Below are 107,045 nucleotides of genomic sequence, written 5' to 3'. Positions count from 1 at the left end.
AAAATTACATGGGAACTTACTTATGTGTCGACCAGCATTGGGTTGTGCTGTAAGTTTTATTTAATTGGACAACAGCCCTTATAAATGATTGCCAACTGCGGACAATTATTCTTGGACTGATGGAGTCAGCTGTAGTTCATGAAAGTTTATGCCACAATCGATCTGTAAGCCTTTAACATTTCATGAGATCTTCTCCCCATCCTTTGGTCTAATAGATTAACATGGCTGCCCCCCTCTCGAATATGTTGCTCTTGGCAATTGTGCTGTATCAGCATTGGCAGGGAGATTTAGTTGCAGTGCAGTTCGGCAAGCTGACAGGCCGAACTGGTTCATCCAAGCAGCTGAAGTTGTGCAACGGTGTTTTGCGTACTATTTCTGCATGCTTGCTTCACCCCAATGAATTCAGTCGGACTTTCATCCAAGTAAACACATACCGGATTGGACCGCCAGTCCAATACTGAGGCTGAGAAACGAGGGTTCTAAGTAACATTTATTTCTCAGCCTCAGTATTCCGCATCTGTGAAATGATGCAATCAGTTGACTGACAGTGGCCACGCCCTTCTTACTTGCCTTTCTTGCTGACACTCAAGGGGGATCACAGAATATGCAAAACATATTCAAACATCGCAGGTCTCTCCTCAACAGGACAACACGGTGGACTTATGTAACATTTTCGTCTGCGGCCCTTTCCGCACGGGTGCAAACTGGAATATATGCTCACGGTGTAGCCCTGGGGCTGTTCGCATGCTTCTGTGCGGGTGGCCCTGGAGCTACTGCAGCTCATGGATGCACCTCTGCATGGAGGCTCTTCCTTTAAAAAAAACACCTTCTCTCCCCTGCACAGCTCCGCAGGGACGAGGGCAGAGGTGGGATCCAACCAGTTCTCACCGCTTCTCTAGAAGTGGTTACTAATTTTTTCTGAGTGCCGAGAAGGGGTTACTAAAGCAAGCTCCCTGCCCAATAGGGACTGGAGGCGCGTGTGTGTGGCGGCGCCATTGTTTGAATCCCACTGTTACCCCATATAGAGGGAACAGGGTAAGTTACCCAATACAGATTTAGAGAATCAAAGAGACAGACAAAGAAAATGATTTTAAGAAGTTAGTAAGTGTATTAGAGAGGAACAGGTTGCAAAAGCACCCTGGGAGGAAAGACTCAACTTTGGCTTTGGGGACCGTCCCTTTTATAGAAAAGCATGCTAAGTCATTAAATTCCTATATATCACAGAGTTCTTGACGGGATAACATACATCCTTAAACAATTTTCCACTTTATTAAAACAACTTTCTCCCGAAGCTTCTCGACCCTCAGCACCATCCCAGTGCCCCTGCCTTCACCCGCTTAGATGGATGGTAAAACACAGAATCTGACAGGAGGAATGCACTGAGAGAGGCAAGTGTATTCCTAACTAATAATATGTGTCCCCTTTAACTTAGTTCCCTTTCTCCGACCTTGGTTCAGTCAGGAGGATTTACTGCTGAACGCTTTGGCTGGTGTACCCTTAAAGGCCTCCTTTTGTTATGTGTTAGGGGCTTCTTTTAGGCTATGTTTTACCTATGCCTTTAGAGTCTGCTGAATCAGCAGAAAGTGTAGACATCCATGTTGTCTAGCTCTCCGCCATCCAGCTCAAGTTGAGAGCTGGAGGCCTTCCCACAATGAGCAACTCAAAATAGCTAGTATAACATGGGAATAAGCATATCATAATTATTGAATACAAGTGAGTAATAAATGCCACTAAATATGACTAAATGTGATTAAATGCGATTATACTTTCAGTGCTAACACCACCACCATCGGAACCTGTTATTAAATTTTTTGGATCCTACCACTGGACAAGGGGACAGCCCCCCCCCCCCCCCATGGCCATGACGACATCTCAGGGGTCAGAGGGCCAGTCATCCTATCCTGTGGAGCTGCGCAGAAGAGAAAGTAAGTTTTTTAAAAGCATACCCAAAAGCGGCGCCTCCCACCCAGGGTCCTTTGTACAGGCGCTGCTGCAACCCGGAATATTGTAAAAATATCCCAATATGCTTCAACCAAGGATATTGTCAAATATCCCAGATTTAGCCATTTAACCCAGGGCAGGGCCAAATTAGGGGTGGGAGCCATGTGAAGTCCCTGCCCAAAATGCTGTAAATCCCAGGCCTGCCCCAGGTTAAATGGCCCCGTGCAGAAAGGGCCTATGACTCGCAACAAACTGGATATGAATTGTGCAGGCAGGTAGGATGACCCATCTGATGCTACAGGTTATTGCAACTAGCAGTGTACCCAGTGGTGGGATCCAAAAATTTTAATAACAGGTTCCGATGGTGGTGGGATTCAAACAGTGGCGCCGCCGCACACACGCACCTCCAATCCCTATTGGGCAGGGAGGTTGCTTTAGTAACCCCTTTTTGGCACTCAGAAAAAAATTAGTAACCACTTCTAGAGAAGTGGTGAGAACTGGTTGGATCCCACCTCTGAGTGCACCCCAAGGGGAGCTGTTTTGCTATTTGCCTCATCTGGTCAAGTCAGCAGCTCTGGGTTGTTTGTTGTTTTTAATCTGTCACATCTGATTGTGGCTCTGTGGTAGAGTATCTGCCTGTCATGCAGAAGGTACCAAGTTCAATCCCCAGCATCTACATTTAGACATGTCGAGAAGGTGATGAGAAAGACCTCTTTCTGAGATCCATAGAGGAAGAGGAAGAGGAAGAGGAAGAAGAAGCATTTATTGTCATTGTGCACGAGTCTGACCAGTGGTGGTGAACCTATGGCACTCCAGATGTTCATGGCCTACAATTCCCATCAGCCCCTGCCAGCATGGCCAATTGGCCATGTCTTCAGTCTTCAGTCCCGTCTTCAGTCTGCCTAACTGAATTTTTCTCTAGGACAGGGGTAGGGAACTCTGTGTAATGCTCCAAGAGTCACATGTGTGGCTCTTCTTGCTCCTTGCACTGTGGGCCATTCCATGAGCCGTAGCCAGCCAACCCCCATCCTTGCCCAATTCCCTGGTAGGCAGCGAGATGGCGGGTGCACCAGGAATCTTTGCCCACGGTCGGCTGGGCCAAGGCCAAGGGCTTCCCTCTCAGCCTCGCCTGTTGGAGCGGGGCAGAGTGCTTTTCCCCTAAGCGGCCGGCGCAGGAATCGGGAAACTACGCCAGTTTCATCCTTGCCTCAGCCTCCTGCGAATTTGGCAGCAGGGCGGGCGCATCCATGCGCTTCTCAGAATGAGCGGAGTAAAAGGTAAAAAAACCCCTATATATATAGTGTTATCTTTATTTTAAATGTCAAAAATTATTTGCGGCTCCACGTGTTTTCTTTTCCCGTGGAAAACGGGTCCAAATGGCTCTTTGAGTGTTAAAGGTTCCCTACCCCTGCTCTAGGATTTGCTGGGTACCTAAGGGGTAAAACGGGCACAGCTCCTGCCAACATCAGTTCTGAACAATCAAGAGGAGAAAGTTTAAGTTCATTTGGGAGTTCCTGGCATTATACTACAATCTCAAAATGGGATATCAAATGAATCCCGCACAACACAATTAATCTTGACAGGAGATACTATAATTGCACTTAATGTATTACATTAGCCTGATAAATGTAATCACTTCCGCATACAAAGGGTAAAAGCTTAAGCCATCTGTTTTTAATCATGCCAATTGGCCATGCTGGCAGGGGCTGATGGGAATTGTAGGCCATGAACATCTGGAGTGCCATAGGTTCACCACCACGGGAGTAGACAATATCGACCCTAATGGATCAAGAATCTGATTCAGTATAAGGCAACATTGTGTGTTCATGTGACATCAGACCGTCTCTGGCTTAGATATCTTGACAGAGATAGAAGAAAAAGTTCCTGCAGCTCTATAGATTCCACCAGTGGTGCCCAAACTCCCCTGGACCTTAGCTTGTGCACTTGAATTCCTATCCTTCTTTGTAATTCTACGTATTCAAGGTGGCCCCGCAATATTACGTGAGAAGGACAGGATGAACAAGAGAACATCCAAGACGAAAGCTAAGCAAAACGCAGTTAAGCATTGTGAAAACCAGCAAACAGACCACAGAAGATCATCAGCATCAAGAGACAGGCCCGAAAAGTGAAATGGTCTCTAACGGACAAAGACCGAAGTGCTAGAAAAACACTTCTGGAGAAGGCAGGATTTTTTAAATTTGAGATAGCAAGCCTTTATTGGCATAGACAACAGTACAACAATAATAAAAATGGATTAAAAAGCATATACAATACAGGAAATAAACGTTAGGTCGAAGGAAATCTACTGGCGTTTAGTAATTTCCAGGAGAAAGTCTGCCACTATCATACAGAAAGAAGGATCAGGATTGTCCAACAAGTAGTATAATCTAATTAAATTGGGGAGATGGGGTAAATGTAAAGGAGTGAGATTCACATACTTGGATCTGATTTCCTTGAATCTGAGACAGTGTAGTAATTGGTGGGCCAGAGATTCAACTGAGCCATCATTACACGGGCACAATCTTTTAGCCCTTTTTCTTCGCTTGTTAAATCTCCCATGTGTAAACAAGGCAGAAGGCATTAACATTTGGGAAATCATGGCTGCAGCATTATGGCTCTCCTTTGAGCAGGGCTTATTAAGCAATACAGGTAGTGTGCTAAGTGGCTCCTGTCTCAAATGGGGAGAGAGAAAAATACAGGGGGAGCAGCACGCTTTCTTGGCTGCGGTGATTAGAGCGTGAGAGAACTCTATCCAATAGTTGACCTTTAATTTACTATAAACTTGTGAATAGGACAAAGGGCAAAGTGAATCCACTGACATGTCCAATAGAGGCCACTTTTTTTCTTCCTATTCAATTAATGGAAACCAGGGCTGTTGGAGATAGGGTGTCAGGAGGAGCAGCACGGTGTGACCCAGGGAATGACAGTCCTGGAGAGAAAATGGATTCAAGCAGCCAGAAATTCAAGTTCCCTCAGCCAAGCTGGCTGATCTCCAAGGAAGTTCTTGACCCTAATTCCAGACAAAAAAAAAAAGGGCTGCATAGGAGCAATGTGAATTTGGGAGTCCAGTTATCTTATGAAAAAATTTGGATTGAAGAGAATTCAAGGAGTGGTTAATAGCTTGAATCCAAATTGGGAGAAGGCAGGATGCCATCATAAAAAATAGTCCCGTCTTCAGTCTGCCTAGCTGAATTTTTTCTCTAGGATTTGCTGGGTACCTAAGGGGTAAAACAGGCACAGCTCCTGCCAACATCAGTTCTGAACAATCAAGAGGAGAAAGTTTAAGTTCATTTGGGAGTTCCTGGCATTATACTACAATCTCAAAATGGAATATCAAATGAATCCCGCACAACACAATTAATCTTGACAGGAGATACAATAATTGCACTTAATGTATTACATTAGCCTGATAAATGTAATCACTTCCGCATACAAAGGGACAAAGCTTAAGCCATCTGTCCTCAATCATTCATTTTGATTAGTTTATAACTTTCCTGATGCCGGGAGATTAAAGTCAAACACATTACTTGAGCAAGCAGAAGTAGACCGGTATATAAACAACAGAAAATCAGTTTGCCAGACCACTTTCCCCATCCAAGAGCACTGTCTGGCAGACATCATGGGACTTCCCCACCCCGCAAATACTCTGTATGAACCTAATCACTGCTGATAGACATTATCACAAGACTACCGTATTGTGTTGAGTGTGTCACTAATGGAGATTGTGTACATGCATGACGGCAAGTAACAGCCTGAACTACGGGTGGACCCTGTATAGAGTTTTTCAAGGCAAAGAGATGTTCTGAAGCTGGTTTTGTCCTTGCCCTGCCTCCTCGTGGTGGACTCAGAGAGCTCAGAGAGAACTGTGACTGGCCCAAGATCACCCAGCAAGCTTCATGTGGAGGAGCGGGGAATCGAACCCAGTTCTCCAAATTTGAGTCCGGCACTCTTAACGCTTTAGTATTGGATGTATTGCACAAACTTGTTAGGATGTAACTTCAAGACTTTCCATATACCTATTAAGAGAGTATTTTTAACTCTATTGTTTTATTCTCTTTCCATTAGCCAATGAAAACATTTGTGTGGTAAAGATGAAAAAGGTAGGCGAACTGTATAGTCATATGCAGCAGGCCTGTTGATTTCTATGGACTTCAAACAGGGCAAGAATTCTGCTTTTAGAGTGCAGTTTTAAAGAATAATCTCCTGGGAGTAAGGGCCACTGAATAGACCTGTGTGGATGCCGAGTAGATCTGTTTAGGATTGCTTTCTTGATGATAAAAGGAGTAGTTGTGTCCATTTCTTGCAGCAAAAGACTTACTTACTTACTTCTACTCTTAAACTTACTCTACTTCTGATTCTAACTTCACTTACTTATTAAGAGCATTTGTATCCCGCCCGCTTCCCAAATAGAGAGTCTCAGATGCGGTGAAATCATCAGTATACAAACAATTAAAACAGCACTATATAAAACTGGTGTGTACAACAACTGCACCATTAAAACTTTAAACAAGACAATTAAAAAATGACTTAGTATGGAACACTCAATTGGTACAAGTTCAAGGCAATTTAACATGGATCATTACATAGCTCCTGAAAGTGCTTTAACTCCCCAACCCTTACAACTGTTTTTAAGCATGTGCTGTTCAGCATGCAGTGATTCGTACTTCCAGGTACTGGTAAGAACTTACCTTTGCAAATTCTTGCATTATCATACAGTGCGTTATCACAGCACATGGTGAAGGGAAAATGTTGATTCTAGTCCACATTAATGACTGTGGACACAGAAGAAAAGGGCTTGGTGCCCATCCACCTTTAGCCATTTTTTTCAGAACCCCATCTTATCACCAATATAGGTTATTCATTAATCCAAAGCAGAAAGGTACGAATATCGATATGATCCTATCTTCACCGGCATTGATTTAATTGGCCTTGGCTGCGAGTGCTTAACTCTGTGCAGACTGATTTCCCATGGTTTGATTCTTTGCTCTGTTATAGACTGGGGAGGGCCCGTGGCTCAGTGGAAAAGTCTCTGCTTTGTATGCAGAAAGTCCCAGGTCCAGTCTCTAGCATGTCCAGTAGAAAGATCAGACGGGAGGTGATAGGAAAGACTTTTGCCTGAGTCCCTGGAGAGTCCCTGCCTGTCAGATGACAATCCTGACCTCAATAAACTAATAGTCTGACTGTGTATGAGGGAGCTTCATGTATGTATGGCCGTGATGACTAAGTGGCAGAGCTTGATGGACCAGCAGGTGACTCAAAGAGCAGAAACTCTGAAGCTAAGCAAAAAAAGTGCCCATCTACTGTTGGCTTGAACTACTCGTGTATTTAATTCATAGCCCCAAAACATACCTCTTAGGAAGTAACCCCATTTGAATTTCTCCCCCCTCCCCTCCCCTCCCCTCCCCTCCCCACCCCACCCCACAAGAGAAAACACGTTTTGGAAGTGCCTGTAAAAGTTACAAGTGTTCAACCCAACCCAAAACTGGACAGTCCTGCAAACAGATCTGTTTGGGCTGTGTGTGGTAAATTTTGATTTTGAAACATAAAAATGCCAGCACTTAAGCCTGCCTTAAACACTGAATCACCTGACCTGGCAAGTCTTTCTGCTGTTAAGTCTAAACACATGGGGTTCAGATGTCTTCACTAGCTGGGAAAGAAAGCCTACTTGAACTGGTTGTGTTTTTTTTTTAAATAATAATTCACATGCCTCTTGCCTGATCTCTGCATTATAATTATTTTGTTGACCAAACCTGGGGCTATTCAAACTGCTGGGTTTTTTTACAGACTGTTCTAGGCAGTTGTACGCATTGAAGTCAATGGCCATAGAAGGGTCTGATCTAGCTTTGGATCAAGCTATTCGAGCAAGAAGAAAACCAGACCTGTATAGCAATTGTTGCAGGTCATCCTGAGAGGTTTTAGGATCAGCAGAAGTGAGCTGAATAAAGTTTGTAATGTGATGGAGGTTCCGTGATAACCTGGGTGGCTTTACCCAGCAGGTGTTTTTGCTTTTGGGTATCAAAACTTTTGAGAATCAGCTGCAAGGCATGTATGAAGCTTCTAAAACAGGGGTAGGGAACCTGCGGCTCTCCAGATGTTCAGGAACTACAATTCCCATCAGCCTCTGTCAGCATGGCCAATTGGCCATGCTGGTAGGGGCTGATGGGAATTGTAGTTCCTGAACATCTGGAGAGCCGCAGGTTCCCTACCCCTGTTCTAAAACATTAGATAGAAACATAATTTGGTATTAACATTTGGTGGCATCCTGAATCAATAGCATAAGTTGTAGGTTAATGGGAAGGGGGCGAATTGTTGCAGAGGGAAAAGCCCCAGAATTTAACACAGAAATTTTAAAAAATGAGAGAGATTTCATGTTCTCAAGCGGTAGAAAGTCTTGAACTGGTGATGACAGGCCACAAAGAAGACTTTGGGGTTGTAGTGGACAGTGTGCTGAAAACATTCAATGCAGTTTGCAGCAGCCATGAAAGCAGTAAATCCTGTTATCAGGGATGATCAATCAATATAGTAATATTTCTTTAATACATTATATTCCTGCCCTGCCTCAACTCAGAACAGCATACATTGGTCTCCGTTCTTCCATTTTATCCTCAAAACACCCCTGTGAGGTAGGTTATCCTGAGAGATGGAGAGTAGCCCAAGGTCATCCAGAGAACTTTGTGGAAACCTGAGTCCCCTCGATCCCAGTCCGATGCTTTAACCACTACACTGCAAAGCTAGCTGTTGAACCCTTATACAAGTCGCCAGGGTAGCCATATTTGATATACTGTGCATAATTCTGATTCTCTCCATCCCAAAAAGAATATTGAAAAGATGGAGTGGGCAACCAAAATTATCATGAGTTTAGGACACCTATATTTTGAGGCAACGCCTTGTGGTGGTGGGCGGTTAATTTAGAAGTAGGCAACTTGGGCTGAAAACCTGTGACAGGGGTGGCCAACCTGTGGCACTCCAGATGTTCATGGACTACAATTCCCATCAGCCCCTGCCTGCCATGCTGGCAGGGGTTGATGGGAATTGTAGTCCATGAACATCTGGGGTGCCATAGGTTGACCACCCCTGACCTATGAGAATTCCACTGGGGGTAAGCTGGACTGAACAGACTTAGCTGGGATTCTGAGTGGACCTGCTTAGGACGGCACTACGAGGGAGTCACACAAGGAAGGTGTACAATATTCTCTATGGCATAGAGAAGGTTGGTAAAAAAAATCTCCTCCCCCTCCTTAGTACTGGAACAAGGTTCCCCAACATGATGCCCACCAATACTTTCCTTAGTGTCCACCAAGGTTTTCTGACAATGGTGGAGACATTGCAAAGCAGAGGTTATTACTGGCTGTCCTCATTCAGACAAAAGGGTTTTCTGGAGCATGAGGAAGACTGGTAAGCAGCTGGGCTTTCCTTTGTTGGTGTGTGGCTCCATCCCCCCCCGCCCCCCCTTCGGGTTTTCCTTTGTCCCGGAAAGTGTAAGGAGGGAAATAGTCTGAAGCATCCATTTGGGATTTTGGCTTCACCTCCCGTGGGAATCATTTTGGGGTGGTAGTGTCCTCCTCACCATCTTTCTCAAAATTACAAAGGTTCTTTAAAAGGTTTGAGACCATTATACTATACCTTTTTCAACTTAAAGGAGATCTGAGAATTCATCCCCCGTTTCCTGGACCATTTTTGTTCTAGAATGCTCTGTTTGGCCTTTGGGATAGAGCCAGGTAGGCACTTAGCACCGCCTGGGCCAGCTGCAGGGTGGGACCCCCTATCTCTTATTGAGCAAAGGGTCTGTCTGCAGCTAGTTAAAGTATCAGTGGACCCAGGTATTGTAGACAAAACTAATTGAAACAGTGAACAACTCTCATCGAAACAATAAATATCTGCTTGAAAATGCACTGTCTACGACTGTAGCACACCCAGGAACTGTCATTATTTAATGTTTTCCTGCGATAAATGCACCATTAATGGGGGTGGGGGTGGAATTGGCTTGTCCTATTTAATGTAAAATGAAACCATTGTCCAGTAGATCTCTCTTTCCTTATTTTTATGGTGCAGCGTGGATTGCGGCACAAACTCCTGGATATTTGGTCTGATTCTTTGACTCCCCTTTTCTGGCATCCTTGATCTCAGGGAGGATATGAGGGGCCCCCTGGCAGAGAAACCCATTCCAGGCCCACCGTTTGCAAACACAGATGAAGAGAGGGCAGGAAATTAAAAGTTCCGACCCCAGAGGAAGGATGAATAACAGGGAACAGCTTTTGGAGTTGGAGAGGCCTGCCTATACACCAGGCACTATGGATTCAACATGGCCAGGCAAATTCTGGGCTGCAGAGAGTGCTCTCTCTAAAACCTACACACATGCCTTGCAAAACGCATACACCCCCCGACCTCTAGCAGAAGCCTGGTGGTTTATACGGGGGCATCCGGACAAGATAGTTATCACTGGAAGCCAAGCTCCTGTAACAGCCGCAAGAGAAGGCTCCCGCTATGCTCACCCTCCTGCCCTGTGGAGCTCCCAAAGGCACTCCAAGTGGGCCACTGCTTTCAGTAGCAGAGAGCTGTGGACTAGACGGACTCTGGCCCGATCCAGCTTGAGGCTAGTTCTCACGGCGCTGTTCTAGAGGCCCCCTATGCGTTCACCACCTCCTGCCTGTGAGAGCTCCACACGAAAGGCACCTCTAGGGCTACTGCGAAAGTAGCAGAGAGCTGGGCTAGATGGACTTTGAAGTCTGATCCCAGCTGGTTTGTTCCTGCTGTTCTTAAGGTCCCTTTCAGGAACGTTTATGTCGCCTCACCCTGCCTGTGGAAGCTCTACAAAGGCACCTGGCAATTCGGGCCATACTGCTGAGTAGTGCAGAGAGCTGGACTAGACGTGACTCTGGTCTGCGATCCTGAGCAGGCTAGATCTCATGTTTCTTAAGGCCCCTTTGATTTCACCCTCCCTTGCCTGTGGGAGCTCCCAAAGGTACCTTGGCAGGCCTACCTGCTGGAAGTAGTAGTGAGAGCTGGACTAGGACGGACTCCTGAAAGTTAACTGATCCCATGCGAAGGCTGGGGATCTCATGTTCTTGCCAGGCCCCTTTATGGCTTGCACTCTCCTGCCTGTGAGCTCCCAAAGGTACACCTGGTAGCCACTCAAGCGAGTGGAAAGCAGAGTCAATTGGACTACAGACGGACTCTGGTCTGGATCCCAGCAGGCTAGTCTCATCATGTTCTATAAGGCCCGCGGTATGCGTCACCTCCTGCCCAGAGTTCCTCCCCGAGAGCGCACCTGGCGAAAGGCCACCTCAAGTAGCCAACGTAGAGCTGGGACTAGACGGACTCTGGTCTGATCCAGCAGGTGGGCTTAGATCTCTCATGTTCTCAAGGCTCCCTTGGCGCGCTTCACCCTCCCGCCTTAATATGTGAGCCCCCAAAGGCACCTGGCAGGCCATTTCTAGTAAAGTGGGTGAGAGCTGTGAAACATGTGGACTAGACTTGGACTCTTGGTCTGATCCAGCAGGCTAGTTCTCTCTCATCGTTCTTAGCCAAAGGCCCAGCGTTCTACCTCTCCTGCCTGCCTGTGAGTCTCCCCAAAGCACCCAATTTGGGGCCACTCGCGAGTAGCAGAGAGCTTGGACTACACGGACTCTCATTTGGTCTGGTCCAGCAGACTGGGGCTAGTTCTCATGTTCTTGTTGGCCCCTAATTTGCGCTCACCTCCTGCCCTTGTGGGAGCTCCTAAAGGCACCTCAGGGTGTGGCGCACAGTGCGATTGTTGTTAACGCAGAGAGCTGGGCTTAGATGGACTTTAGTCTGGCCCCATCCCAGCTGGTTTGTTCTCATGTTCTTAAGGTCTCTTGGTGCTCACCTCTCCTGCCTGTGAGCTCCTAAAGGCAATTCCTGGCAGGCCACACTGGGTGAAAGTAGCAGAGAGCTGGAATTTAGACGGACTCTGAAGGTCTTGATCCCAGCAGGCTAGTTCTCATGTGCTTGGGAAAGTCTCCAGCGTTCACCTCCTGCCTTGTGAGCTCCCAAAGGTGCACCTGGTGGGCCACCTAGTATGCAGAGAGCTGGAGACTAATCTACCTGGACCTTGGTCTGATCCAGCAGGCTAGTTCCCTGTTCTTAAGGCTCTCATGCTCACCTCCTGCCTGTGAGCTCCCAAAGGCACCTGGTGGGGCCATGGCTACCTGCTCAAGCAGTAGCAGAGGCTGGGCTTAGATGGACTTTCTGGTCTTGAATCCCAGCTGGCTTGTTCTCCTGGGATGTTCTTGAGCCCTTTGCTAGCCCACCCTCCTGCCTGTGAGCCCTGGGCACCTCCAGGGCCACCATGCGAGTGCAGCAGAGAGCTGGACTAGATGGACTCCTTTGGTCTGATCCAGCTGGTTTGTTCTTATGTTTCTTAAGGCCCCTTATGCTGCACCTCCTGCCTGCCCAGAGCTCCCAAAGGCACCCAGGGCTACTCTGCAGTGAGGGCAGAGAGCTGGACTCAGACGGACTCTGGTCTGATCCAGCAGGCTAGTTCTCTCCATGTTCTTAAGGCCCCTATGCCTCCACCCTCCTGCCTGTGAGCTCCTCCCAAGGCACCTGGTGGGCTACTGCGAGTAGTAGAGAGCTGGACTAGGGACGGGATCTCTGCAGTCTGATCCAGCAGGCTAGTTCTCATGTTCTTACACACCCTATGCGTTCACTCCCTCCTGCCTGTAGCAGGCTCCCAAAGGCTGCACCTGGTGGGTCACTGCGAGTAGCAGAGAGCTGGACTAGATGGACTTTGGTCTGATCCAGCTGGCTTGTTCTCATGTTCTTAAGGCCCTTGCGTTCACCTCCTGCCTGTGAGCTCCCAAAGGCACCTGGTGGGTCACTGCGAGTAGCAGAGAGCTGGACTAGATGGACTTTGGTCTGATCCAGCTGGCTTGTTCTTATGTTCTTAAGGCCCTTGCTTTCACCTCCTGCCTGTGAGCTCCCAAAGGCACCTGGCGGGCCACTGCGAGTAGCAGAGAGCTGGACTAGGTGGACTCTGGTCTGATCCAGCTGGCTCGTCCTTACGTTCTTAACTCTTGTTCTTCCCTGCCTTCCCAAGACACTCCTGTGATTATAGGGAGAAGTTGCCTCCTCCTGGCAAACCTCCTTTGCCCACTCTGTCAGGACGTAGGCATGTGAATATGTCTTGTGTGGAATTATAGAGCATCCACTTGGCTTAGTATGCTCTACTGGGGGGGGCAGCAGGTTCCAACACCTGACAGCAAACATCTTTTAACTGGAGATGCTAAAGATCGGAGTTGGAACCTATATGCTCTGTCACTGAGGCATAGTCCTTCCTAGCTAACACCATCTGCCTGCTTTCCTTCTGACATTTCTGTTGAGGATTGCAGGGGATGTGTGCTGCAATCCGAACTGGAGCAAGAACAGCATGTTAGATAGAGCAAGGGAACACAAATGTGACTGTGATGTTCCTTCATGTGTCAGGTCCAGGAACGCCCACAGTCCTGCGGAATGCATCTAATGGAAACCCACCTGTCCTCTAGGCTCTCCCTTCTTCCATTTTACCCTCAAAACAGCCCTGTAAGGTAGGGAGACAGAGAGCAATCCTAGTAGGCAGGATTTTTCGGAAGCCTACTCAAGTCTATTCAGTGGAGCAAACTCCTAAGTTTGGCACCTGATATCCAACCAATGAGCAGCCTGTTTGCCTGGAAATTTCAAGCCAGGTCTTCTTGCCAACTGCAGACATTTTGGCGATTTGAACCAGGCAGTAGTTAAACGAACTAATTCTGCACTAGACCTGTAAAGAAAGTAGGTTTTAACTTATTGTATTATTGAGTTGACATGGAGGTAACCATTTTGTATGCCTTTTGAATCTAAAATGTCTTGTCTGTTTCACTTTTTAGCAAACGCAGCTGTCAAAGAAATTGGCTTTTCCCCCATCAAGGTCACAAAAAAATGGTCGAACAAGTTAATTGGAGTAGCATTCTTTTCTGTTTCTGTAACTGCTCCTACCCAGGAACCTTTGAGAGAACAGCTTTGGCCATGGTTTAATTAGTGCAGTAATCCCATTGGTTCAGCAAGTACCACATGGGGTAGAGTCCTTTTCTCTTTTAGTATGGTGTATTAGAGATATCTTTTTCTGCCTATCTGGTCATATTGTTACATGAGTCATCGCTTTGATTTTTTTGCTTTGGCACTTTTGAACTTGGTTCCAGATTTGAAAGAATTGAAACGGCTTGCTTCAGGAAAACAAAGATACGCAAAGAATGGACTTTTCTGATTGGATTATACTGGGACTCTTGTTTGTTATGCTAGCTACAGCAGCTTTTTCCATTCCTGTTTTGTACTATCTGCACCTGCCAATACTTTGAACTGTTTCTTCTTTTAATAAACTTAAACAATAATTTTTATACGTTGTTTGTCTGGAGTGTTCAGTTCAGAAAGAGAGCCTAGCCTAGAAGATCTTTGGTGAGCTCCCAGGAACCTTGACAAGACCTCTTTCCTCTGTACTCCCTGCTGCACATTTTTATTTTGCTTGCTTAACTCTGAAGGAGAATCCCAACCAACTCAAAAGCTTTCAGGCTATTTGGTGCTGTGTTAAGTTAGTTCTAAATGATGTATTCATAGGGCAGTTCTATGTGGTGGGGTGGATGGGAATTAGACTTTAGTAATTTCAGACAAGGTCATATTATGAATGCTTCGATTAGAACTAACTGCAACATGACCGAGTCGTTTTTATGTATTTACTGTACCTATATATTCTGCCTTTCTCCCAATGGAGACCCAAAAGGGTTTACGTTGTTCTCTTTTTTATTCTCACATCAACCCTGAGCCAGTTAAGACTTCAACGTGTGTGACTGATCCAAGCAAACTTCTGTGTCAGAGTGGAGATTCGAACCTGTTTTTTCTTTAACCAGATCATAGTCTGACACTCTAACCACTACACCACATCAGTGTTTTCCTTCAGGGAGTTTCATTAGGGTGCTTCAGGCAGTCCAATTCTGTGCAGAGTTCCTCCTCCAGACTATTCTATATTTATCATATAACTTGTGCTTTCCATATGCCAATATTTAAAAAGCATTTACACAATTGCTAGAAGAAGTAATCAATTCCTTTAAAAAAACCCATCACACAATATTAGTCTTATTCAATAAAACAATTACAAAAAACATGACAAAACATCCCAAAATCAACAGTGCCACCTATAAAGCAGGAGAAAGAAAAGTTTTACAATCTCCCATCTAGATTCATCAATTTTGTTGGTACATTTAATCATTCCCAGACTTTGCCCTTATAAAAACGAAAAGGGAATTCTTTTATGAGTGTATTGACTGGAAGCACTTTGCATAGCCGCTTCCTGCAAATGACCCAGCAACGGACTCCACGCCCCAGGCCAACTCGGGTCGTCGCTCCAGCTGTGACGCAGACCAGCCCGCGCCGCCAACAGCTTGCTGGGAGCTGTAGTTTTCCTCCTTCGCCAGGCCTTTGGCGGGCATGCCGGCGCCGGTGCTGTGCCAGAGCTGCGGGGCTAGCCGGGCCGCTCTCCGGCGCCCCAAGACGGGGCAGGCGCTGTGCCGCGGGTGCTTCGTGGCGGCTTTCGAGGCGGAGGTGCACAGCACCATCGTGGCGGCGCGACTCTTCCAGCCGGGCGAGACGGTGGCCGTCGGGGCGTCGGGCGGCAAGGACTCGGCGGTGCTGGCGCACCTGCTGCACCTGTTGAACGAGCGGCACGGCTACGGCCTGCGCTTGCTGCTGCTCTCTGTCGACGAGGGCATCGCCGGCTACCGCGACGACTCGCTGGCCGCCGTGCGCCGCTACCGGGGCCGCCTGGGGCTGCCGCTGCACGTGGTCTCCTACCAAGAGCTCTATGGCTGGAGCATGGACCGCATCGCCCGCCACGTCGGCCCCAGGAACAACTGCACCTTCTGCGGCGTCTTCCGACGGCAGGCCCTCGACCGGGGCGCGGCCTTGGTGGGGGCCGATAAGATCGCCACCGGTAACTGCCCCTGTTTCCCTGAAAATAAGACATCCCCTGAGAATAAGACGTAGTAGAGGTTTTTCTGAAGGGCTAACTATAAAGCATCCCCCGAAAGTAAGACGTAGCAAAGTTTTTGTTTAGAAGCAAGGCCGTCGAACAGAACACCAGAGCATGCAGCTGTGGAGTGGAAAAATAAGACGTCCCCTGAAAAGAAGACATAGCGCATCTTTGGGAGCAGAAATTAATATAAGACACTGTCTTATTTTCGGGGAAACAGGGTAGCAAGCGGCCTTTCTCATCGGCGCTTTCTCCGGGGGACCCGTGATGTTTGCCAAGAATAGGGGGATCCGAACTCGTGTTCAGACGTTGGTGTTGGTTAGGGTGGGAAGGTTTTGCCACATGATTTTTTTTTTAAATTGCTGCAAAGTCACAATCATGGCAAACCTGTACTGCAGGGGGTTGGCAACCTTTACTATCAAAAAAGTCATTTTTGACCCTTATAATTAAGGTAATTGAGCCAATGAAGGGTTGTTGAGAGGATAAAATGGAAGCAAGCAAAATAAACTTCTTGGGGTCCCCATTGGGGAGAAATGGAGGGTATACATGAATGTTGTAAATAAATGAATGCGTGTAGAAGGCATGGGTTGCTGCTGCTCTCTTTACTATCTTTATATTCCCCCTCAAGTATTATCTTTATACTATCTTTATATTCCCCCTCAAGTATTATAGAGGAGGAAGAAAATAATTTCTCCATCCCAGGCATATTTTTATAACTCTCCACCCCCAACCCATCATCTCTGCTTGGCCCCCACAGTAGCCTCCTGTGTTGTGCTTTACATCAGTTCTAGGAAGAATTCCTCTGCTCTAAACCCACCCACTGAAACACGATCACCCTGTCTAGGGACCATTGAGGACAGCCTGGCCAAGTCTGACCAGAGAGGACAATGACCGTTGGTCAATGACAACAATGAACTCAAGACAAACAAAACGATGCCATGCTGCCCAGTGGAACTCTCCAAATCAGCCCAAGCGAAGGTTCCTCCCCACCATCTCTCTGCCTCTCCAGTGGAGTGGGTGGGCAGGCTCCAGCGTTTCCTAGAGACCACCATCCAGGAATCCATCCGATGCCACTGTCGCCTTGTTGGGCCCAAACACTGGCAAGTCCAGCTGCTGACGGGGCACTGGGGCAGGCGCCTGAAGGGTCCTATCTCATAAGAACACAAGAACTAGCCTGCTGGATCAGACCAGAGTCCATCTAGTCCAGCACTCTGCTACTCGCAGTGGCCCACCAGGTGCCTTCGGGAGCTCACATGCAGGATGTGAAAGCGATGGCCTTCTGCTGCTGCTGCTCCCAAGCACCTGGTCTGCTAAGGCATTTGCAATCTCAGATCAAGGAGGATCAAGATTGGTAGCCATAGATAGCCATCTATGGTAGCCATAGGTAGCCATCTCCCTTCAGGATGCCCTGGAGCCTTCTTCACCACCACCTGAAGAAAAGTAAACCCACCCCTCCAATCCCAGCTCCGCCCCCTAATGCTGGCTGTACTGTTGGAATTCCCTTCCACTTGCCCCATGGACTCCACGGGTGATCGGCCACCGGCCTCCAGGCCAGGCAGCACTTCCTGCACTGCTCTGCTTGGGTGGCCACCTACTTAGGTAGGAAGCCACTGAAGAGTGGCAACATAGCTGCATGCGGCTTTGGAGCCACAGGTTGCATACCCCTGCCATGGAGTTTTTAAGGCAGGAGGCGAAAGAGTGGTTTGCCATTGTCCGCCTCTGTGTATTGACCCTGGTATATCCCCCATCCAAGTTCTAACCAGGGCCAACCCTGTTTAGCTTCTGAGATCTGACAAGATTGGGCTAGCCTGAGTTATTTGGGTCAGGGAATACAATTGATACAGCTGTCTAATTTATTTCTTAGGTCACAACGCAGACGATATAGCTGAGACAGTGCTGATGAACGTCCTGCGAGGAGACGTGGGTCGGCTTCGGCGCTGTGCAGGGATCTTGACAGGTGGCGAGGGGGCATTGCCACGGTGTAAGCCCCTGAAGCATGCCTACGAGAAGGAGATCGTCCTGTATGCCTACTTCCAAGGCCTGGACTACTTCAGCACTGAGTGTGTCTACGCGCCCAACGCTTACCGCGGCCATGCCCGCGCCCTGCTCAAAGACCTCGAGGCCGTGCGGTCCAGCACCGTGGCCGACCTGGTGCACTCAGGCGAGCGGCTGGCGGTGCGTGAGGATGTACGCATGCCCACCCAAGGCATCTGCCAGCGATGCGGCTACCTCTCCAGCCAGCCCCTTTGCAAAGCTTGTGTGCTGCTGGAAGGGCTCAACCGTGGCTTGCCTCAGCTGGCGATCGGAAAGCCCAGCCGGCTGCAGAAAGCTCTGACGGATGCAGAGAAGCCGGAAGTGGGCTTCCAGGAGGACTCTCAGCAGACCAACAAAGCCACTAGAACTATAGACTTCTGAGCAGTGACGTAGGTATAGATTTTTAAAGGGGTGGGTTTGGGGGGCGGGGCCATGCCTCCCCAAGCCCCGCCCCTGGCCTCAGTGCTTATAAAAGCAGCTCTCCCCCCCACCAGCTGGGCTCGCAGCTGGCAGTCCCTACTGCCCTCCCCTCTGGGCAGAGGCGTAGCTAGGGAAAATGGAGCCCGGTGCTAAATCTGAGGTGTGTGCACGCCCCCCCAATGGGTGACTGCTGTGATGCTGGAATCCACCCCCAAACATCATCATTTTCAATGGTGTTTAAACTAGGGAGCCCAGATTCTCCTTTTAAATCCACCTTAAAGGGAGAATCTGGTGTCCCCAGTTAAAACAAAATTAACATGTTTGGGGGTGGATTGTCCCCCACCCTGAAACAGCATCACTTTCAATGTTTAAACTGGGGACCTCAGATTCTCCCTTTAAATCCATGCCGAAGGGGAGAATCTGGGGAAATTTGGGGGGTGCCTGCTGTCAGGGGTGCAATTGTTAAGATAGCAGCACCAAAATGTCAGGGTATCTTTAGGAGACTCCCCTGATGATACCACCCAGGTTTGGTGAAGTTTGGTTCAGGGAGTCCAAAGTTATGGACCCTCAAATGTGTAGCCCCCATCTCCTATTAGCTCCCATCGGAAACAATGGGGGATGGGGCACCCCCTTTGGGAGTCCATAACTTTGGACCCCCTGAACCAAACCTCACCAAACCTGGGTGTTATCATCAGGAGAGTCTCCCAAAAAATCCCTGACATTTTGATGCTGCTAGCCTAAAAACTGCGCCACCTGCAGACCAAAAAATGAAAAAAAAAACCCCACTTAAAAATACAAAAAACACAAACGGCGGGTAGAACTTCAGATATGTAATTTGGGGGGGGGGGGTTTAAACCTGGAGAAAAAAATCCTTACCTACGTCCTTGCTTCTGAGTCTGTATTTTTCCTTTCTCTGAGATTAAGAGATTTCTCTTTGTCTGGAAAAGTAAAAGCTATTTTATTAGGATCTATGTGGCAATGCATCCTCAACGCGGTGCTTGCTGCTTGGCACTACCCTGACTCCCATCAAGTGCTTTTGGAAAGTGAGAGGGAATTGTTACTATTAGTTATATATAACCTCACTGGCTGATGTTTTGTGGTCCTTCATCTGCCGTTTTTATTTTACTTATTTCACTAGATTTCTATCCCGCCCTTCCTCAACCAAGGGTGGCTTGGGGCAGATGACAGTACAGAAATCTCAACAATTAAAGCAATATTCATTAAAACACGCGGTGTTTAAATTTCCCATTGGTGCCACAAATGTTGCATTCGTTTTGTGATTGTGCCCCTCACCATATGGCAGAATTCTAAAGGTGCTTAGAGGCTCAATACATTTGGGCACTCTTTGTGGTCTTTGTTTCTGCCTACAGTAAGGTGGTAAGTACACTGCACTGTACACAACCTCAGTGGATCTCCAACCAGTAGGTAGGGGCACAGAAGCTACCAGGCTATATGAAAGTTTGAGAGGAGCTGGGAGATATAATAGCCAAATTAAACCCTGTTAAACCTGAGATTGATCATCCTCTGGCATCTTCCTAATGCTAAAGCTCAGAATGGCGTTTTCCTGGTTAACGGAATCTCTTATTACTGAATAAAGGATGTTTTGGGTGTCTTCAAGTACTTTTTCTATTGTGTAACAATGTTAGCTTCCTGACTTAGGTGGCTCAGGATAGCCTGAGCTCATCAGGTTTGGGAAGCTAAGCAGGCTTCTCCCTGGTTTGTATTTGGATGGGGGACCACTGAGGAAGTCAGGATTGCTACCCAGAGGCAGGCAGTGGCAAGCCACCTCTGTTTGTCTCTTGCCTTAAAAACCCTACAGGGTGGTCATAAGTCTTGGTTTTGGACCAGCACGGCTGCAAACAATCTCTGTCTGCTTCAAAACCTTTTTCCCCCTGGGGTCTTGCCACTGGGCAAGCAAGCCTGAACCACTGGGGACAGGGGTTACCATTCACTGTGATTCCTGGGGCTGTTCCCTGAATGCCCTGTATGAGAAAACTATGGAGAACACAGGATGTGCTACAAACAGAAGCCAAACTACAATTGCTGCGGATATTTATTGGAGAGTTTTGGGGACTAGCACAGTTAATCAGTCATGTTCTTTATGATCCATTCCCTGAATTTGCAGATTTCAGTGTAGACGCCCGGTGAATACTTAGCTGCACACTGCATGTTTCCCCATGATACCAAGCCATGAAGGACCCCGTTGCAGACCATGGCACCTCCAGAATCGCCCTGAAACCAGCACAAAATGGTCAGAAAGTGGCTTGAAAAAACTGTCCTCGATCACCATGAACCATGATTCAAAAAGGTAGATTCTTAGTAGAAGAGAAGAGAGAGTTTGGATTCATACCCCCCTTCTCTCCTGTAAGGAGACTCAAAGGGGCTTACAGTCTTCCCCCCCTTCCCCCCCTTCCCCCACCCACAACAAACACTGAGGTGGGTGGGGCTGAGAGAGCTCTGAAGAAATGTGACTAGCCCAAGGTCACCCAGCTGGCATGTGTTGGAGTGCACAAGCTAATCTGGTTTACCAGATAAGCTTCCACAGCTCAAGTGGCAGAGCGGGGAATCAAACCCTGTTCCCCGGATTAGAGTGCACCTGCTCTTAACCATGCTGGCTCCTAGATGAGCTCTAGTTTTTTGCCACAGACAAAACTTTTGATTTCTGTTTCTGTTATTGGTCGGTATTTGGAGGGTTCAGACACTTTTCTTGGCCCCTTTCTTTCTTTTTGGAAATTATTGTTTTTGGGAATTTGTATGCAGTCTCTTCAGATGCCTGCTACATAGATCTCACAATGAAATAATAGCAGGAATTATACATATTAAAAATAAGTCATGGGCATGAAAGCACCACCACTGAGCACTCTAAACCAGGGGTCTTCAAGGTCTTCCAACTATGGCCCTCCAGATGTTCATAGACTACAATTCCCAAGAGCCCTACCACTTGGCCATGCTGGCAGGGGCTGATGGGAATTGTAGTCCATTAATATCTGGAGGGCCATAGTTTGAAGACCCCTGTTCTAAACAATAAAAAAGTCCTCAGTCAAGAAGCTGATCATAAAATAACTACAAAAGATTTTTTAAAAAAAAACACCTTTGTTAAAAGTTGGGTAGAAAATAGTTTGACTGGGCAGCAGGTAAGCCTCAGAGAGTATTCCAAAGATGGGGCCACTACCAAAAATGCCATGTCTCTAGTAACTGCATTCTTCAATTAGATGACGTAGACAAAACTTATGCAATATAAGTTTAAGGTTTTGCCTTGGAAAGCATATTTTCTAAAAATCTACAATTTGGAATGAGGGTTTTCAGTGCACAGTAACAGCTGAGTTTTCCAAGCAACATGCTCTTGGCAAGGCACTCCAACCTGGTCCTTGGATGTCTGCACCAGCTGTTATTATTACTTAAATTTCTAGACCGCCTTTTTCGGGCTCTGAGTGGTTAACAGCATGATAATCGCATAACATAAAACCACCAACAGTATCTAAAATAGCAGTTTGCACTAACAAACATCAACAAGGTGGCAGCACAATTTACGGTTTACCTAAAAATTCCCATGTAAAAAAGCTTGTGGGACTGAGGGCATCTGCCCCAACAGCTTCACCTACACCAACATTTGAAAACTCACTAACTAAATTATTAAAAGGTGGAGTGCAAAGAATGGGAGGCAAAGATGGTAAAATGGTGCTACCTCGACCTGGTGAAACGTCTCTGTCTTGCAGGCCCTGTGGAACTGTGATAGGTCCCGCAGGGCCCTGGTCTCACTCAACAAAGCATTCCACCAGACTGTTCTCAGACTGTGATATGTTACCCATACCAGAGTCCCTCCATAGCCGAAGCAAAACTGTCCTGGGTTGATCCCCGCCCTAGAATCTGTTTGGCGAGCAAATGCAATGCCACCAGCCTTTGCCGGCTCACCTGGCAAGCGTCTTTGCCTCCTTCAATGGCTCCCGCACAGATCTGGCTCTCGATAAAGCTGGGTCCGTAGACATCCTGGCACAGTTTTTTGGGCAGGACTGTCACTTCAACGCACTGCAGGTTTCTGGCATGTTTTACTGCAAGACAAATCTTTGGGTGAGTAAGCTGACTGGGTGGGTTGTGGCTTAGCTCAGTGGGGCTTCCCTCATCACAAGCTCTGGATATTATTCTCCAACCCGCCATCTGGAAATACCAAACAAACTGAGGAAGCTGCTTGAATCAACCATTTGCTCATCCAACCTGTTATGACAGCAGTATAGATGAATGGTTAGAGGGAAGGAAGGTGCTATGGCTCAGTGCAGGTGTCTGCAACCTGCGGCTCTTTCCAGATGTTCATGGACTACAATTCCCCTCAGCCTGTTGGCCATGCTGGCAGGGGCTGATGGGATTTGTAGTCCATGAACATCTGGAGAGAGCCGCAGGTTGCAGACCCCTAGCTTAGTGGAAGGGCATCTGCTTGGCATGCAGAAGGTTCCAAGCTCAATTCTTGGCATCTCCTACTAAAAGGATCAGGTGCTCCCCCAGAGATCCTGGCCAGCTGCTGCCAGGCAGTTCCGACCTTGATGAGCCAGTGGGGGAGGTTGTAAATTGCTTTGGAGGAAATAATAGGATAAGTAATTAAATGCTATCTTTTCTGGCTTTCTGTGGCTCTCCTATGTCTCAGACTGGCCAAGGACTCTGAGTTCTTTTTCACAGGAGATGCTAGGGCCTAAGAAGAAGAATCGGATTTATATCCCCCCTTTCTCTTCTGTAGGGAGACTCAAAGGGCCTTACAAACTCATTTCCCTTCCCCCCCCTCACAACAAACACCCTGTGAGGTAGGTGGGGATGAGAGAGCTCTGAAGAACTGTGACTAGCCCAAGGTCACCTAGCTGGCATTTGTTGGGAGTGCACAAGCTAATCTAGTTCACCAGATAAGCTTCCACAGCTCAAGTGGCAGAGTGGGGAATCAAACCCGTTTCTCCAGATTAGAGTGCACCTGCTCTTAACCACTACACCACGCTGGCTATAGGCCACTGAGCTATGGAAATTCCTGAGATAATTTTCTAAGATGTACCTCCATGTTTCCCTTCCAGAAGACCAGCCTTTGTGCTAGGAGACGTTGGCTGGTTAAGTCAGTGAGTTACAATCCAGCAGCCCTAAAGGATGTTTTTTCTAGCATTAAATAAATGAATCTAGTATTTCTGATCTCAGGCACCATTACTTGAGAGCCAGCATGGTGTGCTGGTTAAGAGCAGGTGGACTCATATCTGGAGAACTGGATCCCCCCCCCCCCAACTCCTCCTCATGAAGCTTGTTGGGTGACCTTGGGTTAGTCACAGTTCTCTTGGAACTCTCAGCCCCACCTACCTCCCAAGGTGTCTGTTGTGGGGAGAAGAAGGGAAAGGAGTTAGTCAGCCACTTTGAGTCTCCTTACAGGAGAGAAAGATGGGGTATAAGCAGAGGTGGGATCCAGCAGGTTCTCACAGGTTCCCAAGAGTAGGTTACTAATTATTTGTGTGTGCCAGAGGGGGTTACTAATTGGTGATTTTGCCACGTGATTTTTGCCTTAGTTACGCACCCCCCCTCTCAGCAGTAGCACGCAGAACTTGAAGCAGTCTAGCAGGAGGTGCACCGGCGTGCGTGGCAGGCTGCACCTGCATGCATTCGTTTCCCACCCAAGGGCCGGCACAGCGGCTGCGTCCTTGCCACAGCCCCGCCCAGGAATGCCCCGCCCTGGAATTCCCGGCCATGCCCCCGTCGTGCCCCGCCCAGCCCCATTGGCGCTATGCCACAGTTTGAATCCCACCACCATGGGAACCTGTTACTAAAATTTTTGGATCCCACCACTGGATAAGTCCAAACTCTTCTCTTCTTCCTCCTACTTCAATCTATGCTCGGACCTGGATAGCTGAATCTCATCAGATTTTAGAAATTAGGCAGAGTAGTATTTGGATGGGAGATCACCAAGAAAAAACACGGTTTAACACAGAGACAGGCAATGGCAAACCACCTCTGAAATCCCTTGCCTTGAAAACCTCACAGGGTGAAAATAAGTCCACTGTGACTTGACTGCCAAACCACCATTCTCCACAGCAGCCTGGATCCAAATTCTCAGCTAAGTGTGGGGACTGAACTTCCAGTGGCAGAAGGTGGTGGTGGGGTTTTGACACCCCTCACCGTGTGTCTGCTTCAAGCTGTCCCCGATGTGAATTCAGACTCTGTGGTCTTTCCCCTTACCTTCAGGAAAAGTTGTGGAGCCCCAACCCGACACCACACACTTCGTCCCAAAAGGCACACACTGCTTTGCCAACGGAATGGGCCTGACTCTGGGTCCCAGGATGGCGGGGGGGTCCAAGCGTAGAAGCATGATGTCATTGCTGAGGACCTCAGGTTCAAAATCAGCATGGCGGATGGTCTGGATGACTTGGGTGATCTGGGCCCCTCCTCTCTTCCACAGAGTGTGAGCGCCGAGGAAAACAGTGATAGATCTACGAGACAGATACGACGTGCAAAAAACTCAGACTCGTTCAAGGAAGTGCAAAAAACATCGAGCGAGGGAATTGTATGTTTGTATGTCCCCATTGATCAAAAGATTCGGAAGACGCCAGCGGAGGAGCAACTGAGTAGCAGAGGACTCCTCTCTTCTTGCCCCCCAAGCACTTTCAACTACTTTGGTCCTAGCAGGATGGGACTAGAGTATGAACAATGCAGCAATGGCCCTTTTAAGCTCACCCACAGGAAATAATATGTTGGGAAGGGGCAGTCTCAGAGGTGGGATCCAGCAGGTTCTCACAGGTTCCCGAGAGTAGGTTACTAATTATTTGTGTGGGCCGAGAGGGGGTTACTAATTGGTGATTTTGCCACGTGATTTTTGCCTTAGTTATGCCCCTCCTCTCAGCAGTAGCGCACAGAACTTGAAGCAGTCTAGCAGGAGGTGCACCGGCGTGTGTGGCAGCCTGCGCCTGCGTGCATTCGTTTCCCGCCCAAGGACCGGCGCAGCGGCTGCGTCCTTGCCACAACCCCGCCCAGGAATGCCCCGCCCCGGAATGTCTGTGCCGGAGACTGACAGGGGTCAGTCTGAGCTACACTGAGTCAGAACGTGTAGAAACCTTGAGAGACTAGAAAATGAGTCAAATCCTAATAGGGTCCCAGATGTAAAGGAGAGGGTGGGTTGATGTAAAGTGAAACTCATCTCAGCAAAAGTGGTTGCCTCAGTTTGTTTTATGTATTGTAAATTATTCCTTGAAACGCTTACACTCAAGAACATATATAAATAATTCTTTATTTTGTTCAAGGTAACCTGGAGCCCAACACTAGTAATTTCTTCAGGACCATGTAGCCCAGGGGTGTTCAGCTCTGGGGCTCCAGATGTTCATGGACTACAATTGGCCATGCCAGCAGGGGCTGATAGGAATGGTAGCCCGTGAACATCTGGAGCGCCAGAGTTGGACACCCCTGATGTAGCCTGTTGAAACTGCTATAAAGCTTGGACACAACAACACTTCAGGAGAAAATGTAAACGGGTTTGGAATTAAATTCCTGATGGCAGCAAAATTGGATAAAGAAAGGAATAAATATTGGGGTGCTGTCTGGTTTCCGGGCTGTATGGCCGTGTTCTAGCAGCATTCTCTCCTGACGTTTCGCCTGCATCTGTGGCTGGCATCTTCAGAGGATCTGAAGGTTGGTATCTGTGGCTGGCATCTTCAGAGGATCTTTCCTCTGAAGATGCCAGCCACAGATGCAGGCGAAACGTCAGGAGAGAATGCTGCTAGAACACGGCCATACAGCCCAGAAACCAGACAGCACCCCAGTGATTCCGGCCGTGAAAGCCTTCGGAATAAATATTATTTTGCACCTATTATTTTTATTTATAAAGGAATAAGAATGGGTCTCGCAGATGTCAGACAGACTTACTGCTCCCCCATCCTCCTGATATCAGGGTCTGCTAGGGGTTGCCAACCTGCAGCTGAGGCCTGGAGATCTTTTGGAATTACAATTGACCTCCAGAGTACAGAGATCAGTTTCCCTGGAGAAAATGGCTGCTTTGGAGGGCGGGCTCTTTGGGATTCTATCTACTGAGATCCTTCCTTTCCTCAACTACACCCTCTCCTGGCTCCACCCCCATGTCTCCAGTAATTTCCCAACCCAGACTTGGCAACCCTAAGGTCTAATCCAGGGGTCTTCAAACTATGGCCCTCCAGATGTTCAGGGACTACAATTCCCATCAACCCCTGCCAGCATGGCCAAGTGGTAGGGCTCATGGGAATTGTAGTCTATGAACATCTGGAGGGCCATAGTTTGAAGACCTCTGGTCTAATCCTAAGGAGATACCCCTGACCCTAGTGGGCGACCCATAATGGGCAGTCCACTTCCTCCTTCCCTGCCACATGACATGTGGTGGCTCTCCCACAAGTTTGAGAGCCCGTAGCAAAGTTATTTGTCTCCTAGGCCTGATGCCAGTCCTTTGTTCAGTTCACGGCTTGATTCGGGTTTGCGACCAGAGATTACCTTCTGTGTCCTTTCCACTTCCTCCCCACGGGCCCAGTGGCTTGCCATCCGTGACAGTGTCCAGCTGTGACTACCCAATGCTGATCAATCAAGACCCCTCCACAGAGGGATTGAAAGCTGTCGTAGAGGAAGACTTGCCAAGGTTGAGAGTGAGGCCTGCAGTCGGCTCCCCCGATGATGCGCTTCTGAGCTGACGCTGTGACATGAACAACCGGCGTTACCACACAAAGAAGAGGAAAGCTTAAAACAGCGTTAAGTACCTTCGCTATCTGGCATCTCCTCAGATGCTTTCCCTGGATCATGAGCCAAACAATATTACAAACATATGAAACTATCTTACAGATAGACTCATGGGTCATTATGCCCGGGGCCACCTGTTCTGAATGTACACAGCTCTCCAAGATCTCAAGATTTACCATTTCATGGTCCTTAAGTAAGAAGGAACGAATCTGAGGTCTTCTGCATGCACACCACATGTTCGTCCAACTGCTGAGTTAGGACCCTTATTCTCTGATTGACTGTACAGTAGGGTTGCCAGCTCTTGGTTAGGAAATACCTGGAGGTTTTGGGGAATGGAACTTGGAGAAGGCAGAGTTTGGAGAGGAGAGGAACATAATGCTGTGCAGTCCACCTTCCAAAGCATCAATTTTCTCCAGGGGGACAGATCTCTATTTCAACTGGAGATCAGTTTCAATTCCAGATCTCCAGCCAAGACCTGGATCCTGGCAGCCTTACTCTACAAAGGAACACAAATCTTTCAGGGTCAGTATTGTTTACTTTGGCTGGCAACAGCTCTAAAGGGTGCCGAGAAGGGGTTACTAAAGCAACCTCCCTGCCCAATAGGGACTGGAGGTGCGTGTGTGCGGCGGCACCACTGTTTGAATCCCACCACCATCGGAACCTGTTATTAAAATTTTTGGATCCCACCACTGGTCTCAGGTAGAGCTCTTTCCCATCTTTTGAACGGAAGATGCTGAGGTTGAAACTCAGATGTTCTGCATGCAAAGCAGATACTTAGCCATCAAGTCAAAGCATTTGCTATCGAAATTATTGAGGGTTACAGTAAAGAAAGACCATAAAAAGCCAGTTGGTGTATACAGCAGGTCTGTTTGGATTGTGGGAAGCCTTTTGGGCAAGATTCAAACTAGGGATGGGGTATTCCTGGAGTGCTAGAGAAGATTTCTGAGATAGTATATACCACACAAAACAAGGCTGCACCGGATAGCTTGTAAAGCTTTTGTCATTGTCTAATGTTGAGCTTCTGCTGACGACAAGTTTCCAGTCTTTATTGACTATACATGTTTGGATGCAGGTCAATGGCCCATTCTGCACAAACCCCGAAAACATTTTGCAAACCTTTTTAAAAAAACCCTGCTGTTCGTCCACACTCACCCTCAAAAATGCTTCCTTGCCACCATTTTGTGGTTGCTCTGTTTTTTGTTTGTTTGTTTTGCTTGTTCTTAGATTCGTAGCTATGAAGCTTCAACGCCTCATGCTGCGATTCTCTGGGGGTCATGTTGATGTGGATATGTGGACATCTGTCACAACTCAGTTATAAAAGGGTTAACTGTCTGTATGTTAAACAAGTTGCTGAAGTCACTGTTTATGACCTGATCTATTGATTAGCTATTGGTCAGTCAGATAGCCATTGCTCACATGTTAGTGAGCACGTACATCTGAAGTTATTGACACGAGTTGACAGCGTAGGCGCAACTGAGCATACACAGAGTGCAGCAATAACCACTGGAGCCAGGGAGTTCACTCAAAGAAAGGATGTATTGGCATTGATACAATATATACAGTTTAAACCGACAGAGCCTTCGGCTTAGGTCCTGTCCCCAGCAAGGATCATGCTTAACTGAGTTAGCTTACTTATATACACTATGATACATTAATTAGCCTATGGCTAGTACAGTCAAAGGTCACATGACTCTTATATATAGCTGATGCAATCATGCTTAGTCATTCCCTTTGGCTGACTGCTAACAGGTGACTGTAGTTAGTCCTTCAGCAGTCCATTAAGGCAATCAAGGGTTTTGCCATGCAGCTGTTATACCTTCAGCTCCTGACAGTTATAAAGTTAACCTTGTTTCTTTAACAGATACGATGCCAGAGAGGAGACACGAGGTAGACTACATCATGTGAGACAGCAGATAGGTAGCAAGATGTAACTAATCGTGCAGTAATGTAGATGTATAACAGGAAAGGAAGGATTTCTTATTTTACCTCCATGTAACCCTCCCTTATAGTTAGTAAACTCATTTTTTAAAAGCAACTGAGAATCTGTCTCTTCTGTTCTACTATATATACACACACATGCGCGATCGCACAGCTAGAGAAAAAGTTTTCAAAATATTTTCAAAAAAAGAATCACTAGGAAACAGCATGCAAATCAATGTTTTCAGGCAGGAAATAAAATATTTTGGGCTCAAAACAACGTGGTACTCCATGGAGGAAATTTCTTATTTCCTGCCTATAATGTTTTATTTGGTTTTGCAGAAAGGGCCTTGTACAAAAATGTTACTCATCTGACTTTATCCTAATAGGACAGTCTGTAACTGTGGTTACCTGTACAAATGTTGTAAACAAATATATAGAAATTATCATCTTAGCCATCATTAATACATGGTCTGCTCACTTTTCACCAGTGGATAGGCACAGATGTTTTGTCTATCTTCAAAGAATGTTTGTTTTAATTTATCCTCCGCTTTAATGGAATCATTGGACTGAAGAATAGGGCAGCGATGGTGAACTTATGACACGCATGTCAAAAGTGACACGACATGACATTCTGGGTGATACACCAGCATCCATCAACACCCCACAACAACCATACCCCCTGTCTGAGTTTGAGTCATCGTTGTAATTATTTGTTGTAATTATATTACAGAGCACCACACATGATTGAACTGCATTTTAAACAAATAAACAGGTAAAGAATTGTTTCTCTTTTGTCTGGGGAAAGGGATGGCACACTAGAAGAGTCATTAGGTATTTTTTGACACACTGAGCCCAAAAGGTTCCAAGGTAGTCCTTCAGGATGGACTTTGTGGGGATAGGGGCCACTACTAATGGATAGGTAGTCTTCTAGTATGGACTTTGTAGAGATAGTGGGCAGCTGGACTTTGCCTTCTCAAAATGTTGATATTCTTTTTCTTCCTTCCTTCTAGGAACCGCTTTTGGTCCAAACAGGAAAGAACCTACTCCTATCTGAGAGATGTTACATATCTCTGTGGAGGTACATCCAGATTAGAACTGGACCCCCAGGGCTGCTATCAGTGTATCACCAAAACACCTAAGCAAGATTTTCAGTCCACACTAAGGCCGTTTCCACATGGGCCAAAAATGGCACCCTGGGGGCGGTAAAAACAAACCTTAGCCTAGGTTTGTGAATTGACTGGCAGGAAGGTGGCTTTGCAATTGCATCTGAACCAAATCCTCGTATTCCTGCTGTGAGGAAGGTTGCAACAGGGATTGCTGAACTATTCCAAGCTAAGGCGCCTTGCCAATATCTGGGTGGGGGAGTTAAATGGGTAAACTACAATAGATGATGGATGTCCTGTCATTAAAACGCCCTCTATGAGAACCAGGAACCACACTCTTCCTGAAGATGTATTCACACACTGTGCGTTCCCTCAGGGTACAGCATGGTCTTTATGAGTTCCTTGGACCAGGTGTGCCGAATGCTCCTGCAGCAGGCAGGCCTACACCTAAAATTAGAGCGCCAGTTTCCTCTATGTGTTCTTCCTTGTGTTTGGACATCAGTTCTCCTGTAAAGCTATACTAATTAGGGTTAGATCTGAAGAAGGAGAGTTTGGATTTATACCCTGCCTTTCTCATGTAAGGCAGTTTACAAACTCCTTTTTCTTCCTCTCCCCACAACAGTTACCTCATGAGGTAGATGTAGCTGAGAGAATTCTGAAGAGAACTGTGCTTAGCCCAAGGTCACCCCAGCAGGCTTCATGTATAGGAGTGGGGAAACAAATCTAGTTCACCATATAAGAATCCGCAGCTCATGTGAAGGAGTGCGGAATCAAACCCAATTATCCAGATTAGAGTCCACTGTTCTTAACCACTACACCACTCTGGCTCTCTGCAGGAATTTCAATCCAGTGTTGTTTTTTGAGAAGTTGAGACTCCTTTGAAAAGACAATCATGCTAGGAAAAGCAGAAGACAGTAGGAAAAGATGAATTGACTCAATAAAGGAAGCCATGACCTTCGCTTTGCAAGACCTGAGCAAAGTTGTCAGCGATGGGACTTTGGGAGGTTTTTAACTGTAGGGTCACCTTAGGGCAACCGCAGCAGCAACTCAATTGCATGTAACACAGTGTTTTGAATCGGTTATTTTACTTTGGAGGTTTTGTGTTGTTATCCACCCAAATCTCTAGGAGGACCAGGCTGAAGTTGTGAAAATATGTACTAGGAAGCAAACTGAAGTTGTAACTGTCTGTACAAGGAAGCAAACCCATTTCCCTCAATTGGAATGCTTCCCTCTCCTTAAGGTCAGACTGATTCTAATACATCTATATCTGCTCTATTTTCTTCTGGTTTTTACAGAAAAAAAGTGTCATGCATCAATCCCTAGCAAAGTGAATTCCTCACTTCTGACTTCAAAAAGAGCTTGGGTATTTATGGAACTCGCTCATCATATGCTGTAATCGGAGCTCCATAAGTCATCCCAAATGCAGTGCCTTTTCAAGCAGAGGTATCCCCTTCTGTTTTCCATAGGCTGCAGCTCTGTTGAGGATGGGGCTGTCAGCTAGCTCGATGTTTAGTTTTGCTGGTCCTTCTTCTCATCCTTTCTAAGCAATGGTCTTCTCTTTTGCTTAATCTACATGTAAATGATTTGGCTACTTTCTCGGTTCCACAGTTGGTGACACCCATATGTTAGCGGATCAAATTATATAGTTGATGTTATACTCGGATAACACAGTCCTCTGTTCCCTCTCCAACAGGCCTATGTAAACTTCTTAGCCTTTTCTTACTGCTTAAAGGAAGGTTTATCTATTGACACCCCAAAATCTGAAATCATGGTCTTTTCTAAAGGCAGAATCGTGCTGGGTTATAGCTGGCAAGTAAATGAATGTAAAATTGATCAAGTCAGGAAATTTACATACCCAGATATAATATTTAAAGCTGATCTAAGTTGGAAATTGCATTTGAATGACATTAAACACAAAGCAAAAGTCTCTGTCTAAGCAATAGTCCCTTGCCTGCCTCACACGTCTTACCTGTTCATAAAGATCTTTGCTTGATCTTTAGGTGCTATTGTAAGAAACCAGGTACTTTTTAAAAAGTAGAGATCAAGACGGTGTGTGCTCAGCCCCTAAAACATGACTAGTAAAGCTCCCAGCCCACATATCTACTTGCACCTGTGCAAACAGCCACGTTACCTGTAGATCCCAGAAGCATGGCTACAGCCAAGACCTGCTCCATCATAGTGAACTGAAGAGAACCAGCAATGTGGGCTTTTGTACCCACTGCTGTTCGTACTCATGGTAAATAATTGACAGAAAGGTTAATTCATTGTACTCAGCGCTTCACCTTTCTCTTTGAATCTGTGGAAAATATCCAACCCTCCAACATATCAGAGAAAAATGGCGGCATTGCATGTTTGTTTCCCCGCCCCCTCCCTGCCAACATAACTCATTGTTGAAAGTTAAGATGGAGATCAGACGCAAGTAAACCACACACTAGTGCCTCTACTTGCCACACACCAAGTAAGCCTGGGATAAATCGGAGAGGATATCCCAAATCAATATAGACTGCCTTATAGACACACCAAGGAAGGAAAATGGATAATGTGGGTATGTCTGATACCTAGATCTGCATTACTGGCAAAATGGAACTCATGTGGCCTAGGCAGAATAAGTCAAGACTATCAACAGGTGGGACTCCCCGTAGACAATGAGGTAAGATTTGAGGTGAAAAACTCTGGAACCAATCAGTGATCAAAAGCAGTGTTGAAGCATAGCATAGGTATTAACATGATGCATGAAATGATGCAAAAATCGCATTGTAGGAACTAAGTTACAGCCACTGATAGAACAGATTAAATACAGCTTAGTCTATAGTTCCTAACTCGTTACTCCAGACTTCTTTTGAGTCTTTTTAAAAAAGTTTATAACCTTATTTTCTGTGCAAGACACCCTTGATTGCAGCAATGCGTATATTTTGGCTGTTGCAAACCTCATAATTAGTCCTCCGTTTGTCACATGAATAAATAAATAACTTGTTAAGAAATATCGTTGATGTATATTCAGTTTGTACTGAGATCCCCTCCAAACCAAATTGTGTTATATTCTTTTGCAGCTCTAGGTGGAGCAGTTGAGTTACATTTGGGATACATTCACAACAAAGCAAATAGACCTGGATTTGCAGAAACTTATATGAATTGCAGATCACTTTCTCAGACCCATGAACCGTATCTTCCGTTGGTAGATGTATAAACGCAGGCGTAGAGTAAAAAAAGCATTTCTAACAGAGGTGTTAAAAACCCAGGAAATATAACTGACACACTGTATGACAATTCTGTACAGCTTCCCAAGCATTCTGGAGAAAATCAAAGCAATGGTCCACTGACTTCAGTACTTTTTAACTAAAATATTGCATGCAGTTGTGTTTTTAGTTACTTGTAAGCTGCTCTGAGCTATTACAAGTGCAGGGTATACTTAAAACCAACACATAAATATTGTTTTTCTCTAACTGGCAGGGGTTCTCTGGGGGTCTCGGCAGAGACATTGATATTTAGTAGCTCCTGCTAGCTTCATACCTGCGAATACTAAGGAGTCAGGCTGGGAAACTTCAATATGCCAAAAATGGGCTCTTCCAGTGAGCCTTGGACCACTGTGATAATTCTGCATTGTTAAATGAAAAAGGGGAAAGCAGTAGAATTCAGAACAGCCACAGAACAGCCACAAACAAGTTCTTGTGAAGACAATACATCACAGCATTGTGTAGATGGAAAGAAATAGCCAATAATCTTGTGGCACCTTAAAAGACAAACAGAATTCTATTTCTGCACAGAGAAAAGCAGCATGTACTCTCCAAAATGAACCAGAAACAAGCATCCAAAAGGGGGGGGGGGATGTAATGTTGTAATGCAACATTACATACAAATGTGCCATCCAGACTGATGGTGACACCAGCAAGGTCTTTTCAAGGCCAGTGAGAAGCAGAGGTGGGTTGTCTGCAGAGCCTTCCTTTGTGGGCTCCCATCTAATTACCGACCCTGCTTAGTTTCTGAGATCTAATGAGAGTGGTACAGACCACGCCATGCTCCCACCTCACTTTAAGATTAGACACTAGAAACAGGAAAGGAACCCAGGAAAACAGGAAATTCCAAGGCTTAAAAGTAGATATTTGAGGATAATGTGCATCCCTGCACCTTTCCTTCTTCTACAAAATATGTAACTAACAGGGGAAATGCCTGCTTATTAAAAACACATTCGATACAAACTTTTGAACGTGCTATGCCCATCAGAACAGAAGCTGGTGGCAGTCCCAGTGCCAGGGGAGGAGAGAATGGTTTGACTTTTTCATCAGCACTCCCAGGCTTTCGGAATGGGCTGCCAAAAGAAACGTGATCAAAACCATTGTTGTCTGCATGCAGAAAATGGTGCAAGGTTGAACTGTTTAGAAGAGCCTAAGGGTAAGTAATCCACTGTTATTTGATGTAGATTGCTGCTATATGATAAAGGGAGCTTTGACTCTTGAAAGCTTATGACCAGAAAATCTTGTTTGCCTTTAAGGTGCTACTGGACTTGAAACCGGCTGTTCTGCTGCAGACCAACACAGTTACCCTAAGAAACATTTGTTTCGTTGTTATCTGTGCGCTGACCCTGGCAATAGCAGTTTCTCTTATTTTGTGTGTTTTGCTGATGTGATCATTTTTTTTCTCTTTATGCAGAATACTTTGAATGATTTCTGTTTTCAGAGATGTGGTCTATAAAATTTTCAGATGAACAGAGAAAAAGGGAATTCACTATGTACATACTTTAACTGAAATTAGTTATTTAGAATATGGCTTGTTCAGAGTCCTGCTCAAGGCAATACATGTATCTTACATTCATTATATATAGACACACACAAATCATGGACAAAAATACATACTTTTTATTATTTGTTAACACATGCATTTCCAAACAGATGAAATATAAAATAGAAATATATCTTTACTATTTCTTAAGCATTTCAAAACACATACAAATAAATGAAACACAATTACTTTATTACCCCCTTTCTTTTCCCCTCCACATTCACTTTTGAAGTGGGAAAAGGGCCGTAGTTTTCCGTAACATGTTTATTTGCCCAGAAAGAATTAAAGAGGATCGCATTCGACCACCTTGCCGCAGCATCGCGTCCAGAGCTCACTCCCACCTATCCTCAAGAAGTCAAGCCCCGCCTCTCCGCCCGCCCCATTGGCCAACTACAGGAAGTGAAAGGGGTTGTTAGAGAGGGCGATTAAATAAGAACGACTCGGAGGAAAAAAATACACCCTAACACACCCACCCTACCAACCAGCCCGCCCTCTGCGCGATGTAATTGCGTCACCGCCGCCGGCCAATGAGAGAGCGGGCTGCGGCCCCCGCTCAGGAAGTGAGGGGGCGTGGCCGCGCGAGGCGGTCCTCGGCCGATGCGGTCAGCGGGTCACGTGAGGGTTGCCTACGCGCGGTGGGGCCGGGTGCAGATGGCGGACGCCGAGGCTGACGCGGCCCTGGCGCCGGAGATGCAGCGGGTGTCCGCCGGTCTCCGCGCCCGACTCTGGCAGCTGCAGGCCGAGCTCAGCGACCAGGAGGTGGCGGCGGCGTCGTCGGGCGCCTTTTGCCGGGGCTTCTGCCAGGTGGGTGCGCTGGGAGGGCGGAGGGGGTGGGGGCGGTTGGGCGACAGAATGGGGGTCTCTGGAGGGGGAGGCCCCGAGTTGGAGGGGAGGCCGGCGGGGGTGGGTGGCAGTTGGGAGGGCGGGTCTGTGGGGCCGCCCCCGGTGGCCAAGGGAGGATCCTTCCCTTCCCTAAAATTCGTTCTCTTTCTTAATACGGGGTCCTTTTTCCTGCGGATCTTCTCCCCACCCCCGGGTGTGGGGTGGCCCCCCGCCGCGGGCCCGCCGGGTGTTGTGGCTTCGTGGTTGTGGGCGGGATCGTGGTCGATGCTGGGGGGTTCCCGGCCTCTATTTTTGTTTTGGTGGTCCTCTACTGGGGGTCTCCCACCCAGGCAGAACTTGGGTGTCTCAAGGTCGAGGTTGCCTTCTCTGGTTGGCAGCGGCGACCAAAGTCTTTGGACCAGGATCGTTTGGGTCGCCCGGGGATCGAACCTGGGCCGTCCTGTGTGCGAAATAGTTGCCCTCCTGATGAACTGTCGGGCCATGTCCTGAAAGATCATTGAACTCATGAACTCATTATGCTGAGTCTGACTGTTGGAAGCCAGGATTGCCTACTCTGACTGGCAGCTGCGGTCTGGTTTCTCCGCGTTCTTTCATATTGTATAAGGTATCTTGGGTGTATGTATCAATACGTATTTGTTTTGGTTTTTACTGTTGTCACTGTTGTAAGCCGCCCTTAGCCCGTCGGGGGAAGTCAAATTATACAATTAAAATAAATATTATTTAGGGTGTTGTGGGTTTTCCGGATCGTATGGCCGTGTTCCAGTAGCATTTTCTCCTGACGTTTCGCCTGCATCTGTGGCTGGCATCTTCCTGAAGATGCCAGTCACTGATGCAGGCGAAACGTCAGGAGAAAATGCTACTGGAACACGGCCATACGACCCGGAAAACCCACAACACCCTAGTGATTCTGGCTGCGAAATCCTTCGACAATAAATATTATCTACTCTGTTTGCTCTGGAGATCCTGAGGATGTATGCAAAAGCAGGGAGCTCTTTGCCTCAGCCCCTGCTCTAGGAGAAACACTGTGTGTGTGTGTGTGTGAATGTGTAAGCTTAATTATACTTACTGAGGCTATAGGGTCTATCAAGTCAAGAGTGGACCATGGTGATGCATAGCAGTTCTCCAGACATTGCAGGAAAGGTCTAGACTAGAGCATTGGTTGTTGGCTGTTCCTGGTAACTGGAGATGATGGACTTTGCATTTAGAGCCTTCTGCATGCAAAGTGGTTCCTTTACCATGGAGATTCAGCCCTTGCCCAGAAATTCAGAATGGCTTTGCACATCTTTAGATAAGTCGAGGGTAATATGCCATTAAAGGTATAATGCATGGATAAAGATAAGTCGAGGGTGTCCGTTTGGTTAATTTGCTTACTTTTAGCTGCCTGGTGCTGTCTGTGGGGATTTGCAAAGTGTTTGTGGGGTACGTGTAATCTTGGGGAGTTTGGTGTGGTGGTGTAAAATCTGGTGAATCTGAGACCATGTTATTTTCCAGAAGAAGAGCTATAAGGCTTATGTGCATTGACTTGGAAATAAATCCTTCCTTGTTCGTTGGACCTTAACTTTCAGGAAGTGTGCATCAGTCAATAGTATTGGTGTGTTACAGCAAAGGCAAGAACCTTGTAGTTCTTTAAAGATTAGTAAGATTTCTTCTAATGAAACCTTATGGCCAAATGCACACTTTGTTTTCCTAAGCACAGCTTGGTAATGTAATTTGAATTAAAATACTTGATTTATAAACTGCTCAGAATACTGCACAACAGTCTATACAACTGAAACGATAAAATTAAATATCAAGATTTAAAACTGCGATTCCCACAGTATAGTGTCCTTCCCTTTTTAACCTGAAGGTAAGGTTAATAACAAAAATAAATATCAGTTACGGACATAAAAAAGAAACATAAAATGTGGAAGAAGCCAGCTGGATGGATACCATTGCTGCCTCCGCCATTGGCCTGGGGGAACAACTCTGTCTTACCAGGCAGGGTCCTGGGTCGCATTGGACAGAGCTTTCCACCGGATTGGGGCCAAAGCTGACAAGACCCTATCTGTAGTCAAGGACAGCCAGATACCATGTTGGCTAGGGATCTCCATTAGGTTGTTGAATGTAATGCTCCCCGAGAGGTGTATCAGAAAAAGCGGTCCCGCAGATACGAGCGTAGTTCCGCAGATACGAGCACTCCAGATGTTATGGACTACAATTTCCATCAGCCCCTGCCAGCATGGCCAATTGGCTATAGATGGTGCTAGGGAGAGCTAATGGGATGAAGTAATATGCTGGACTAAACCTAAGGAGACCTTGGTTCAAACCCCTGCACAGCCATGGAGTTTCCCAGTTGATCTTAAGGTTGTCTCTCTCTCAACCTAACACACTTTACAAGGAGGCTTTGAGGACAAAAGGACAGGAGGATAGATTCATGTATGTGGCCCTCTTTGCAGGAATGTTGGTATAAAAATGTGATAGTTTGGAAACAGTAAACTAGTGCTGTATTGAAAACTTGACATTGAGTGATATTTTATTTCCAAATATGAACCAAAATATAATTGAAATATAACACAATCGAGCATGGTTTCCATTTTGTAAAATAGCAGTAGATGAGAACTTTTTTCTTTTTGTTTTCATTTGTTACCATAGTGCAAGAATTGTTAGGGAAAGAGTGGTGTTTGGGCTAGTAAAGAAGAACTTTGGGTTCTGGATAGATTCTTGCATTCAGGGGATATGTGTTATCTTTTTGGCAGTAGTTGTATACCAAGGTGGATGCCAAAACTAGCACAGGCAAGAAATAAGCTAATGTCCGGTTCTATAAATATTTTTTTAAGAACTTCTGAGTAGACAATAACATGAAGTGTTTCAGTAACTTCTGTGCAGGCACGAGTCCCATAAAGTTCTCTTGTATGTGCATCAAGGATACAAGGTGGTGGTCATCCGCTGAGGTTGGAATTGTTAGGAGTGGTTGAAAATACCACTCATTTGGAGAGGCCAGATACTGTTCAGCTTCCAAGCAGATCAGAACCACCAGTACCTGGAAGAGAGGCTGGACCCAGGCCGGGGAGGGTGGATATTGAGTTTGCAGAACAAAAATATGTTCTTCAAACGGTGCCAATCAGCTTTGGTTCACCAAGTGTGTTCAGGAGTCCAAGAAACCCAACTCCGACTATCTGCTTTGACCCAGGCAAAAGTATGGAGTATTTCAACATGTGGCACTCATTCTGTCCAAAGCCAGAAATGTTTGATGAAACCAGATCGTGGCTTTGCGTCGTTGTCCTGCTGAAAAGGAGAGCTATCAGGTCAACTTTGTTTTGGAACATGATTTTGCGCTTCCTTGCCGGGTGTGGATTTCTCAAACGGTGGAGTTGTTCTTGCATTTCTAGATAAAATTCTAAGGCGACAATAGGCCTCTAAATCACTTTCAAATTGATTTGGTTTCCAAGAGATGGTTTTCCAAGTTGAAGCTGAAGACTGTCCTCGCTCATGCTTGTGATAATTTCTACGTTATGTTCCAGGCTGTCTATGGAACAGTTTCCAGAAGACATCTTGGAACAGAAGTGATCAGCTGTTCACTCTTAGCAAAACTTCTAATAACTGCGATATGCTTCTTCTCTGGATTGCAGTTCAAGGCTTTCACTCTTACCCTGGCTTTGCTTTGACACCATTTGAGAACCCAACCTCCGTCTCTGCTTGAGTCACTGATCTGCTTGTCCCTTTACTTTGAATGAACGGCAAGGCTGCTTCGGTGGCTTGTGTGGAGACATACTCGGCATCCTTATCTCTAAAGGCAGGCTGTCCTGTTGTGTTGCTTTATCAGGAGCAATGCACACATGCATCCAAAGTAGACTCACAACAAAATTACCCGCCCTGAGCAGATGCCGACTGAAAACAAGCAAACCCAATAGACCATGCAGAGTTGGAGCATGGAGCCTCTTTGTTAGGAAATGTTTTATGTTCATAGGGTTCTGTAATATGGTTCTGCACTGCATAGTTTGGGAGATCGGTTTGCTCTGTGGTTTTTGTTTCTCATCGTTGTTAATGCTGCAAAGCATGGGAATTAGTTTGTTTTAGACCAAGTGTGTATAACTCTGCCCCTCCAGATGTTCATGGACTACAATGCCCAACAGTCCCGGGGGGGCAGAATTGCACACCTGTTTTAGACAACATATGTCCCATTTTTGTACACAAACATCAGGATCTCTGATGATCGTGCAGAGCGTGGTACTGAGCCGATGAGAAATTAATGAAGTATATAAGACATTAAGTGGACAAGATGGAAGTTAAGGTGATGGCATAAATCCTTGCCACTGAGGGGGAAGATTGATCATGTATTTGCGTCCTTGGGGAAGGGTTAAGGTTTAGCTTAATGTTGCATGGAGATAGGAATCTGTATTTACAAAGCTTTGAGATTATCTCTAGTCCTCACATTAATAACTGGAAAAGGAAATTCTTGGTCTTTCAGCAGAGGAATATGAAGGAATTGGAAACAGCAAGCATTATTGCGACTTGTGTGAAACTGGCTGTTGTGGTTTTTTCGTGTTGTGTGGCCATGGTCTGATGTATATTTATTTTTATATATATCTCCCACCCTTGCTAGCCAAAAGGCCAGGCTCAGGACTGCTAACTTGCATATGTAAAATCAGTAATAACAATATTACATATTAATAGATTGAAACCCTCGAATACACAAGAAGTACATAGCTGGTGATTTATACACACCTTATCCACATATCAGTTCCCCTTTTACTGTAATTCTGAATCTTATGGGTGAGAGAAGAGGAGGTATACATTTGGAGCCAGGATGTTGCAATTTAGAATGGCATCATCAATTTTACGCCCAGTGGGATATTTCAGTTTTACAGGCCCTGCGGAATTGACTGTCCCTCAGGGCCCTGATGTCCACCAGAAGTGAGTTCCATCAAACAGGAGCCAGAACTGAGAAGGCCCTGGCTCTGCTGGAACTCAGCGAATGTCCTTGGGGCCAGGGACCATCAGTAAATTACTATCAGAGGATCAGACGATGCTCCGAGGATGATATGGGGAGATTCAGTCCTGAAGATATGACATGGCCTAATATTTCTCCAGATATTTCACCTGCTTCTATGGCTGGCAATTTCAGAGGCATGTCACGGTGAGACACACATCACGGAGAGAAACACATCTCACTGTGACATGCCTCTAAAGATGTAGCCGTACATGGGGGCAAAGCCTTAGGAGCAAAAACTACTAGACTGAGGCCCCACTGCCCAGAGCACCAACAGCAGCCAGTTGATTCCATCCAAGAAAGCCTTCAACAGTACATCTTGCATGAAATTTTGTCAAGTAATTGCAACTTGAGTGTGTTGCAGCCTGCATTGGGCAAGAAGAATCAGAACTTGTCGTATGTAAAGGAAATTATCTCCTAGGTTGTGGCACTTGGCAGGATAGCTGTGAAAGAGCAGATATTGAGGGTTACTGTTATTCAGTAAAGAGTGTGAAACTGGAGCATCCTCCATTTTCACTTCATCCCTACCGTGTTTCTCCAAAAATAAGAGTGTCTTACATTAATTTTTGCTCCCAAAGATGCGCTATGTCTTATTTTCAGGGGATGTCTTCTTTTTCCACTCCACAGCTGCATGCTCTGGTGTTCTGTTCAACGGGCATGCTTCCAAACAAAAACTTTGCTACGTCTTACTTTTGGGGGATGTTTTATAGTTAGCACTTCAGCAAAACCTCTACTACGTCTTATTCTCAGGGGATGTCTTATTTTCGGAGAAACAGGGTAGGTGAAAGAGGAAGGAATCCTTCACCATGTATCTGCAGCAAGGTATGTGGGTATAGAAAGACGTTAAAAGGACCGCGGTGTAAGTCTGCTGATTGACCAGAAAAAAATCAGATGAAACAAAATAGGCTTCTTGGAGAAGATTACCAACAGCGCAGTACTTTACAGAGCAACTCCAGTCTAAACTCATTCCATCCTTGGTTGAACTACCGTGTTTCCCCGAATATAAGACAGTGTCTTATATTAATTTTTGCTCCCAAAGATGCGCTATGTCTTATTTTCAGGGGATGTCTTATTTTTCTGTGTTCTGTTCGTCGGGCATGCTTCCAAACAAAAACTTTGCTATGTCTTACTTTCGGGGGATGCCTTATATTTCGCACTTCAGCAAAACCTCTACTATGTCTTATTTTTCGGGGATGTCTTATATTAGGGGAAACAGGGTAAGCACCATCTTTATATGTTTTAGTGTATTGTTATAGTTCTGTGCATTATAATTTGATTGTTTTTACAATGTTTGTGAGCCCTCTGCAGTTGGGGTGACCAGAATAAAAATCAAATAAGTGAACTTAGTCTGTAGTAATTCTGTGTAGGATTGAGAGCCAGTGTGGTGTAGTGGTTAAGAGCAGTGGACTCCAATCTGGAGAACCGAGTTCGATTCCCCACTCCTCCACATGAAACCTGCTGGGTGATCTTGGGCCAGTCACAGTTCTCTGAGAACTCTCTCTGTTCCTCATGCCCCACAAGGTTTCTGTTGTGGAGAGAGGAAGGGAAATGAGTTTGTAAGCAACTTTGAAACTCTTTAAGGCCAAGAAAGGCGAGGTTCTTCTTCAAACATGCTGATAATGTTGTGAGAGTTTGTTGCTCTTATTTGTGGAAAATACGTGTCATGTTTTATGCGCTTTTTTACTTTCCTCCTGAAGGGAAAATAGTGGCTTAGGTTTGGTTCTGGCTGATAAACACTTTGGGAAGGCAGACAGAATCTTGGGGGAGAGCTTTCACAGAGTGATAAGATTTGCGTTCCTGCGAGAGGAAGCAGCCGCAGAACGCTGGCGTCAGGTTTCTCATGCAAAAGTGGGATGTGGTAGACTCAGAGTTTGTAAGCCATGTTTTAAAAAAGACCAGAAGGAAAATGCAAGTTTCAAGAGAGGGTCCTGTATGAAGCCACCTTTTCTGTTGTTGTTGATGATATGTCGAAATGGAATCAAAGTGTTGTGCAGCCTACGATGCTGCGAAAGCACCGCCACAATGCCAGTGTGGCTTCCTGGGATTATTCTAATGAACAGAAAGCAGGAGGAAGCTCTAGAGGAAATGCAAATTAGATTGTTAAGGATGCATCCGAGACCGTCAAAAGTTGTGAGCGAGAGAAGGTAAAGGAAGGCCGTAAAAAGGCCCTTCCACGCGATTGCCTGCTTCCAAGGATTAATGATCGTTTGCTCTGATCTGTAACAGAGTTTCTAGTTTCGTTTTGGGGTTTGCACCTAATTCCTCATTGGCTGCGTCTTCTGCTTTTCTTTCTTGTGTGGTGCTTTGCCAGTTTCAAAACAAGCCTTGCCCAGGAAAAAAAAAATTCAAACAGGCACCTTCTTTGTCAATGTCTTTCCTGTGTCCTCTGTTGATTCCTCTCTGAACTACATGGCCGGTTGCTGTGAATTTTTCTTTTTGTTCGCTTTTCTTTCACTTTTGTTTGAATTTCACTTTTGTTTATGAGATTAACCCTGCAAAGGACAGACGTGAGGGCACATGCGTGTGAGCATGTAATAGAAAAGTCTCCGTTGACGCTGCCGTGCTGCTATTTTGTTGTGAAAATACAGATGATTGGGCAAAAATGCTTAGTCAGCAGACGGACACCATAGGTGTAATTTGAAATGAGAAGGACCCCTGGGGTGTAAGAGTGCTTCTGCATGCTTGTTTAATCCTGCCACCCCAAAGTTCTTGAGATCACAATTTTTTGCTGGTGTCTCTTTTTCATGCCCTCGGCTTGTGTTCATCCGGAAAATTTGATTGATTGTGATTGAATTTTTATTGCCTCCAATAGCTTTTTTCTGTTTATAGGTTTAATAATGGTTTTATAGTTGTTGTGATTTTAATGTTTGATCATTTTGTACACCGCCCAGAGCTCTTCAGGGGTGGGCGGTATACTAAGTTTAATTAACAAACATATATATATAGGAAAATGTAGTTTGAAATATTCTATTTCAATAAGTTTGTACCAGTAAGTTAAGCTATTGGAAGTTACGTAGCCATTACTGAAGCATGGCGTTTTGCAGAAGGCAGTCGCTATTGTGATTGGCTTTCTGAACAGTCTGGCCAAAGCGACGCTATACATGTTAAGACTTAAGCCCTTTACACTGGCTTTAGATGTCGTTGATGCATTTTCAGGAAAAAGTTAATAGCTGAAATAGTTTGGTGTGTCTGCTCAGTTGGGGATATGATTTACTTCATTTAACTGGCTTAAATTCAATAAACGGAGCAACCAACGTAAAATGTTTTAGTGTGCTGTATCTCAAAAAAGTGTTTTTCCAGTTAAACTGAAGTACGGTACTCTACTGGGAAGAAAAAGAGTCATTGACACACCCTTAGTGTGGTTGAAAGGTTGACAGTGTGGTCCTATGCAAAGTTACTCCAGTCCAGGGGTCTGTAGCCTGTGGCTCTCCAGATGTTCATGGACTACAATTGGCCATGCTGGCAGGGGCTGATGAGAATTGTAGTCCATTAACATCTGGAGAACCGCAGGTTGCAAACCCCTGCTCCAGTCTATCCCTGTTGAGATGAATGGGGTTAGGCTGGAGTAACTGTTTAAGATTGTACTGGGACTCTGTACGTATTTTGAAATAAAATAAAATATGGATGTTCTTTTTAGGGAAGCCACCTTTGAAACTTGAATATTGCCCAGTTTGACTGGCATTGCACATTGTTGTGTCAGTTCATTGATTTTCTGAATTTACAAATGGTAGACCTTTTTGAAAATATATAGGCCCCTTCCGCACGGGCAGCATAATACACTTTATCAGTTCACTTTCAATGCACTTTGCAGATGGGTGGAATAGCAAAATCCACTTGCAAACAATTGTGAAAGTGGATTGAAAGTGCATTATTTGTGCATGTGCAGAAAGGGCCATAGCATTGTAAAAAAATTTCCTATGATGGAAAGGTTTCTCTCCGGTGCTCCTGCTTATGATAGGACCTTACACTGTGAAAGGACCCTGTTAGAATCTTGGCAGTTTCGTGGCATTTTGTCTGAGTCAAAATGCAGAGGGGCAGACCAGGCTGGATGGTAGCTCTTGAATCTTCTTTGTTCTATATATTTCTCCATATGCCCCCCAAAACCTCATGATATTACGGGTTGTTGTGGGTTTTCTAGGCTGTGTGGCCATGGTCTGGTAGATCCCAAAGTTTCGCCTGCATCTGTGGCCGGCATCTTCAGAAGTGTATCACAGAGAGAAGTGTGTAACACGCACTTTAGAAAAATCAAATGATGATGTGAAAGAACAGACTTGCAAGGCTCTCTTCCTCAAGTTCCTTCAGGTTGGTGGTGGCAGCTTTTACCCAGTTTTTGGCACTCCGATCCAGCGACCATCCCTAGAATCCATTCAGCCTCTCCTCTTCCCCTGTTCCCTTGGGGTGTCCAAAACAGGGTAGCAGCTACCACCACCAGTGATTTGGAGCAGAGGTGTCAAACTCGCAGCCCTCCAGATGTTATGGACTACAGTTCCCATTATCCGCTGCCAGCATGATGCTGGCAGGGGATGATGGGAACTGTAGTCCATAACATCTGGAGGGCCGCGAGTTTGACACCTGTGATTTGGAGAGTTATCTCCTGATAAGCGTGAGGAGATCGATTGCAGCTTTGCAGTTTTGAACTGCGGTGCTCTAGGAATGCTGCCCATCACTGTGACTGCAATTTAGGTAGCAGGGCGTGAATGCTCCTGGCATTTTCCGAGATCAGGCCTAGAGAATTCAAAATATAAGGCAGTATATGAAACAAATTAAAATAATACATTCACTCACCTTACCTTATACCTGACACTTCTCCTGAACAGTGTTTTAAAAGGACCGGCTCCTATTCTTTGACACTACAGTGGTTTATGTTCTGTGTTATCTGAATTCTCGTTGTTGGGGCCTCCCTTGCAACATGGAGTCCCTAGGGAAGGAGTTAACCCTTTCACGGCTTGCGCCTGCTTGGTCAGAAACTGGAAGCAAAGAAAGCTGCTGCTCTGTGTATGCAGAATTTTTAACCTTTTCTCCCCCTAAGGATGACTTTACTGTCCCAAAGGAAGAGCTTCAGTGCTATCACTTGAGTCCTCCCAGTATTGTCTCTTTAAATGTAATGCTTAAAGGATGCTTTCACACCTGGGAAATAATGCATTTTCAATCCACGTTTAGTGCACTTTGCAGCTGGATTTTTCTGTGTGAAATGGGAAAAATCCACTTGCAAAGGATCCTTAAAGTGGATTGAAAGTGCAGTATTCAACAGGTGTGAAAGAGCCCTTGGGCTTAGGAGTGGAGCCTTGACCTACTTTTATTCTCCTAGCCTGGGTCCGTCTGCATTTCTATAGCACGTTTCTGTGGCTTAGTCTTATGCTGGGATGTGATTCATTCTCTCTCCCCACCTGCTTTTCCTCTGTGTATCTGTTTGAGCTGCCAAGGGATGCTTTTTTCCTCTCTGGCCCTGAGGTGAATGCACAGCCAAATTAATGTAACCTTGATATGAATTCTGAACTGAAAGGCGACTATTCACGATGCCGATGAAAGGGCAGGTGGGAAGTTGCCGATCGGAATAATGCGCCGTGGCGGCACACTTTGAATCTTGAAGCTTCCTTTGAATCGGTCTCCCTGATGACATTCATCCAAGCACCATGAAAACGGCAGCCAGGCGGATTTTCACAACATTCAGCTATGATGTCAACGAAAGTGCCGCAAACAGCTATGGTCCCCAAAGACTGGAAGAAGAGTAAATCTGTAGCCTTCCTCAGTAAATAGGACCGACAGATCTAGAAGTGTGACTTCAGCTGCTCAAGCAAATAATTAAACAATTACTGAAAGCATCTACAAGAAATTGATGTTGTCGCTGGAAGTCAGCTGAGTCAGACTGGCAGATCTGTGGTTTCCCATTTCAGATTAGAGGAGTGTTTTTCCTCTGCCGCCTCTTTATTTGTTTGCCGAATTCTCAAATACTGAAGCTGGTATTTAACCCAGCTGTCTCTTTCAGAGTGCCTTGGTTGCAGCATTGCATTTGCGCTCTTTATGTATCTGCCTGCACAAGTAGCCAGGTAGCTATAGTAATGCAGATGAATCCCATCTCTATCGCTAGCTCCTGTGTTGTACCCCACATCATGCCTTAATGTTCACCCATACCCACACATGCACCCCACTGTGACTGCATTCCAAAGAGGATCATGAGAACAGGTGGAGTGGAGAATTCCTTTTCCATGAGCACTGGGATACATGTATGTGTTCAGTGATAGACCTTCCCCTCCACAGCCTGCTTCACAGACTGCATTGTGAGCTTGTTCCTGATTCAAACGGGGCTTGGGGTGCCACATGAGGGATTGCCGTTTACCGAACAGAAAGATCCTTTGGAGGTTCAGAGTTAGAATCAGAAGCTGTCCATAAATTCATAACACTTTGCTGTGATGCAGCCAGTGGCGGGAAAGTGAGTGTGTTTTTGAAGCCCGCGGCGACTGATGTTGTGCTGTTGTGGATAGCCCAGGCTAGCCCACGCTCAGCTGATCTTGAAAGCTAAGCAGGATCAACCCTGACTGGTACTTGGATGGGAGAAAACCAAGGAAGTCCAGGGTTGTTACACACAGGCAAACAGTGGCAAACCACCATTGTTTGGCCCTTGCCTTGAAAACCCTGCCAGGAGTACCCATAAGCCAAGCAGTGTGGTAGTTAAGAGCTGTGGACTCTAATCTGGAGAACAGAGTTTGGTTCCCCACTCGTCCACATGACTGGTGGACCCTAATCTCTCAAACTGGATTTGTTTCCCCCCTCCTATGCAGGAAGCTTGTGGGATGGCCTTGAGCTAGTCACAGTTCTCTCAGAATTCTCTCAGAACCCACCTGCATCACAAGGTCTGAAGGAGACCCAGGAAGCTCTGAAAATCTAGGCTGTGGGCGGGAGATCCTGCGTACAGATTGTTAATATTGTGAGGCTAAGGAAAGGAACAGCAGGGCCACGGGGTGTGTGATGGGATACCCCTCTGCAGAATGTGGAAGCAAGCACTCTTTACAGTTAAAAAAAAGGTGAGTTGGATCCCGCAGATCTTCCATTTGCGGAGGAGCCTGTTGGGCCTTCTGAAATCTCCTTGCGTTGGTAGAACCTGCCACTATTTCGCAGAATGGATGCGCTGGATGCAGTCCTGATGGGGTTTTTTAAACCCCACTTCAGGCTTAGAACAAAGCCTAAAAGCGGCATAATAAAATCCACAAACCCACGGTATTCATGCAAAGCAAAAAACAGCAACAACAATAATAAATGTAAAAATGAGAGGTTGCATCGTGCAGCTCCATTCTGCTAAAGGCAGTGCCAGATCTGCCGGGTCCATCCCAAGGGCAAAAAACCGAACCATTATGAAAATGCCATCCAACCAGTCAGCGTTTCAATTAAACCAGCCTTGCCTTCTGCAGTAAAATCCTTTCGGGCTGGCGTCCAGAGGACAGCTAGAGTGATGCGAGGTGGGCTTTCTGTAGAGGCAACTCCACAGCATTGGTGCCTTCCGTAAAGGTGCGTGTGTCCCCTATTACCAATCAATGGACCTCCAGTGGAGAAGCGCAGAGCAAGGTCTTTGATGTAGGTGCATTGGTCAGGATCGAATCAGGGGAGACATTCCTCCTGGAGCCTGGTTTCCTGTTCCTTGGGATTTTAAAGATCAGAAGCAGAGCCTTATGTTGCACTCAGAGTCTCTGTTGTTGGGCTCCCGCAGCCTTTGTTGAGTACTAAGTTCTGGTCTTGTATAGCATTGCTCTGAAGAAAGGCCTAATACCAGAGTCCATTTGCATCACTGAGATGCCTGTCAGGAGGTGGAGACTGATCATTCCTCCCTTCACCATCACCTCCTAAAACGTTCTGCAGTGGATCTTCACGGGCAAGCAAGCTCACCCTATTTGGGAGTTGTTACTAGTGGGCTGACACACAGGAGGGAAGGAGCCCAGTATCCTGGTTGGAATTTAGATCTTGCCAGCCGGTCTGCTGCAGCTTATTGCTCCATGTACACTCTGTGTAGATGGATTGACAGAGAAGGAAGAGCTGGGTTTCAGGTGGCTGGCTACAGCTCTCTATGTCCACGGATTTACTCATGAGAAAATAACTCTTGGGTTGGGGTGCTGTGTGGTTTCTGGGCCGTATGGCCGTGTTCTAGTAGCAATAACTTAGTAGTAGCAATAACTCAGTAGAACTACTAGTAATAACTAGTAGTTCAATAACTCTTGGGTTACTCATTAGTACAGTGGAACCTCGGTTTTCGCCGCTAATCTTTCTAGCGATGGGCGGCGAAAACTGGAAACGGCGTACTCTGAGGTACACTGTTTGCGCATGCGCAACGCCATTTGCATTCGCAATGCAAACGGCACACTGGAGATATTCAAAAGTTGTCTCGGAAGCCGATCTCTGAGGTGACCACAAACAGCTGGGGGCAAACGGCGAAGATTGAAACCGTCAATCTCTGAGGGCAACAAAGACAGGTTTTACTGTACCTTGATTGGCATGGAGCCTTCCCAACCAGTGGGTTTGGTTGCTCCTCTTCAGTTATTTTGAAGGAATTGTATGGTAGATCAAAAGGGGGATACTGTGTCTATGTACCAGTTGGGAAGCAGAGGGTTATTCATAATGGATTCCTTATGAATGGCAGCAGTTTTTCCTGGATGTATCCTGGGAAAAGCCTGGTGTGTGCCTGGTCCACATAGGGTGCCCATGTTCCAACCTCTGAGGACTTCATTTTTGTCGATGCTGCTTGCATGTTTCTATGCACAATTTTGGTTTTAGTTCAACCTCCTTATAGTGGTAGAGCAGGGGTCTGCAACCTGCGGCTCTCCAGATGTTCATGGACCACAGTTGTAGTTTTTTGTAGCCCATGAACATCTGGAGAGCCGCAGGTTGCAGACCCCTGTGGTAGAGCAAGGAGCAATCTAGTCAAGAAGCTGGTACTCTTATGAGTGATGCTTGAGTGGATTAAGTTGGCAAATAGCACCTGTGCTGGGGAAGGGGGGTTGAATTAGAGTTGCCTGTGGGATTTACCCCTGCATGACTCTACCTTACACCGAATTGGACCATTCCTCAGTTACTGTATTCTCTGCTCTGACTGGCCCTGCCCTCCAGGGCCTCAGGAGACCTTTCAAACCACCTCCTACCTGCTCCTTTTAATTGGTGTTTGAACCTGCAACCTTCTGTGTACAAAACGGATGTTCTACCACTGAGCCACAGGCCCATCCCTTCCCTCCCTTTTCCTGTGATCCTCAAATACTGTCCCTCCCCCTTCCTACTTATCAGCAAAACATGCCCCAAAGGTCCATTCATTGCTCTCTTAGCTCATCCCTTGGTTGTTAGGTTCCCCCAGATACCACGCGTAGAAGCAGATCTGTGGCCATCTCCACTCATGCCACTATGCGCTTGGCAAACCTGGTACTTTAAGTATCACCTCTAGTCACCTTGCAGGGCAGCAGTCTGTCTGTGAGCAGCGCATCCACGAGGTTCCATTCCACCCTTCTTTGGGAAGCCTTTCCCTTGGGGTTACAAGCGCCCGTGGTGTTGTGTCTTTTAATAGCCTGTAGACAAAACTTTCCTCTAGTGCAGTCGGTTTATACACAGCTATCAGATAGCAGTGCTTGCGAGAGCTGCTTTCCTTCCCCAGGAGTTGCTTGATAATAGCAATTAGTTCTGGCCCAAAGAACCGAGTGACATGGTGCCCGACCCTTTGCTTTGTGCTTTTTATTTGGGAGGCAGTTGTGTTGTGTTACTTTCCTCCACTATATAATTAGAACATTGCTTTGAAGTAGCCGATTTTGTTTGTGTTGGTTTTTTTTCCTTTTTAAAAGTCAGGGCTGGGACTAATCTCTCTACTTGTTATCTATTTCCTTTTTAGACATTGCTGCAATATGCCGGCAACCGGGGGTCTTCGGAGCACGCCTTGCCTCTTTTGGAAGTGTATTGTGTTGCCATTCAGAGTTTTGCCAGCGCCCGACCGTACTTGTCTACGGATTGTGAAGAAGTCCTTCTAGTCCTTGGCAGGCTCGTGCTGTAAGTATAATTCATGATTGTCACATGCCTTCCCTGGGTCTGTGTATTCCAGAGGTGTCCAACTCTGGCACTTCAGAAGTTCATGGACTACAATTCCCATCAGTCCCTGCTGGCATGGCTGATGGGAATTGTAGTCCATGAACATCTGAAGTGCCAGAGTTGGACACCCCTGGTGTATTCTCGCATGCATGTTGCGCGTTTGATTGCTCATAAAAAGTGAGTTTTCTCTTCATGCCACCACCTCAAGATATAAACCGCAGCTTCTCAGTAAACCAGTGTCTCGAGAAACCCTGGTAAGGCTGCCTCTGAGCACAGACAAAGGGCAGAGCTTCCAACTTCCTTAGCCATCCCTGTGAGCACATCTTTTAGTGTGTAAGAGTGGTCTTAGCATGTGAGTGAGATTTCATGTACAGTCTGCTTTTGTAAACATAGAGAAGAAGAAGAGTTTGGATTTATATCCCCCCTTTCTCTCCTGTAGGAGACTCAAAGGGGCTTACAATCTCCTTGCCCTTCCCCCCTCACAACACCCTGAGGGAAGGTGGGGCTGAGAGAGCTCCGAAAAGCTGTGACTAGGCCAAGGTCACCCAGCTGGCGTATGTTGGAGTGCACAGGCTAATCTGAATTCCCCAGATAAGCCTCGACAGCTCGAACAGCAGAGCTGGGAATCGAACCCGGTTCCTCCAGATTACAATGCACCTGCTCTTAACCACTACGCCACTGCTGCTCCTAAAGAAACTTTATTACAGAAAATTCAACTAGAGCATAAATATGGGAAATAGCCCCCGTAGTAAGAGATACAAATCAAAGGAATTCAAAAATAAGACCACATGTTTAATTTAGTCACCTCATGCTAGTTACCTTCAGATGGATCAACCACATCCCCCCCCCCACTTGAAACCAACTTCCATCGGGATCGAACTGGGGTTTACTGCAGCTTACCTTGGAACAACTGACTTTCTCACCTGAGCAGGAGAACATTTTCAGTTCGGGTGATTCCTACTGCCTACCTACCAAGAGAGGCAGGATCTAATCTTCAGTTTCCTGTTTCCGGTGGGCGTGACCCCTCCTTCTCCGTTTTTTTCCTGCCTCAGAGAGAGAAGCAGTAGCCAGTTGCCTGTCTGAACTGTTCTATACCTCTAGGTTACTCTTCAACTATTTTTTCTTCTTAACTCGATTTCTCCTTCTGACTTCTGCACCCTTGCACCCTCTTAATGTGCACTCTCGGTTTTATTCAAGCCTCGGAAGCACTGGTGCAGCACTATCTTGGTTTTCAACCAAGGAGCTACTCGCAAGAAATCCTGTGCATTCAAGCCTTAGAGCAGGGGTGTTCCAACTCTGCCGTTTCAGATGTCCATGGACTACAATTCCCATCAGCCCCTGAGGACATAGCCAGAATTTTAGTCCATGTAGTGGGACTTGTAGTCCATGAACATCTGAAGCACGAGAGTTGGACACCCCTGCCTTAGAGGCACCGGCGCAGCTCTGTCTCGGTCTTGAACCAAGGAGTTTACTCGTGAGAAAGCCTACTTCATGGAAGATCACAGCTCCGACGATGAGTCTGGGAAGCACTAAACACCCTCGGAGAAGAGCACATTGGGCCAGGTGCACACGCTCCCTACTGGAACTGCCTTAGCCTCAGCAGCCCGAGAGGGGTAGGCGCCATTTCATGCCACAGAAAAGCCCGCCAAAAAAGCACGGCTAGAGAAAATGGTAGTGGCTGCTTCAGGCAACTCCACCAGAGGGAACTCCTTACCAGCAATCTCTTCAGGTGCTATAAGTGCTCAGGTACCTTCCCACTGCCGTTCCCAAACTCCTGGGGAAGATGACCAAGTTGTCCCTCACTCTCTCAACGAGTCCAATTTAATGGCAGCATTTGAGGCTTTCAGAGCCTCCACGAAGGAGGACAGTATCTCTCTCCTTGAGTAAAGGGGCCTCTTTGCGGGAGGGGGGTTGAAACTGAGCAACTCATGGGCAGGGCAGGGAAAGTCCCCCGGCTAACCAAGGCAGCCAGAAAGAGGAACAAATTAAGCCCCCTGCGAGGTGCTCCCTCCCCTTCTGATAGCAAGGTGGATGCCAGGGAGGAGGGGGAATTCTTGTCCCAGGATACGGCAGAGAAAGAAATGCAGGTGACTGAAAAGTCACTCAGGTTTTTCAAGCTGAGCAAATCCCCCACTGCCTTGAATTTAAAGAGCCCTCCCAGGGAGAGTGAGTCCCAAAGTGATCCAGATATTAAGTCCACCCTTGCTGGAGGCTAGGCGCTCTTTCCTCAGGTTAAGCCTAAAAAGCAGGTTTTCCTGTTCCCCAAGTTTTTCGAGATCCAGGTTAAGGCCAATGGGCAGGCCCCAGGGTTTCTAAAGAAGATATATGACTTGCCTGCCTATAGTGACCACCTTATGCAGGTGCCACTTATCGATGTTCCCATAGTGGCACTCCAGTCCTCAAGGCTAGTGTCCCAGGATGGGGAAGGCACCATTAAAGATAGTCTGGACCACAGAGCGGATCAACTCTCTAGGAAAACTCATGAAGCCATGGTGATTGAAGCTGCCTCCACAGCATCTGTAGCAGTGGTTCTCAACCTTCCTAATGCCGTGACCCTTTAATACAGGTCATATTGTGGTGACCCCCAACCCTAACATTTATCCATTTTACAGATGGAGAATACTGATGCAGAGAATCTTAGGCGACCCCTGTGAAAGGGTCGTTCGACCCCTAAAGGGGTCCCAACCCCCAGGTTGAGAACCACCGATCTATAGCTTCCAGAGCTGCTATTGTATGGTCTAGGACAGGGGTGTCCAAATCTGGCGCTTCAGGTGTTCATGGACTACAATTCCCATCAGCCCCTGCTGGCATGGCTGATGGGAATTGTAGTCCATGAACATCTGAAGTGCCAGAGTTGGACACCCCCGGTGTAGGAAGTTTATTGAGTTTCTCCCAGAAGAAAACAGGCGACTCCATGAGGGGGCATCTGGAATCCTGAAGGCAACATCCTTCATGGTGGACGCCAGCCAGGATGCCATCTCCTCTCTGCCAGAGCAACGGCTTCAGCAGGAGGCTCCTCTGGCTATTCCCGCAGTTGATGGATTTTCATTCTGAAACTATTGTTTCCACCTGCCCCTTCTCTGGGGGTAAACTCTTCGGACCCCATATGGATCGCATCCTGGTTCAAGACCAAGACTGTGTCCCACACCCTCAGACACAATGTGCAGCTCAAATGCTTTCTTGCGTCAGATATTCTGCCAACAGAGTGCTTTAACACCATTGTCTAAACATCGTTACGACGCACATCTCTAGGTATGACACACCTCTCTGGGTCGAGCAGAGGTGGTTTGCCGTTGCCTTCCTCTGCACAGCCGCTGCAGCCTCCTGTCCAAGGCAGTGGCCAACCTCCTCTGATCTTCTCTTGCCTGGAACACCCAATGGGTGGTGTTACCTAAGTTGGTTGCATCTTGACGGCATGTTCCTCCAACATGTTTAGGGCATCCTTTTTGGATCAGCTGCAGAAACAAACGGTGTAGCGCTACCTCATGCTTGATACGCCTCTTCCTAGTTGTAATTCTGACAGGCGTCAAAAAACACTGCATCTTTTTATTGCAGGAGCTGTTTTGAACTCCTGCTTTCCGTGCCAGAAAGTGAAGAGCAGTGTGAAATGTTGTCAAGGCTGTTTCAGTCTATACAGGTGAGTTCGTCTTATGTCTTTGTTCTGTGCTGTTAGCATCCGGAAACCAAATGATTGAGGCAGGCTTCTGTATTCCTTTTCTTGAACAACGTTAAAAAAACAACAACTCAGTTTCAAAATGTATCCCAGTTATTGTTTGAGACGCAATGGACATAACATTGGGAGATATGTATTGTGATGGCTTAGTGTGACCAAACCTTTGATCATGCTGAGAATTTTGGTTCTTTGCAGAACCTTCAGTGTGCAGCAGGCTTTTAAGTATCTTTTCAAGCAGCTTTTCTGGATGATCAAGAGAGTGCACCCCCCCCCCCCCAAACACACACACATTGAAGATCTGGTTCCAATATTTTAATAGCCTGCTTTTGCACATTTGCTGAAACCTGAGGGGAAGTGCATACATTTCTCTGTTGGTTGCTGGATGGGACAAACTTGGTGGCCAGACTTTCAATTAATTGACTGATTGGCAAACCCAAATAAGGTTTAGCGACTGGTTGTGTGTTAACAGCAACCAAAAGCCATTAAAAATGTGTGCGTTTGTGTGTGTGTGTGTGGGGGGGGATGTTGCTGTTCCTGTGAACTGTAGATTGTGCTTGTGTTGAGCTTGTTATTTTGTCAGTGTTGATGTCTGACTAATGGTAGGATTGTGGGGATACCCCACCCACTGCTTTCTGTATGGGCATCCATCCAGTTATATATTTCTTGTGGCCTTTGGCTGGTGCAAACTGCACTAGTGTTGGACACACAGTGATATTTTGTACGAGTAGTGGGAGTGTAGCCCTTGTTGAGGAAGAGGAATTTTCAACAGCGGGAAATGTCCTCTTTAGCAAAGCTAAAGAGATATAAAATGGCGAGGCGTTGCTGTGGCGGAGGGAAAGGATAATATTTCTTGTGTTATCCACTTTGGCTGAAGGCTTCTTAGAGTTCATGTGCTTGAGTCCTGCTGTGGTAGAGGTTCGTGAGGGGGGAAAGGAGTCTGGTTTCCCAGCTACAAAATGATATAATTTAAATACTCTGAAAATACAACATGCCTGACTCAGCTTCTTGGTGCCTTTTCTTCCAACAGTCTTTCACAGTACTTTTTAGAGTGGTGGTTTTCTTCCTTTTTCTCTCTGTGCAGCTTAGAATCTTTAAAAAACTTTACAACCTCTGTTCTGCAAGGAGAAAGAAAATATCAATTGATGGGGCCAGGAAAAAAGCCTGATACTGGGCTAGTAAAGTAGCCTGTAGACAGAGACTATTTTATTCTTAAAATTAATCAGGCAGGACTCGGGCTGATTTGTGCTTGTTCAAGGACTACAATTCCCATCAGCCCCTGCTCCATGCCAGCAGGGACTGATGGGAGTTGTAGTCCTTGAACATCTGAAGCACCAGAGTTGGACACCCCTGATGTAAACTGCTGTGGGCTTTTCAGGGGAAAAATGAGGTGTTGTTGTGGTCGGAAATGTCAGTCATTGGCCTCATCTTTCTCTCACAAATCACTCATGTTAAGTCTGAAGTCTGTCCCCTGGAACCCCCCTGTCTTCAGGATTCCATGCTCAAGACGTAGTTACTCAGCTCCGCGTGCCTGGCCAAATCTGTGCTCTTATTGGGAACAGCACAAGAACAACTTGATCCCTCACTTTTGACATTACTCGCTGCAAGGAATCTCCTGCATCTGCTCTCCAACATGCTGCTGCAGCTTGGCTCCTGTTCCCACTTGTGCCACCCCCTTTATCACTGTGAAGGGCATCATTTTCTATGGAGCATGTTCTTCCAGCAGAGACGGGGGGGTGGGGGTGGCACCTGAGGCAAACCTGCTCCAGGCACCCCTCCGCTCCCTACTTACCTGGCTGGGCCGCCGCTGCACACCCCTCGACCCCGCCTTGCCAGGCTGCTCCTTCAGCCGGTGGCGCTTCTGCCAGCCAAAGGAGCAGCCTGGCGGGGTGGGGCCAAGGGGAGGGGTGTGTGGAATGATTCTCCGCCCCCCCATGTGACCAGCTGGTGAGCACCCAGGGACATGTGACCACACATGTCCCCATGAGTGCTCCACCTCTGTCCTCCAGCACTGGGCTTTTGTACTCACACAAGGCCACCCAGTGTCTTCCAACGAGCTGAAAAAAGACATAAGCGCCAAAGGAACAAGCTCTGCAGTAGAGTATTGTCTCCACAATAGGCCAAGAGAGGCACAAGCAGAAACAAGGATTAAGATTCGAGGCTGATATTGTGAGCCTTCACTGTGCTAAGAATTGCTTCACCTCTGTTTCTCAGTTATATTGCTCTTGCATTTGGATGTCTTGCTGTTCTCCCTCTGAGGTGGGAGGACATATCTTGTGGGTGATTCCACCGCTTTGCTCAGGGAAACAGGACTAAATTCTTCACTTCCTGTCTCCTCACTGGGAATCATCCATTACCAGTTTCTTTCCTGCCTCAGACAGGGAGAGTGGATTTAGCCATAGGCTGTCTTGCTGGTAGTGTTGGGTTTTTTACTAATGTTGTTTGGGCTGTCATTTCAGCTGTGGATTTTTAGATTGGTGTGCAGTCCTTTAACTCAGCAGAGCCCTACAGGAAGGTCATAATAAAATAAACTTTCTGCCAGTCCAACTCTGGACACAGTAAATATTTCCCATTGTCATATTAACCCTTTTCTGGGAGGGAATGTTGGATAGGAACTTTAAGGGAAGGAAGTGCATGGAAGTAATATAGGTAGGAAGGAAAGGCCTGTAGCTCAGAAGTAGAGCAACTGCTTTGTGTCTGGCTAGCTGCGAGTTTAATAATCTTCAGCATCTTTGCTAACTGGGCTGGGAAAGCCATCGGCTTGAGACCTTAGAGCAGGAATGTCCAACTCTGGCGCTTCAGCTGTTCATGGACTACAATTCTTGGATTACAGTTGTAGTCCATGAACATCTGAAGCGCCAGAGTTGGACACCCCTGCCTTAGAGAATCGCTCTCTGTCAGAGAAGGGAGCATTGGCATAGAGGCACCAGGGGACTTTGTGCATGGTCATATATCTTTCAGCATTTAGACTTTGCTGTGAAACAGAAGAACAGTAATCTGCACACAAGGGCAGATGTGTTAAATGCAATTCCTACATTTCTGTTTCTACCAATGGATGGTGGGGACCCAACTAAAGTGGCAGTGATCCCCTAGCTAGAATCTAGCAATTCTAAATATTTCTGTCTTTTATTTTTTACCTTGCTTGGGTTTCTGACAGGATTCCCATAATGCTTTGCTTCAGTTTGGAGACAACAGCCTCGAAGTACTGGCTGACGTTGCCAAAGAGGGCGTGTGGAAGAACCCAGTTCTGCTGAAGATTATCTCGCAGCAGCCAGTAGAAGCAGAAGAAGGTAAGATACTGAGTCTGCGCCTCCAGTTGCCCTGCCCTGCCCACTGTTTTGGTGTGGATGATGTATACATTTTTGCATTCCTGCTTATGAACCAAGTGAGGAAATAGCTGCATTCAGTGCTCCTCTTCCCTTCTGTTTCATTTGTAACCTCTTTTCAATTCATGCTTGCATTAGGTAACAACAACTTAGTAGAACAGGGAATTTAATACTTTCGTGTAAAGCAGAACAGAGCTGAGGCATCCTGAGCATGGTTTTGCAACACTGTGGTGTGGTTATACCAGGGGCATAGCTAGGGAAAATGGAGCCCGGGACAGACTCTGAGTTTTAATCCCCTGCATGGGCCCCCACACTGCCCCCTGCGCCCCACTTACCTTAGCCGGTGGCAGGGCCAGGCAGGGGTGTGCAGGGCAGCCTCCTCCGGGCCAGGCAGGGGCGCTCAGCAGCAGCCTCTGCCAGGCCTGGCTGGGTGAGGCTTGCTTGGCAGCGGCCTGTGCCCAAGCCAGATGGGGCAAGGAGGGAAGGAGGAGGGGCGTGGGGGCTTTTCACCCCACGTGACCCCAACAGTGTCCGCCTGGGGCACCTGTCCCTGCCCTGCCCCGTGGTAACTGCGCCGCTGGGCTGTACCCTTTTATTACACCACTGATTGGTACCTTGTTTGGTCTTGTTGACAGTCAGGAGTTAGATCTCAACTATGTTATCCTCAAATTCATGCCCTCTCTCTGGCTGGCCAGGTACAAGTTATTCTGTTTCTCTATTGAGCTGTGAACTCAGTTCACCTCCAATAGTACGGTCTCTGTCTACACAGTGAGTCTTTAGGGACAAAAATGAGGAGTGAAGTGCTGTTTGTGTTGTCTAGGACTTCTGAACATTTGGTTCAGCTATATTCTCCTTTGTTGGTGGTTATCAAGCTGTGTCCTCCAAAATGTCTATTGTTAAAAGTCTTGCACAGGTCTTGTGAACTGAGGGTTGTGGCTTCCTTTACAGAATCAATCCATCTCATGTTTGGTCTTCTCCTTTCATCCTGCCTTCAACTTTTCCTAGCATTATTTTCTTTTCCAGTGGATCTTGTCTTCTCATAATGTAACAAAAATATTATAGCCTCAGTTTAATTATTTTAATTTCTATGGATTGTTCAAACTTGATTTGCTGTAGAACCCACCTATTTGCTTTTTTGGCAATACCCGCTGTAAAATTGAAGGCCTTAAAAGTATGTTGCCAGACGCAGAGTCCATACTCTTTTCCTGGGATTTATCCCCCCCCCCCCCCCCCCGGCAAGATAAATATCTGTTCTTGAGAAGTGAGCAGTTATCAGAGCTGGTTCATGCTAGCTGAACAAATTTGTCAAGGTTGCTAACTATGTCTTACGACAGTGTGACAAAGAAATGTCTGGCTGGAATTGTGACAACTGTTCGTTTAGTTCTTTCATAAACAGAGGGAAATTCACAGTTCAGTTAACTAAAGAAAAAAGAAAAAGTATATATAAAGTAGAACCGAAAATGCAAGAACGGTGGCAGATTTACACATTAGTTTCCATAAAAAAACTTCCAAATTGTTACAGCCATACATATTCCTTGCTAATTTGGGCTAAATTCCATGATACAGCAGGGTCAGGCTTGCTTTATTTTTGAAGATGGGTGCCTTGACTTCATGATCTGTAAAATTTGAGTTTAAGTGGAAGCTCGACCTTCAGTTCCTCATCTTGAGGTCACATGAAGTGCGCCACAACAGGATCAAGATGCCACCACACAAAACCTCACCAAAACTCAACCTTCTTACCTACCTGATTTGTCAAGCCTTTGTTCACGCTAATCTGTTACCAGATGCAGTAATACTTCATTGCCTTTTCCCCCCTAGTGAATAAACTGGTCAAGCGAGAAGGACCGGCCTTCCTGCAGCTGCGGATAAAACACTTGATGAAGACTAACGGCATTCCCCAGGCCACTACCTTGTCCAAGCTGTGCAAAGAGTCCACTGAAATTTCAAACACGGCGCCTTTTCTCCAGGCCTACATCACGTGCTTGTGCTCCATGCCTCCGAACGAAGAATCCATCAAGGAGGTTAGTCCTCGGTTGCGAGGGTTTGTGGCTGCCCAAAGGACCAAAATGAAGCTGGGCCCGGGACTAGATAAACACAAAACCCTTGAGCTAAATTTAGAAAGTAGTGGGCAGGGATTGGTTCAGGTTGCAACAGGTCCTCTCCTTTGTATTTGGAGGGATGGCGAAATAGCTTAACTTTCATCCTCCTGAGCCGTAACTCTTCTGTGAGAATTGGCGTCACCCAGCACACAGGTCAAGTATGTAGGTATGGGCAAAAATTTTTTATCAGTGTTCTTTTGTGGTTTGGGTTTATTAGACACAGAAATTTTTGAAAGACCCGAAACAAACTGATACTACCATTTCCCCAAAAATAAGCCCCATCCTGAAAACAAGCCCTATCATGATTTCTCATGCTTTTTGGAGGAGGCTTAAAATATAAGCCCTGCTCCAAAAATAAGCCCTACTGGTAGTTACAGATCAGGATGGTGTGATCCAGCAAGATGCTCCCTTCCAGAGGATGCACCTTGCATCACACATGACGAGGAAGCAATGGGGCTGCCGAGAGCCCGCCTTAATGAATTGTGAAGGTACCGTATTTCCCCGAAAATAAGCCCTAATGCATCTTTTGGTGCAAAAATTAATATAAGACCCTGTCTTATTTTCGGGGAAACATGGTACATATCTTTTTTTCATTTTTCCCCCTGAAATTTTCAGGTTATTAAACCCAAACCCGAAAGATATGTCTTTGCTCCACATGGTTTTGGGAGGCAGCAGGCAGGGAAGAGCTGAATCCGTGCCGCCTGCTGCCTCCAAGACCCATGTGGACATCAGACGCAAGCAGAGTTAGGGTTGGCCTTGCTGAGTCTAGGTTTGAACTGTGGGCCCTGCTTCCAAAGCCTACAGCTTTAAGTTAGACCCAGCCAGCCCAAGCCTAGCTTTGAACCGCCGGCTTGGCCGGGCCAGGTCCAGGGTTGAACTGCAGGCTTCACCTTCGAAGTTCATACTGACTTCAGAGATGGTGCACGCAGCTCAGGGCTGGACCAGGACTGGCTGCAGGTAAAGGAGGGAGGGTTTTTTTAAAGGTGGTGGCTCTGAATGGGCCCAGAAATGCTGGAAAAATTCCACATTTTGGGAGATCCGGTTTTTTAGCCCCCTTTTATTGCCACCTTTTTTTCTGGTTCTGGTTTACTGAACGCCCACCCCTACTAGTATTTAGGAACTTCAGGGTGGTTGATTGGGTAGCTTATCTGCTGACAAGACAGCCTCTATTGCATTCATGAAGATGTAGGTATGAACTTGGGAGATTTCTGCCAAAGTACAGTCCCTCCCAGAGAAATCCTGAAAACTAAAGAGGTGCGACTACTCTGAGGAACCTCTTGAGTTGAGCGTAGAGTTCTGTCTCATTACATTCCGCTTTGCTCCTTGCCTGGAACAAGATTTCTCACAGCATGTTTGAAGGGTTTACATTTTTTTCTCGGAGGAGCTGATTTTCCCTCTCTCTGATACCGACTCGTTTATCTCACACACGGTGTCATTGTTTGTCTTGGCAGCCGAGAAGATTCGGGCCAAAGTTATACCTGTAGGATGAGGTTTTTTTTATTAACTTGATAAGCGCCTGTAGGTTTGCTCAGGCCAGGCATTTTTGATAGAGTGACCTTTATCTTGTGCATTAGGTCAACAATCTAAGTAAATCAATTCTATTCCTTTTTTTTCTTTTCTTTTGGAGACAGATGTTGCATTTGGGGGCAATGTTGCACTGTCTTCAGATCATAGCGGCTTATGAACACCATTGTTATGTGCAGGCGGCTTGAATTAAAATAGCAAGATGGGCTAGGGGGTGGGGGAGAAGAGATGTTCTCTGGTGAATGACTTCATATATGCAAAGAGAAACATGGTTTTAAATTACTATTTCTGATTTTTGAATTATTTTGGAAAGATTGCAAAGGTGGACTGTAAAGACGCCCTGGATATGATATGCAACCTGGAAGCGGAGGGGCAGGATAGGACTGCATTCATTCTTTGTACAACATACCTTACACAGCAGCTTCAGACCGCAAGTGTATACTGCTCATGGTAAGCGATGTGTCCCCAGATCTTTGGGTTTTTTCCCTTCCAAATTTGTATTTAGCTATTCTAGTCTAAATGGGCCCTCAAGGTAGCTTACAAGAACACAGAAGTCTTAGTATGTCTCGGTCCAGGTGCCACCTGCATAGAGAAAACCGAACTTAAATCCTTCAAGGTGTTAGCAGCTCTGCATTTTCTAGGGCAGAACATTTGGGCTCCTTTATGTGACTGTATGCACCACTGGGCAATACTTCTTCCTGATCTGGCTTATAGAGAAATTTGGACCACTAGCATCAATCATCTGGATAGTTATCTCCAATGGTCCTAATTAGCAACACGGAGAATATCTAGGTCATGTAAAAAAAATTACATCTGGATGTTCAGAGCTTTGGTCGGGCATATTGTAATTTTAACAAAGACATTAAATGGTGTCTATTGTACAAATATAAACCAGTAAGGAATGCCTCAAGGGCAAAACACATTTTGTTCGATTTACATGCATTTTATGTTACTTATAATCGTACTTGGTCATAGGAAAAATGGTCCAAGCAAAATGGTTACTTTCTTCACCCCGACAAAGGGTGCTTTGACTTGAGATCTATTTATTAGCTGATTTTAATCCAATTGTTACTAATACAGTAGCTAAATTTCTTGCCTCAGCGATAAGATTAAGAGAACAACAGAGTTAGTTAAGCTGATGTTAAAGTTTTGTATTTAACTTTTTAATGCCAGTAAAGGTGGTGGTGATGATGGTGGTGGTGATGGCGAGCTTAGACTCTTGAAAGCTTATCCCCTGAAAATTTTGTTGGCCTCTGAGGTGCTACTGGACTTGAATCCAGCTCTTCCATCGCAGATCAACATTACTACTCTCCTGAAACTGTGTGGCTTAAAATGTCCCTTTGGTTGAACTAAAAGGACACAAACTGCAAGCTCACAGGACTGCGTGATAAAGGGATGCTACCTCCCTATGGCTGTTTGAAGTTATTTTTGTGAGCCATGCCTCTTTAAACATCACTCAGTATTTCTGGCAAATCATCACTGTGTGTTTGCTGTGGTCCTCTTGCTTGTTCAGTAATTGCTATTTTCTTGTCTTGTTTGTCCTGTACTCTGCAGGGAGCTGACTTTATTTTGGAGCAAATTACAAAGGAGGATTGACCCATCTTTAGACTCCTTTCTGGAGCGTTGTCGGCAGTTTGGCATCATCGCTAGGACGCTGCAACATTTGTTCTTTCTGATAAGAGTCATACAAGCTGAAGTACGTGATCTCCCGATTGGCTCTAATCTTTGTTCTTCAATCCTTAATGGGGTGGAGGTGTAAAGCATGCCATTGAAATTGACCACAAATTGAAAGGGAGGTAACCCTGTTAAGGCAGCCAAAACAACAAAGTCGCGTGGCACCTTAAAAACTAACAAAAACATTGAACTGGGTAAGAGGGTTGAGAGAACTGTGACTTCTTTCTGGAACTTCTTAGGGGACAAAGACGATGAACATGAATGGATAGATTTATGGGTAGAAGCCCTCGCTCTGTGTCCACCTCTTATCTGTTCTAGGGCATTAAGGGGGGCTCAGCTTGTACAGTTGATGAAAGAACTGAGATATCTTAGCGGAAGCATCAGGGACTTGCAAGAGTGGCTGCCCGAACAGGTCACTTTCAGAGCAATGGAGCACCTGCCTATCCAGAAGAAGTCTTGGTAAACGTATCCAGCAGTGGCACTAATTGTACAGAAATTCACAATGAACGTGAACCACAGGGCAGCCTCCAGTAAGATGTCACCAGTTGGCCACAGTCTGTGGTCAGGCAGCAGGGCGAGTGCTAATGCATTCTGGTTGACCCACTTTCAGCAGTAGTTTCAAGGGGACATATCGTGCCACCAATTATCTTCCCTAAGTTTTGATTGTCACCGTGAGACTTCACTGCACCATCAGCAGGTGTCTGGAATCAGCCAAAGCCGCTTGACTGCTACTTTATGGGGCTGCTTTAGAAATGTGAGAAGCCCAGATTTTTGGCTCTGAAATTTAAAGGAACCACGGACAGACAAAATCTTCGTTCCTTGGGTTACTGCCATTTTAGTCTTCAACAGATACCGCTTGTGTCTTGATGTCTTAAATACCTTTTTAGGCATGAGGTTAAAAAATATGACTTCACGGCTGAAATAAATGGGAACATTTTTGTATAAATATGTTTAGTCTATTTAAGTTTATATGCATATTGTTGGGGAAAGGGGCTTAGGGCGTGTATTTAAGAAAAAGTTGACAGTAGGTTGGATCCCAAGTTCTGTTTGTCTGTTTAGAGTAGTTTTAACCTGCTTTTCCTTCAGACATGTTGCAGTGATAGCAATATCCACGTCGAATCAGCTGCAGCTCCCTACACTGTGTATCATGCTGTTCCCAAGCCCAGCCCTTTCGTGGTTGGCACAGGGGCAACAGCTGGGCAGGGAACTCCAAAAGAGTCAGCATGGTGTGGTGGTTAAGAGCAGGTGGATTCTAATCTGGAGAACCGGGTTTGATACCCCACTCCTCCACCTGAGTGGCAGAAGCTTTTCTGGTAAACCAGATGTGTTTCTGCACTCCTACATTCTTGACCTTGGGCTAGTCACAGTTCTTTGGAACTCTGTCAGCCCCACCTACCTCACAAGGTGTCTGTTGTGGGGAGAGGAAGGGAAAGGAGCTTGTAAGCCACCTTGAGTCTCCTTACAGGAGAGAAAGATGGGGTATAAATCCAAACTCCTCTTCTTCAAAATGAAACCGCTTGCTCCCCTAAACCTCTTCGAATTGAAACAAGGTCACTGGTGACATAATATGAGTAGCTCAAAGTCATCTATGGAAAATTTGCAGACTGAATAACTTCTTTCTCTTAGACAAAATGTCGGGCTAAGTTTCCTCCCCCCTACCTTTTTGCTTTGCTTCAAGAGACTACTTTAAAAAGCTGTATAACACTTGTGTGTGTTTTCTCCCATTCCTGATAGGCAGAAGACTCCGGCCTTGCTGTGTCGATCTTGCTGTGTGTGAGAGCCCTTCAGCTGCGGTCAAATGAAAATGATGACATGAAGACTTCCATGTGTAAAACGATTGCTTGCCTTCTGCCAGAAGACCTTGAAGTTAGAAGAGCCTGCCAGCTCACCGAATTCTTACTCGCGCCGAGTGAGGACACATATAATCTGCTAGAAGAGCTTCACCTGCAGCCCGATCAAAAATTTGATGAAGAGAATGCTCCAGTTCCAAACTCGCTCCGCTGTGAGCTCCTTTTGGCTTTGAAGGCTTACTGGCCATTCGACCCAGAGTTCTGGGACTGGAAGACTTTGAGGAGGCACTGTCTCAAATTGCTGGGGAAAGAAGTGTCTGACTCCGAGGACGATCTCAGTGGCAATGAGATCGGGTCCTTGAACGAAAATGAACTGCTAGACAGTCCCCTCAGCGACTGCGAAGAGAGCAGGGAAGATAATCCCTTTGGAGGAGACAGTTTACTGAATCGGCCGAAAGAGAGAATAAGAGAGAAGAAACCCATTGGCTCTTCAGAGAGGTACCAGAGATGGCTTCAGTACAAGTTCTTCTGTGTCATTTGCAAAAGAGAGTGCATAGAGGCGAGAATTCTGCACCATTCTAAGATGCACATGGAAGACGGGGTCTACACGTGCCCCGTGTGCCTCAAGAAGTTCAGAAGGAAGGACGTTTTTGTGAAGCACATTGGGGAGCACGTGAAGATGCCGCCCAGTAGAAAATACCGTGCTAAGAAGAAGATCCTGCTGAAGAAAGAGAGGCTGGCCAAGAGCAGCCTGTCTAGGATCACTTCTGTCGCCCTGGGTGGAAGCCGGACGCTGAAGATCACTCCCTGCAACAGAGCCCGAAGCGACGCTCACGACTACGTCACGTTCAGCAAATTGGAAAGGTGCCACTTGCAAGACCGAGACCTGTACCCATGCCCGGGCACGGATTGCTCCCGAGTGTTTAAGCAGTTCAAGTACCTGAGCGTTCACCTGAAAGCCGAGCACCAGAACAACGACGAGAATGCGATGCACTACTTGAACATGAAGAACAAGCGAGAGAAGTGCTCCTACTGCAGGCGGCATTTCATGTCGGCATTCCACCTGCAGGAGCATGAGCAAGTGCACAGCGGGCCCAGGCCCTACATGTGTGTGTCGGTGGGATGCTATGCAACGTTTGGCTCGGTCAACGAACTGTTGCATCACAAACAGCAGCACGATGACCTGCGTTACAAGTGTGAGCTGAACGGCTGCAACATTGTCTTCAGCGACTTGGGGCAGCTTTACCACCACGAGGCCCAGCATTTTAGGGATGCGTCTTACACGTGTAACTTCCACGGCTGCAAAAAGTTCTATTATTCGAAAACCGAGTTTACAAATCACCTTTCCATGCATATTTCAAATGGTGAAATGAAGGAGGTGCCAGTTAAGTGCGAGGAGCGTGTTTCGGGCGACTGCCCTGCGTGTCTTTCAGATTCGGAGGCGCTTGACCAAACGGATCATTCTTGCGTGCGCGAAAATACCAGGTTGCCATTGGAGTCTGCGGATTCAGAGGGAGTTTTGCAAGTTAAACGAGAACCTGTAACTGACGAAGAGGTGGATGGGAAAAGCAACGGCAGTCTTGGGAGCAATGCTGCATCTCCTGTGAATGAGAAGTCTGGGTCTTTATTGACCGAAGCATCAGGTCCGGGCCCAACAACCCCTAGCCTTCTGTTACCCAATGAGAAAGTCTTCCTTCCCTCAAACTTGAAAGAGCGTTATTCAAACGTGGCAGTCTACTTTGATGGCAAAAGGTTTACCTGTGGCTTCGAAGGCTGCGATTCGACATATAAAAATTCCAAGGGTATGCAGAAGCATCTTCGAAGGGCTCATCCATACCATTTCAAACCTAGAAGGAAGCTGGGCCTGAACGCTAAAGATCTTAGCCAGCTCACTGAAAGCCAACATAACAGCACCCCCGCAAATATAATTTCAGAGCTCAGGCATCTTTTAGACACCCAAGTTGACTCTCCGGGCAGTATAGATTGCAATACAAGTTCTAATGTCAATACCTGTTTCAAGCATGAACTGTGTCCTCCTTCTCCCGAATTTCCCCCTTGTGAACATTCTAAAGCGTCCAGTGCAGAAGACTCAATGTTGGAGCTCCTTTTGGGCTTGAAAAATTTAAGTTTGAAAAATTCTAGCAGTCGCAATGGGAACTCTTCCAGGTTGTTACAGTCCTATTCCTCCAAGTGCTCCAACTCTGAAGAAGACGAATCTACCTCAGACCATTTCCCCGAAGAACACCGAGGCAAATTACCAAACCAATACCTTACGCAACTGGCAGCGAAGCCATTTTTCTGCGAACGCCAAGGTTGTACGTGTGAGTTTGTGACCAGGGAAGCTCTCTTAACACACTATGTTAGAAAACACAATTATTCCAAGGAGATGGTGCTTCAGTTGAACATGTTTCGACATCGGTATTCACCATTTAAATGTCATATTTGCCAAAGATCGTTCACAAGGAAAACACACCTCAGAGTCCATTATAGAAACAAACACAAGCTTGGCAGAGGGCCGGCGGTTCAGAAATTGTTTAGCGAAAGTTTTGAGGACTTAGAGGGGTTCCCAGAGGATGTGCTAAACAGCACGGCGGGCTCCATGTCATCATTTTATACCAACACTGAGGAGGAACTGGATGACCAAGCAAAGCTCCCCGGGTCACGGCAGTGTCATCCCAAAAAGGAGGAGCTGAGTTCTGAAACAGACCTGGAGTCAAGTGAAGAGCTAGAAAGCTGTGTGCCCGTGAAGCAGGCAAAATTGTCCGCGCTCGAAAGTCACAGGAAAGGACTAGAAACAAAAGAAGGGAGGGGCAGCAAAAGAACAGTCGCCAAAGGAAATCTGTGCTACATTTTACATAAGTACCATAAGCCGTTCCATTGTATCCATAAGAATTGCAATTCTGCATTTACTAACCAGAAGGGCTTGATCCGCCACTATAGAACCGTCCACCAGTACAACAAAGAGCAGCTCTGCCTAGAAAAGGACAAAGCGCGAACAAAGCGAGAACTTGCCAAATGTAAAAAAATATTTGTTTGCAAATATAAGGAGTGCAGCAAGCGCTTCCTGTGCTCCAAATCGCTCGCTAAGCACTGCAGTGACTTTCACAACCTCGACTCTGGGGAAGATTCCAAAATGCTTTCCGAGACCGAAGCAGTGCGGTTCCCTTGTCACCATCCTCGGTGCCCAGCTGCATTTTATTCCTTCCACCAATTGAGGCATCACCTGATGGAACAGCACACCAAGGAAGAAGAACTCAACAAGGACATTGAAATCCATTGCGATCTCAATGGCTGCAACAGAGTTTTCACGACGTACAGCCGTTACTCGGAGCACGTGTATTTCCGGCACAGCAACCACGAAGGTGTCTCCGGCAGTACCAGAGAGAAAAGGAACCACCTGAAAGATGGAGCGGAGTCAGGCTGTCTGAGAGACCAGTGTCTCAGGCACAGGGAAATTGTAAGAAAGAGACGGATCCGCAACAAAGCAGAAAAAAATAATAATAAAAATAAAGGAAAGCAGTTATATAACTTCAGAACCAGGGAAGAAGCCCTTCGGATGTGCAGAGACAATTGCAATCAAACCCAGTATCCATGCATGTTTCGGGGGTGTCCCTCAGTGGTGAAACTGGAAAGCAGTATTGTGAGGCATTATAAGCGTACCCATCAGGTGCCCAGTGTTTATATAGACCGGCAGTACGAGAAGCTTGTGTATTTTGTTGAATGTGGTACCGTGATCAGTGATGCTTGCTTAGAAGAATGTGATGACGAGTCAAATGAAGCCAATGGAGACTTCCCGGAGGACCCTGAGGAGCATCCCGTGTGCCAGCGTGACCCCGAAGAACGCCTTGTTCCTGATCTGGACTACGATCGAGATGGCAAGAGCAGTAAAAATGGTGTGTGTGTCGAGGGCGACAAGGCGAGAGAGCTGGGTGTCTTTTTGTACGCAGGCACTTTAAAACACAACCACAATTCAAAAGCTAGGTGTTCCGAAGACTGTAGCGGAGTGGTGTCACCGACCCATCAGCTGGAAGATTTGCCCAAAAACGAAGGGCGGGAAAACAGCTCTTGTCACGCTAGTTCAGGCACGCCGCCACCAAGGGAGAGGGATACCAGCGACTGGCAACAGGTGTCATCCCAACAGAATGAGAAGAGACCTCTCCTCCCTGCTGCTAAAGACAAGATGCAAAAGCAGCCGGCACCAAAACCCTTCGATATCAAGTCCTTCAAACCAATGGGATTTGAGTCGTCGTTTCTGAAGTTCATTCAGGAGAGTGAGAACCGGTATGACGATGATGATGACGAGGAGGAGGAGCTTGAGGAAGAATGGGAACCCACGGAACAATACCAACTCGATCGCATGCTGGATAAAGAGAAAGACTCCAGAAGGGATGCCACCATACAGGAGCGGGTCACCTATGAAAGTGTCCCTGCAGCGACCATGTCAAAGAAGAATGGTGGCTCCAAAGCTCCCGGGCAGCTGAGGGGAATTCAGCCTCTGCTGTCGACAGACTCTCCTGCTCTCCCTTCTCTGGATCTGGAAACCTTGAGGGCCATATTGGACAAGGCACTAACAGACTGTGGGGATCTGGCCTTAAAACAACTCCACTATTTACGACCGGTTGTTGTTCTCGAAAGATCTAAGTTTTCTACTCCCATCATAGACTTTTTTCCAACAAAAAAAACAGACCAACTCTGCGTGGGAAGTTCATGATTTTGTGTTTTATTTAAAAAAAAATGGGGAGGGGGAGAGTTGCCTCCACTACTGCTAAGGGGTGGGTGGGAACAGGGAATATCGCTAACTGGTTCAGTGCACATGTTGTTGAGGTTAGGTTAGGTTGTTCAATTCCACGAATGTACGACATCTGGCTACAGTATTGGCTGAGTTACTATAGCTCCCCTGTTTTAAAAATAAGGAAAAACCCAGATATTTTGGTGCTAACAAACAGAATATTGAGGTGGGGAGCTTCCCTCTTGCAAAGTTAAATGTGCATGATTGTATATGGAACAAGTACTTAGGGTACCAGGGTTGATTGGGAGGGGGGTGGGAGGTGGAGCTCTTACTTGACTTGAATGTGCACCTGAGCGTGCTTCATGTAACATATTGTACACTACAGCATCTTATATTTTTTGAGTTTTGAGTTTCAATAAAATGAATTTTTTCACCCATTTTTTGGTTGACTGTACAGCCATAGCTTTTCCATAGCTCATGACATATCTGGGTTGAGCTTGGGGGTTTGTTTATTTTGTGCGTGCGTGTAATGAATCTGGTACCTTTACATGAATGTGAACAGTGTGTTTATGTCTAAAGCTGGCTGGGAAAGCAGTGTTGATGAAAAAACGGGAGGGGGGGAGGATGTGTGCAAGCTGAAAAGTTTAAAATGCCATAAGGTATGCCAAGAAGGAATGATGAATGCCTCTCTAGGAACCTGAAAAATGTAGATTCTGAACGGGCGTAGCACACCTTCAGTTTGGCAACTGCTGTAAATTATCTAAGCCATACTGTGTGCTGTGAAGAAAAACCGCTATGGTTTCCTTCCATACGCTGGGCTGTGAGCAGTGAGGAGAGGGGTGGGGTGGTATTTTTGACTCCTAGTCGGTATTTCACAGTTAAGATTGATCTGGCAAATTTGCTCCAGAGAGGAGGTTTTTGTAACTACCCCATAAGTCCACCAGCTTAGCTCCTGTTTAATGCTGCATCTCTGCCCCTTGGGGAAAGACCCCCCAAGAGCAGTTTGGGTGGCAGCAGATATTAGTGATTTTTTTTCCAAATGTATTGATAGGTTATCTATCAGCATCTGGTTGTTTCCTTCAATGCTACGTATAAGCACCGTTCGCCCACCCCAGCTTGATTTCCCATCAGCTTATTTCCCCCCCCCCTTTTAAATTTCTAATTAAATCATTCATCTTAATTTATGGATGGTGAATATCATGAAAGGTACAGAGATTCTGACTGCGGATTTGTCCCAGCTGCAGCACAATCCTGTGCATGTTTAATATAAAGTCAGACAGCTGCATTCCGGGGACCGCTGCATTCCAAGCACATTCCAGTATAAAAGAACTTGTCCATCTTTCTTGGGGGAGAAAAATATTAATTTGGCTTTAGCTGCCTTATTTTTTTTAAAAAAATTCTTCTTGTCATACCTTCTACGCCTGTCTTCAGTAATTTGCCAAAACAACACACACACACGTTCTCGTCAGTTTCTCATTGGGGGCTCCACTACTTAAAATGATACCCATTTACTTGTAATAAATTTTTATACTACTGTTTAGGTATGCTGGCATTTTTTTTTTGGTTCTTTTACCTTGTGCATCTTTTGTAGAAGTGTTAATGTTTTAAGCTGCTTTGAATGTGGCTATGTGGCATATTGGGACCAAGTAGAGGCCACATTTAAAAACAAGCAGTTGAAGACCACACTGTTGCCGTTCACCCCAAAATGGATATAAAATGCATCTGGAAAGCAAGATGGATATAAAATGCATCTGGAAAGCAAGAGAATTTTATGCTTGTAATGTGCCTTCTGAAATCTAAGTTTGTGCCAAAGGTGCTAAGCTTTGTAAGCTAGTGTAATATCTTAATAGCTAGTGTAAGCTATTAAGAATATTCCTCAGCATACAACTGTGAAGGGGTGTTTGTGTCAGTATTGTTAAATTTCTAGGGGGGACGGACAGTATTAGTATTTATTTATGGTCACAGACTAATACTATTGACTAAAACAAACCATGTTCCCAAATAATAAAATGGAAGACATTCATGGGAAAACGTGAAAACAATAGAATGATATATGTGCTATAAAAATATTTAGATAAATAAAAGGAAAATATAATTAATCAATAACACTTTAAATCCAAAACATTTCTTAAAAGATAACAATGCTGGTTTTAAACAGCATTACAACTCAGCTATCAACGGGTGTTAATTGCATAAGCATAGAAATTTGCCACCCAAAGATATTTGGCTTTTCATCAATTAGAAGTTTTTCTAAACTAACCTTATTCGAACAGGCTGGACATTTGTTGAGGAGATGGGGAGGAATCCTTGCCCGTATCTCCTTATAGAAAGAGCAGTGGAAGAAAGCAAGTCCGGTTGTCTCAAATTCACCTGTAGCACATCATCTTTCACAATAAGAGATCTTCTATCTGCCACCCAAACGGCTGGCGGCAATGGCTGCACACCTAACTAGGGAAAGGTTCTAAGGATAAGGAGCCAGAGTCATAGAAAATCTTCATGTTAGAGAAGACATAAAGCCGGATGAGTTCATCAAGTCTTGCTGACACTCAGTGTCTTGTACCCTCTGGTTAACAGTACGCTTAGCCTGAATATTACTTTGGACTAATAGAGCACTGGGTGATCAGCCCACTCTTGACTAGATCAGTGGTGGTGAACCTATGGCACTCCAGATGTTCATGAACAGCTGATGAGAATTGCAGTCCATGAACATCTGGAGTGCCATAGGTTCGTCACCACGGGACTAGATTGTTCCTCACAGCCATCTAGGCTGGGAAACCATCTTGTGCTGTTAAAGGAGAAAGGCCTTTGTGATTGGACTGTACCTGAAGCTGCCGATGGCCTGAAGGTAAAAATTTTTAGCCTCGGTTCTCATTGTTCCAGTTTCAAGAGGTAGTAAGGCCATGCTGGCAGGGGCTGATAAAAATTGTAGTCCATGAATATCTGGAGTGCCATAGGTTCGCCACCATGGTAGTAAGGCATCAGACGCTCCTGAGGGAGCCTGTAAAATAGTCCGGAGAAACCTAAACTGAACCCTCTCCAACAGGGTTAGACTGGAGGTTGGAAGTCCAGAATAAATGCCACAACAGTACCTGCATGAAGACTTTAGTTTGGTACAATTTTAAGACTGCTGGTACATAACAATCACCTTTTGAGTGAAAGAATTTTGGCAAAGTCCCACTGTTCTTTCCAGCATGTTAGAGCCACTTCATATTACTGTGCTCTTACTAGGTTTGATATGAAGGCTATTCTTTTATCCCCAAATATTTAAGTTTGTTATCTTGCTCAATCTTATTCCCTTTCGTCATTCAGTTTCACTTTTTGGGGCATCTACCAAAGAAGAAGAGTTGGATTTATATCCCCCCCTTTCTGTCCTTCAAGGAGACTCAAAGGGGCTTACAAACTCCTTACCCGATCCCCCTCACAACAAACACCTTGTGAGATAGGTGTGGCTGACCTCAGAAGGACTGTGACTAGCCCAAGGTCACCCAGTTGGCATGTGTTGGAGTGTACAGGCTAATCTGGTTCCCTAGATAAGCCTCCACAGCTCAAGCAGCAGAGCGGGGAATCAAACCCGGTTCCTCCAGATTAGAGTACACCTGCTCTTCATCACTACGCCACTGCTGCTCCAAAGGCCATCACTTTTGTTTTTATTAAAGTTGATTTTGAGACGTTCCTTTTTACAGTTAGTGCTCTTCAGAGCTCAGATGAAGTTCTGGATAAAAGCACAGCATCATCACATATAAAAAGATTGGTAGATGCCATGTAGCAAGCTTTGGGGGGTTGTATTCAACAGCCCCCATTTGTTTTACTGTATCACTGATATAGTAATTCAACAAGGTAGCGGCTAATAGACACTGCCTGAGTCCCTTCAAGATTTTTATTTGATCTGTGAGCAGTCCTTGAGGGTTGCATCTCACTCTCAAAGAGGATTGATCATGTAAAGCTCAATTAATTGTCAATACTAGAGACTACTAATTTTTACCAAAGTTTCTGCCTTGATACTGAATCAAAATCAGATAAATAAATGCAGTATATAGAGAAGCTGGACCTTTGGTGGAATTCTTGTCAACGAAGTGCTGTAAAAATCAATGTTCAGCTGTTGACTTCCTTTGTCTAAAACCTGGTTGTTCAATGTGATAAGGTCTTCCTGCTCTGTTTCAAATTTATCCAGGAGATATAATTATCTTTAGTATAATTTACTCATATTCAGAAGGTCAATTGACCTAAAGTTGGCTGGGTAAGAGAAAACCAGTGTTCAAATCTGAAAACTTCTGTGACACTGAGGACAGATGTTGATGCCCTGTTTTTGTTATGCCTATGATGTATGCACATTCATTTTGCAAAATGAATGTATTTTTCATCAGAGGATGTTTTGCCCTATAATGGGTTAGGATGGAATTAAGACCCTTTGCCTCTGGGGTGTTGTATGGTTTCCAGGTTATATGGCTGTGTTCCAGCAGCATTCTTTCCTGTATGGAACACAGCCATACAGCCTGGAAACCACACCACACCCCAGTGATTCCGGCCATGAAAGCCTTTCGACGGTACCCTTTGCATCTATTTTAGAGGGGATTTGGTTTTCATAAGATAAAAGTGGCAACTTGTGAAGGTGCTAGCGATAAAACCCATTGTGCGAACAAATACAATGGGCTCTAGAAAACTGCTGGTGGATTAACAGTGCCCACCAAGGGGGCCAACCCTTTCTGCCTTTCATCCTCCCCCTTGGCCCCATATCACCAGCTCCCTCATTTCTTCCTGGATGCCTGCATCGGCATGCAAGGGTTAATGGAGGCCCTTGTGTTAATGAAGGGGATGACCTCTTGTACCTTGCCCCCCCCCGCCCTGTGTGATTAGTTCCCTCTTTCACCCCAGATTCCTGCTCTTCGTCCCAGATTCTTCTATTGCCATGCAACAGTTAGTGGTGCAGTTGTGGCTGCCAGCCGTCGTAGCCCTTGAACTGGGATTGGCCGATGCCTGCACCTGCTCCTCAGGCAGCTGCAGATGGTACAGTGACTAATTATTCAGCAGTGAGGGAGAAGGGTGAGCAACCACTACATTCCACAACTGTGTGAGTGTTGTTTTTACCATTCTACGTTGGCCCTGCCCCAAAGCTTTGTGTGTGTGGCAATTGGCTGGAAGTGATCTGTTGCCACCGTGGCTAGCCTTTTATATAATAGGATGTATGCCCTTTGTAGCAGATGCAGTGAATGTAGCACAAAATGGTGGGAGAGCATTACCTTTAAGAGAACATAACTTGAGAACGGAGAGAGTGACTGAAAACCAGAGGGCCGGCACTCTTAATAAATGATGCTGCACCATCGAGCCCCTTTGAACTTGGCCAAAACTTTGAACTTGATCTATGGACGGGCAAGCAACTGAGTACTGGACGGGCTTTACTTCAGTCAGTATTGTAGCATAAAAGCTTATGATGCATTCCCCCATGTGATGAGGCATCTGTTTTCCACCCATAAACAGCCGATGGATTTCTTATACATTTACATAGTTTAGGCTTCGTGTGGGAAATCACAATCTCCAGCCTATGTGTTTGTTTGACACTTGTGGGGAAATACATCCTCCCACATAAACTGATAGAATTTTAAAGGGAACTTGTGCTACATGCATTCCTTCAAAATCCTTAATTTCTTTTAGTGCTCCAAGCTGCACCAAACCAATGCTAATTTGTGTAACAGTGTGATGTAACATGGATCCAAAAACATTTGGCACTTTTTCCAGAGGAATATTTTTTTAAAGACTGAAAAATATAGAAAGAACAAAAGCCAAATAGACCAAAAACCATCCAAACAAAAAACTACACAAAAAGTACATAAAAATCACACTACGAGGGGACAGGAAAGGTTCCCAATTTCATCTGTACCAAATATAAACACACTTAAAAATTTACTACTTGCTGTAAAAAAGAAAAATTGTTAAATTAATTATTATTCTTACTAATAAGGTTCATACTATGTCTATTTTCATATTCTTCTATTCCACAAATCATCAATTCATTTTTTTTTCTGTCTTATGAAAAAGTTTTATCAGGGGTTTCCAATTATCAGTAAGTTTAGTCATTTCTGCAAAATCCAACAACTTCATAAACCATTCGTCTGCGGAGGTACAGATGAAGTTTTCTTGCTGCTGTCATACATGAAAACAAGTTCCATTGATTCCCCCCAAGCTGTCTGTCCATAAGACTCAAAGGAAAAGCCTCTGTTTTCATTTGTATATTACTGTTTAAATTCTTCTGAATTATTGAATGTATTTGTATGCCAAATCTTTAGCTTTATTTTATGGTGTTCACATTTCCAACATACATTCAGAAGATTTTTATACATTTTTGCCCATTTCTCCAGTGACAAATAGTACCGATCCATCATTTCATAAATGTTTTCTTTGACTAGTACTTAAAGTAAATTTGAGACCTTTTCACACATATTCTCCAATTGTTCCATTTGTATATTGTACCCAAAATTCATAACTCATCTCTAAATGTGCAAATTCACTAGCGTTTCTGTTTTTAAATCTGCCTCAACAAAAGCATATACATGTTGGCAATAACAGGTCTTGCAGCGAACGATGCCTCAAATTCAGTCTTTAAAATGTTTCAAAGGCAACGGATCTTTTATGTGTTTCTAATAATTGTGCATGAAGGAACCAATCCCCTTCTGACGTTAATTCTCTTAATTTCATTTTATATTCCCCATGTGAAAAATTAAAATCTGATACGTTATCCACCTATTTTCAAATAACATTTCTTGTCTACATAAGACTTCTTGCGATGAGAGCCACATAAGTGGGTTTTTTTAAATAGCGTAGGTTTAAATTTATCCCATATTCTCCGCCAGATCCGAATGCGTAATGTGATTCCGGAAATCCTGGCACAACTTTTATGGCATGCCAGATCAGGCGGTTATAAACGCTTCGTACTGTCGTTCAGTGGTTCTCAACCTTCCCTTTAATGCAGTTCCTCATGTTGTGTTGACCCCCAATCCTAACATTTATCCATTTTACAGATGGAGAACACTGATGCAGAGAGTCTTAGGCGACCCCTGTGAAAGGGTCGTTCAACTCCCAAAGGGGTCGCGACCCACAGATTGAGAACCACTGCTATAGATGAACATGCCATCCGAATTTAAAATCATGCCCCCCTAAATCAAGCAATCTTCTCTTTCTCAACATGACCCATTCATTCACCCAAACCCAACAGTATATAATTTCAGATCAGGTTAGGCCTCCTATTTCCTTTGCATCTTGCAAGATTTATAATTAATCCAAGGCTTTTTTCCTTGCCAGACAACATTTGATATGTCCTTCTGCCATTGTTTAAAAGGAGTATCAGTTGCCCATATCGGTATTGTTTGAAACAAAAAAGCATTTTTGCCTCTTTTTTCCAATGCTTTGCCTACGTTGTACACCAGGACTGTACTTTCAATTCCAGAAGGCGTGAACCCCCTTATTCTTCATTAGTTTTCAATGCACCAGAAGTCTGTAGTGTGATGCTGTGGTGCCCACTGACACCTTAAAAGGTGGGAGGAGAAACAGGCAGAGAAGCTGCCCAGCTGCTACCACAGCACAAGGATATTCACTGTGTAACTAAAAGTAACCTTTGTATGCAAGAAAGTTTTTAAAAACATAATCATTTGAAAACGTGTCTTAAGTAGAGCGTCTGCCTGAAATGCTGAAGAACTAACATCACAGCTATGCATAACCTAAACTCGATCCTTGACATTTTGTCGTTGGCTCCGCCTCCTGTGGCAGCCATTTTGTGGTTGCACCTGCCACCCCATTTCAGAACACTGAAGGTGCCTGCGTGCTCGAAAAGGGAACCCCTGCAGTACATGTGATTGGGGGGGGGGGGGCAGTGCCTGTAAAGTGAATGAGAGACTAATAAACGTTCTCTATTTTCTAATTGCATTATATTGACAATGAAGTGGAAGTGTTTTGCATGGTCTGGAACAGCATGTACAGAAGGCTTCCAGAGAGCTTTCAAACAGGAGTGCAATGGAGAAGAATACTTTCTAATATGCCATTAAAAAACATTAAATGCATTTCTAACCCAAGGTGGATTACAACATGAAAAGCAATAGGGGAAGAGTCACAGAAATTGAAAACAGTGCAAACAACTGTCTAAGCCAAGGCATGGGGTTAGAAAGGTAGAGGACGTGACGGTAAAGGAAAATAATGGGCTCAGAATTACTGAAAGAGAAGGGAACTCAAGACAATGTACCTTTTAAAAAATGGCCTCTAAAATAAGCAGCCCTGACTTCCTTTTTAAAAATTTGGCATATCTGATTTCTTGAGGAAATAGGTCTATACTTGAGAATTTGGTGCACTTTGGAGGAAAAAATCCAAGGTTGGTAAGCAGGAGGAGACTTGGTGTTAATTTCAGCAGGAAGCAAGCAAGGTGCAAACCAATGGATGATTGACTAGCGGGCAATGAAGAGGATGGTGGTTCTTAAAATGAAAACAAATGGACAATCAAAGTTAATATTTCCTTGTACTTCAGCCTGTCATATCCATTTGCCAAATTAAAAAAAAAGCTTTGTGAACCAAATTGCACTCCATGAAGTCATCCCATGTTAATGTTTTTAACATTAATGCCATAATTAATGCCATGTTTTATTATTAATGCCAAATGCCATTAATGCTAAGTTTTAGTGGTTTACATCACACATCCAAAAGGGATGAGAAGCAGAGGATGCACTTGTGCTCATTCTTAAAATCATGGCAGAATATTTAGAGGCATGGCAAACTACCACACTAAGTTAACATTGCGTTCTAGACCTGTATGATGTAGACTTGCAGCACCAAGTGAAATTATGTTTGAGTGCTTCCCTTTTCTAGATCCATAGCAAAATGCTGTGGGTTGGATCCAAAGATCCTTTAAAGTGAGGCAGAAAGAAATAGCACAGGCAAAGCTTTTTCCCATCACACCCAAGTTTTTGAATGGCTGCTTGTCAGGAAGTATTTAAAAGGTTCAGGATCCTTGTATGGGAACAGGAAAATAGCCTTGAATATTATACTTGATATACAAGAATAAGGGATCTATATAAACTGAAAATCAAGAAATCTCTCAGTAGTAAAAAGTAACTGGTCAGAAAGTTACAAAGCAGGGAAGATCTTATGTCACTAAGGAATTTATAACATTCCGGTATAGGACGTGAGACAGAGCTAAAGGCATCCACAGATAGATAAAGATAGACCTAAAGGCATCTTCAGATAGACCTAAAGGCATCCTCAGATAGATAAAAGGGACTAAGTTAATAAATACAGAAATGAAGATGTCAAAGATTGGAGGAGAGATGTTATCCTGGAGAAGTTTCTCTTTGGACATAGTCCCCTTCAGGAATGTTGGAAACTGGTTATCTGCATTGAAACCAGGAAGGCTGGAATTAGTTTTATTGCCTTATTTATGGAAGGGACAACAAACCAACGAGCAGAAGAAAATTCCAGCTTTGTGTCAAACTAGCAAATTTGATTTTAAGGCAACGGGTATGTATGTAAGGAAATCATGTGTGCATTTTTGAAGGTATAAGAAAGGTCTTTTGTCTGGTTGGGCATGACTCTCAGAGAGAGAGAGAGAGGAGGATCACCCTGTGTTAGATATTGGATCTACACAGTAAAAATAATGTTTTTCTCTTTAAACCTGAGTCTTGGATATTCTTTTCTTCATCTTTTAAACCATAACTGAGCTGGGCTAGATAGAATTCTTGCCCCACATTTGCATGAGAAGTGTAAAGAATTAGATTCCCAGAGGCAGGAGAAAGAAAAGGGGTGTGTAGGGTATTTATTTAAACCCAGTTTTAATTAAATATGTCATCATCTGCCAACAATTTTCTTCTACTGTCTGCATTGAACAGATGGCCGTGTCTTGGTGTGAGGGAATCAATGATCACTAACCTGACATAAGAAATCACAACATTCAGAAACAAATGATGGAACGTTTCAGTCTCCTGCCAAAAAACAAAGCACAAAAAGAAAATGCTGAATTAGAACTCACCAGCCAAAACAACTAAACATTACTTGTCATCCTGGGTTAGACAGACTTGGATCTCCTCAATGTGATTTCCAAAAGCTGGACAGGATTCACTTTTTAGAACCTTTAATAGGCTGGCCCTACCCTGTTTTATCACACCACAACCTTGTATAGATTTCGGTATTTTTTTCCCTACTTCAGAATCCCTTTTCCTGATGTTATATTTCCTCTGCTTCATGTTGTTTATTTGTACCCCAGGCCCAGGAGGCTGGAACCTCTTACCTCTCTCCTTATACATATTGTGAAACAAATATGCTGTTCCAGTCCTTCACCCAGGGAATTACAATTCAAAGATTTGCAGCAGAGATTGGCACCAATTGTTTCCTCTTTTCAGTTCTTGCTAGAGTTGCCAGCTCTAGGTTGGAAAACTCCAGGATATTTGGAGGGTGGAACCTGGGGAGAGTGAGGTTTGTGGGGGTGAAGGACCTCAGTGGGATATAATGCCATACAGACCACCTTCCAAAGCAGCCATTTTCTGCAAAGGAATTGATCTGTCACCTGAAGATCAGTTGAAATCCAGGAGATCTCCAGCCTCTACCTAGTAAACCTATGTGAAGTCCTACCTTCTGTAATTTTCCCTGTAAGTGCTCTCAAAATGACTTCCTTGTCACATATCTGCAGAAATACGGTCTCAGGAAAATCTATCCGTGTTAGCTTTTAAGGAAGAATGACGGAAACGTTGCTCCCCTTTGCCTTTCAGTAAATCCACCATTGGGATGAGTAGGTGTCAATCCCATTACCCTTAAATTCTGCTTCCTTAATCCTCTCCTCTTGTATCAGCTGCTCTAATGAAGACGTCTGGGTAACCCGAGTATCTGTCAATGGGTTAAGCCTTTAAAAAGGGAGGCCATGGATTGCATCCGTGGTTTTCCAGTCTACAGGGCTTTACTCTTCTGCTCACGGCCGGTTATTTCCCGGAACGTTAAGCGCGCGGCTCTTGGGGAAGGAGGCGTATTTTCCTTGTGGCACCGAAGGCGGAAGTTGAGCGGAATAGGCGCTGGGAGGGTCCGGAACTGTCGTCACCGTAGGCGGAAGCCGGCCGGGACCGAAGGAGCAGGCGAGGCTGGAAGTGAAAGCAGCAGACTGGGCTGGCGTGGACGGACGACGGGTCATGGCGGTGCCGTTGCTGGGCGCGCTCTGGGCCGAGATCCCGCTGGAGACGCGGATCTTTGGCTCGGTGCTGCTCTTCTCCTGGGCCGTCTACCTGTGGGAGGCGCTGCTCGCTTGGCGGCAGGTCAGACTCTTTTTTCCTCCCTTCCCTGGACCAGCCCCCATAACCCACCCTGCTTTAAAACATGCCCCCCCCCCCCCCGGCTGAATTCCTTCACCTCTCCTGTTTGCAATATGCATTGCATCTCTGCATCCTTTGCAAGCGTTCTTTACGACACCCTACTCTTAAATAGGTCGCCACATGCGTCTCTTCCATCCCCCAAACTCGATCCCGTTACCTCCCCAAACTTTGGGGTTTTATTCAGGAATCAGACCCACTGACTTCCACGGGACTGCCTCATTAGTAAGTTCGCTCCCTGCAGAGAAGGGATCGCAGATCTGAATGTTTTCCTTCAAGCTGACTGCAGTATGCATTTTCTCTCTGCGTCCTTTACAAGCACTTTTTGCAACATCTCTTCTGACTAGGATACAAGGACCCAGAGATCTCCATTTCTGCCTGTGCCCGACAAAGGCAGCCTTGACTTTGAAGGCTTAGGATCTGGAAATCTTGTTGATTTCTAAGGTGCTACTGGACTCAAATTTAACTGTTTTGCTGCAGAACAACGTGACTACCATCTGAGACTTGAATATGTAGGAAGGAGGGCAACCACAGTGTGGGCATTGTCCCACCGCTAGGCTGCAGCAGCCCAGATTCAGCTGCCAGGCATTCCTGCCTCCCAGATTCGGTTGCCAACTTCCACGTGGTGGCTGGAGGCCTCCCTGGAGTCTGATCTCCAGTCTATATATAGTAAAAGTGCCGTTTTGAAAGGTGGGTTGTATGGCATGCCATAGATCAAGTATAGTACTCTGCTGAGGTCCCTCCCCTCTCTGGAGTCCACCCTCCCCAGGCACCCTCCCCCACCCCAAAATCTCAAGTGTTTTCCAACCTGGAGCTGGCGATCCTACTCCCTTAGGAGTGTCAATTTCAATAAGCCTTTATTGGCATATAACACGATAGTATAAAATACAATTCCAGTTAAAAAGTGAAAAGTAAAAGACTTCGTGTTTGTCATACATTCAGTTTACAAACTTCTGACAAAAACTTTGCCACTATAAGGCAACAATGAAAATCCTGACAATTTAAAAGCATGACTACTTCATCTGATTCAGTATAATCAATCATGGACTCCCTTAGGAGTGTGTGATAGTGCACGTTTGCAGCCCCCATCCCCATGTTTTCTGTCACATTAGTATGCTGTTAAAGATGTGCTTAAAACAGGACTTTTGTTAGTTTATCAGAAATTTAGTTGCACTTTGGAGTCTATCAAAACTTAGTCCTGCAAATGCCTTCGTCAGAGTTTAGAGCTAGTGTGGTGTACTGGAGAGAGTGTGGGACTGGGGATCTCAGAGACCCAGGTTTGAATCCTGGCTCTGTCATAGAAGCTTACAAGGTAGACCTTGAGCCACTATCAAAGAGAGCTGCACCTGAATCAAAGATTGGAATATAAATCAAATATACTTTCCTACTGCACCTTTTAATCTCTTCCCGAACTTGGGTCAGTCGTGCTTGCTCCACCTAATATGCTTGATAGGTTTGTTAGGAAAAATGCAGAAAGGAAAACACTGTTGTAAGATGCTTTTGCTGAAAAAGTATAAAAGTCTAAATAAATATATTAAGAGCTGGATTCATCGGATGCATCTTGTTAATCTTTCAAGTGCTGCTTGACATGTGTTTGTTTCAGCAGAGTAACTCAGCTGTCTTTCTGGAATTTCTTGAATGTAGTGCATTTGTTCTCTTTCTGTCTCTCCAAGAAACTCAGGGTGGTGTACATAATTGTCCTTGTTTATTCTCACAACAACCTTGTGAGGTAGGGCGAGCTGTGAAATTGAATGGGCCATGGTCACCTAGCCAGCTTCATGTCAGTGGGTAGATTTGAACCCCAGTCTTCAAGATCTTAGTCCGATGCTTGAACTACTACATCTTATTAGTTGTGTGGGGCTGCCTTCGAAAGGTGCTCAGAAATTGCAATGACTGCGGAATGTTGGGGCAATGTTGTAATCTCGAGAATTTCTGGAAGATGTGCACTGGCTTCCAGTGCCTTTCCTCTCTGTAGATCAAAGATCTATGAAATATTGATCTATGAAACTTCTGGGTCAGAGTGACTGAAGAACCGGAATTTCCCATATGAACCGTGTTTGCTGGGATCCTAAGTGGAAACCCCTGCTCACCATCAGAGGCTAAACCTGTGACAACCAGGAACGGAGGTTTTTCAGTGATGGTGCTTGACTTCGGAATTTCAGCCCCCAGATATTCACCTTTCCCAACCGTTTAACTCAGTTGAGCACTTCCAGATTGAGGGGGGAGGGGTAACAAAGTCTTTTCAGTTCTTGTGTTTCAGCTGGGATAGCCAGACGTTGTCACCTTAGCCTTTCTCACAGGATTGTTGTGAGGGTAGAATGGAGGAGAGGAGAACGATATAAGCTACTTTGAGTCCCTAGTGGGAAGAAAAGGGGGGTATAAATGAAAGAAACGATTTGTATAAATGAAATAAAAATGATTTGTATTCCAGGATATCTTTCATGCTTGGGTCATAATATAAATACGTTTTTAAAAAATAAGCCTATAGCTACACTTTTTTAGACAAAAAGATGACAGGAGATTTGTGAATTCATCTGCCATTTCCTGGACCATCTTTGTTCTAGAATGCTCCATTTGCGTCCTGGTGCCTACATAATTCTGTCTCCAAGGCACTAGAACCCAAGCAGAACATTCTAGAACGAAGGCGACCCAGGAAATGGCGGATGAATTCATAAATCTCCTGTCATCTTCATGTTGAAAAAAGTATAAAAATGTAATGGCATAACAAAATAACACCAAAAAAGCCTTATACATGCAGAACTGGATTTTGGTTCCGCTCCAGTATCTCCTCTTCTCTCCCAGTCTCTTTAATCTCCTATCAATTCCTATTTTTGCCTTGCTCATTACAGATTTTTTAAAAAGCCTCATCCCTGGGGTTGCCCACAAACTGAAAAATAACATGCCCCAATCTTTTGTAAGAGGCTTAATGCCATCAAAAGCTTAAACTGTCCCCGTTTCCACATGTTAAGAAGCCTCTGTTAGAGGCAAAACTTTTTTTTGACTCCAGGTAGTTTGGTAGCCCACACTAGATCCAACATAAGGTAACATTTGCTCCTCTAGTTCCCTTGTCTTTAGGGATTTTCCTTTATCCTTCCAGCCCGATAAGAAAGCCTGTTGTTCTTTTCCCATTGGTACCCTGTTGTTGTCTGCGTGCCCACCTGCTCTCCCCCTGCCTCAGTAAATTCACCCTCTTCTGGGGAGAGCAGAACCCTAAAGGCAGGTTTCTTGGTCTGATTCAGAGCACAGACAGCAACCCTGCCCGTTATAAACCCACTTTTCCTTACTGAGCAGTGCCTAATAATTTGAGGTGGTTTATAAATAAAAATGGCAGAGCATCAGTTACAGGGAAACATATTAGTGCTGCATAAGAAACAGGAAGGCAGACATATGGTAATTTAGGAGTTAGTAACTGCTCAAGAGTTAGCATTTGGGTTATCCTTTATAAGTACAGTTTCAGATGCATAGCTGGGAGCTTGTAGCAGTAGAGCAAAATCCAAGTAGCCCGGTAAAGCCTAACACAACATTCCGGGGTATAAGATTTTGTGAGTCAGAGTCAGATTAGCTCATTTTTTTCAGATTTATCGTGAACAGATACAGAGAGCCAGCCTGGCTTTTTTGTTACATCTGTAAACCGAAGCGTTTAAATATGTGTGGCCCTCAATTCATTGCGTTTGGGCACATATAATTATATATCACTTAGCAGTGGCATATCTGCAAGGGGGACGGGGGCGTCAAATGACCCTGGGTGCATTGGCGGGGGCCCCCCGCAAAATCACCTCACCCCTCTCTTCCCCCACGCCGACCCAGCCTACAAGGGGGGGGGGGGTTTGGCTCCGACGGGCGCTGCAGCAGCAGGCTGGCCCAGGAACTGGCCTGCTGTTGGTGGTGCCTGCCCAAGCCTCATCCCAGATGGGGGGGGGGGGGGGGGGGCTGGAGGAGATGTTGTCCCTGGGTGCTATTCCTCCCCGATATGCCTCTGCTTAACAGTCACACACATCATTCCCTTGCTTTTTAATATTTATGTATTTATTTTATTCTGTTTATTCAGTTTATATGTAGCATAGGAGGTTAAGAGCTCGTGTATCTAATCTGGAGGAACCGGGTTTGATTCCCAGCTCTGCCGCCTGAGCTGTGGAGGCTTATCTGGGGAATTCAGATTAGCCTGTGCACTCCCACACATGCCAGCTGGGTGACCCTGGGCTAGTCACAGCTCTTCTGAGCTCTCTCAGCCCCACCCACCTCACAGGGTGTTTGTTGTGAGGGGGGAAGGGCAAGGAGATTGTCAGCCCCTTTGAGTCTCCTACTGGAGAGAAAGGGGGGATATAAATCCAAACTCTTCTTCTTCTTCTTCTTATGGGCTCAGGGCAGCTTATGACAACATGATGAAACCATCAATGCTAGAAGAGTACATTAACAGACCCATTAAAACCTCAGATGGTGACTGCAGTAAGAGTTAAAATGCTAGCGTTGTAACCTTCTTAAATCCCAGAGATGTGCACAGAAAGAGGGGAATGGGAAAGGGAAACAGAGGCCCTGAGGAATTGCGTCAAGTCTCCACAAAGCCTGAGTCTCGCTGGACAAGAGTGTTTCACTAGGTGGGGGCCAGGGCCAATAGCGTCCTGACCCTGACTGAGGCCAGTAGAATGTTATTTGCTGACTGCAGTGCCCTTCATGGAACATATTGGGGGGAGAAATCCTGAGCCGGTTTGCTCAACTCTGGGCGGTGAGGCTTATTCCCAGGGAAGTGTTCTTAGGACTGCTGTGCAAATCCTTCAGAAGGTTCCATAAGTAGTCTGCCAGTGGGACTTTTTTCACTCCCTTGAAATTCAGGGCTTGAAGTCTACTTCCAACAATGGCAGAAGTCAAGCCAAGGCGCAGATGGTGTAGAACAGACCTGGGCATTATACGGCCCGCGGGCCGTATCCGGCCCGCCAGATGACCCTGACTGGCCCCCCTGCCTTGCTGGGGAGCACAGGGGGTTTTGCCTAGGGACAGTACCTCTTGTCCCCGGGCGCATCCATTTTGGTCACGTGGGGGGCGCCAAAACGTCCCTGCACACAAGCTGATTCAGTAGGCCTTAGCAAGCCTGGCACTGAGGCAGCGATGGTTGCCAGTGCCTGTTGTAGCCCCGCCCACTCTGTACGGTGGCCTGGAGTGTCCAGGGGGCGGGGGAGAAATCCCACTGTGCTCCCAGGAGCAGGACTGGGGCGCTCCGCCTCCCCTCCCTCTGACCCAGTGTGCCTTATTCTCCCTACTCACAAGCCTTCTAGGCAGACTGGCTCCGATAGGCACAGGAGAAGGGAAGCTGAGCTGGATCCCAGCAGCAACAGAACTGATGATGATGCTGGCATTTGTTTGGTAAACCTTCAGATGGGGGTGATTTATGAGAGATTTATATGCTTAAAAGTTAATTTCCCCTTGCACTGGCTTGGAGCTGTTTCTCAGGCCAGCCTACCTCACAGGGTTGGTGTAAGGACAAAATTAGGAAAGATGGTTGGTGGGGAGAGAGCCATGTATGTTTTGCTGGGGGTGGGGGGTGATCTGTGAGAGATATTGCTGACATTTGTTTGGTAAATCTTCTGATGGGGGTGATTTGTGAGAGATTTACATGCTTAAAAGTTAATTTTCCCTTGAACTGGCTTGGAGCTGTTTCTCAGGCCTACCTCAGCTGTTTCTCAGGCTAACCTACCTCACAGGGTTGGTGTAAGGACAAAATTAGGAAAGAGAGTTGGTGGGGAGAGAGCCATGTATGTTTTGCTGGGGGTGGGGGGTGGTTTGTGCAGTGGTGCAAAAATCATTGTTTGGTTGTGGTGGGGAAGGGTGGCCGCCCATACCGGGGGAGGGGGCGCAAAATTCAGGTTTTGTCCCCGGGCTCCAGTTTGCATAGATACACCTCTGCTGGGGAGTGAGGCGCCTTTGAAAGCCCCGCAGAAGCTGGTTGCCTTGGCTGCCGGCTTCTGCGGGGCTTTCAAAAGCGCCTCGCGCCCCTGCCTTGCTGGGGCGCGAGGTGTCTTTGAAAGCCCCGCAGAAGCCGGTTGCCTTGGCTGCCGGCTTCTGCGGGGCTTTCAAAACCACCTCGCCCCCCTGGCTTGCTGGGGAGCGAGGCGCCTTTGAAAGCCCCGCAGAAGCTGGTTGCCTTGGCTGCCGGCTTCTGCGGGGCTTTCAAAACCACCTCGCCCCTCTTCCGTGCTGGGGGTCGCGGCGCCTTTGAAAGCCCCGCAGAAGCTGGTTGCCTTGGCTGCCGGCTTCTGCGGGTCCTTTCTAACCACCTCGCCCCCCTGGCTTGCTGGGGAGTGAGGCGCCTTTGAAAGCCCCGCAGAAGCCGGTTGCCTTGGCTGCCGGCTTCTGTGGGCTTTCAAAACACCTCGCCCCCCCTGTGTTTTGGCCCGGCCCTCCACAATATTTTCTGTTTCTTATGCGGCCCCATGGAAAAAATAATTGCCCACCCCTGGTGTAGAACATAGGTCTCAAACTCGCTGCCCTCCAGATGTTATGAACTACAGTTCCCATCACCCCCTGCCAGCATGTTGCTGGCAGGGGATGATGGGAACTGTAGTCCATAACATCTGGAGGGCCGCGAGTTTGACACCTGTGGTGTAGAAGGTTTAGAGGTATGCCTTCCCCAAAGGCCATTTAAACCAGACTTGCCTCATGCAGATTTGGGGTAACAGCCAGCATCATAAATCTGAAACTCTGACAAGGTGTACAACAGACCTTGACGAATGTTCTTTGGCTTTGGGAACCAGCCCAAGCCGGACTCATTTCTAACTTTGAGGGGGCTTTCTTTTAAGGCCCCCCATTTTCCGATTTATTGCCGCCACAAAACCTAATCCTAAGCCCTTCGCAGTTTCTCAGAATTTTATTCAAGGTATGGTAAAATTGGTATAGCGTATCAATAAAAATAGGGTAATCGTGTTTGAAACATTTCAGAGGACTGTTTACAAGACGACAACCCATGTCCCGCTGGAGTTGGGACAGATAATGGACGTGGAAACGTTTGAAAAATCTCGCCTTTATCAGTTGGACAAAAGTGCTTTCAGCTTTTGGTCGGGTCTCTACTCAGAGGTAGAGGGCACTGTGAGTATCTCTTCCATCCTTAGATTTTGTGTTTTGCGTTTAGTATAAAATTACTTTTCTACGGCGGATTCCTCATGGGCCAAAAACACCAGTGTAAAAATGGTGTGAAAACAGTGTAAAAGGGTTTAAAATGATGTAAACAGTGTAAAAGGGTTTAAAATGGCGCTGTCAACATATCGAGGTTGACTAATGGAGGTTATGTTAATGATGCTGGGTTTAAGGGTTTTAATATCACGGGTATATTTTGTTTTAATTGTTATTTATTGTAATTTTATGCACTGATTTGTTGTACACTGCCCAGAGCCCTCCAGGGGTGGGCGGTTTATTAAATGTAATTAACTAATTAATATCATCATCATCATCATCATCTTTGAATTGACAAAATTAACATCTGTCAGATTCAGAAGGCAACCCTGCTGGGATCTGCACAAATACTACGCCGCTACATTGCAACTTCCTAGGCCTCTGGGTGAGGCTCGAATTGTAATGAAGGCCAACAACCAGCTAAACATCTGGCAGCTGTGAAATCTACAATAATAATAATAATAATAATAATAATAATAATAATAATAATAATAATAATAATAATAATAATAATAATGTGTTTACACCGTTTTCACACCGCTGTTTTTGACCCATGTGGAATCTGTCTAAGTTGTGAGAAAGGGTTTTTTTACTGAAGCAACGGGAAATGCAGGGTATCTTGCCTTCCTTTGTGGTTTGGCTCATCTAGGTACTGTTGTTTTAATGTCATTCAGCCGGCACTAGATAAGTGTTCTAAAAATTGCCTACTTGTACAATTATGCATCGGTACAAAGCCCCTGTAGGACAGAATCTGTGTGTAAAGTGCCATCAAGTCGCAGCTGACATGACAACCCCAGCGAGAAGCTTTCAAGGCAAGTGAGAAGCAGAGGTGGTTTGCCACGGCCTTCCTCTGCGAAGTCTTCCTTGGTGGTCTCCCTTCCAAGTGCCAACCCTGCATAGTTTCTGCGATCCGTCAAGATCGGGCTATACCCTGCTGCTTTGCTGCCCTTGTAGAACAGAAGTATTATCTTAAAAACAATGAAAAGAATACAGGACTGTGTGCTTGCGTTTGAACTTTCCAGAACTCTTCACCAGGCTGCATAACAAAGGGACAGGTGTGAGAGTCCCATTTGAGGGCGTCTTCATCAGCATCCTGTAGAAGAGGCCTTAAGGTCACAGCATGAGAGATGTCTTGGTTTGCTTTTAACATCCAGCCAGATGAAGAGTTTTGGAGGAGTCAAAAGCTTATACACTGTTTTTGTGTTCCTATGGTCTGTCCTGATAAAAGCTATTGCATGGTTTTTGTGTTTTGCAGTTACTTACACACACGTATAATATTTTGCCTCATATAATTGGTGAGACAGAGGGCGGAGGCGAGGGCGAGGGCGGGGGCGGGGGGGAGTAAGTCAATGCGTGGGAATTTAGCTAAGTAGGGGATTGGACCTACTTTTCCCACATTCTAAGCCACCCTGCCTTCCAGTTTTTTAAACCTTATACCTGGGCCACCTTTTCAAGCCAGTCTCCTTTATCTTGAGGTCTAGAAGCTATTGTTTCATATACTGCCCACGTGGCAGGAGATTTTCATACATCTCCTAATTATTGTGAACCTTTCTAAGCCAGCTGGTTGTTCTAGTCTAAATATTAAGACTGTAAACGATTAGCGATTGATAGCACTTGCTGTTGCTAAAATATATGGATACTTGCTTTTTAGAGGATATTTGCCTGTTTCTACCAAATCTGGCAAGCTCCGTTCATAATTCCTACTGCTCTAGTGTAAAACTGTTTTTTGTAAAAAAAAATGTTTTAAAGGTAGTACAGATATGGTGAACAGGAAAAGCGGTGGCGTATTTGCCTAGGGACATGGGGTACCCCATGTCCCCGGGTGCCCCCCAGTGGAGGGAGCAAAAATTTCAGGTTCGTTTTTGTGTTTGTTGTATTTTTTGTGTGTTTTTTTTCAGTTTGCCTAGATATGCCTCTGAGGAAAAGGCTCAGTTGTGTTCTTTTCAAGGTGCTTCAGCTTTGTGCAAGTACGTTCCATGACTCTGTGTTTGCCTTACAGGTGATTCTTCTGTGTGGAGGAATTCCTTTCCTTTGGTCTGTATCTGGTGAGATCTCTGAATCTGCTGGCTTTGGATCAGAGTATGAGGTAGGCCCTTAGATTTTGCTGTGCATCTGAATAGTAACTTTCCCCTGCTCACTGCTATCTGTGCAGATGGGTGGGAATATAAGTGGTGTTGTTTCAAATTCAGTAGCACCTTAGAGAGAAACAAGAGAGAGAGCTCCGAAGAGCTGTGACTCGCCCAAGGTCACCCAGCTGGCATGTGCTGGAGTGCACAAGCTAATCTGGTTCCCCGGATAAGCCTCCACAGCTCCAGTGGCAGAGCGGGGAATCAAACCCGGTTCTCCAGATTAGAGTGCAGCTGCTCTTAACCACTACGTCATTGCTGCTCCGAAAGACGGGGCAGAGGCTCAACTTCTTTGGGCTCACTCAGTCGACGTGTCCGTGTGGGAGGATCTTACAAGAGTATGGTGGGCTTGTATTCCATGCTTTCCACAGCGTGTGGGGGGAACTGCAATGCAGCCTGCCTATCAAGAGTGCACCGAAGCCTGTGCAGCTGGCCATGCACTTTTGGAAAAACTGGAATCCATCCCAAAATGTGGAAGCGCGGTGTATATGTGTGTCCAAATTAGTGCTTACGATTTCTCTATTTCTTTTTCCCCTTCTCTCCCCTTTTATACTTAGATCGTCCAGTCCCTGGTCTTTTTGCTGCTTGCAACCCTTTTCAGCGCAGTCACAGGCCTGCCCTGGAGCCTCTATAATACCTTCGTCATAGAGGAAAAACACGGCTTCAATCAACAGGTAGGGTGGAATGCATGAGCGTAGTGGCCGACTGATCGGCTGTTGTGGGTTTCCTGGGCTGCATGGTTGTGGTCTGGTAGTTTTTGTCCCTGGGTTTTCGATCTGAGCAGTTTCTTTGTGCATCAAGCTTGGCATTTTTAATTGTCGAAAGAATAATTTGGAAAGACAGCGGCCAGTGGGCCCCGATCCTGGGAATAGCCTTCGGCAACGGTGATGTTTCTACCTGTTGTACTCTTACCCAGGGAACTTCTTTCCTTCCGCATTAACTTTCTACTAATCCCGACGTACAGTAGCTGAGCACAAGCCTGGACAGGTTTTCAACTTGGTCATTGAAACTCACTGCGTTCCTTTCGTTAGCGTCAAAACAACTGAATAAAGTGGTTTTTTTTTCCTTTTGCAGACTCTGGGATTCTTTTTTAAAGACGCCATAAAGAAGTTCGTTGTGACTCAGTGCATCCTGTTGCCAGTAACGGCGCTGCTTCTTTACATTATTAAAATAGGGGGAGACTACTTCTTCATTTACGCATGGCTTTTCACATTAGTGGTTTCTTTGGTGAGTATTTTGCGGTCAGCTTTTTGCCGTGACCAGAATGGCTGAATATGCAAACCCTCCCCCCAAATTGGGTGTGGTTGTCAGGTCTTCAGACTGAAATCAACCAGCAGACTCTGGATCAGCGGTTCTCAACCTGTGGGTCGCGACCCCTTTGCTGGTCGAACGACCCTTTCACAGGGTTGCCTAAGACCATCAGAAAACACATATTTCCGATGGTCTTAGGAACCGAGACACAAATAATTTTATGGTTGGGGGTCACCACAACATGAGAAACTGTAGTAAAGGATCGTGGCATTAGGAAAGTTGAGAATCACTGCTCTAGATCAGGGGTGTCCAACTCTGGTGCTTGGTGTGTTTATGGACTGTAATTCCCATCAGCCCCTGCTGGCATGGCTGATGGGAATTGTAGTTCATGAACTTCTGAAGCACCAGAGTTGGACTCCCCTGCTCTAGATGCTTGATCAGAAGTTTTTATTGAACGCAGCTAGTACCTGGCTTTGGCAAAGCCAGTTCCGTCGGGCTATGAAAGTACAGTTACATTTATCCCCCCAGAGTTCCTGCCATAAATGTCCCTCCTCCCAGATTCCCAGGGAAAGCAAATATAGTACAACGGAAAGAAGGATATTTAGGAGTTGAACATCTCGAGGCCGCACAGTGATAGTCCCCAGCCGCCTGCTGCCTCCTTCTGCTGAGAAGGCTGAACCCACAAGTTGCGAAGAAATGATGCCGCTGCCCACACCTGAAAGAAACAGATGGATGGAAGCTGAACACGATGAACTGAATTCCCTGAAACAGAATCAAACCTGGATTCTGACCAAGCTACCCCCTGGCAGAAAAACAGTGGGGGGCAAGTGGGTGTTCAAAATTAAACGCAGCGCAGACGGAAACGTGGAAAAATACAAAGCGCCCCTAGTGGCTAAAGGATTTACTCGCCAGGGTTGCCTCTAGTTAGCTGCAGTTGTTACCGTGTTTCCCCAAAAATAAGACAGTGTCTTATATTAATTTTTGCTTCCAAAGATGAGCTATGTCTTATTTTCAGGGGATGTCTTATTTTTCTGTGTTCTGTTCGTCAGGCATGCTTCCAAACAAAAACTTTGCTATGTCTTACTTTTGGGGGATGCCTTATATTTCACACTTTAGCAAAACCTCTACTACGTCTTATTTTCCGGGGATGTCTTATATTCAGGGAAACAGGGTAGCATCAAAGGAAAGCGAAAGAACAGGGAAACATCCATTAGCGTATTAGAAGGTGAAGACAGCTTCCTCCTCCTCACAGCCAGGCGGGAGACCTTGCACCTAAGCCCCACTCTTTGATGGCAGGAAGGCACATCCTGTTCTTTCTTTCTTCAGAACACTTTTATGCCCTCCCTCTGAGGAGCTCTGTGCAACATACACTGTTCTCCCTCCTTCCCTTTCATCCCCATGACAGGGAGGAGTGACAGGCCCAAGATCACCCAGCAAGATTTGTGGCGGAGTGGGAATTTGAACTTGGGTCTCCAATGTCCAGTCTGACACTTTAACTCTGCTCACTTTCTCCTCTTAAGGGAGATACTGGTGAACTTCATGGAGTCTTTGGATCCTTCCCAATGTTGCTTGCTTGCATGTTCGTGGGATCAAATGTGGATAAATTGTAGAAAGATGGCCTTGCCTTAACGCTTCCGCTTCTCTTGTAGGTCCTTGTCACTATCTATGCAGATTACATCGCTCCTTTGTTTGATAAGTTCATTCCCCTCCCTGAAGGGGAGCTCAAGCAACAAATTGAGGCGATGGCCAAGAATATAGATTTTCCTCTGACCAAAGTTTACGTTGTGGAAGGTAAGAGGGAGACGTGGGCAGGTGTGGTTTGGCCTGCCTCAAACTCTGAGCCGGGTCATGCTGAATTTTACTGATTTGTTTCAAGGGTTCATCTGCCCCTCCTGCCGCCCACAGATAAATCCATTAATCTCAAAATTAAAAACGAGTGAAGGAGTAATAAAATCTGTAAAATAGCAGTGACAAATGGCATGGGAAGCATGCTTTGTGAGTTGTGTGAAATTATGCTGTTCAGGATGAAGCCTTTAGTTGTTGTCCGTGGAAACTCTTTAAATTTTAGCACTGGAAGAATACAGGAGGAGCAGGATTGTGTAGCAAGTTGTCTCTGCTGTACTCTTCAAGCTATCATGTTCCCAAAAAGCTTGGCCAAGAATCATGAGATATAGTTTGTGTGTGTAGAGAGATTTGCCTGTCCCTTTCAGTTACTGTCGTCCACCAGCAGTTGAAGATTTAAAAAAAATTATCTGGCTTTCCTTCCTTCCTTCCTTCCTTCCTTCCTTCCTTCCTTCCTTCCTTCCTTCCTTCCTTCCTTCCTTCCTTCCTTCCTTCCTTCCTTCCTTCCTTCCTTCCTTCCTTCCTTCCTTCCTTCCTTCCTTCCTTCCTTCCTTCCTTCCTTCCTTCCTTCCTTCCTTCCTTCCTTCCTTCCTTCCTTCCTTCCTTCCTTCCTTCCTTCCTTCCTTCCTTCCTTCCTTCCTTCCTTCCTTCCTTCCGCTGTAATTATTGTTTCAGTTTTTCATATTTCAGTTTTGGATTTTTTAAAAAATCCGTTTGTTTTTTAAATTGATTTTATTATTTAAAAAGAATAACAAAACATAAAATATAAAAGTAAAGATAAAAATATGCCTTTGCAAGAAAAAACAACAAAAAATACATCTATCGCATCTATATAAAATGAATCTTGATATTGGTCTCATTCTAAGTTTTAGAAAACTTTTTTTATCAATCATTATTTAACTAGAATTATTTTTTTAACTTTAACCTTCTTTTTAAAAAAAGTACCTGAACAGTGTCCTTGTTCTCTATTGACTACACGCCAAACATCAGCAGTTAATGAGATACCGTAAATTATTACTTTTTCCATCACTAAAATCTATTATTGTCAGTATTAATATAAACTTAATATTTATTTTTTGCAATATGTTGTTATATCACTTGTTTTGACCCTTACAGCCCAATCCAGAGCTGAGAAGGGGGCGGATGACACCACTTTGGTTCTGTTCCGCCTGCTCCAAAGGGCTTTCCCGCAGTTCAGGAAGGCTGAAAATGTAAAAAACAAAACAAAAAACATTCACCTCAAATCTTCCATAGGGTAAATAGAGATACACCATGAAATGGTGGAGCATATCTGCCTGCGGGAGCCGATTGGGCTCTGGTCAGCCTCACTACCTGGAACACCCCCAGCACACCGATGTGGCTGGGGATGGTGTTGGAGCCCCTCAGCGGCTGGACCCCAGCAGATTTGCCACTCTGCAGGGGAAAGCACCCCAGGGAGGGCATTTCCTCCTATATAAGCCTGTGCCGCCTTCAGAGGAGGATTTAGCCCCCCCCCCCTTGATTGGGCTGTTATGTTGGTGGCCCTGAAAAGGCAGAAAGGTGGGTGTACCAAGTTTGTAAATTGTGTGGGCTTGTCTGTTCTCCATCTCATGCAAGTAAAAGACTTGGTAGATCCAGTCTGCTGGGGGAAATAAGTCCTCTCTGTGTGTGTGTGTTCTCTTGAAGAACTCAAATAAGCGGCGAAGTGATACATGTTGCATGTTTTTGAGGGAGGTGGAATTTCACTGGAAGGAATGCCACAAGATGTCCTTACAGCAAACAATGAAGTCGGTTCCCATTCGAATAAAGGGAAACACGTCCTTGAGGTTCTGGAATCTGTTTGGCAGCTTGTGTAAGAAGATCTCTCTCCCTTCTGCAGGTTCCAAACGATCCTCCCACAGCAATGCTTATTTCTATGGCTTCTTTAAGAATAAGCGCATCGTGCTGTTCGATACGCTCCTGGAGGATTATTCTGCGCTTAACAAAGAACGTCCCGAGGATGCTGGTTCAGAGTCCCAGGCGGCTGGAGGAAACGATGAGGATGCTGAGACGCAGGCTAAAGCGAAAGTGAGCTCTGTTGTCGGAGGAGAGCAGTGGCCTCTTCACCTCTGGAATTTGCGACACTTTTTTCGGTTTTGCCTTTCCTGTTAAATAGAACAAATGATTTTTAAAAGCAGCCCCATTTTTGTTTAATTGGCTTAGTGCTAGGCTTGTCCTACTGTGTTCTCTGGCAAATGTGGGTGCCCAGTCTGAATTAGGGAGGTTTTAATACAGAGGTGTCCCAACTCTGGCGCTTCAGGTGTTCATGAACTACAATTCCCATCAATCCCTGTCGGTATGGCCAACTGGCTGAGCCAGCAGGGGCTGATGGGAATTGTAGTCCATGAACACTTGAAGTGCCAGAGTTGGACACCCCTGCTTTAATATAAGGCAGAAAGCTCTGACGGGTAATGGTGGACTAGATCCTGTGATTCCCATTGTTAGGAGTACTGGGGTAGATCCTGTGACTCCCTCCATCAAGTCTTCCTTCAACAGATAAATACTTCCTCCAGTGGGGAAAGCTTTTCTTCATCAGAAGAAGCCATTCTTTGTTAAAGGAAGTCTTTCTCCACTGGATGAAGAGTTGTAGGGTCCCACAAAGATAACCTGTCATACTTTCCCATTTGTTAAAGGAATGTATTGAAACTAAGGAAGAGAATGGGAAAAGAAGGGCTCCACGTGTTATAAGCACGGGATCTCTGTTATTTAAAGAGCTGGCTACTAATTCGTGTAAGGATCATGGATGGGTGTTGTCATCAGCTGACTTGAATGAGTCTGTGGGTCAGGAATCCAATCCAATCCAAAACCTTTATTAGGCATAAAACTGGTGTGTGTCAAGAATTCCAAATACAATAAGAAGGTCATGATTGCAGTACACAAACTTGTAGTACACAAAGTAAAAATATAGCAACAGCTTCTGAGATTTCAACATTAGAATTATTTAGAAGCTTAGCCATTTTTAACATCAGAAAGGAGCATAAATCCTGTTGGTAATTCAGTCCTCAAATCAGTTCTAATGTTGTTGTATTTTGAACAAATATGAGAAAATGAATCAGTTGTATCAGGACAGAATCAACAGCAACGCTCATTTTGTGGAATATTAGAAAAGCAACCTTGAAGATGTACTGAGGGAAAAGAGTTACACCTTGCTCTAGTCATGACCCATCTGCAATTGTAATTATCAAGTTGTTCCAGGTATATAGCAGGGCTAGATTTCTGAGGGATAATCCCAAAGAATATTGGAGAGCAATAGCTTTGTGCTTTGCTCAGGAGAAATTGATATTCTTGATCCAATAATCTAGTCTTTAGACTATGGTAAATCTCCGGAGTGGTGAGCGTTTGTAGGTCCTCCCATGAGAAGCCCAAGGAAAAGATCTTTTTTTCAATATGTAGCCACCACTTCGAAAGCTGAAGCTCCCTCATTTCTAACAGGGATAAACTGTTAGGGTCTATGCAGAAACAAAGACGCAGGCAAAACTTAAAAGTTACAACCCATGCCCTTGTTTCAAATAAATGTTGCCCTGATTCCAAGCAAAGAACACCATAGGCCAGTGGTGGCGAACCTATGGCACGGGTGCCAGAGGTGGCACTCAGAGCCCTCTCTGTGGGCACGCGTGCACAGAGTTCATCGGGGGAGGGGGGGGGAGGGCAGAAAATCCCACACACACACACACATCTAGGCTGGCCTGGGCCGCTGGGCACAACTTGTAGTTAACCCTGTTAAGCGCTGTTAAACCCCACTGATTTTCATGGGAAGAACTAAAGCGCAACCCCTTACCTGGGAGTAAGCTCGGTTGTTGGCAATGGGCTTGCTTCTAAACCCTCCTAGGGCCGTGATTCACCCATTCGAAGCGTTGCATGGTTGCTTCAAAGCAAAGCCATCCACTACCACCAAGCTTACTCCCAAGTAATGCACACCTTGGAGCCAACCATTTTTTCTAAACTAAAACCTCAATATTCAGGTTAAATTGCCGTGTTGGCACTTTGAGATAAATAAGTGGGTTTTGGGTTGCAGTTTGGGCACTCAGTCTCGAAAAGGTTCACCATCACTGCCATAGGGGACATAATGTCGGGTGGGTCAGGAATCCTTTGCCTCCCGCTTCATCCCACAATACCCTGATTTTGGGGGAGTAGGGTTGCCAATCTCCAGGTGGCATCTGGAGATCTCCCTCTGTGACAGCTGATTTCCAGATGACCCAAGATCGGTTCCCCTGGAGAAAATGGCAGCTGCAGTATTATACTGATCGCTCCCCAGGTTCCAACTCCCTCCCAATGTCCAGGTATTTCTCAACCCAGATCTGGCAGCTAGAAGCTGGAAGTCCACAGTTAGAAGTGGGAATTGGAGAAAATCGCCGCCCTCTTCTATTAACGGACCCAAGCAAAGTTGCATAATGGTTAGTGGGTTGGTCTGGGACTAGGGAAAATCAGTTCAAATCCCCACTCAGCCATGAAGCACACTGGGTGCGCTTGGGCCCATTATACTCTTTCAGCCCGGCCTACCACAAGACTGTTGTGAGAGCAAAACGGAGGAGCTCCTTGGAAAAATGGCAGGTGAAAAATTGTGGTAAATTCAACTGAGGATGTGTTATCTTCTGTCTTATTTTAAATGTGAATGTTCAGCCAACGTTAAATCTTTCGATAAAGTCAGCATCTTCATTATAGCAACCTCATATTCGTATTCTGATTTTTGTAGGGATTCCATGTTTATGCTGGTGTTTCACTCCTCTAAACTGGTGTTCAACTTTTTCTTTCTTTTTAGACTTCAATCATTTTATTAAAAATTGTCCTTGCCCATGTAGTGACTGTTGCATTTTTTTTTGGTTTAGAATAAAAAACAAGGTTGCAAAAACGAAGAAGTCTTGGCTGTGTTGGGCCATGAGCTGGGGCATTGGAAGCTGGGCCACACCATTAAAAACATTGTTATCAGCCAGGTGAGTGGAAAGTAGCAGGGATAGCCCAGGTGTGTTCCTTTCTTGCTCTCTTTGAAGTGAAGATAGTTCTGAAGTGAAGATAGTTCTGGGTGTTTCACATGAGCAGCAGTGGCGCAGGAAGTTAAGAGCAGGTGCATTCTGATCTGGAGGAGCCATGTTTGATTCCCAGCTCTGCCGCCTGAGCTGTGGAGGCTTATCTGGGGAATTCAGATTAGCCTGTGCACTCCCACAAACGCCAGCTGGGTGACCTTGGGCTAGTCACAGCTTTTCAGAGCTCTCTCAGCCCCACCCACCTCACAGGGTGTTTGTTGTGCAAGGAGATTGTAAGCCCCTTTGAGTCTCCTACAGGAGAGAAAGGAGGATATAAATCCAAACTCTTCTTCTTCTTTATTGAGTTGGCATTAAGGACTCAGCTTCAGAAAGCCCATTATGGTGATCCTGGCTTTTACAGTCATATTTATTCCTCTTTGTCTCCCCTGAACAAAGATTGTGAGAAAACGAGGTGTGAAATACTTTGTTTTCGAAGACAAGCATCCCAAGGCCAGGACAGCGACAGTCTCCCGCTGGACTACCCATGTACCCCTCCTCCCATCTGGAGTGCCAGGCAGGGTCAGCCTAGTTATCTACATGTCTAAGCGCACAGAAATAGATTAAACAAAGAAAAGGTCCATTAACATATGACAGGCGTGGTTATATGGAAGGTCAGTGTTTGAGGCTCCATCTCCGTGGCAATGATACTCTTTTGCCCAGGTGTCATCCCCAATGTCCTTTGTCTGATGCCAGGAGGAGGCAGGTGCCACTCCTGACAGTAACCTGGCAGCCTGGACAAAAGAAGAGTCGGAGAGCTCTTCCCTAGCCCTGTCAGTCCTTGTAGCTGGACCCAGGGCAAGTGCACGACATTCATATCCCTGTGGCATAAAAGCAGTGAAAGGGAATGAAGGCCTGCTTAGCCTGTGCTTCAACTCATGCAGCTGCCTTGTATTGACCCAGGCCATTGAGATCAGTACTGCATCCTCAAACTGAAAGCAGCTCTTCAGGGTCTTGGGCTAAGCTTTTTCACATCATCTGCTGCCTGTTTGTTTGTTTTTAACTGGCGGTGCCAGGGGTTGAACCGGGGACCTGTTGCACGCCAAGCAGATGCTCCGCTACTGAGCCGTACCTCCTCCCATCAGCCACTGCTGATGCTCAGTGCTAAATACTGTGCATGAAGTGGATTCCTCCCTTTGAAATCTCCAGTGAAAGGATCTCAGGAAGCCGATGTCAGGAAGACTGTTCTCTGATTGACACCTTGGAGAGCTGCTGCCAGTCAGAGCAGACAACACTTAAGGTTTCTGGACCGATAGTCTGATTCAGTAGAAAGCAGCAGCGTTATAGGGGTCTGCAACCTGTGGCTCTCCAGATGTTCCTGGACTACAATTCCCATCAGCCGCTGCCAGCATGGCCAGGCTCAGTGGTAGAGCTACAGGGTTTTGCATGCGGAAGGTCCCAGTTTTAATTCCTAGACCTAGCATATCCATTTAAAATCAGCAGATAGTAGGTGTTGGGAAATACCTTTCTCCTCCTGAGACCCTGTGGGAATCCTGAGCTTGATGGACCAACGGGCCCCTCTAGTATAAAGCAGCTTTGTATGTTCATCACAACATTTTGGAAAGGGTTTCGTGCTCTGATTTTATCTTGTCCATGTCTTCCTTCTTATCTCAGTTCTCTATGCTCTGTTTTGATGGAGTGTGAACTGGGAAAAGGAGCAGTCCTTCCATCCATTGGTGCTCCGTGGATGGTGCCCGTCCTTAGGATAATTGCTCCCAATTCTGGTTTCATCATTTTTACTGCATTGTTTGATTGCTGTCTGATTGCACCATTTTATACCCTGTAATCCACCTTGAGTCTCAGCGAGAAAGATTAAATACTGGGGTGTTGTGGGGTTTCCGGGCTGTATGGCCTTGTTCCAGTAGCATTTTTCCCTGACGTTTCGCCTGCATCTGTGGCTGGCATCTTCAGAGGAATGCAGGCGAAATGTCAGGAGAAAATGCTACTGGAAAACAGCCATACAGCCCGGAAACCCCACAACGCCCCAGTGATTCCGGCCGTGAAAGCTTTCGACAATACAAAGATTAAATAAATAAATAAACAATTTAAGCAGCTGATTGTGGTGGGTTTTCCGGGCTGTGTGGCTGTGGTCTGGTGGACCACCAGACCACGACCACACAGCCCGGAAAACCCACTACAACCAGCTGAATCCAGCCATGAAAGCCTTTGACAAATTTAAGCAGCATCCAGTACTGGTCAGCAGCACTAGATAAACTGTAGCCCAAGCTTCCATTAATAGCTTTGGGGAAACATCAGTATTGTACAGTGTGAGGCTTTCGTCTATAGCAGGGGTCTTCAAACTATGGCCCTCCAGATGTTCATGGACTACAATTCCCATCAGCCCCTGCCAGCATGGCCAAGTGGTAGGACTCATGGAAATTGTAGTCTTTGAACATCTGGAGGGACATAGTTTGAAGACCCCTGGTCTATAGCTTCACGCATGCTCCAGCAAGCACACAGATTTTCCAGTAAAGTAGACTTTTTGGTTCATCGCTGTGCCTGTGCACCTTAAAATGCAGTGAAGGAATTCTTGAGCACTTGCTTACTCTAGAAGCTTACTCTAGAAGAGTGATACTGAATTAGGGCATTTCTACATCACCGAAAAAGAATAGAATTGTTTCTTTTACGCCTTTATAACCCTGCTTATCTTCAGTAGCATTCAAGGTGGCTAACTGGAATGTCTCTTTCCTTGTCCCCAGATGAACTCCTTCTTGTGTTTCTTCTTATTTGCTGTCCTTATTGGTCAAAAGGAACTTTTTGCGGCGTTTGGATTCTACGATACTCAGCCTACCCTGATAGGCCTCCTGATCATCTTTCAGTTTATCTTCTCTCCTTATAACGAGGTAACGCAGTGCTCAGAATCGCATGTAAAACTCTGTGTGACAATTTATGGGCTTGTTCCCACACTCCATCCCTTTTTATTTATGTTTGCAGTTCTTCTTGCTACCTTTGTTTACGAGGAACGTGGTCCTTCTCGACCTGAATAGCAAAATATTCTTTTATTGTCCTTTTAGTTCCTACGACACTTGAGTCGAGAGACTTTCTAACCAAAAAGACCCATGTAACTTCAAGTTATATTCATACCACGTTCAAGTAGAATGATAACTGGTCTTTGAGACTGCGTGAGGAGTCTTCACCCACTCCTTTCCTTCTGCCATTACATTTATGCTATCATAATTATTATTTATTTTTGCTGTCAAGTCACAGCTGACTTATGGCAACCAAGTACGGCTTTCAAGGCAAGAGACGTTCAGAGGTGGTTTGCCATTGTCTGTCTCTGTTTAGCAACTCTGGTATTCCTTGATGGTCATCCATCCAAATACTGACCAGGGCCAACCCTCCTTAGCTTTCGAGATGAGATCAGGCTATCCAGGTCAGGTCAGTAATAAATTAGTCTGATTTAATGAAATCCTAGACCAGTGATAGCGAACCTTTTCGAGACCAAGGGCCCAAATTGCAACCCAAAACCCTCTTATTTATCGCAAAGTGCCAACACGGTAATGTAACCTAAATACTGAGGTTTTTGTTTAGAAAAAATTGTTGGCTCCGAGGCGTGCGTTACTCGGGAGTAAGCTTGGTGGTAGTCAGTGGCTTTGCTTTGAAGCAACCATACAACTCTTCCAATGGGTGAATCACAACCCTAGGAGGGTTTACTCAGAAGCAAGCCCCATTGCCAGCAACCGAGCTTACTCCCAGGTAAAGGATCGCGCTTTAGTTCTTCGCATGAAAATCAGTGGGGTTTAACAGCACTTAACAGGGTTACCTACATTGCTTCCCCAAAACTAGGTCTTAGGTGTAATGCTAATAATCAAGCTCAGCAGCCGAGGCCAGCCTAGGTGGGGGGGGGGGGGGGCTCTGTGCGTGCCCACAGACAGGGCTCTGAGTGCCACCTCTGGCACCCATGCCATAGGTTCACCACCACTGTCCTAGACTATTCTGTACAAAATTGCGATTAACAATAAAATAACAAAAGGACTCTGGATGGATAAGGAGAAAATTCCCATTCCTTTCTGTTACATTCTTTTTACTCCTCTTTTCCGAAACCTACTGTTAACTGAATAACACTCCCCCTCAAGATATCCACCTAATTGCCCCCCTGCTGTCCATGTTAGCAAAACAGCTTTCACCCCTGGAGCCTGCCGCCCCTTCCAGTTTTTTTCTACTGAGATCACCAGCCAACGTGGTATATGGTTAAGAGCAGATGGGCCCTTATCTGGTGAACTGATTTTGATTCCCCACCCCTCCACATAAAGCCAGCTGGGTGACCTCAGCCTAGTCACAGTTCTCTCAGAACTCTCTCAGCCCTACCTACTTCACAAGGTTTTGGTTGTGGGGAGAGGAAGGGAAGAAGTTTATAAGCTGTTTTGAGATTCTCTAGGTTGAGAAGAGCAGGATATAAATACACACACACACACACACTCTCTCTCTCTCTCTCTCTCTCTCTCTCTCTCTCTCCCCTTCTGGACGAAAGATGTGTTAGAACAGTGGTTCTCAACCTGGGGATCGGGACCCCTTTGGGGGTCGAACGACCCTTTCACAGGGGTCGCCTAAGACTCTCTGCATCAGTGTTCTCCATCTGTAAAATGGATAAATGTTAGGGTTGGGGGTCACCACAACATGAGGAACTGTATTAAAGGGCCGCGGCATTAGGAAGGTTGAGAACCACTGTGTTAGAACCTAATAAGGGAATTTTTGTGGAGCTTTGAAAGGCATTCTGAGATTTCACACAAGCCGCCTTCTGTTTCTGCTTGCAGGTCCTCTCCTTCTGTTTAACAGTGTTGAGCAGACGTTTTGAATTCCAAGCGGATGCTTTTGCCAAGGATCTCGGAAAAGCTAAAGATTTGTACTCTGCACTGATCAAGTTGAACAAAGACAACTTGGGATTCCCTGTTTCAGACTGGCTGTTTTCTATGTGGCATTATTCTCACCCTCCACTGTTAGAAAGACTTCAAGCACTCAAGGAGTCCAATAAGACTGATTAAATAAGCAGATGGCTTGAAGGAGGAGCTTTTATCCCAAATCGAATTCCTGATTTTGTTTTTTAAACTGCATATATATAGAGAGATACATCCATTCCGAACACGTCATTCTGCGTTAGCAACATTGTGCTCTTCACCCGATCTGAAACAAGCTCCTGAAAAAAAAACTTGTATTCAATTAACTGAAATGAATTTTAAAGAGAAATAACCTTGTGGGGACTGAGGTGAGGGATGAATGTAATGTGTAAAAAAATTATCTTCTCACAGAGAAGAGTGCTTGAGGGGGAAAGTAACTTGTTACAACCTGAAGTATTGCTTGAATTTGTGGAAGCTTTGAATGTGACTCTTTGTACCTTAAGCACTTTGTCTGGGTGTTCTGTACAGCAAACTTCTAGCTTTCCTACCTCATCCATGTGGGGTTCAGGACCTGGAAAACTCTCCCTTTTTTGACTATTGGGATTCCAGCATTTGAACCAGATGTCTGGCGTGAGAGCATGGGGCTTTCTCCCTAGGTTCATGTTCAAACCCACAATGAAAATGAAAAGGCTACTTTTTACAGACAATAAAGGCATCTCTGTCCCGCGATGGGGACCAGAGAATAAATTCAAGGAATCTGGTAATGTGTGTTTGAATATACCGTGAGTATTGGAATGGGAGCTGGAACTTTGCAGGGATCTCATATGTGTATTTTCTTCTGATTTTGTCACAGCAAAGTAGGCTTTGGATGATAGTAACTGTAATAGAAGAGACTATCAGTTAAGGACAGCCCCCCTCCCCCGACAGGATAGCAATCTTCAAAACCTAAATACGATGCTGAGCAGCCAGTTCGACATTTAAAAGTGGCTACTCTGCATTGTCTCCCTTCCTTTGCTTTTGAATGTTGTTGAATTTCTGCCTGTCAAGATACTATAAACCTGTGCTGCTCTTTCTCTGCTTGGGGATATCCTCACCTGTTGAATTTTTGATAAAGGCCCAGACTGCTTGATAAAAAAAGTAGTGATACCAATAATCCTAAATCCGTGGTGGCGAACCTTTGGCACTCCAGATGTTATGGACTACAATTCCCATCAGCCCCTGCCAGCATTGCCAATTGGCCATGCTGGCAGGGGCTGATGGGAATTGTAGTCCATAACATCTGGACTGCCAAAGGTTCGCCGCCACTGTCCTAAATCATCACAGAGTTGAAAGCAGAGGCAGATGGGGCCCGGACTGCGCCCGGAGGCAAAACCTCCTCTAGGTGCCCCCCCACAAGTGGTACGGTGCCCCACCCATTCATCCTCTCGCCCACGCCTCCTCCCCACGCCCCGCTTTGAGTCTTACAGGAGAGATTGTCTCGTGCCTGGGCTGCTTGTTGGACAGGGAAGAGAAGCTGGCTGCATGGTGGCCAGCCCCTCTTCCCTGCCCAGCAGCACTCGCAGTGTGCGCGAGGGACGGGAAGAGAAGCCAGCCAGCTTCTTTTCCCCTCATCTGCAGCCTCTCTGGCATCGATTTCATATGTGTCTATGGAAGGGGGATCAGGAAGAGAATTCTGTCCCTGCACCTGCAGCACCAGAGAAGCCGCTGGTGAGGGGAAGAGAAGCCTATAGGCTTCCCTCATCTGCATGCCCCCCCCCCCCCCCCGCCCCCAACGTTGCTGGTTGTGCCAGCAGGGGAAAGGCCTTTTGCAGTGTGCGAGGCCTCTCCCACACCAGTGCGCCTGTCAGGGAAGGCAGGACTGGGAGCTCCTGCAGCCAGCTCAGCTTTGCGCTTCCGGCTGGAGGCGAGCAGGGCACTGGGCGCCACAGTCTACAGCCAGCTCCTAGGGACTGGGAGCCGGCTGCAGGCCGCATGCCTGGCTCAACTCCTTGCCTCTGGCGCAAACCATTTGGTCACATGGGGGAGCCGTTTGGCACCTCCCCCCACGTGACCAGAAGGCGTGCACCCGGGGACATGGGTTACCCCACATCCCTAGGACCATACACCACTGGCTGAAAGGGGCCATACAGACTAATCTAGTCCAACCCCTGCTCAGTGCAGGATCAGCCTGAAGCATCCCTAACAAGTGTTTGTCCAGCTCTGAAGGCTGCCAGTGAAAGATGTAACATTTGAACATTAGTTACTCTGCATGTACCACATGGTTGCATATTCTCCAGAGCGACAATTGGGGCTGCTGATTTCAGAATTATGGCTTACCTAATTCCTGTTTTTCTGATCCACCTTCCAAAGCTGTGAGAACAAGGAAGTGTAAATTAGCTTTACTTCAAAGGATTCCCCCTGCCAAGTAATATAAAGCTTCATCCTCTGCAGTAGTATACATGCTTTTCTGGGTGTGAGTGCTAGTGAGGATAATGGAACATACATGTGAGTAAATATTGCACAGGGTTCTGTTTGCAAGTCAGTGTGGGGAAGTGGTTAAGAGTGGTGGACTCTAGTCTGGAGAGCCAGATTAGATTCCCCACCCCTCCACATGAAGGCTGCTGGGTGATCTTGGACTAGTCCTGTTTGGTCAGAACTCTCTCAGTCCCACCTATTTCATAAGATGCTTGTTGTTGGGGGAAGGGTTTGGGGGAAGGATGGCAATTGTAAGCTGCTTTGAGACTCTCATGGTAATGAAAAGGGGAAAACAACTCTTCTTCTTGAAGCTTTCCTACTTTCGCATGAGAGCAGGCTTACGAGCAAGATTGCAATACAAGCCCTTTTACAGCTTTGTAGTTTCAGCGGGAGAGATTTTTTTTACCTTTTTACCTTTCCTTTACCTTTTTTCCTTTCCAGTGAATTTGCTAGACCACAATAAAACAGTCACATGTTAGAGACCCCAACATTAGCTTTCAGAAGCCTCAGAGAATGTGAGAAGAGTCCCTGTTAAAACTACGGCTAGAACAAAAAGAATTTGTACCTAACTTTTTTACATCAATTCATGCTTAATTTAAGAATTCACACCTAACTTCTCTACTTCAATTCCTTTCTTTCCTCCCAGAAGCTTAGACATGTTAATTCAGTTACATGTGAAAAACTAATGCTTCAGTTAACCCTCTTTGTGGCATGCTCTACAAGGATTCTCCACGTAATTTCTATATCTATCTAAGGAAGTGAGCAGTAACTCCTGAACACTTCTACTGAAATAAATGTGGAGTCACTGGAAAAGACAATAATGCTAGGAAAAGCTGAAGGCAACAGGAAAACAGGAAGAGTCAAGAGATAGATTGGCTCTATAAAGGAACTGTGGGTCTCAGTCTGCAAGACCTGAGTAAGGCTGTTTAAGACTTTTTGGAGGACATTGATTCATAGAGTTGCCATAAGTCGGAACCAACTCTGAAACTTTTTGCTGTATTATAAATTTTGTTGTGCTGTAAAGTGCCTGCGACTTATTTTGCTTCAGCCTAACGCCGCTAGTCATCCGCAACAGTGGATTACGCCCTTACAACACAATTCTAAGGAGAGTGACTCCAGTTTAAGCCTATTGAAATGAATAGGATTAGACTGGAGTAACTCTGTTTAGGATTGCACTGCTAGTTGGATTTAGAAGAGAAGAAGAGGAGTTTGGATTTATATCCCCCCTTTCTCTCCTGCAGGAGACTCAAAGGGGCTTACAATCTCCTTGCCCTTCCCCCCTCACAACAAACACCTTGTGAGGTAGGTGGGGCTGAGAGAGCTCCGAAGAACTGTGACTAGCCCAAGGTCACCCAGCTGGCGTATGTGGGAGTGTACAGGCTAATCTGAATTCCCCAGATAAGCCTCCACAGCTCAGGCGGCAGAGCTGGGAATCAAACCCGGTTCCTC

The 107,045-nt window shown here is 45.8% G+C and overlaps 4 protein-coding genes across 6 annotated transcripts; 3 read left to right on the top strand and 1 right to left on the bottom strand.

The window, feature by feature from the left end:
* The first annotated feature begins 15,345 nt into the window (after positions 1-15,345).
* On the top strand, positions 15,346-35,469 carry CTU1 (cytosolic thiouridylase subunit 1). 2 transcript variants are annotated; one of them, XR_007244926.1, is made up of 4 exons: positions 15,346-15,898; positions 17,802-18,411; positions 32,220-32,229; positions 35,459-35,469. XR_007244926.1 is itself a non-coding variant. In XM_048502228.1 (2 exons), the coding sequence occupies exons 1-2, from the start codon at positions 15,397-15,399 to the stop codon at positions 18,350-18,352; spliced, it is 1,053 nt and encodes a 350-aa protein (XP_048358185.1). In that variant the 5' UTR covers positions 15,346-15,396; the 3' UTR covers positions 18,353-18,668. The 2 variants fall into 2 exon arrangements, 1 of the variants encoding a protein (XP_048358185.1); XM_048502228.1 differs by lacking the exons at positions 32,220-32,229; positions 35,459-35,469 and having other exon boundaries at positions 17,802-18,668.
* Positions 20,474-32,281, bottom strand: LOC125435436 (kallikrein-8-like). Its single transcript, XM_048501635.1, has 5 exons — positions 32,249-32,281; positions 26,855-27,050; positions 24,584-24,834; positions 22,304-22,440; positions 20,474-20,623 (listed from the first exon to the last, which is right to left on the bottom strand). Exons 1-5 carry the CDS (start codon positions 32,265-32,267, stop codon positions 20,474-20,476), a joined length of 753 nt encoding a protein of 250 aa, XP_048357592.1. The 5' UTR covers positions 32,268-32,281.
* Positions 35,470-35,520: 51 nt separating the features above from the next.
* Positions 35,521-70,004, top strand: RLF (RLF zinc finger). Of its 2 annotated transcripts, none has more exons than XM_048501017.1 (8): positions 35,521-35,697; positions 50,562-50,716; positions 54,311-54,392; positions 57,583-57,715; positions 59,570-59,772; positions 61,688-61,824; positions 62,929-63,070; positions 64,783-70,004. In XM_048501017.1, the coding sequence occupies exons 1-8, from the start codon at positions 35,545-35,547 to the stop codon at positions 69,547-69,549; spliced, it is 5,772 nt and encodes a 1,923-aa protein (XP_048356974.1). In that variant the 5' UTR covers positions 35,521-35,544; the 3' UTR covers positions 69,550-70,004. The 2 variants fall into 2 exon arrangements, with proteins under 2 accessions (XP_048356974.1, XP_048356976.1); XM_048501019.1 differs by lacking the exon at positions 35,521-35,697 and adding an exon at positions 42,727-42,849.
* Positions 70,005-80,623: 10,619 nt separating this feature from the next.
* ZMPSTE24 (zinc metallopeptidase STE24) lies at positions 80,624-103,894 on the top strand. The gene is made up of 10 exons (XM_048502229.1): positions 80,624-80,837; positions 87,822-87,968; positions 90,052-90,138; positions 90,736-90,852; positions 91,253-91,405; positions 93,079-93,220; positions 95,130-95,317; positions 98,116-98,220; positions 101,007-101,150; positions 103,062-103,894. Exons 1-10 carry the CDS (start codon positions 80,715-80,717, stop codon positions 103,287-103,289), a joined length of 1,434 nt encoding a protein of 477 aa, XP_048358186.1. The 5' UTR covers positions 80,624-80,714; the 3' UTR covers positions 103,290-103,894.
* The last annotated feature ends 3,151 nt before the right edge of the window (positions 103,895-107,045 follow it).

The sequence above is a fragment of the Sphaerodactylus townsendi genome, linkage group LG06, assembly GCF_021028975.2.
Source record: "Sphaerodactylus townsendi isolate TG3544 linkage group LG06, MPM_Stown_v2.3, whole genome shotgun sequence".
Lineage (NCBI taxonomy): Eukaryota > Metazoa > Chordata > Lepidosauria > Squamata > Sphaerodactylidae > Sphaerodactylus > Sphaerodactylus townsendi.
The sequence above is the reverse complement of the archived record's forward strand: the minus strand, read 5'-3'. Positions and strand labels throughout refer to the sequence as shown.

Coding starts and splice junctions, on each gene's coding strand:
- CTU1 (XM_048502228.1), top strand. CDS start 15,397: ATGCCGGCGCCGGTGCTGTGCCAGAGCTGCGGGGCTAGCCGGGCCGCT. Junction 15,899..17,801: donor GGCCGATAAGATCGCCACCG/GTAACTGCCCCT, acceptor TTTATTTCTTAG/GTCACAACGCAGACGATATA.
- LOC125435436 (XM_048501635.1), bottom strand. Junction 22,441..24,583: donor CTCCACAACTTTTCCTGAAG/GTAAGGGGAAAG, acceptor TTTGTCTTGCAG/TAAAACATGCCAGAAACCTG. Junction 20,624..22,303: donor GAGGCAAAGACGCTTGCCAG/GTGAGCCGGCAA, acceptor TGCTGGTTTCAG/GGCGATTCTGGAGGTGCCAT.
- RLF (XM_048501017.1), top strand. CDS start 35,545: ATGGCGGACGCCGAGGCTGACGCGGCCCTGGCGCCGGAGATGCAGCGG. Junction 35,698..50,561: donor TTTGCCGGGGCTTCTGCCAG/GTGGGTGCGCTG, acceptor TTTCCTTTTTAG/ACATTGCTGCAATATGCCGG. Junction 63,071..64,782: donor TAAGAGTCATACAAGCTGAA/GTACGTGATCTC, acceptor CATTCCTGATAG/GCAGAAGACTCCGGCCTTGC.
- ZMPSTE24 (XM_048502229.1), top strand. CDS start 80,715: ATGGCGGTGCCGTTGCTGGGCGCGCTCTGGGCCGAGATCCCGCTGGAG. Junction 98,221..101,006: donor AAAACATTGTTATCAGCCAG/GTGAGTGGAAAG, acceptor CCTTGTCCCCAG/ATGAACTCCTTCTTGTGTTT. Junction 101,151..103,061: donor TCTTCTCTCCTTATAACGAG/GTAACGCAGTGC, acceptor TTCTGCTTGCAG/GTCCTCTCCTTCTGTTTAAC.